Source organism: Pteronotus mesoamericanus, unplaced genomic scaffold (assembly GCF_021234165.1).
Source record: "Pteronotus mesoamericanus isolate MK-2021 breed Mesoamerican mustached bat unplaced genomic scaffold, CSHL_Meso_final contig_2, whole genome shotgun sequence".
Taxonomy (NCBI): Eukaryota; Metazoa; Chordata; class Mammalia; order Chiroptera; family Mormoopidae; genus Pteronotus; species Pteronotus mesoamericanus.
This window is the reverse complement of record NW_026555084.1, coordinates 136,313-276,605: the sequence shown is the minus strand read 5'-3', so window position 1 is coordinate 276,605 and position 140,293 is coordinate 136,313. Positions and strand designations below refer to the sequence as shown.

At 55.2% G+C, this 140,293-nt stretch overlaps 2 protein-coding genes across 4 annotated transcripts; one reads left to right on the top strand and one right to left on the bottom strand.

The window, feature by feature from the left end:
- Window positions 1-21,320: 21,320 nt before the first annotated feature.
- On the bottom strand, window positions 21,321-24,392 carry DUSP1 (dual specificity phosphatase 1). The gene is made up of 4 exons (XM_054568043.1): window positions 23,800-24,392; window positions 23,379-23,527; window positions 22,791-23,010; window positions 21,321-22,358 (listed from the first exon to the last, which is right to left on the bottom strand). Exons 1-4 carry the CDS (start codon window positions 24,164-24,166, stop codon window positions 21,988-21,990), a joined length of 1,107 nt encoding a protein of 368 aa, XP_054424018.1. The 5' UTR covers window positions 24,167-24,392; the 3' UTR covers window positions 21,321-21,987.
- A 38,621-nt stretch (window positions 24,393-63,013) lies between these two features.
- On the top strand, window positions 63,014-140,052 carry LOC129066476 (endoplasmic reticulum-Golgi intermediate compartment protein 1). Of its 3 annotated transcripts, none has more exons than XM_054568039.1 (10): window positions 63,014-63,151; window positions 101,505-101,566; window positions 107,302-107,374; window positions 116,980-117,074; window positions 120,826-120,950; window positions 123,017-123,121; window positions 124,356-124,416; window positions 128,865-128,965; window positions 131,287-131,409; window positions 134,133-134,448. In XM_054568039.1, exons 1-10 carry the CDS (start codon window positions 63,132-63,134, stop codon window positions 134,268-134,270), a joined length of 903 nt encoding a protein of 300 aa, XP_054424014.1. In that variant the 5' UTR covers window positions 63,014-63,131; the 3' UTR covers window positions 134,271-134,448. The 3 variants fall into 3 exon arrangements, with proteins under 3 accessions (XP_054424014.1, XP_054424015.1, XP_054424016.1); XM_054568040.1 differs by lacking the exon at window positions 134,133-134,448 and adding an exon at window positions 139,805-140,052 and having other exon boundaries at window positions 63,016-63,151; XM_054568041.1 differs by having other exon boundaries at window positions 63,016-63,151; window positions 134,138-134,282.
- Window positions 140,053-140,293: the final 241 nt, after the last annotated feature.

Genomic DNA, 140,293 nt, shown 5'->3' with positions numbered 1-140,293 from the left:
TCTCAGAGAGGCTGGGGGGTGACCAAAGGTTGGCTGGTGGGTCGTGGCTTTCCAGTGTCCTCCCCTCTCCATGTCACTCTGGGGCTGGGTGGCAGAGGACGCTGGGCCACATGGATTCTCAGCTGTCACTTGACACAGCAGATTCCAGGGCCTTATTTAGAACCTTTGCTGGGGTGGGGGACCCACTCCCTCTCACAAAATAATTCACCTGCTCTCCCCCCGACCCCCCCGGCCCCGCGGTGAGCAAGTGCTCAGGTTTTGGAGCCAGACCGACTCCCCGACCTTGGGCACTGTCTCAGAGAACCCTGTTCCCTGGTCTTCCAGAACCTCCCCTTCCCCCCCCCCCCCCAACACCCGCCGCCGCCGGTTCGGCTGCCTGTGCGCCGGGCTCCTGAACTCAGTACCCACGATGCGGTGAGCTTGAGGCCCCAAGAGGAAGAAAACTGGGCCTCCCTCTGGGAAGCAAGTACAGATGCTGCATCTTCTGAGGCACGTGCGCTCCTGCCAGTATCATTAGAATTAACTACCAAGTAAGACTCTGTGTATCTTAGTAAGAGTACGCACGACGCTACATGCCGCCGAGAAGAAAGACTAGAAAGAAAGACAGCAGCAGGGAGAAAGTTCCTGGCTCTTGGCGGTGTGAGGTTATGGGCAGTTTTTATTTATGTATTTATTTCTTCCATCGTTTCTAAATGTTCTCCAGTGAAAGCACACTACTGTTAAAATTCTGAGAGAAAAAAAGCACCTTTTTAGAGAGAGAAAATGTATTGTTTAAAAAATGAAACTCAACGATACAGTCGAAACATCAACTATCTTCTGTTCGGATGAGCCAAGTAAAAGTGTAGCATTGAAAAGCAAAAATAACTTATAAAATTGCATATAACCCCGATGAGGACAGAATATACGTAAGATACGTGACTAAAATAATGTAGAAGCTCCATGTGTATTTGTATATTCTAAATGAGAACATGACTTGAGACAATAAAAAGAACGGGCTCCCGCTCTTTTCCCTGGCAGCAGAACACGGTCCTCGCGGTGGAGGTAAGGCTTTGCTTGTCTCTGTGTCCCTCTGAGAACCTGGCACATAGTAGGTACTCAGTAAATGTCTATCAATGGACAAATGAATATCATCTTTAAAAGAAGGACATGCATTAAAACTCTAAAAAGTCAAGTATACCAGGAAGAGGTATAGAAGGTGTCTGACAAATTAATAAAACACAGAAGCTTGTAGATTCTCCAACAGGAGCCCCAACGGCACTTCCAGTGCCAGTGGCCGCTCTGGGTCCTCTCATGCCTCCGGGTTGCTTGTGGACCCTGGGTCTCGCCCACCAGGTTGGGGGTCCAGCTGGACGTGAACTGTCCTCCTTCATCTCTGAACCCAAGGCGCTCGGCACAGCCTGGCCTGGACTCGAGGGTCCAGTGGAAACGTATCAAATCAACAACCAGAGAAAGGCACTAGGCCAGATGTTTGTTATTCCCCAAAAGGGCCTCGATATGAGACAGAAAGACAGGAGCAGGGAGCCCCAAGGACAGGGACTTAGAGGCAGAACACTGTCCTCCTGCAGACAGAGCCTCTGTCCCCACTGCTGCCTGTGCCCTAGGGCAACAGGAGTCCCACACCAGGGGTTTGGGGGGGGGACGTGCCATCAGCTCAGGGAGTGAGAGGGGACAGGAGTGTCCTGCCTCCCTGCCTATGCCACAGAGTTTCATTTTCCCTTCGAGACTGGGTTCCACACGCAAGGGCCGGAGCTTCTCCATCTTTGTCCGGGAAACTCTTAACAGTTGAGTCAACTCAATTGACATTGAACTACTCTCTGTGCTACCATATTTATGGAATGAATGACTAGATCGAGACCCGCTGTCGTCACATTCCCACCCCTGAGCCTTTCCTCCGGGGACAGCAGAATGGGTAAGAATTTGGGCATTCATTCCTAAGTATTCCCTGCGCTTCTGGTATGTGGCCAGCGCAGCCGCTGCCCCGTGTCTACCACAGCCACAAGTGACATTTTAAATCCACTCCACGCTCTATGTACTTTGACTTGGGGGATTTTTTTTCTTCCTTTGAGAAGAAAGTAGATTCCACTCCCAGGTATAAACCCAAGGGAAATGAAAACCTGTGTCTACCCAAAACTTGTCCATGTGTGTTCACAGCAGCGTTGTTCATGATACACCCCAAATGGAAACAACCCAAATGTCCGTAAACCAACGAATGAAGAAATGAAATGCGGCACATCCACACACTGGAACAGGAAACATGGATGAGCCTGGAAAACATTACGTGACGTGAAAGAAGCCAGTCCCAAAAGGTCACATGTGACTCCATTTCTGTTGTGTCCAGAGGAGATCAATCTGTACAAATAGGAGATTTGCGGCGGTCCCGGGCTCTTGGGCGCGGACTGGGGAGTGGCTGCCGATGGGTAGGGGGTTTCCTTCGGGGTTGACGACAGTGTTCACACACTGACTGTGGCCATGGTTGTGCAACTGTGAACACACTGACAACCGCTGAATCACACGTTTTCAGTGGGTGAGTTATGTGGTAGGCGAATTCTATCTCGATAAAGCTGTTATCAAACAAAACGGAGCCCCGCTGGTGTGACTCAGTGGATTGAGCGCCAGCCTGAGAGCCGACAGGTCGCTGGTTTGATTCCCAGTCAGGGCATGTACCTGGGTTGGGGGCATGTGAGAGGCAGTCGATGCATCTTTCACACCCTGATGTTTCTTTCCCTCTCTTTCTCCCTCCCTTCCCCTCTCTCTAAAAATAAATAAAATCTTTTTAAAAAAGAGAGAATTTCCCCTTTCAAGCATGCAAAGTGTCCTGGAAATGGATTTCACAATCGAGTGATCTGCTTTGGTTTATGAGTGGAATTTTTCTTTTTCAGCAGCTTTGAGCTCATTTTTCAAAGCAACTTTTCTCAAGGTTTATGCTCAGAAGTCCCCGCCCTACCCCTTCTCCCCCTTTCCCCGCCCACTGCTGCCTTGACCGCTAGACCCTCTCCCTGGCCCTTGGCCTAGTCAGGCCACACCCCCACCCCATCCCCTGTTCCCGCTGTGCTCAGCTGCTGCCAGCTCCCAAATGCCAGAGCCGCCACCTGGGGCCCTGGCGACGCAAGGGCCCGCAGTGTTGTGATGTGTTTGGATGGGGAGTGTGTTTGGTGCCAGCGTTGCCAGGCTCCGGGGTGACTAATCCCATCTGCATTTCTGGTTTCAGTTGCCTGGGCTGCTCAGCTGGGGGACCTCAGACCTCTCAGCTGGTTGTGGCAAAGCCTGCCTCCCAGTTATGGATGCGTGAGCTTAACTACACCCGCCCTCCAGCCCCCTCGGCCACGCGTACACACGTATGTACCTAACAGGTATTTACTGAGCACCTACAACATATCAGATACTATTCTGGGGCCACAACAGTGACAACACAGAGTTCTTACTCTAATGGAACAACAAAAAATACACAACTTTTTTTTAAAGAAAAAAAAATTAGATTGCGTTATAGGTGCTGTTCAGATAAATGAACCAGTGTGAGGTGATTGTAAGTACTTAGATCGGCGTCCTCTTGGTGGGGGGGGGCAGCACAACCCCTCTGGGGAGGTGGCCAAGAAACAGGCATATGTGTGAAGAACTGGAAAAAGAACGGTCTAAGCTGAAGAGAGCATGTGCAAAGGCCCTGAGGCAGGAATAACAGAGACCACCATGACTAGAAGGGACCCAGACTCCGGACTAGATGGCCGTGGCCTGGAAACCTCTTGTTACCTGTGTGAACGGGGGCCACGGCTTCCCTTAACCGTGAAATGGGAATGGGGTCCCTGGACAGGGAGAGCGAAGTGAGGCAATGTGACGGAGGGGGCGGGCACAGGTCCGGCTCACAGCAGGCGCTCCATGCCAGGCTTCCTCATCCTGGCTCCCCCGCCCCCAACCCCCAGCGGTGTGCGGCGAGCTGAGCCGCTCCACCCCCGGGGGACGGAGCCTCCTAGCTGTCGGCGTGCCCTGGCCCGGCTGGAACCCAGACCGGCCGAGCCAGCCTGCCCTTCCCCTGCCCCACTGCCTTCTCCCATGCCCAGGAGTCCCCAGGCTGACCGGCCGGACCTGACCCCGGCAGGGAGGGTCATGGCAGATGAGGCGCATATGCATTGCTGAGGATGGCGAGCGGCCCACGGGTTTGGGGCTCGGCACACACGACCCCCTTTCCCTCCTCCAACATGCAGACAAGAGGCCCAGCGTTGGAGAGGGCCCTGCCCAAGGTCACACAGCAGCAAGGACCTGGGTGCGCACCCAGACCAGGGATTCTGGAGCCCCTTCCTTGCCCACCTTTGTTTTGTCCACACATGTGCATGTGTCTGTGTGTTTGAACTCCCTCTACGGGGCCCTGCCTGCTCCCCACTTCCTGAGTCATAGGGAACCACTTTCAGTTCCTGAAGGGCCTACTTACTTCACACCTGTGCCTTCTGCCCTCTGTTCCCTCTGCTTGATATGTCTTTCCTCCCTCCTCACTGCCCCCTCACCCCGGCAAACTCCTACTCATCCTTCAGGGCCCAGCTAACTGCCTCCTCCTCCAAGAAGCCTCCCCTGATCTTCAACCCAACAGAGCCAGTCCAATCCTCCTCCTTAGTCACAAGGTGCCTCTCAATCCCAGTGACTGAGAGCCCCTAGAAGGTGGAAAACAGCCTCTCTCTTGACTTTATTGTTGGCCACTTCTTAATGAACACACAAGAGGAGGAATTCACGAACTGGCTGGTTTGCTTGTGTGTGCTCTTAAAGGCAAGGTTGTGTTCAGCGATTTTGCTGTGGCAGAGAGCAGAGCGTGGGCATCCCACAGGGCTGCCGTGTGTGGCCTGGGGCTGGCCACGGCGCAACGCAGACTGTGATGTGAACGGTACCATTTGGAGGTGCACAACATGCCGGCCTGATCCTCAGCCATTCTGGAAACATCTGCAGCCTTTCAGGTGGTGAGGAAGAAAAGGCACAGGCTTTGGATTCAGACTCACTTGGGATCAAATTCCAGGTTTGCCACCTACCCACTGTGTGTCCCCAGGCAAGCGACTTAAGCTCTCTGAGCTTCTGCAGCGAAGGGGGGATGGGCACCCACCTCCCAGGGCTACTGAGAGGGTTCAATAAGGCTACATGGAAATGCCTGGCATGGCAGGTCCCTGAACGTCTGGAATTCTTGTTCCCCTCATCTCACCTCCAAACCGTGTGTTGCACGTCCAGGCCAGCTTCCTCCCCGACTGGATGCAAAACCTTTCTGTCCCTGTCCCAGAAGCCTGGACACGAGGACCGGCTCTGATACAAAACAGATGTGTCCTTTCCGCTGGGAATGTGCCTCGTAGATGCCCGCATGAGGATGAACACTGTGGCCTCAGCCTGGACGCCAAGGACTGGAAACCACCCACGTGCCCTTCAGAGGCGGCAGATTCATGGGGTCTGTGCGCCCACGTGGGGGGTACCAGGCAGCTGAGACAAAGAGGCGGCTCTCAGCCTCCAAGGTCAAGTGAGGGGGAAAGAAAGGTACGGAACAGGTTGTTTCATGCACCTGCTGGGGCCAGGATCTGAAGCACAAAACGCAGAAAACGACAGGAGGGACAAATTCTCAGTTCATTAGTGTATGGCTGGTACCAGTCGGGATGCGAGGAGAGAGGTGAATTCACGACCACAAGGATCGCCTGGGGCCGTAAGGCCTAGGGGAACCCACTGAGAAGGGCCAGCCGGACCCTCTCTGGAAGGAGACACGAGAGAGCGGTAGTGTCAGTTCCTCGAATGGAGAATTAGGAGGCTGGGGGCAAGTGTGGGAGGAAGTCACTCCTCACCGTTCAGATCCCTGGGTCGTTTTGAACTTCTGCCATGGACTTGACTTTGTTAAGATGACAACAAGCCATTATAAATAAGAATTGTGAAGAGCCAATACATATGAATTAATAGTAGGAAGAACCTGTTTGACCTGACCTGAGGCAAGGCTCACAGTGACTCCATTTCCTCATCTTTAAAAGGGAAAGACCTTCCGGAGAAGGGACTGGTGCCCGCCACTGTAATCAGGCCGAGGGCCACCGTGACCAGGCCGAGGGCCACCGTGACCAGGCCGAGGGCCACTGTAATCAGGCCGAGGGCCACCGTGACCAGGCCGAGGGCCACCGTTGGAGTTCAGAGGCACTGTCCTCAGAACTGTGGGGCCTCACCTCCCGGGCCACCCGGACTCGGCACCACTCTACGTCCCAGTGACTGGAGTCTGCCGTCTGTGCCATTTCCCAGGGAGCAGCGTCGCGGCAGCCCCTGGCTCAGGGAGTCTCGTTTTAAACCCAGGGTTCAGGGCGGATGGGTCCTGGCCCCTCCATGGTGCACACACTAAAGAAAGACCACCCCGAGTGTGGAGGACAGGAAACAGGAACAGACCTTTCCCACCTTCCTCCCTCCTTCCACACGCTCCAGGGAGTGACTGTCCCCAGGGGTGCCAGGGAGAGGAGGCAGGCAGGTGTCTGTGCTCTGGGGCACGTCCCACTTACCCTGAGCCGGAGGCGCCAAGCCGTCTGACCCCAAGGACCCCCCTGCCAGCGTCCGTTCAGACTAGATCACTGGCCCCGGCCGGGTGGTTCTTAGGGATCTCGTCAGATTTCTTATTTCATAAATGGTTTTCCTTTATTTGGAGTTTTTTGTTTCACAATTATTTTAGATCAGAGTCCTAAACAAGACCTATACCTGGTGATTGGTTGCTATAGCTCCCAATCTCCTTTACCCTGTGGAGTCCCCTTTCTTTATTCATTTATTTAGTTACTCATTTTCTCTGCCCTCCCTCTTTCCGAATTTACCTGCAGAAGAACTCAGCCGTTTTATCAATAGTTTCCCACATCTGGAGTTGGCTGACTGCATCCCTGAGGTGCCACCTAACAGGTCTCTCTGCCCACTCCCCCACCCCCGCCCCCGTAGGTCCTGCAGATGTGGGTGGAGTTAGGAGCTTGATGAGAGTCAGGCCTGAGTTTTGGGCAAGATGAGTTCATGGGAGCCTCTTCTGTCAGAGGCGCGCCCCACCTTCCCGTCTGCGGTGTGAGCCGCGGGAGCTGCCCCGTCCATTCACGGGGGCGGCCCGCAATGATGAGCCGCTGATTCTATCATTCCTTCCCCCTTTTTAAAGCAGGTATAAGTCTATACATAGAAATATCCCTCATCAACCAATTGATGACCCCCAAGTACTGTTTATAAAGGAAAGGTGGAATTAATTAGGATTCCCTTCCTTTAGAAGCTTGAATCCTTGGTGCAGAAGTATGTCCTTGCAGTGAGAGCGGGCACACTGCTCTGCGCCTGTCTCCCGGCCGTGGAGTGGCACTGCCGGCGCCCTCCCGGCCTTATTGCGGTGTCCGGGCAGAGCTCGCTGCCCTGACAAAGGCAGCGTGCCCGCAGGCCCTCCCCGCACCCACAGCTGGGCCCACCGCAGGGCCCCCCCCCCCGCCCCGCCCGCCGCCTCTCCCAGCCGCAGCCTCGGCCCCAAGCCGCCAGCTGGAAGGTGGCAGGGGCCCCAGGGCCTCCCCTAGCAATGCGCCGACTGCGGCCCTCCTTCTGTTTCCCTTCCGAGGAGGGTGCCAGCGCTTCCCTCCAGGGCCGCTGCGGGCACAACGTAGGATAATTTGGCCCTGCTCTCCCTGTCTCACAGCTCTCCCTGGGGTCCACACGCACCGGATACACACGCCAGGGCACACATGCACGTGAGGGCACACGCCGGGGTACACGCACCAGTGCATGCTAGCCCACCAGCCTCGGCCCGCGCACACTGGGTCCAGTCCCACAGAGCAGCTCTATTGTTCAGCCACTTCCCCAGGCCCTAGGGGATGGCTCGGAACGAGGCCGCCAGGCCCTTCCTGCTGGGCCTGGCGGAAGGAACAGCGCGTCTCAGTGGCCCAGGCACGCATTCCGTTCGTGCCCGGGCCGGGCTGCAGGCACGTCCGCACCTGGGCAGCCGCCCCCAGCAGCCCGCCCCAGCAGCCCGCCCCAGCGCTCAGCCCTGGCCAGGGAGGAGGTGTGCGGGGTGGGGAAGCAAGTGCCAGGTGATGACAGAACCTCCCCCACCTCCGCGAGGGTGGGACTCCGTCGCCCCGTCTGTCCTCAGAGGCTGCGGGTAAGTGGAGGCGGTGGCCAGCAAGGACGCCCCGGAACAGGGCAGTCCCGGCTGGTAGCTCGCAGGCGGCGGGCCTGTGTCCCTACACTATGTTGCTCTCTCCCTCACTGCCCCTGCAAGGGCGGCAGGGAGGGCAGCCACGGGATGTCTGTGGCCGGGCCTTGCCATCCCAAAAGGGACAAGCGGTGGGGATCCACGCCAATATTTCTACGCACCTGCTAGTGTCAGACCTCGTGCAATGACACTTTCTCATTTAAACCTTGTGACATTTTGGCCAAATAGGTATTACTTATGCCAAGTTAAGTGCCTGGCTAAGAAGTGACTGAACCTAGGCTTTCCTGGATTCAAAGCCATCCTCCCTCCCCCATCCCCCCACCCCAGAATTGCAGAGTTCAAATCCTGGCCCCGCCACCCAGCTAGCTGTTCTGCAATAGTCCAGTTGCTTCACCTCTGTACCTCAGTTTCCTCACGTGTAAAAGAGAGAAGGTAATAGTACCGACTGCTCAGGATGACGGTGAACGTTCTGGAAGAAAATGCATGTAGCTCAGTTCTTGTTCTTAATTTTACCTCTGGAACTAAATGAGGCTGACATGGGGCTTGGGCAGCCACGTCTCCCAGTTTGCCTGGGTCTGAAGGGCACCCTGGGTGCCAGGCCTGTTGCTAAAACTGGGATGTCTCAGGCAGAGGGGGAGGGATAGTCACCCATAAATGAGGCTGGTGCTTTCAAAAGTCTATGCTTGTCTCCAAAGGGCAGGAAAATGGCCATTTCATGCTCCTAGCACTGGTGACCTTTCCCAGCAGCCCTCGGGCCTGTGCCCTTTGCCCTGGTCTCCCTGCTCTGCCCTTGCATAGCCAAAGGGAAACCAGACATTCCTAACATGAAAATTTTCCACATCCTTCAGGGCAATCTTCTGGTGCCAGAAATAGTCAGCAGGATTTGGGAGTCAGCCCGGGCCACTAAAAATAGCTCCCAGGGCCCCCCTGGAAGGCCTGCGCCATCTCTGGCCCGGGTGGCCTGCTGCCCAATAAGCTGCCTGCCCGGACCAGCACCTTAAATGACCATGATGAGCTCTGCTGGTCTGGCCGACCAAGGGCAGCAGACACAGGAAAGGCTGGCTCCCACCAAGCTCCCTCGGGCCAGCTGTCCAGCCTCCCTCCCAGGGCCGTCCCTCCCCCTGCCCCACGGCGCATCCTTCCCCTCCGTCCACGCAGGACAGTACCTCACATGGGCTCACACCTGGACCATCGCGCGAGGGCCTCCGCGGCGCCCACGCAGCGGCTCCCTCCCTGCCCCCCTGCCCCTGTGCCCCGGCACAGCAGCCCCGCTCGCCCCCGCCGCCTACGTGCACCCCAGGCTTCTCCTCTTCACAGCCCAACGGTGTCTGCACTCTGAAGGCAGTGTTTCCAAATCTTTACTACCTTCGCCTCGATTTCTCCACAGCCCCACCCCACCCCCAAGAAGATTTTTGTCAAACTTGCTTTGTGCTGTTGTACCTGCGGGGGGTGGGGGGGGTAGCAGGGGTGAATCTGTACTTTCAAAGTAGTTCCAAGATCTGCCGTCTGCCCCCATCTGCCTCACCTCAAGTCTGTGGGAAGCCAGGGCCGACAGACAGGGAGGGCGCCCAGGCAGCACTGAGGGGCTCCAGGGTCCTGCCCGGCCTCAGGCCGGAGCCTCCCAGTCCTGGGAGAACCTAGGAACAGGCATAAAGGTGCTTCGTGCAGGGACAGGGCTCAGCGCTGCGGGCCAGCACGCCCGGGACGGCCACCACGTGCCGGGGCAGAAACGTGGCCCAGGCTCCCGGAGCCCAAATCCCACCTGAGCCTGCTGGCCGGCCTGCCCTCTGGGGTGGAAATGGAAGTGGAAGAGGAAGTGTGTTCCAGAAGCGGCCACCAAGGAGCAGAAGCCACATCCTTGTCCCAGAAAAGCAGAAGGAAAGCCACCTGCTGCGGTCAACCAGCTCGGAGCATGGTGGCAGGGGTCCCAGTGGGGCAGCTCTGCGCACGCTCTGCCCAGGCTCCGCCTCCGCTCCACGGGGCTGGTCCGCACAGGCTGCCTTTCATACGGCCGGCCTGCGGGCCTGTTCTCTCATTCATCCCCCGAAGTCTTTCTTGAGCACCTACTGTGTTCCAGGCCCAGGTGAGAGCTGGGGAGGTGGATAACATGGGCACGGCCCGGCCCCTGCCCGTCAACAGACGCCCGCAACACGGACGGGGAGCAACAGCAGAAACCGCTGCCGGGGCGTCCGACCTGTGGGCGTCTCTGCACCACGCTGGACGAAGAGTTGCCTTGGGCCACACATTAACAGCATTGCGACACGTCCTCACAAAAAAAGAAAATCTCATAATGTTTTAAGTAAATTTACGATTTTGTGTTGGGCCGCATCCAGAGCCACCCTGGGCCACAGGCGGCCTGCGGGCCACGGGCTGGACACCGCTGCCAGAAGCTGGGACCACACTGGGGTCTCTCCCTGCTCCGTGAATGGAGAGGGTGTGACGTCAGTGAACAGATGCAGGGGGGGAGCAGCCAGCCTCACACGGCTGTGTGTGTGTGTGTGTGTGTGTGTGTGTGTGTGTGTGTGTGTGTGTTGGGTGTGGCGGTTAGAGTTCCAGGCAGAGGGAAAGCTCTGTTTATTGGAGTAAATATAAGAAATCGGTGGGGTTCATTGCAGTGGTGGGGAAATGTGCTATTTGCCAGCAGCAATATGTGTTCAACACCTCCCGGTTGCTAAACACCGTGTTTACTGTAGCCACGCATTTGACCCTCGCAACAACTCTGTGAGGTAGTTCTGTTGTTAATCCATTGCACAGAGGAGGAACCTGAGTTAAGTGACTTCCTCAAAGTCATTGATGTAGGAAGCAACAGAACCAGCATTTGAAACCCAGAGGCCTTGTTCTTATCTCCTCGTTCCGGGACCTGACTAAGTGGGCCCACCATGGCCACAGAAAGAGTTGAACTTTAGGTATAAAAAGAAGGCACTGGAAGGTTGTAAGCAGAAGTGCGACTTCATGAATTATTTGGAATTAGGTTCGGTTGAAAGAAAAGCCTAGTATTCACAGTGGCTTCAGCAACATAGGAATATAGAAATAGAGTTTTTTCTCACCCAAAAAAGGCCCACCAGATTGAAGAGAAAGAGAAGACAAATCACAGAATGGAAAACAAGGCAAATGGGATGAAGGACTATTACCCAAAAATATACAAGGAACTCTTAAAACTCAACCGTAAGAATACAAACACCCTGACTTTAAAAATAGGCCAAAGATCCAAATAGACACCTCACCAAAGAATATATAAAGAATAAGTACACGAAAAGATGCTCAACGTCATCTGTCATCAGGGAACTGCAAATTAAAACAACAGTGAGATACTGTTACGCCCCTATTTACAGGGCCAAAATCCGACCCACCGACTCCACCAAAGCCTGGTGAGGATGTGGGGTGAAGGCATCCTGTTCGTTGCCGGTGCGAACACAGAATGGTACAGCCAGTCCGGAAGGCAGTTTGTCCGTTTCTCACAGAACCAAGCATACTCCTACCATACAACCAGCTATTTACCCAGAGAAGCTGAAAAATTACATTTACACAAAAACCTGAATGTGGACGTTTATAGCAGCTTTATTCATAATCGCCAAAATTCGGAAGCAACCAAGGCATTCTTGGGCAGGTGAACGGATGATCACACTGTGGCACGTTCAGACAGTGGAATGTGATTCAGCACTAAAAAAAGTGGGCTATCAAGTCACAAAAAGACACAGGAGGGAAGTTAAATGCATAAGAGTAAGTGAAAGAAGCCAGGCTGAAAAGGCTGCACCTGGTATGTTTCCAAGTCTGCAACAAGCTAGTGCTTTTCCGTCTTTCTTCCCCGAGGGTCAATTCCTTGGCCTCAGGGCACCACAGTGCCCACGCTTTGAAATGCCCACATGGCTCTGGCTCATTTGCATAAGAGCAGGACACAGGCAGGGAGGTTCATGAGGACTCTTAGAAATTCAGTTCTGGGGCAAGTAGGACTGGCCTGGGACAAGTCCTGGGGCCTTTTTTTCATAAAAGCTACTGAACACCATAAATAGGCTTCAGACTATCCCTCATCACCCTGGGGGCAGGAGTCCTCCCTGTGCCAGGCTCTAGGGACCAAGGGTCACCTTCCCCAGAAAGCATTTCCACCTTGTTCTCCCGTCCACTCTCTCCCCCGTGCATCCCCCAACCCCTTGCCCTGCCCACACCTCGCCGGCCCCCAGATCAGCGCACTAAGCTCGTGGATCAACCCATCGGGCTCCACTGCTTGCCAGGAGAGGGACCCGCGCGGTCAGGGACCGTGTTCTCTCCATCGCTGTGTGTCCAGTGTCTAAGTGGCACCAGTCAGAGCTCAGTAGGGGATGGTTCCGTGGACCAGACCAGAATCACCTGCCTTCGCCTCTCCAGCTTCAGCCACAGCAGACACCAACCCCCCAAACCAGCCAGCTCTGACAAACACCCCCCCCTGCCTTGAGACTCTATCAAGCTCGCAATATCCTAGAATGAGGTCCTTCAAGACACCCCCCACCACACAAAATACTTCTTCATATATTCAACCATTCACTACCCCAACAGCATACCAAGCTGTGCATTGGAGGCCGATAAATGATAAAGGCATGAACCTGTCCTCACTGTCTGCTGCCCTTTCCCTCCCTCCCAGCCTCCTCCCTCCCTCTCTCTGGACACAGACCTTACTGAGCAACAGACACACACCCAGGCAGACAGAGGAGCGCCAGCAAGGGGCTGCTGAGAGCTCCGTGGGGGAGACTCCCCACCGATCACTAGAGAACTGGGTATAGGCCATTTCCAGGATACCCAGCATGGATTTCTAACCCTCCTCTAGATGAGAAGCTGTGAGTCATGAGCCCCAAGCGGCCCTACAGACTTCCCCATGAATCACCCACTGCCCCGCTCCGCTCGCTAGAGGCATCCACCATGGGGAATTCTCCTTCATCGGAGGGAGGAAACGAGGGGGAAGTGGTGGGAGGATGGGGACCCGAGGGGGGTCCCAGAGCAGGTTTTCCCACCGTTCCCGCCGTTGTCCCTTCCAGACTGGCAGCGCAGAGCCCCAGGACGGCAGCGCCTGGGTAGCCCAGACCGTCACATTGCTTCCTGCTCGCACAGTGGTTCGATACGCTTGCTTTGCACACAACTGTATGTTACGGGAACGTATCCAAGGGAAATTGCCTCATGTGGAAGGGAAAGAGGTTGGCTGGGCAGAAAAGAATCACTTCCCCCTAGCTGGAGCCCAGCACCCATCCTAAAAAGGGTGAAATTGTTCAACACGTTCCAAGTTCTTCCATTGACTCATTACATTGATTGATGGAGTGGCCACTACACGCTGAGAGCAGGAGACCCCCCCCCAACCCCCAGTGAACAACACAGATAAGGTCCCTGCCCACAAGGCTTTACATGCTCGTGGGGAGCCGGGCCGCACACAAGTAACTACGAGGTGGCAGCAGGTGTCGTGCTGAGAAATAAAGCAGAAAGAACTGTGGTGCTGCCAGGGTTGGGGCTGGGGGATCGCTCACCCCAGTGGGCTGGTGGTCAGGGAATGGCCCACTGGTGAGCTGACGTTTGGACAAAGTGGGGAAGGGAGGTCAGTCCAGGCTAAGGGAAGAGCGTGTGTCCCTGGAATAAGAGTGACTTTTGTTGGTGCTGGACAGAGCCATGGGGCTGGCTTGGTGGGGAAGGGAGGCAGGAAGAGCGGCAGAAGACGCAGTCAGAGACATCAGCAAGGCCAGTCACATCTTGTACCCTCAGTAAAGTCCCAGCCTTCGTTCGGAGGGAGTGGGAGCACGGGAAGGATCTGAGTAGAGGAGGAAAATGGCCTGATGGGTTAGAAGTTTCGCTCTGGGTTTTGAAAAGTCTCACTCCCTGCCAGCCAGGGCAGACCACATAATTCAGAACTGCCCTCCTGCTGAGGACTGGGAAAATAGGACCAAATACTCAAAAATATTTCAGTTTGAAGGCACTCGAGCGCTGAAGGGGCAGTGAGGGATTATAAGATCCAACCCTGGAAGAAGAAAACCGAGAAGATAGAGCAGAGAACGTGGGGCCTATTTCCCCAAAGGGCCCATGGCTCTTGGGCATCTGAACTAGGAGACTGAACGGCTAAGAGGTGGAGCTGACTTAATAGACTCATGAGTCTAATGGGACAGAAAGTAGAGATCAGGGGACAGCGAGACAGGGAATCTGGTACAACCTAGGATTTTTTGCATATTACCCAAAAAAGAAATTTAGATGGCGGGGGTCCTGGTAAATTCCCCAAGCTTTTAGTTGAATATCCCCCCACTGCAAAGGATAAGAATAAGGCAGTCGTCACAGAGCCTGAAGCCCAGCTTCTAGGCCTTGCCAATCATCTCAACAGAGGGCTGCATTAAGCGTTCCTGGGCCCCTTTGGCCCCTGAAGTCAAGCAGACACCCCTCACCCCACCCAGAAGAGGATAACACCAGTTTAAGCCAAATTCCCTCTACAATTTTTCATACACAGTCCCTGACCATCAGAAATAACCTAGCATATGAAGGAATATGTCTTATGAAATCATGTTTTGATTCTTTTAAAACAAAAGAAAGAGTAGGCAATAGATATAAACACAAGAGGATCCAGATAGTTATTGGTCACAGGCACTACAATAGCTATGTTTAATCTATAAAAGAATAGAAATGGAGATGTAACAGAATTCTCGCATGAAAAACATCAAGCCAGAGATTCAAAGCAGCACAAATCACAAGCAATAAAAATAGGAAGAAAACAACAGACACGTTATGATAAAACTGCTAAAGAAAAAGACGAAGGAGCCCTGACTGGCATGGCTCAGCTGGTCGGGCATCGTCCTGTAAACTGAAAGGTCACTGGTTCGATCCCCAGTCAGGGCACATGCCTGGGTTACGGGTTCGACGCCAGTCAGGGCAGAGGCAACCGATTGATGTTTCTCTGCCTCTCCTCCTCCTTCCCTTCCCCTCTCACTAAAAAAATAAATACAAGACAAAGCAAAAATTCAAAGCAGCCAGAAAATAAGAAAAAGATTACCCTCACAGGGACCAGACTCAGATAATGAGCTGCTTCTTAAAACACAACAGAAGTCAGAAGACCATGGAATGTGTCTTCCAAGTGATTCAAAAATAAGGGTCAAACTAGAATTCTTTGCCCAGTGAAAACATTTTTAAATGACAAAAGTAAATAAAGACACATGTAGAGGAGCAAACACTGGAAGGACGCATCCTCAGAGGTGCATTCTCTGGGATGGTGACCGTGAGGGGACAGCCCTGGCCTCGCAGGGCTGGGTGCAGCAGCAGGGAGTGGGCAGCCACAGGGCATCATGTGGCCTGACTGGGAATCGAACTGGTGACCTTCTGGTTCGCGGGCCGGTACGCAACCTACTGAGCTGCACCAGCCAGAGGTCCAACATTTTCTAGCTGGGTTCATGGAAGGATACCATTGCCATTAGCAAAAGTGGGAAGACCATAGGAGGTGGGCAGGGGTTAAATGAAAAGGGTTTTGGAATTGCCAAGCCTGGAAGTCTATCTGAACAACAAATGGATAAGTCAAGGAGGCTGATTGGATCAACACATCTGCAGTGAGGGGAGAGGTCTGGGCTAGGGATTAAAATGTGATATTAGCGTCAATGTCCTTATTTCCTTTTTACAATTTTCCCTTACAATAATGATGGTGATGATGACGATAAATGCGTTAACATTTATTATTTACTGTGTGTGGAGTACTGTGCAAAGCACTTCATGAACATTATTTCATTTCAAAAATACTTGTATCGCTCTTGTTTTAAAGATACAAAAACTGAGGCTTTGAGAAGCGACCCGCCAAGGTCACGTAGATATTGTCTATCAATTTCATCCCAGGCACTTGGATCAAAATCTGAGAATCTTCTTTGCATTATTTGAACGTCTAGTGAGCATCTTCTAGGAGATTATTGTCACTCACTCTTCTAGTCAGAAGACATGTATAAATACCTGCTGCTCACTAAGCCCTGGGTTGAGTCCCAGGGCCTCCGAGATGCACAAGGAGGAGGTGCCGACCTTGATAGACTCACAAACAGGTGGCCAGCGACAGTCACACACTCCCAGTCACCAGGCCAGATCATAGTCAGGCTGCAGACCTTTTGTTTGACCCACACAGAGCTTCTGAAATCAGGAGATTTTACATAAAAGCACAAATCCTGGCTTTGTTTAAAAAATAGGAGGCCCGGCAACACTGGGCTTACACTCCCAGCCTGACTGGCAGCTTCCCCAGGGCGAGCTCCTTCAGTCACCCCAGCCTCCGGGGGCCCAAGTCTCACTTACGTGGCCTGCGTGGCCCAGGAGGTGGCTGAATTTCTGACCCTTGAGTTCAGCAGTGGGACTGTAACTAGATGCACAGACAAGAAGGCCTTAATGGTCAGCGAAAGTGTCACCCATCTGCTCATGTTTTGAGTGGGGGACGGTTATTTAAGCCACGGAATAACATGCGCAAAAGTAGGGTAGAAAGAAAGAGCATGTTGTGCTGAGAAAACGGCAAGGCTCAACGTGCGCGAAGGACAGAGCGGTGACAGGAAGAATGCTGCTGGCCATGCAGGCAGGGGTCACATCCGGGGGGCCTTGGGTCTGGGCCCACGTCAGTCTGATCTGGAGACCGTAACAAGTTCACAGAAAGACAGAGACACAGAAAGAGAGACAGACAGACAGACTCTCGAAGAGTGTTTTGCAAATCAAAGGTGCCCTGCTTGGCCCAGGAGGTGTTTGACTTTGTGGAATGAATCTGTTGAATGAATGAATGAATGAATGAATGAGTGAGTGAATGAATACACAAAGAATGAAGGAGGCAGCCAACCTCAAATGTCCATTGGCAGCTGCCTGTATGATGCTTCTAAACCTGAACTTTGCAGTGTAGTAGAGCAGGCAACAAAGGATTGCCCAGGGCTGGGAAGAAAGGTGGGGTAGGTGTCTGTGATGCCCCTGCAGAACATTAGGGAGACCTATTTCTGCAGGGACTGGTCACATTGCCATGATACCAACCCGCCTTCCAGAGGCCCAGGATCCCTTGCTGCCCCTTCCTGGAAAGTGTCTATTTCCTCTCCCCTCTGTCTCCCCGAAACAGCCCAAAAGAACCCCCAAGATCCAGAGCCTCTCCATGCATGGGTGAGGAGGGGGCTGGAAGCTGACAGTTGGGCAGGAAAGCATAGGCGGCCGCTTCCGACGCTTCCTGCAGATGAGAAAAAGGAGGGCGAGAAAGGGCACACCTAGCACAGTCCACGGGGCGGGGCTGGCGGCCTCCAAACAAAAGCTCCTACCAAGCAAAGCTCCAGAGGAGCGTCAGGATGGGCCACGATAACCCATTTCTCCAGGGGGGAGGGGCGCTGTTGCTCAGGCAGCAGAATGGGCACCAACTGAGTCACTAGAGGACAACGAGCCTTTCCCAAGCCTCTCCGACGTGCTCAGAGGTGACCGCCTTTCATTTAGTCCTTAAAGAGCCTTTCAAAGTCAGAGGTTACTGGCCCATGTCTACACTGAGGTTTAAAGACTTACCCATAGTAAGTCCCAGCTACTAAGTGGCAGAGTCAGGCCTTGAATTCAGGTCTAGCTGACCCCAAGTCAAGCTTGCTGCCCTCCTGGCCTCGTGCCTTCTCCCCAGCACCTGGCTTGCAGCATTCAAGTCTTTGCTTAGCCACCCCTCAGGGAGGCTAAAAGCTAAAGGAGCCCCCTTTTTTATTGTCCCACATTTGTAGCCCTCATCCTTATCTGGTTTCTCGTCTTATCTACAGGATGCCCCCCCCCCCCCCCCCCACCCAGCCCCAGCTCCCATTGTTAGCTACTAGAGAGCAGGAACTTTGTGTCGCAGCAAAGAATCCCTGGGCCTGTAGAAAGTCAGTAAATTTTTGATGAATGAATGGATGGATGAATGAACAGACCTGATGTTCAGCTTAAAAAGCCACACACAGTCTAGAAAAGGGTGGTTTTACGATATTTTCCTCAGCAGAGCCATTTTTGTTCACTGGGGTAGTAACAACGTGCATAGCCTTTGTTCTCGGGAGGGGAGGAGGGCAGCGCCTTGGCTGGCCCCGGGGGCTGTTCTCCAACAGGCCTGCCCTGCAGAGTCCCAGGAAAGTCCCCAGAGGTGGGCCGCCCTCCCACCTGCTCCCCAGAATGCAACCTGCAGGGAAACACAGCGCGGGGTGACCTGGATCCACCGGGCCGGGCAGGTGTGGGAAAGCGAGGGAGCTGCGCAGGGCGGGGCTGCCTGGCTCCCGGAGCGTCCGGCTTTGTTTGTCGTGTGTATGGCAACCAGAAACCACCGCGGCCAGCACTTCAGCAGAAACACCCGTCCCCCCTCCCCCTCTCTTAATCTCCTAAACTGATTTGTCAGCAGCAGGAAGTGACATGACAGCTTTCCTCACAAAAGGGAAACTCCTCCGCGTTACCATGGGGATGGACTGTAGGATCACAGATTTATATCACCTTAAAGGTGTACACACCACGAGGGCATCCTCCCTCCGTGGGCGGGGGTGGGAGAGAGGGAAATGGACGCCGGAGGCTGCGAGTTTAAGGCAAATTAGCCACGATTTGCAAAATTTCCAAGGGAAGGAGAGGATGCTGTGGAAGCAGGCGCGGGCAGGGGTGGGGGGAGCGGTAGGGAGTATTCTAATGGGATAATGGGTGCCTGGAAACTACAGAAAAACATCGTTTGCATTGATGCATTTTTCATGACCTAGAATTAGGGGGCTGGGAAGGGCCTTACCCATTAGATCCAGGGCACACTGGCCATTTTAGGGGAAGGATGACCGAGACCTGAGGTCGCAGGAGGTCACTAGGAGAGGGGAAAGGGGTCTAGTGCTCCTCCAGGCTGGGCTCACGCCCTGCTGGGCCCTGACATCCACGAGGGCATCTGCTCCTCACAAGGGAAGCAGATTTTATTCTCTTCATTTTACAGATGAGGAAACCGAGGCCCGAACGGATAAAGAACTTTTCCACCCCAAAATTATATGTAAAGAACATGGTGACACCTGGTTGACTACACAGCTCATCTTTCCCCTACCCCCTCAAGCTGCCTTCTGGCCTGAACTAGGATGGGGGTCCCCACTTTTCCTACAGACCCAGGTCCCAACCTCTGCACAGTCCTCTACTTGCTGCATGACCTCGAGCTGGAGTTAAAGGGCCCGAGCTTCCCCTCTCTGAGCCTCCTCTGTACAACGGGTGTTGGTGTTAAAGGTTTAAAGGGCAGGTGGCGGGCACACAGCCCTCGCTCTGAAATTGACGGCTGTGATTCCCACATTGTCAGTGTTACCTTGTCTTGTAACTTGATTGGCTTGTCTCTCTTTCAGCCTCCCATGGAGAATCAAATATCTTAATAAGTTAAGCATATTTCTTTTCATCATGAGGCATGTTTCTGTTTCCCTGAGAAAAGCAGTTTCAGGCCAAAAGTGACATTTGCTGGAGGGCCTGAAGACCGGGAATCAGATACATGGGGAGGCGGTTGTCGTACTGGCTCTGGGTGTGTGTGTAGTGGGGGGTGGGGGGTGCTTGTGTCGGGAGAGCAAGTGAACCGTTTGCACTGGCGGCTCCTTTAGGCAGCCGCGGTGTTTTTCCACTGCATGGATCACAGCGGAGATTAATTTTGGTCCAGCCAGAGCCTGCCAAGCAGAAAGTGGTAGCTTGAGCCCACGAGGAAGTCAGCCATGGCAGCTGCCACAGACTGGAAGCCGCCGGTACATTTCCACGAAGGGAGATATTGGCAATAGTACATTTCTAGGGTTTGATAAAAACACCGGGTACTTTGTTTTGAAAGGCGTGAGCACCCTTGAAATCGGAAGCCCAGCCGAGGAAATGAGCTTGCCGGCCCAGGGTAAGTTCTTAGACCTTGCAACACAGGAATCTTTCAGGCCCTGGGAGTCAGGTGGCAGATGGAGAACCGATGGGGAAAGGTCAAGGAGACTGATTCTGTGTCAAGACCTTGAACGACCAGGCCAGACCAAGCCCACTCCTCCAGGTGCTACTAGATGCCTAGTAGGATGTTTTCTTTCCTGCTCCCTACAACACTTTGTCCAGAAACAAGGGGCGGGGGCAGGAACTAAGGGATCAGTGATCCAGGAAGTTCGCTAGTTAATTCAACACTATAGGCTGGATAATGGATTAGTGATCAACTATACCTTCTCTGTTTTGGACTGTTTGGCAAGAGAGAGAGTAAAAATCCAGAAGGTTGCCCTAGAGCAAGTCGGATTTCATTGCCTAGCTTCTTGAACACAGTTAGGAAACCAGAGCCACCAGTGAGCTGTATGCAGGCCGCCGCCAAAGGCACTGTGCTCATGGGCAGAGATTCCGGACGTGCTCCCAAATGACAATGGTCAGGTTGGGGGTGGGGGCATCAGATCATTTGTCTGTGTTGTATTTGTTTATAATGCTTGGGATTTTAACCACTTGAGGTATTATTTTCACAAAAATAAAGATCTTTAAAGGCAACAAGAGAGCACATGGGAGGTAAGTGCAAAGCACATAGAATTAGAAAACTAAACAGTGTAGGCCCAATTCCCCCACTTCTGCGGCTCAGCTGTTCGGGGTCTTGGCATCTCTGCAACAGACCTGACTGGGGGGCAGGGGGCACACGCGGCCTTGCATGTAGTAGGAACACATTTACGTCCAGTGTTTCGGAAAATTATCCTCCTCACAACTAGCACAGCTTCCAGGGAGAAGGGGGGCTCTTTATAGGATCCGGGGAAGGCAGTAAATGAGAAAGGCACCCCAAGCAAATGGCCATCTTTCTAGCTTTGGCTCTGGGGACAGATGCCTGGGTGATGTGGTAGGGGACACACGGACATTTGGGTCAGTTACAGCACCTGGTTTTTCATAGATCACACACTTCTCTACCTACCTTACAACCCCAACACCTCACAAGACGGGAGGCCACCGAGGTGTGGCATCAGATCCCAACAGCCATTCTGGAGGCGCTTGCCCAGGTTCTCCCCAATTTCATCACTAGTGGGACAGGGACCAGGGGGCTGACTGACAAGCAAGCAAGCATTGCCCTGGCTGGTGTGATTCAGTGAACTGTGTGTCAGCTTGTGAACTGGAAGGTTGCTGGTTTGATTCCTGGTCAGGGCACATGCCTGGGTTGCCAGCCAGGTCCCCAGTTGTGGGTATGCAGGAGGCAACCAATGTTTCTCTCTCTCCCTCCCCTCTATTATAAATCAATCAAATAGAAAAAAATAAAACAAAGCAAGCATTGACAGTTCAATAGAAATGCCATAATTTATTCCGCTGTATAAAAAAATGTCATCCTTATGTAACAAAATGTCTTCTTAGAAGAAGAAATATATTATTTCAGGTCATAAATAATCAGCAAATATACAACTGTTGGCAACTAAAAAACAAAACAGAACACTGGTGCTCTCCATCAGTGCTGAAAACAAACCTGCTCAGGATGTATTTACAGGGCATTACAGTACTCAAACACGAAAACTGAGGTATTTGGTTCTTCTAGGAGTCGACACTGGCGTTTGTGAAGGCTGACCACCTACACAAAAATAAATAAGGTATGTTCTCATATGTATATGTGTCGTCAGGAATGATAATACTGGTACGTAGGTCAAGCATTAAGTTTCTACCAAAAAACAGGGGGCAAAAGCGGAAAGAAATCGGCTCAGAGTCCTTTCTCTCCTGCCCCTTTTTGTCAGGGTGACGATGTACCCACTATATATTGGTCCCGAACATGCTGAGTTCAGCAAACGCCTGGATGCTCAGTCATCACCATGACTGCTCAGGAACCCAGTGGAACTCGGGTGAAATTAATAAATAAATAAGGACCAGCTCTCGCGAGCCCCCTCCTTGGAGTTATTGCATTTCTCCTCTCAAGAAGGAGCCTGGAGTCCTGGTGGGTCAGGAGGGTCACCTCCCATGGCCTTTCAGCAGCTGGGAGAGGTCGTGATGGGGCTTTGAAGGTAGCTCAATGCACTGTTCGTGGAGTGGACGGGGATAGAAACGGGAAAGTTGAAGACAGTGGTGGTGGAGGCGCCCCGGTCCAGCACAGACATGGCCGGGCTCCCAGCCTCTGCTGAGCAGTGCGGGGCCAGGACCTGGGACTCAAACTGCAGCAGCTGGCCCATGAAGCTGAAGTTCGGGGAGATGATGCTCCTTCTCTGCTTCACAAACTCAAAGGCCTCGTCCAGCTTGACCCGGTTAGTCCGCATGAGGTACGCGAGGCAGATGGTGGCCGAGCGGGAGATGCCCGCCTGGCAGTGGACGAACACCCTTCCTCCAGCATTCTTGATGGAGTCTGGAAAACAAAAGGGTTGCTGGTTACTCAAGGGCCCGGGGGAATGGCCCCAGCCCCGCGCCCAGGGTGTCTAAGAACTGTTGTGTGTATCCTGTGCAGAGATGGTCAGCGGCACCTCTTGCCGTCACACGCTGTTCGTGGAGGCCGTGTGGGTGCCGTGCAAAGAACAGGACTGAGACCCGGCCTGGCTGGCCATGCACTAAGCAAAGGGGTGTTGGGCAAATCAGTTCAACTCTCTGAGCCTCAGTCTGCTCATTTGTAAAATAGGACATCAACATCCCAGTTTGCAGGGATGTTAACTCACACCAGATTGCTATTTCGTGTCTGGAGGAAGGCCTAGAAAAATGTCATTCAAGTCCTTGCCAGTGTTTGGGCTCAGTGGCTTAAGGTGGGGGGAGTGAGGCGGAAGTCTCAGGTCTCCATTCCATTTACCTATGAAGTCGATCGCCTCGTTGAACCAGGAGCTGATGTCTGCCTTGTGGTTGTCCTCCACCGGGATGCTCTTGTACTGGTAGTGACCCTCAAAATGGTTGGGACAATTGGCGGAGACGTTGATCAAGGCAGTGATGCCCAAGGCATCCAGCATGTCCTTGCGGGAAGCATGGTAGGCACTGCCCAGGTACAGGAAAGGCAGGATCTCCACCGGGCCACCCTGAAATCCAGAAATATCCAACACCGTAAGGCTCCACTCGAAGTCCATGCTGGAGCCCGCACCCAGAAAAACTCCCTGCTGGCAAAGTCAGTTTCAGAAACTGGGTACACTTTCTCAGCACTGTTGCTGGAGTACAAATAAACAGGGGACTAAGCCCATTTGCTTGGGCAAGGCCAGTGGTCATTTCTGCGGTGCCAGCAGTTACGAGACTCCGTTAAACCAGACCACTTAGTGCTGGGATAAATAACACCCTTGTGTCCCCTCCATCGTGAATACAACTGCGGGCCACTTTCTAGATTCTCCCTAGCACTGCTCTTCAAAGCTCCTGTCAGCTTTTCTTTTCCCCACTGGCTCGGCTTGCTACTAACCTGATCGTAGAGCGGGGTGCTGCAGGAGCTGCACCCTGATTCGGCACTGTCGGGGACATTATTAGTACTCAGGGGAAGGCTGAGCCCCATGGAGGTCGACTGTTTGCTGCAGAGCTCCGGGCAGGAAGCCGAAAAAGCCTCGTATCCTCCTGGGAATACAAAGAGATTTCTTTCCATTAGTACCACTGGGATAGGGCACCTTCATACAACTCCCCCACCCACCGGGGCTGGAAATTTACCCCGGAGTCTTTGTTCTGGAGCCAAACAAAGCCAATGACAAGCCCCCAGAATACGAGTCTGGCACCCTCTAGCTCCAGATGGGGAAGGAGCTGAGGACTAACCCTACTCAAACTCCTCCACCCACGCCCCGGCCAGGCGGTAGGGGACGGGCAGCCCGCCCCGAGCTTCCCTGAGGGCGCACCTTTGAGGAAGAAGACTTGAGCGGCGCGCGCCTCGCGGCAGAGCGCGCCGGCGGCCAGGGCCAGGGTGCCATCGCGCTTGGCGGCGTCCAGGGCGGCGCTGTGCTCGTCCAGCAGCACCACGGCGTGGTAGGCGCCAGCCAGCAGGCGGCCGCGCAGCTCGGCGTTTGGCACGATGTGCTCCAGGCCCATGGCGCCCTTGGCCCGGCGCCGCACGATGGTGCTGAAGCGCACGTTGACCGAGCCCGCGATGTGGCCGGCGTTGAAAGCGAAGAAGGACCGGCAGTCGAGCAGCAGGCACTGCGCCGCGCGTTCCCGCAGCAGCGTCCGCAGGCCTCCGGCGTCCAGCGAGCCCACCTCCATGACCATGGCCGGTCCCAGCGCCCCCAGCGTGCAAGTCTTGCTGTGCTCTTTGTCTAGGTGCCAAGGGCAGGGAGGCGATGGGTTTCGAGGAGAAGCCAGACCCTGGTGACTTTCTCTGCGTGGAACGCAAAACAGCCTTTGGACTGCGCGAGGGGCTCTGGTGCGGGTTTTCTTGATTCGCCCCTAACTGCCCCTTTGACTCTCTTCACAACTTCAGTCCCAGTGTCCTTCGCAGCGCAGCGGACCCGCGGGAGCGCCTTTATATGTAGCTCCTCCGGGGGCGGAGCTAACTGAGCGCGGAGGGGGAGGGGGTTTGTTTGTTGAATGGCAGTCACATGACCGGTGGTGGTGACGTCATCCGCCCTGCCCGGCTTGGCGCCGGCGGAGCCAGAGGCGAAGACGTCATCGACCTCGGAGCGAGATTCGCTGGCCGCGCGCTGGCTCGGGTCCCGGCCCCCCGCCCGGCCGTCCGGCCTGCGCCTGGCGTGTCCCCGGGGACCTGGCCCGCACCGCTCCGGCCCAACGGGGAGGAGCGGAGGAGGACGTGCTGCCAACGGAGGGCTGGCGGCGATTCGAACAGCGGGGAGGACGGGGGTGCGGCGCGGGGTGGGGCGTGCCAGCGGCCTCTGCCTCCCCTCCCCCCTGCCGTGCCCCCTCCCCTCGCCTCCGCCGCGCTCCGCAGCGGAAAGGGGCTTCCTGCGCTTTTGCGTACGCGTGTGCCCGTTTTTCTCATTTCCTCGTCCCCAGCTAGGGGTAGAGTCCCAAGGGAAAGCGATTTACTTGCCCAGCTAGGGATTTACTTACTGCTAGGGGTGGGGTCTCGGGGAGGGAAACAAAGAGGAGCCTGCAATGGGAGTTGGAGAAAATTTTAAGAAATTTGTACATAGAAATGTTCCTACAAGAACAACCGAGGTGTGTTGGGGCGGAGGGCTTCACGGAATTGATTCCCTGTTTCCCAGACTTTACTGTTATTAAAAAAAAACAACACACATTTAATGACTAAAATGCCTTCCATTCAGACCCTTGTTGGATGTTCCCTAGAAGCCTTAGCGGAGAAAGGAGGGTCTCAAGGCGCTCCTGTGGATTGAGGGTAGGGCGTTTAGGGAGGCGATAGCGCCCCCCCAGGGCCACCAGATAAGTACATGGACGCGTTTGCTTAAGACAAATGGAGCCGCCCCATTTCAGTTCCGCAAATAGGTAGGGGCTAGGGGCTCCAACTAGGAACAGACTCCGACACCCTCACCCTGGTTCTCGTCATCTAGATGGGCTGGAATCGGAATCGAAATCGAATCCCAAGGAGCTTGAGGATTTCCAGGACCTGGACGAACGTTTGGGAAGACCCCCACTGGATCACCCGTGCCCTGAGCCCTAGTGACGGCCCCGTGGGTGGTGGAGTCCGCTGCGGTGGCACCGACGTGCTAAGTACACAAACATAAACATTGCGCCACCGGGTCGAGGTGCCGAGTCAGGAACATTCTGCGGTTTCTTCCCCTCTTTGGGGGAGGGGGAGATTTCACTGCCTCCCTATATCGTTAATCTGTGATTGTATCACCAGAGACGACTTCTGCATTTGCCTTGCGTAGCTTGTGTTCACACATGCCCAAACTTTATGCCTAAGTTCTAGAAAATTTCAGGACTGAGTGCTTTTTTTTTTTTTTAAAGGGCGTTTTCCACTTTCAGATAAACATTGGCTGAGGGCAGCAAAGAGGTCCTCAGAAAATGGCAACACCCACCCTGGATCTTTAAAAAAAAAGAAAAAAAATTGTTTTGTTTATACTACTTATTCAGCTGAGGAACTTAACATATTTTTTGCATTGAATCATAAAATGTTACAGCTGCTGACTTTTCACAGCATACCAATTTGATCTGTGCGATTTTTTTTTTTTACTGAGAACATTCATTATACCTTCCCCATCTACATTTTTTAAAAAGAAAACTTTGAAAAATTAAAAAAATTAAAAGAAACTTCTTAATACAAATATTTAGCGGTGGCGGCACAGGGTGACCCTGGGGTCAGGTGTCCACTCAGCTCTGTGGGTTTTTCCTCTCTGTCCTTTTCTGGAAAGAGCAGAACTTGAACCCCATGTGGTCACTTTGCTGCCGGGCGGTCCCAGGCAACCCTCTTTCCCCAGCTGAGGCCCTGAGCACACATTGATAGGACGGTTTACAACAGCCTACTCTGTGGTGGTTTGAGGCCCAGGTGGGAGATAGTGGGTGTAAGGAACCCAGGCCTTACCACACCCCCTCTTGTGATTCAGTAAATCTCTGGGTTCTCCATTCCCAGCAGCGCAGTTCTTACAATGGCACTGTGTGTGTTTTGGGGTCTGGCACCAACACCTCGGTAGAAATCACAGGACACCGGAAGGTGTGGTAGGGGCAGAGGCTCAGCTCAAGGAAAGGCCCCTTCTTGAGACCAACTAATGCACAATGACTTGGGTCAGGGCGTCTGGTGATAAAAGGGTAGCCCCTGAGGCCCCCGCCCAGGCAGTGGAGATGCTGATTCTTGCGGGAAGCGGAGCCTTAGAGGCGCCCCACGCCGCCTGGTCTGCGGTGAATGCAGGAAAGCAAGCGGCTGCGCTGGTGGGCCTGGCGGAGGGCCACGAAGGAGGCTGAGTGAGTGGACATTGACTCGGGACAGAACTGGGCCTCTCTGACCTGGGCTATTTGGTTTAAAATGGGCCTAGGAATAGACCTGGAGAGAGTGCAGGGTGGCGGCAGGGGTTTGAGCTGAGAAGACCTGGCCAGGACTCCCACCCTTCATGTGTGGCCTTGAGGAAGTTAGTTCCCCTCCCTGAGTCCCCGTTCCCTGTTTGCTGTGATGGAGATAATAACACGCACCCCTGCGGACTGGGGGAGACGCAGTGTAGCTAGGGGAGGCGTTGCCAGATGCGCGGTCCGAATCCTGCCCTCAAGGTCACCTTTGGTTCTCTCCTGGGTCACTCACAGAGTGGCCCTCTCACAGATCACAGGAGGTAGCCCCAGCTCACTGTCTGCTCTGTGACCTTGGGTAGGAGGCTTTATGAATCTCAGCCTCGATTTCCCCATTTGCAAACTGGGAATACGAGCCAATCCGTGCAGGACTACGTAGAACCCTGTATGAGAAAGGGCCCAGTGTGGGGTGCTCTCAGGAGGGACCTGGCTCCCATGGTCGTGGTCATCACCCCACCCTCCTACCTTGGGTGCAGCCCTGGCACATAGTAGGCCCACAGCTTGCGGCATGGTGGAAGAATGTTTTCAAAGCACACTGTTGAAAAGCATAAGTGAAGAGGACAGAAATGGCCATTTATGTCCTTTTCCCTGCATTACAGTTGACATCTTGTGAACTAATCATGAAGGGACTATGGACTACTCCCCTGAGGTGGTGGTTGTACCCATTTCATAGGTAAGGAAACAGGCTCAGAGAGGGGACGTGCCCATGGTCACACAGCTGGCACGTGTCAGAGGCAGGTGCAGACCCGGGCCCGTGAGGGGAGGGACGGCGTGGGCCTGGGCGTCCTGCGGGAGGAGCTGAGGCCTGCTGAGGCCTCTGTTCCCTCCGCAGTGTTGGCCCAAGTCCCGGACTCCCAGCCTGCCTGGGGCTCTGCCTTCTGGGCAGAGAGTGGCCCCTGGCACCAGCCTCGGAAGGAGCCTGAGCTTCCTAGGACTCCCCACTCCAGCCCTGGCGTCTCTGCTGCCTCTCCGAAGTCACTCAGTGCCTGGGATTTGGGAGTCATAGGCAGGGAGGCTCAGCAGCCACTTGGCCCATCCTGTGGAGCTGGCAAGAGGTGACTTCACTCTCCACACCCAGGCAGTTAGGACAGAGCCAGGGCTGTTGCACAATCTTTACAAAGCCTGCAGAATTGCGTCATCTTCGCTCATTGGAGACAAGGGCTCAGAGAGGTTAGGCAACCTATCCAAAGTCACACAGTGTTCAGAGCATTCTAACTCGAGTCAGTGTTGTGTGAGCTGTGTGTTTGAACCGTTAAGTGGTTATCTCCGGAGAGTGGGGTTGCTTTTATTTTCTTCCTTGTAACTCTGTTTGGTTTGAAGGTTTTGACCCAAATGTGGAACTTTTGTAATCAGGAACAAAAGTTAAAAATATTAACAGGCAACCATATTTAGACCAAACCATATTTATATTTAGAGTAACTCAGGTCACAGCGTTAGACAGCCTAGGTTGGAATCCCAGCTTGAGCACTCGCCTGCTGTGAGTCCTGGGGCCAGGTACTTCATCTCTGAGACTCAGTTTCCTCCTGTGTAAAATGAGGTCAATATCATGTAGAGCTGATATGAAGATTGTAGGAGTTGGGTTAGAAAACTACAGCCATGAGCCAAATGTAGCCCCTCCCTCTTTTCACACAACCCACAGGCTGCGAGTGGCTCATACATTTTAAATGGTTAGGGGAAAATCAGAAGAAGAAAATTGCTAAGAATGGCTTATGCAGTTTAAGTGGTTAGGGGAAAAATCGAAAGAAGACTTTATGACGTGTTAAAGTTGCACGGAATTCACTTTTCTGTGTCCGAAAATAAAGGCAACTCGACCCATTCATTTACTAGCTGTCCTCTGCTGCTGCTTTGGCATTACAGTGGGGCGGGGGGTGAGTCGTGATTCTTTGTGGTTCACAAAGCCTAAAAGATATACCCCGTTACCTTACAGGAAAAGTTTGCCGCACCGTGATCTCAGGTCATGGATGAAAAGCCCTTTACAACAATGTCTGACACAGGGTGAGTGTTTAGTGAACTGCTGTTACTGATATATGGATATTTATGAGACTCTTCTGCCCCTAGAATGCATTTAAAAGCTGTAATGGCTTTCATAATATAGTTCTTTGGTCTTAAGGCATGTTGAAAAACAAAACTCAGTTGCATAAATTTGAAGATCTCTCTGGCTTTGTTAAGGTATTCGTGGATCAGGCAGCACCCTGTCTGGCAACTAGGAAGGTATTTGGAGGGGCTGTGCAAGGTGGAAGGTTGAATAGACAGAAACAGGGTGGGATGGAGACATTGAAAAAGTAGATTATTTCAGGCAGGGGCACCTTCCCTCAGGGGAAGGCTGGGGTCTCCTCAGGCAGATCACCTCTCTAAGGTCAGTCAGGACATTACAGATTGATGGGCTTAAAATCCCACTGCTGGGAGAGACTAAAACTGCAATTAGGTTCATTATTAATTTTGGTTTGATGACATGGCTTAGCAAAAGTGACTCCATTTTGGCTGCTCCCCCCACCCCTATTTTGTATCTTTTTGTAATGGGCACATTTTTCATATGTTAACATTCCTCAGAGTGGACTATCACAGTTAATTCACAGCGTTTTTCCTTCTCACTGGGGCGTATGTTGATGAGGGGCCTTAGAACTGCTGCCGTCTTCCATCCCGCAGAATACAGGCGTGTAAAAAGCGTTAAGGGAGACAGGACCTAAAACTCTGCAGTCATTCAGTCAGCAAACATCCTAGCTGGGGACAGCCTGGCAAATACACAGGTGCAGCCCAGGTGCCGAGGGGGAGATCGGACAAGGGGCCCCCACTCAGCCGGGAGGGGTCACGGGGGAGAGATGCCCGGGGAGGGGAGGCGAACCGCAGACACAGACAGACGCAGGGTCTGTACAACCTACGCCTGAGACGCCTTTTTTTGTCAACCACTTGCCCCCTGGGAGCCTTCATTTCCTCCCCTATACAGTGAGACAGTAATAACCCCAAGAGACCAGCTCTCAGAGTCGCTGTGGGACCCCAGGAAGCCCCGGCAGCTTTCGAGACCAGTCCCTGGGGCCAACCGTTTCTGTCTGCCCTCCTAGCCTGGGAACAGGCACTTGGTTTCTTGCCTCTCTTGGTCCCCCAGCACCAACCTCACAGCGGGTTTGTTGGCCAAACATGGACGAGCCCAGGAGAGGGGCCAGCAAGGAGCAGGGCCCCCGTGACTCAGGCTGTTCCTGCACTGAGGACACAGGGGCCTTGGGCCACGCCCTGGCCAGGGGCGCAGGGAACTGACGGGGGTGGGGGGGGGGAAGTGACAGCTTTCTGTTGTTAATTTTCTTTTTTTGTTTTAGAGCGTACACTGAGATGCAATTTCATTTTCACAATTAGAAAACACTAATCGATGCTGGAGGGAGCAAATGAGGGCGCAGCTTGTCTGTCCCAAACCCTTCCCTGAAGGAAGGAGGAAACATTATGGGGGTGTGTGGAGAATTGCGGTTGAAGACTCAGAAATTGTGCATCCCAATTTTCGTTTGTGGGTAAGGTATCTGAGGGAAACTCTTATGACTAATAACTGAGCACTTGCTATGAGCCCGATGCTTTGTCAAGCGCTTTATGATGCTTCCTTCTTGTGTGAGCCCCACTCTAACCCCTGTGGCTGGGCAGGTCTCACAACACCTGCCCGTGAAGAGATGAGCTAACCAGAGGCCCAAAGAAGTGAGCTAACTCGTTCCAAGTTTAAGCAAGGCCGGAGGCCTGGGGCCCCTCCTGCTGTTTCTTAAGCCCTTTTGTCCTTATCTCTCCACAGCACACAGTGTGTGTGTCATGTGGGTGGCTTGTTGCCCTATGTCACTGTTTCTTGGGCTGATGACTTTCAGGGGGCTGCTTCTAGCTTCAAATGGGAAGGGAAAAGGAGATACGCCCCTTACGCGGGCTTTCTGCCTGGCGCTCCCTGACTCACTGAGGCACATTGCAAAAATGATTCATCCTCTGGCCTTGACCTCCAAGGGTTTGGCCACCCATTGAGAGTGAAGTCACACCTCCAGCTTTCTAATGCGTTCATTGGTTCCCTTGTCCAACTTCAGGCAGGCAAGAAACAGGCCTGGGTGAGCTTGCCCGGGGTCACGGACAGGGGAGCACACAGTGCCTCTAGATGCCCCAAAGTCATGGCTGGCTGCTCATTTCTGGCCCAAGAGCTCCTCCAAAGGTTCTGAAGGAGTTTGCTAGGGCCGTTGTGACAATGTGCCACAAGTGGAGTGGCTTCAAACGACAGAAATGGGTGGTGCCACCGCCTGGAGGCCCGAAGTCCCAGAGCAAGTTGACACGAGGGCGGGCTCCTCCCCAGGGCTCCGAGGGAGAGCCTGCCCCCTGCCTGTCCCCTCGCTGCCCGAGGCTTGCGGGCCTTCTTCGGTGAGCCTCGTCTGGTAGCAGCAGCGTCCCAGTCTCTGCCTCCATCTTCACACGGCGTCCTCCCTGCCTGTGTTGCTGTGTCCAGATTTCCTCTTTGTGTAAGGACACCAGTCATATTGGGTCAGGTCCCACCCTAATGACCTCATTTTAACTAGATTACCTCTGCAAAGACCATATTTCCAAATAAGGTCACATGCTGAGGTACTGGTGGCTAAGACTTAAGCACATCATCTTTCCGGGGGACGTAATTCAACCCCGAACAGGGCCCATAGCCCAAAGATAGCCCCCTGATAGTAAATAAGACGTTCAGTGCCACAGAGACGTCCATTTGGCTCAGGTAAATACATCCATTTAACGTGCGCCTCATGATACTCTGGTTTATTTTCTTGAGTTAAACAAGTTGATTCTGAAGTTGCTATGATACAATAAATAATCAAGAATAGTCAGGAAAATTAAAAAAGAAGGGCAGTGTGGTAGAGGTAAGCCAGCAATTTAAAGTGAGGAAGTTGGAAGAGGAATAGCCAGAGATACCTGATGGAGCAGAATACAAAGTCCAAAAATGTGGAAGTCTGGTATATGACGTAGGTGGTATCTCAAGTCACTGGGACCTGAGGGACTTTTTAGATAAGTGATCTTGGGACAATTGGACAGCCATTTGGGAGAAAAAAAGGTTAAAAGTGGATCCACATCCCAGTCTAAACACCTAAATAAATACCAAGTGGGCCAGAGGTCTGGATTTTAAAAAGGAACCTTACAACTCATAGATGAAAATGTGAGGGGATCCCTTTATTACCCAAGAGGGAGGACTCGACATGCTGAAACAGGAGAAAAAAGGCTTGATAAATTCAACTGCATAAAAATTAAAGCTAAATAAAAGAGAGAGAAAAAAACCCCCACCTTTTCATAGCAAAAGAAAAAAAGTGCCATAAACAAAGTTAAATTTTAAAAAAAGCCAAATGAGAGACAATATTTGTAACTTAAAGGCAATCTTAAAGGAGTTCTTAAAAACAGAGATGAGGAAGACACACACATGACTTTAAAATGGACTAAATCCACGGGCTGACGGTTCACGGCAGAGGAGCTGCAGCAGGACCATGTCCGTGGGCAACGGTGCCCATTTGTAACCCTAGCGAGGGAAAAGGAAGTAATCCGACTGGTACAAACCCCAAGATTTGACAGCACCCTCTGCTGAGACGAGCAATTGAATACAGGTCGGATGTCAGATGATATTCTGGACGTGTTCATTTTGGTGGTGACTTAGGAGAATGTCTTGTTCTTACAAGATGCACGCTGAAGAATTTAGCAATGAAAGGTCATGATGTTAGAGCCTTGCTCTAAATGTTCAGAAGAATGTACACAAACAAATAATTAAATATGGCAAAACGTTAGCAGGTGTGGAGTGTGCGTGGTGGGAGACAAGGTGTTCAGGGATGGTATTCTTCTTTCAACCTTCCGCATGCCTGGAATTTTTCATGATAAAATATGGTTCAGTCACATTGCCTCAAGGTGAACACTGGGTGAATGGGAAGCTGTCAGCAAAAACAGCTGGCTCAGCTGAGATGGTGAAAATTATGACCGTGATCCAGGGCTTACCGTGGGTGCCGGGCGCTATTTCAACAGCCAATTCATTCACCTTCATGCTGTCCCCACGCGGAGGCCCCGTCCGCAGCCCCAGTAGCTGAGGCCCCGGGAGTGTGCCAAATCCACGGAAACTTGTGCTCGTCCAGCTGTGCTGATTGATTTTAATCCGATGTGTGAGCCAGTCCCTAGGAATCATGACTAGAGTCTAGAGAAACAGCCTTAAATCGGACTGAGTTATTTCACTTGATGAACGCTCCGAAGGATTAACAGGGATCTTCCTGATACTCCTTGTAAGCACTAGCCATTTATGAGGGCTAACATTCTGCTCTGTAATTTAGGCTCAATAATTTCAGATTCTACTTAAGGATAGAGAAGAAGATTGTAATAGAGCCGTTGTGCATGCGATCTAAGGATACATCTAGCAACCAGGCAGTGGAAAGTTATGGTATTCTTTATTTATTTTTTAAAACTAATTTATTTTCCAATATCAGTTGACATACAATATTATTATTAGTTGCAGGTGTACAACATAGTATTAGACATTCGTATAGTTTATGAAGTGATTACCCCAGTAAGCCTAGTACCCATCTGACACTATACATAGCTATTATGATATTATTGACTGTTTTCATGGCCAATTGATTTTTAACAAAAGTGCCAAGGAAGTTCATTAAAGGAAAGGATACTGTTTAACAAGTAGTGCTGGGACATTTGACTACCTGTGTACATGTGAAAGGAAGACTTTAGACCCTTACCTCACACCATACATAAAAATTTATTCAAAGTGGGTTTTTGACCTCACTGTAAGAGCTAAAACAATAAAACTTTTAGAAGAATTCATAGGGGAAAGAAATCTTCAAAACCTTGGGTTAGGCCAAAATGTCATTGCATGGTTAATAACTAAAAAAAAAAAAAAAGGACCAGAGTCGGGGTAAGTGTTTAGAAAATTCTTTCCGTAGAAATGAATGCGGTCAGAGAGACACAGCTTATTTGTTCCAGGATAAGCTGCAGAGGCTCGTCCCGGGACGGAGCATCCTCTGTCCTGCCCGGAAGTGGAGGCAGTGCCCTCCAGGCCTCTCTTGACACTTGGGGAAGCCTCCAGCCTGCCCAGGGCCTGGCTCTGGTAAAGTGACTTCCCAAAGAGAAAGAATCTGACATTAGGATCAAATAAAGGAATATTTCTTTGACTTAAAAAAGAATTCTTTTTTTTTTTCATTTTTCATTTTCCCCGGAAAGAAAGCAGCACTGTCACCTTTCAAAGCAGAGACTCCCGACATTAGCTCCACCCACGGACTGGGCAGAGGGTGGGCAGCGGGAGCAGCGGCCATCTGTGCTGCTGCCACCTGGGCCCCGCCCCCAGAGCGGCTGATGGAACTCACCTGCCTGGGGTCTGGACAGGGGCGCTTTCAGAGCCTTCCCAAGGGTTCGATATCCACCCCCAGGACTGAAAATGGCCTGCTTAAATGATTGCTTCTAATGCCTCGCCTGTGCTGTTGAGGGAAAAAAGCAAATTGAGGGATATGCACAATGCTTGGCACATAGTAAGTGATCAGTAGATGTCCTTTGTGAGACTGATGTGTACAGAGATGCTTCCTGGCCTTTTAAAAATTTACTTGTTTTTTGAATTGTTCAGTTACAGTTGTCTCGGTTCCCCACCCCATCCCCCATTGCTCTACCCTGACCCATCCCACCGCCGCTCCCGAAGAGCCTTTCTTTTGAAGCCATGAGTGGCCTGTGGTCAGTCACACGGGACTGGGGGTGGGGGCGCTCACATCTCTCAGCGTGTACGCCTCTCCCGCCCTGCCATTTTTCACTCCAGGCACGTATTGTTTCAAAATTAATAATGAAGAAAATGATTTGCTAGCTGTTAAAGAAGCCAGACGTTGATGTTCTTTCGCTTCCTTTTTCTTTACCTATTCAAGGGACAGGAAACACCCAAAAATAGCCCGTGGGAAGGAAAGGTCAAGGTGGGGGCTGAGTCAGCGAGGCGAAGCCCCGGTGGTTCAGCTGCCCCGCTCAGCCCTCCAAAACCCCTTCCAAAGTCCCTGGGCCCCTTCGAGGCCGCCAGCCTGCCCCCCTGCCCCGCTGTGGGTCGTGGTCGCTGAGAAGCAGGGACCAGAGCAGGCTCTGAGGGTGGGAACGTGAGGGGGCACCGGGTCCCCAAGCCAGCTGCCCCTCCGGAGTCCATCTCAGAGCTCCAGTGGGTCACGGGCCTGGGGTGAGTCATCCTGGTGACTTCACTCTGACACAGCCGCCTGGCCCTGCCTCTGGGTGTTTCAGAGAAAATTCCAGGCATCTGGGTACAGAGAGCCCACTTATCTAACGTAACCACCACACGGTGCCCTGTGAGGGCCGGGTCAGGATCCCCCTGCCGCTGCCGCTGCCACGGCTGTGGACCTGAGGCCAGGCACGGCCCCTGGGTGCTGGTCCGGAGCCATACAGTCCCCTGGATTTCAGGATCTCGTGTACCCTGTGGCTTCAAAGCTGGGCTGTGGTCAGGGACTCTGCCTGGTGGTCTCCCCACGAGACCCAGAGCAGGGCCCTGATCATGTCTATGGCTTAAACGAGACCCCCAGGAAACCTAAAGCAGGAGAGAGCACTGACAAAGCCCCACCCGCACCCTAGGCCCCCGCACCTGTTTCCCTCCTATGAGAACAGGAACTGGCATTACCAGAACACCTGCTCTGGACCAGGTGCTCAAAGAGAGGAACACTCACCTGCTCCCAGGTGGCATTTCCCACAGGTACGGACAGGAAAACCGGAGCTCAGAGCCATTGGGACACATGAGCAGGGTTCCCACACAGGGAGCAGAGCCAGGCTGGAACTGAAGGCCGCTGGCCCCAAAGCGCAGGCCCTACTGTGCTGTCGAAGGACCTGCACAGTGAGGGGCCAGAGGGCTTTCTCCCGGACCTGGGCCACGTCACCCCAGGCCTCAACCTCAGGCATCTGGCAGGGAAGGCTGGAAGGGGCAGGCCCAGGGAAGGGTCTGGGAAGAGGCAGGTCACCGCAGGCCTTGAGCACGTGCCCGGGCTGCGCTGAGCTGGGCTGGAGGCTGGGGTTGCCTGGAGAGCCAGGCTCTGACCTCTGACCCTCAGGCTGGGACACGTTGTATCCTTTTCCCCCTCCCTCTTTTCTTAGAAGTCCTCTCAGCCGTGCTTCCTGAAGTTTCTGCTGTACTACCAGCAGCCTAGGGGGTCTCTTATCCCACTCCCATATGGGGGCTCTGGTTCCCGGCAAGTTGCCCCCGAACCAGAGGAGCAGGGTCCCAAGAATGCAGATACCCTGGGGTTTGAGGGGAGGAGAACATGCGTCCGTACCTATCACACTGTGGCCTTAGAGCCCAGGCCCCTTAGAGCCTCGTTTCTTTGGCTGTCAAATGAGTTTGACAATGACGACGGCTTCACAGAACAGCCTCACAGCTGGAATGTGGCTGGACTAGGACAGCGTGCGGGACACCTCCTCTGGGCCAGGTCCTAATGGCTAGCTGTGCAGCTCTTGATTAATTCGTCACAACAAGCCAGTGAAGCAGAAATTAATATTTTCCCCGTTCCACAGCCATAGGACAGAGGGAGAAGGTCGTGGCCCAAGGTCACACAGCTGGTCAGTGGTCGAGCTGGAAGCAGGAGAACTGAGGCAGAGAGAGCTCTCACTTTGCCTCTGATGAGTAATAAAACTGCCGTATGGGCTTTTTACGGACTGTGACTTATGCAGGGAACAGGCCTGGCCCCTTCACTGTGCACCCAAGCACTTAGTAGGGTGCTTGGAGCAGAGTATGTCCTCCAGGTGAAAGGACAGACAACAGTGCAGACATTGGAGTAGAAATAATCGGGGCTCCAGTGAGACACCACCGGCCTTGTCGTTCCCCGCATGGCCTTACGGGGCTGTCTCTCCCTCTCGGAACCTCGGTCTCCTCATCGCAAAACGCAGTTGTAGTCACAGTGATACCGTGGGAGGGTCACCGTGAGAGTTAGAGGCACGTGGATAGGCCCCTTCACCGGCAACTTGGTAGATGGCACCTCTGTTCTTATTTTTGAATTATTATTCACAATTTCGAATGTTATTCACTTGAAATAAGAAAATGTCGGCAAAGGGACTTTGAGAGGCACAACCCAGTGTCTTCAGATGTGTTTTGATGGTAGGGATTTGCCTGAGGACACAGACCAAAGGAGACCTTTCCCGGATGAGTGGGAGTCTTCAGCTCAAGGGAGGGACTCCCAGGAACAGCATGTGATGGGACTGAACAAGGATCTGAGACACAGCGTAAGACCCACTCAGGGCCAGACGCGGAGCAGGCCATCCCCGGGGCCTTCCGATTGGATCCCGAGCCTGACCTCAGCCAGGCTGCGTGTCAGTAAGTCACCGTGCTCGTCCCGACAGCCCCATGACGGGGAAATTATTATCCATTTTCCTGATTAAGGAAACAAAAACCTGCCACCCAGAGGGGGGAAGTGACTCAGCCCACATTGCGATGGCAGGTCATAGGTCCCCCATCTTTGTCAGCTGAATGGACTTTTCAAGACCACCCCACTCACCCTGGCCTCATTATTGCAATGGGAAAACCCAAGGCCTAGTGAGGGGCGGGGCCCGGCCCAGGTGAGCATGGCTCATCGAACACGGTGCAGACGCCAGAATCCCTGAGTCTTGACCCCCGCCACCCACATTGCTCGCCTGGCTGAGCATTCTCAGGAAAGCTGTCTCGCCCACCTCCGACGCTCGGGAGGGCACAGACCATGGACAGGTCGATTGCCGCACAGTCCAGGCCACGTGCCCGGTAACAGCCAGCCCCACGCCTGATCTTGTGTGCACTCTCATCGGCCCCAGTGCAGCCCAGCATGCACTAGCTGGGGGGCCTTGTCCCAGTTCCCTGGCCTCTCTGGGCCTCCTTTGGCTGGGGTAACAGGTGCTCGCTCCACAGGATGCCATGAAGATGCCGAGATGCGTACTCTTGGCCCAGGCCCGGCCCCCAGCCTGCGCTCACCGAATGGTAGCCATTGTTAGCATCCAGAATAGTTGCCTCTCAGCGGTGCACTTGCACGCGCATGTACTTGGATCGCTTCCGAAAGCAGGACCATCACCTTGACTCATTGGGGCATCTCCCGGCTACTACCCTCCAATTCTTTCTGGATGACGCCAGTCCGCCCAAAGCCCCTTTGTTCCCACCCTGGGCAGTCCCACAGCGAACCGCTGGGAGCAGCTGAGGCTGTGAGTCGGGCTTCACGCTAAATGGCCCCAGTCCGCTGGGTGAAGCAGGGTCGGCCAAGAGTGCTGGACCAACAAAAATGAGCTTGCAGTGACCTCGGGCTCAGCGATCCCCGCTATGGGCCTCCACATCCCCTGTAGTAAAATAAGGGGGCAATCTAAAATAGGATGGGCATCTTGACCCCTGACCCTTTGATAGCTAGCGCTCTGTGCGTCTGTTTGTGTGTTTTCTGTTAGCAGCAGCTCCCCGCAGCAGCCAGGGCTGCGGGAACACCTGCTGTGGGCCGGGAATGAGGCTCAGGGCCCGGTGGGACGGCAGCCATCAGTTACTGGCTGGGATGATCCGCCACCATGAACGTTCTGTGGGTCCTCACAGGAGGCCTGTGTGTGGGACCGCAGTCCTCTCGCCATAAGGCTGAGCAAGAAGGTCCCACGTGACAAGACAGCCTCCTGCTGCTGAGCCTGGGCCCCAAGAGCCAGGCTCGTCCTCACTACGTCACACCCAGGTCCATACAGGCCTGTGAGGGGGGAATTATTATCTCCATTTTACTGATTGAATTAAAAAAAAGATAGAAAGCACCAGCCACCCTGCAGGCCAGTGCAGGGAAGTGACTCAGCCCACGACACACCGTTTGAGATGACAGCCACTGAGGATATCCTGCTTCTACCTCCCTTTGTTCCGAATGTCTCATCCGATGTGACCAAAACTCTGCTTGGGCTTCGTGATGCTCCGTCATCACTTGGAATTCCTGTCCTCTGGGCCCGCAGCTGGGCTCCAGGTAGCCGAGGGGCCAGCATTCAGCAGGTGTGGCTTCCAGAAAGCAGAGCCCTCCTCTGGGGACAAAGACCCAAATCACAGAAGGTTCCACCTGATCCTCGGTGACACTCAGTGGGGGATTTCTCCCTCCAGGGCCCTCTCTCAGACAACACATGCGTCATCTCCTTCACAGCCTGGGACAGCTTCGTCCGCCTCGTCAGCTGTAGGATGACCTTTACTGCAGGAAATCAAGGTCATATGGTTGATCTAAGCAGGGACCCAGTGACTAGTGCCCCCAGCAAATCATGTCATCGGGAGGACTTGAAAAAATTCCAGCAGGTCGCAGAAGGTGGGTTGTCGTCCCACCTTGGGGGAAGAGCATTGGGAGGGGCAGCTGGCGGAGAAAAGGGGCGATAAGGGGCCAGCTGTGGCTTCTTGAGCGCCTGCCTTCGTTGAGGGGCCGGTCTCCTTTCAGTGGCCATCACGGAATGAATAGGAGCTTAATTCCTCTTCGAGGCCTTCCCTTGTTATACTCACCTCCCGCCCCCTCACCCCAGAAGCGAAGAAAAGTGGAAGGCGCTAGATGCCTGAGGGCCAGGCAAAGTGAGAACAGGAGCACCTTTGGGAGTGGGGTGACTCATTCCCCAGGCAGAAGGGACCTCGGGAAGACCTGGGCTTTTGTTCCCTTGGGACCAAAATGAATCACCAATTTCACCAAGTCACAGTGGCCAGTCCCAAACTTTCCCGGGTAGAAGAACCAGCACAAGCATTGAAAATGAGTCAAGAGCAGCTCCATCCACGGGCGGGCGGGAACAGAATGAAAGGCTGAGCCCCTCCTCCCTCGTCCTGCACTTCAGCCCAAGGAAGAGGCCAGACACCTCCTCCTCCTCCTTGGAGCCAAGTGGAAACGGGAACCAGAAAAGGAAGGACAGGCACGATGCATCTAACCAGCAGGGTGGTGACCACTGACTGCACGCTGGGGCCACGTGGACACCATTCGGCAAACGTGCTCATTTGTTCATTGATTCAGGTGGTAGGCGCATGGACCGTGTGCCCAGCAGGTGCCAGGCATTGTGCCGGCAAAGGACTAGAACATCGAGGTGCTGGCCAGGGTGGCCTGGCTAGGAACCCATCACTGGGTCAAGAATGCCCATCCCCACGTCGCCCCCTGGGGTGGTCCTGGAGAGCCTAGAAAGCCTGAGACTCCTCAACAAAACCCCTTGGGTTATTTCAGGCAAAGAGTCTGCTGCAAGGAGAAATAGAAACTTGGGCCTGTCCTCTGGGGCCTCAGCATTCATTCCAGAGGCCAGATGTATGAGCCTGACGTCATCCCCGAGCCGTGGCCCCAGTCCAGGCTGCGCTCTGCTGGCTGGGACCCCCGCTCCACCATGCCTCCGCCTCCCTTCCTCGGCACGGAAGAGACAGAGCAGGGCTGGCAGCGGTTTCTCTGCATCTGGCGGAACATTTTGCCCCAGAGTGGGGCCCCTCTCACTCCTCAGCCATCCCCAGAGACAGCCAGTGACTCATACTTCCATTTTCAATGCAGGGCCAGGCACCAGCTCTTTCCATGACCCCTGGGATGGGCCATATTGGAGCTGGAATGAAGGACACAAGCTGTGACATCAGATAGGCCTGAGTTCAAATCCTCCTGCTGCGTGTTGGCTGTGTGACTCCAGGCAGCTGGCTTACCCTCTCTGGGCCTCTGTTTCCCCATTTGTAAATGAAGACCATGCCAATCAGCTCTGATGTCTTCTTTATGGAAAAATGTCTTTCCTTTGCCTTGCAGCTCTGAACAATGAACCCTTCCCTTTTATCAGTTGTTTGTTTGTTGTTGTTTTTTTTTAATATACTCACCATTCATAAGCCAGAGAAAGAGGAAGCTCATATTGGATTTCTTAAAATGGAACGGTTATACTTATATACCATTTACTAAGTGCTAGGGATCTATTATAAGGTGCTATCACCAGCCCCATGTGATAGAGGAGGAAACTGAGGGCCAGAGAGGTAAAGCGACTGCCTAAGGTCGCACAGCCAGTCGGCCTCAGAGCTGAGATCCACACCCACACTGCCCGGCTTCGGAGTCCATGCGCTTAGTCATTACGCCAAGAAAAGTCACGATGAAACACAGACAGCACAGGGCACGGGCAGGCACCCGGGGAATCCTCAGCCAGTGCTCGCTGCTGGCGTCATTGCTGTGTTAGCGCTGTGCCATCAGCGGGTCTGAGTCGCATCCTTGACCATGAGGAGAAACAACGGGTCAGGGCTCCCCGGCCTTTTCTGATCCAAGAGCAAACAAGCTCTTGCGCGAAAGAGGGCCCGTTGGTCTACCCAGATGGGTGGTTCCCTTGGCAGGCCGACTACATGTGCCTTCCCTGTGCCCTTGAGCAACCGGCTTCGTGTCTCGGGGCCTCAGTTTCCCCACCTGTCGGGCGGGGCCGCTCTGCTCTCCCTTACGTTTGGGCGGGAACAGGAGGGTGCCAGGGGGCAGGGGTGCGCCGAGTGCCCCTCCTCGTCGGCTGGCTGTGCGCAGACCCTCCTGCCGGGGCGGCCTGGTACCACAGGCCCGTTTTAACCCCCGGGCGCTACTGCTTCGCGGTGGAATGTGCCTGCCCAAGGTGACGCTTGCACGCCGGGGCCCCCAGCCAAAAAGCCACACCCGAGCCAGTGTCCCTGAGAGGCTGTGAGGGAAAGGCAGGGCTCAGGATTGTCAAATCGCCAGAAAACAGAGCTCGCAGCATTGACAGCAGATAAAAGAGAGTTTGAGGTCAAAAGCACCTGATCAGGCGCCCCTTCACCCTCTCGGCCTCCAGGCTCCACCCCCTGGGCTTGTTTTCATTAGGCTTCCCAGGCCACCTCCCCTTGTCTGCTCTTCCACCGTCACTCCACGGCCCAAAGCGCTGTCCTTCCATTTCGAGAGGGACCAGCTGGCTCCTCAGGCCTCAGCTCCGCTGTTTGCATTTGCTTCTGGGAGGCTGCTGACACGTGGAGACCTTCCTGGCCTGGTCCTTTCTGACCAAACAGGGCACTGCCTTCCCTCCCCTGTCCCCAAGGCCCCACCCGTGCCTGCTCTGGGGCAGTAGCGAGCTTGTCTCCCAGAAGGATGGAGGGCAGGTAGGCACCCAAAGGAAGCCGTCTCCTACACCAGCATGGAAGTGCAAGGCCTGGCCCACAGCACACACGCATCGGAGATGTGTTGAGTGAACTTAAACCAAACCCTCCTGTAGATTTTGTGGGTTTGTCCTGAAAAAAGTGATGAGGAGGTCTCATCTGGCAGCCTTGCTCCTGAGCTCCAAAAAAGATTGTAGTTTTTAAAAATTTTCCTATGGAAGATTTTCAACTAGAAAATATGTCCACTGGAATCTTCCAGACCCATGCCCTCCCCTTCTAGCCTGCATTCAATGTGCATTGATTGTTTTTTGTTACCAAGCTCTTGATGTTGTAAGAATGCAAAATTGTGTAAAGCTTGAAGCGATGAACTCCAAAGAAGGGACAGGAAGTCCTCCGGCTATTGTTCAACGTCTATGGAACATCAGCTCTCTGGTGCAGATGTTTACTGCATACAATGCAATAGGGAACAAACACTTTATGGAGCCTCGCGTTGGGGGTGGGGGGTGACACCATCCTCACAGCGAGAGCCAGGCAGCCCCGCGGAAACAGCTACCTTTGAAGAGGCTCGCCCTGGAGCCTGGCCAGGCTGGCTTAGCGTCTTGAGCTTCATCACTTTCTTCATGTGATCTTGAGCAAGAGGCTTAAGCTCTTTGAGGCTCAGTTTCACTATCCATAAAATGGAAAGAGTAATGACTTTCTCCTGGGTCACCATGGGAATTATAAGAAACACCTCGACTGGCTGGCAGGTTGCTTTTATCATTACGATAGTGATGGTGGCAATAGAATAACTCCCAGATGCGGGTGAGGAGGGGAATTCTTCTTCCTGGAGAGGGGGTGGATAAGGATAATTTTCAGAAGGGGATTGCTGGTGCTGAGTTTTTAAGGAGGGGTTGCATTTTCATTCAAGGAAGTGGCCCAGGAGTGAATCAGTTCAGAAGGAGAAAAATGAATGATTCAGAAGGTCATTAAAATAAAACAAAGAATCTACCCCAAATGACTAGGTTCCTTAAAAATAGGACATTGCATTGCCAAGCTAAGAAAGCATTAGTCAGGCGGGGGAGGTGCTTACTGGGAAATCTCACCCAGTTCAGCATTATTGAGAAGTTGCGGGTTCCTGGAGCCTCCCGCGGCTGTTGCGCAGCCCCGTGGGGTCAAGCCTGCTCCGGGGACTCGGAGGGAAAGGTGTAGGATGATCCACCTTAGAAAAAAGAAAGCAGCTACTCGAAAAGCAAACTGTCTCTAGAGAAAGTGGTTCAATGTGTTGGAAGCGTGCGGGTGGGTCCCCGGGCCAGCAAACATCTGTCCCTGGGAACCATGATAGGGAATATCTGGAAGGCAGGGGCGTGCGTGCCCCGGGGCCTGGGTCCACCCTGCAGGGCAGACGCGCCTCCTCCCTCTCCCGGGTCCTGCAGCCCCGCCTCACTTCCCCCAGACCCCTACACTGCAGGGACACCCCAGCCTTCGCCACCTAACTGACTGAGCTGGGCGGTGGGGCTCAAATCCCCGCTGAGCAACGTGCTCTCTGTGTGATTTTAGGCAAAGCACTCCACCTGCTTTATTTTTTTGACTCTAAAAAGGGGATCATAATATTCACTAGATTATGGCTGAGAGCTAATGAAACATGCCTGGCACATGTAAGTGCTCAGAAAATGTTAGTTCCAGCCCCTTCTCCCACTCTGTTCCTCCTCCCTACCTGTTCTGACCATTTCTAGCTGGAGGTAACCGTGGATTCTACAGGCAAATAATTGAACACCTTCTAACAGGTGCCCCGCAAGTCAGGTCACTGATTCATTTGTATTAGGATCGACTTATGGACATAAATACCTATAATGTGATGACCACTTTTCGTGCAACAAAGACAAATATTATCTGAAGACAAAGGAATGCAGGGCCTACAAGAGATGCAGCGCCATGGAGTTGCGAGGGAGAACCCAATATTTACAGTGCCCCTGCTGTGCGCTGGGTGTGGAGGTGGACATGCGGGATCAAAGGGTCAACATGACACCACCTGGGGCCTTGGACGGGCCACAGCTCGGGGGCAGACAGACACACAAGCCTAAATGGCGGCTGTGGGGACCCACAGAGGCTGTGGCTTTCTTGGCTCAGGCAAGACAGGGAAGGTTTCCGAGAGGAGGTGACAGAGGAGCCGGGTGCTAAGGGCAAGCAGCATCACTGAGAAGGGCATTATAAACTGAGGGGCAGTCAATGCAATGCCCGGCCGTGTCAAGGGGCAGAGCGTTTGGGAAACAATCGGGCACCTGTTTAGAGGACGCGAAGTAAAATCTTTTCATTTAGTACAGGAGCTGGTGCAGAGTAAGCTCTCGATAAGAGATGGTCCCCGTTACCATCGGATGGTCCATGAACTTGACCTCCAGCAATTAGCTAATGCTGCTGGGACTCGCTGCAGAGAGCCTGGCCACCTCCCCGGACGAAGGCAGTGGCCCTCAGACGGGGAGCGGCTGTGGTGGGGGACAGGCCAGGGTTCATTTCCTACTTGGGGGGCCCGGGCAGTGTCCCTTCTTCCTGGGGCTGCACGTTCTGCTCCCTTCCCAACACAGAACCTCGGAGCCCGGCCAGCTGCTGGCCCGCGTCCCGCTAACGGGAAGGTGGGCCCCACTGGGCCCCAGGTCATCTGCATGTCCTGATGAGCCAGGCTCTGGGGATCCCGCTGGCCTCGGGGAGCATTTAGAGAAGTACGATACGCAGAGAGTCATCTGCCCTGCGTGGTCACTGCCTGTCAGGCCTGCGTGGGGCGGGCAGGGGAAACGGGCGGATTGCAGCAACGAGCTGTGGGAACCGAGTGCTGGGCCCCAGAGCTGCCCCCCCGGGTCTGTTACCAGATTATGTAACGGGCGCTGGTGCCCACAACATTTGTGTGTGGAGCGCCAACGGTGTGCCAGGCGCTCTTTCACGCTCTGGGGATACCACAGGGACAGACACGGCGTCCCTGCTTCAGGGAGCTGACATTCTGGAGAAAGCACACCCCCCCCCCCCAGTGATGCCCTCATTATTGAGGGTTTACTAAATTCACATCAGTTACTGAGGGTTTACCATGTGTCAAACCCTGAACCAGGCACTTGCCAGCAAGGTCTCGCCTACTCTCCTCAGCCACTTCATCTCCCATCGTTTTCATCCCATTTTACAGACCACATTCTCCCGCCTCGAGAACCCACGGAGAGGGCCCCTCCTCCCCCAGATCTGTCCAGCATTGCCTCTCAAAAGGGGGCGATCTAAGGTGAGGTGCAAACAGTGACCCCCAGCCCTGCTCTGGCCCAGCTCACAGTGACCCAACGGGGCAGGAATGAGGGGCCTGGCATCTTCTGATAACAGTCAGCCCAGCCACCCAAACCGCTCTCCCCGAGCTCTCAAATGCTTTCAGGGCCTCGTAATCACCTCCTTTCCCAGCATTCCTTAATCATCATTACTCCGGACTCAGGCATTTCATTGCTCATCTGTTTCTTCATTCTTTCATGAATGGAGAATTTCTTTCATGAGTGGATCAGGGCAAGAACAGCCTTGGGCCATATCACGCTGCAGCGGAGCCCCACCTCCCTCCCCCGGGACCCGCCACTCGGCCGTTTACTCCCTTGCTCCCGCGATGAGCCCTGCCGGGTGCCAGGGGTTGTGTCGGAGCCCCCAGAGAGCAGGAGGAGGAGGACGCAGGCTCTGTGCTGAGGGGGACAGATGGGAGGCCACTCCAAGACCCCGATCAATGCCCTTGTGACAATGTGACTAGATGGCTGGCGGGCCCTCGGGCACCAGAAGCCCCCTGTGGACATGAGACCTCGTCCACCCTCAGACTATGCCTCCTAACACCTGCCGCCTTCAAATGGGATGGGATGGGATGGGGGATCGTGGCTGAGGGCTGTCCAACAGGTAAGGGAGAAGTGAAAATTGAAGTTGCAGAATAGTATAATCCATTTTGTGCAGGAAAAGTGAGTAGATGATAGGTAGGTAGGTAGGTAGGTAGGTAGGTAGACAGATAGATAGATAGAATAAAAAGGAAGGGAGATAGGGAGGAAGAAAACTACATTGGTAAGTGACCCACTGGGAACCGGCCCCTCCAGCCGCTGAACTCCAGCCCCTGAACTGAGGCCGGTCTCAGCACAGCCTGGCCGCGCTTCCCCGAACCACAAACCCAATCCCGAAGTATTATCAGACGTGGATTTTGTTTGTAATTTTCTTTATTATAAAATATACATGTAAAGACTATCCTCCATCTGGTCCACCAAACGTCCACAAATGGAAGTCTCCACGACAGACGTGTCTGCTGGTTTCCCACAGAAAGGGAGGAGGGCCCCCCAGGCGCCCGCTCCTTTCCCAGCCCCCGGCTCCCCGCGCCTGCCCACTCCCAACTCTGCCCGCCAGCTCCCCCTCTGCCCCAGTGCCCGCCTCCCTCCCTGTCTCCTTGCCCTTCCTGCCATGTCCCAGCTGGCGAGGCCACGGCTGATAGTCCAGCTGGGACACTGCTATGGGTTTCGTTTTTTAAGTAATTTTTAATTCTTCAATTACAGTTGCCATACAATATTACGATTAGTTTCGAGGGTACAACCCAGTAAAATTAGACATTTACATAACTTACGAAGTGATCACCCCGGTAAACCCAGTACCCCTCTGACGCCATTCACAGCTATTACAGTATCATTAGCTGCCTTCCCTACGCTGCCTGGTACATCCCCGAGACTACTTTGTAACTACTGATTTGCACTTAATCCCCTCATTTTTTCACCCAGCCCCCAACCCCCCTCCCATCTGGCAACCATCAAGAGCATCTCTGTGTCTGTGAGTCTGTTTCTGGTCTGCTCATTCGTCTGTTTTTTAGGTTCCATAGAGAAGTGAAATTCTGGTATTTGTCTCTGTCTGACTTACCTCATTCAACACAACGCCCTCTGGGTCCATCCATGTTGTGGCAGGTGGCATGGTTTTTTCTTTTTTTTTTTATGGCTGAGTCATAGCCCATTGTAGATATGCATTACTGTATCTGTTCATTTATTGATAGACACTTAGGTTACTTCCATATTTGGCTATTGCAGATAATGCTGCAATGAACATACGAATGCATAGGTGTTTTTCTCCTTGAAACTATGCTATTTTCCACTCTTTGGAACAATTTGTTTCTTCTCTGGATGTATGTTAACTTTACACTTAAAAAAAATAATTTTACCCCTGTTTAGGCCTATCCCTGACGTGACAGGGCCCGGAGAAAGCAAGTGACCATTGCCTGCCACCTTCCCTTTTTGTCCCTGACCCAGCTTCTGGGCTGCTGTGGGGACAGCCCAGCCTGCGTTTGCTCTGCCCACTGCCCCACACCCCAAAGCAGACCCTTGATCACCCCCAGCCCTACGTCCCCTTCTCAGGTGGGCCCTGAAAAGGGGCTTGTGCAGGCTCTGGAAGGGCACGTGGGGCGAGTTAGGCAGGCCACGCACAGGTCCCGGGTGAGGGTTGCTCATTCCGCCTCTTGCCCGTGGCAGGATTACCAGTGTCTCGTATTCTGTGTTGTTGGAGTTTTCACACCCGGCAGAGCAGTTACAATCTACGTGGCCCCCAAATTGCTCAGCTGGAGTTGGAGGAACCCAGTGGGCCGCAAAGTGACGCACCAGCGCGGGGCACGGGGCATGGCTCGGCCAGGGCACCAGGCAGGCCCGGGAAGCGTTTGGGATTTTGCTTCGCCACAACCAAGAGACCTTGAGCGAGTCTCCCGAGCTTTCTGAACTTTGAGTTTCTTCTTCACCAAACAGAAATGGTAGCAACCACTTTTGAGGGTTACTGGGGTAGTTGAATGGCCAGGCAAATGAGGGGCACAGAGAATTTAAAAATGTAATCATTCCTATTTTTAAAATATTCATTGACGGATGCCAGGGTTATTTGACGATCCTCCCGGGGTGGCTGCAGCGTGCTTATTTCCTGGCTCTGTGGCTTCCTCGTCACCCCTTTCGTCACCTTGGGCCCTTACCTCATCGCCCTCCCCCCATGGCCCCGCCCCACCCTACCCTCTGCTTAGCTCCACCCCCACTGCAGGGCTCAGCCTCGGATGTGAAGGGCCCAGGGACAGACTTTCTCTTTTCCTGACCTGCACCCTCTCGCTGTGCTGCCCCACTTCAGACTCCCTTCAGCACGTCTGCAGAAGCAGTGAGCATGAGCTCAGGCCAGTGTGGCGCCCCTTCCCAGGCTCATTTGCATGCGACATTGGATTAAGCTGAGGCTTGGGTGCTGGGGAGAGAGCAAGTCGGGGGCGGGGGCAGGATGGAGGAGGTGAAGGGGTGGTGTGAGGGCCAATAAACCGGCCCAGGAGCCAGAGATGGGGATTCAAACCCCACCTCTGTACTTCCTAACCGTGGGGCCTCTGAGGGATCCTCGCGCCTCTCGGAGCCGCGGCCTCCGGGCCTCAGCGCCCTCATCTATGCAGGGGAAGAACGGTTCCTGCCCAGCAGCCCTCTGTGATTCTGTATCGCAGGTCGCTCATGCCATGCGGGAGACGTGGATGAGGAGCTGGGTCAGAGATGGCAATGAGGGGCCCAGACCATGCAGAGCCTTGGAAAGCAGACCGTGTGCGTGGGCTTCAGCCTGAGGGCAGTGGGGAGCCACAGAAGGCTCTAAACAGCAGGGGGGCGGGGGTGCTACCAGGTGGTGGAGTTGCCAAGCGGGGACACTTGCGTGGAGGTGGGGGGCCAAGATGGGGAACGGAAAGAGGCAGAGAGAGCAGGGAGCAGCCAAGAGACTGGAACTCAGGCGGCGGCTGGCAGGTGGGGAGCGGGGGACAGATTCCAGGGCTGGCCTGGTGCCGGCATGCTCATTCTCCACTCTGCTGTCAGCTAGAGGGTCTGAGAGCCCCCCACCCAACACAGACCACCTGGACTCAGCCCCTGTGTGGAGAGCGGAGGGGCGGGAGGAGGAACAGTATGAGAAGGAGAGAAGGTGAAACAGAAAACGGGAATCCTGATTTTTCCTCCCCGATTTCCCAAACACCAATTTTAGCTAGAATAATCAGGAACTATCTAGCAAAATAGAAGGAAGGGAAAAGTTTCTGTTGAAAAATGATAATGGTTCATTTTCTTTGGGCTCTTACTAGGCCAGGACCCGTTCTAGACATTTTACTCTGTTATCTCATTTAATTGTTGTTAGGGTGGTCCGTGCCGCAGGCCGGGGAGGAATTCACAAATTCTTCCCCGGAAGGAGCGAAAGAGTGTAGACAATCAAGTTTGTATTCACTCTCCAAGAGAGGGGAGGGGCATGGTGTGGAAAGATACCCCAGCGGTGAGGGGTGGGGGCTTTGAGCTTTTACTGGATTATAATTGGGTTAAAAAAGCGTGGGGGTCACTACTGCGTGGGCCCTGGGCTGTGGGGGCATCGAAACGGAGGCTGCAGTTTGTTCCCGTGTTACCTTCCGCCTGTGGCTGTGGGGAGTTCTGTTCTTGGTTTCCTATCATTTCCAGTCCTGGGGACATCAGTTTAGAAGAGTAAAATGGCGTCGTGTTTAACAAGGTCCCAGGCCTGCTCAGCAAATGAAATCTTTTCAACCATCATGATTAATCCCCACACAAGGTATCATAATCTCCCTTTTAAAGGTGAGGAACACCAGTACAGAGAGGTCAAGGTGAGAGAGCGTGAGGATTGTGACTCTTGGTTGCCAGGCTCCAGACGCCAGGTTCTCAGAGGAAAATGAGGTATCTAATGAAAGCAAAGCGAAATAAAACCCAGAAATCTGAGGGGTCCCACTGGTATCACAACAGTGACTCCTTCCTACAAGTGCTCAGCAACCCTTGAGCGAAGGGTGGGGTCGTGTGACGTAAGTGAAAAAAAAATGATAAGGAACTCGAGAGTTAAAGACTGAGCCTTAGTTGATAGTCTTAAGTGATTAATGCACGTGGAAAGCTTAACCTCAAGGGTGGAAGACTTTAGCCTTAGCTGATAGGCTTAAGTGACTAATAGTACGGAGACCTTTATTCCAGGAAGTGGAATGCAGGAACACGTGACTCCAGGAGGCTGACGAGCAATTCAGCCTTTGCGCCCCAGGTGGTCTGCAACCTTGGAGTTGGTATCTGTGCTCCAGGGAGGGAACCCCTTGATGCAGATAAAGAATTGTTGATCACCAGATAAAGAAGTTACTAGGAAAATTGCCGGCTGAACTGCAACTCTTATCCAATTAACCTTTTTTCTAAACCCCTTACCTACTCTTCTATCCAATTAACCTTTTTCCAAACCCCTTAGCCACTCTTTCTTCTCCTTATAAAAAGGTTGGCTTGAGAGGCGATGTTAAGATTGTTTTTGAGGGGACATAACCCCCCATCTTCTCAGATCACGGGCCCTCTGAATGAAGCCCCCATAAAGGTTCAATTTTTGCCTCTGCTTATTGGTTCTGGCAGTGACAGGCAGCACAAACACTGACCCTTCCAGTTTCAAAAACACCTACATACGATGGCGCTACAAGTACATTTTAGAAGTACGTGGACACAGACACTATTTTACGAAAACAGCCGCAAACATACCTCAGACAAGTTGTCAAGATCGTTTTGAGAAAAATTGAACAATTTTATGAAATGACATTTTAAAGGCCTAACTACACAGAGATGCATACCATATTCATGGATAGGAAGGCAATTTTCAAAGTGCCCTAACACTCTCCTGATCGAAAGCCCAGTTCAGTTTTTCAGATAACTTGGCAAGCTGAGTCTTCACTTTACATGGAAGAGTGAAGAGCTGAGAAAGGCTCAGACCCTCCCAAAGCAGAATCCTAGGCAGGCGGGTAACGAATCAAGATTTGCGATAAAGCAACCACAATTTCTACAGTATGAAGTTGGTCCAGGGATTGACAAATAGGTGATTGGGACAGAGTAAAGGGTCCCAGCCCAGGGATCCACACATATCAGAAAACCTCACTTCTGGTGGAGGGGGCCCTGAAGGCCAACGGGGAAAGAACACATAACTCCATAAATACAGCTGGGAAGACATATAAAGGATCTCAATTCCAGGGGGATCAAAGTCTTAAATATAAAAGAAACACCTTAAAACTCTTAGAAGAATTATTCAGCCATAATAAAAGAGTAGGCTGCCATTTGTGACAACATGGATGGGTCTTGAGAGCATTATGCTAAATAAAATGAGTCAGACGGAGATAAGCAAATATTGAATGACCTCACTTGCATGTGGCCCTCAAAAAGTACCGAGCTTGTAGAAAGAGAGGAGAATGGCAGCTGACAGTGTTTGGAGGGTGGGGGAGAAATGGGGAGACGTTGGCCAAAAGGTACAAATTTCAGACAGAGGTGAATAAGTTCTGAGGATCTAGTGTTCAGCAGGAAGGCTGTATTTAAATATTTTATACTTGAAATTTGCTAAGAGAATAGATTTTAAATGTTCTCAACACACACACATACACACAAATGGTAACTGTGAGGTGATGGATGTGTTAACTGACCTTATTGAGGTAATTATTGCACAATATGTACATACATTAAGTCATCATGCTGTGTACATTGAACTTACACAATGTTACTTGTCAATTATATTTCATCAAGTCTGGGGAAACAGGAAAACACTCTAAGAAGAAAATATAGAATATTTTAAAGATTTTATTTATTTATTTATTTATTTATTTATTTATAGAGAGAGGAGAAGGGAGGGAAACATCGATCAGTTGGTTCTCATGTGCCCCCAGCTGGGTACCTGGGGGACTGGCCCGCAACCAGGGCATGTGCCCTGGCTGGGAATTGAACTGATGACCTTTTGAACCACAGGTCGGCACTCAGTCCACTGAGCCACAACAGCCAGGACTAGAATATCTTTATGATCTTAGATAGAGACAGATTTCTTAAGCAAAATACAAAAAGTACAACCATAAAGAAAAAGATTGATACATTTAACTAAATTCAAATAATTTCTGTTCACCGAGAGAGATGAAATGACAAACCATGCATTTGAAGAAGATATTTGTAATGTTTAATCAAGAAATGATTAGTACCCAAGAATAAATAAAGAAGTCCCACAAATTCATAACATTAAGGCAAACAATCTAATAGGAAAATGGGCAGGGAGGAGGGGAGTATACAGAGACTAAAAGGTAAAGTACAAAAAATATAATAAAGATGAAAAGTAATAAAAAAAATTTTTTTAATGGGCAAAAGACTTAGAGCAGATGTTTTACATAAAAGGGGACAAATATGACTAAGAAACCCATGATAAGATGCTTAGTCTTGTAATTACTCACAAAAATGCAAAATAAAACCACACTGAAATATCATTTCTCACCCACTAAACTGGTGAAAGTTAAAGGTCTGGCAACGGTAAGTATTACAATGTGGAACAACTAGAATGATCATCTACTCTTTCTTTAAAAAAATATTTTATTTACTTATTTTTAGAGAGAGAGGAAGGGAGAAAGAGAGAGAGAGAAACAGCAATGTGTGGTTGACTCTCACATGCCCCCCCCAGGGACCTGGCCCGCAACCCAGGCATGTGCCTTGACCGGGAATCGAACCAGCGACCCTTTGGTTTGCAGACCAGCTCTCATTCCACTGAGCCATGCCAGCCAGGGTTGATCATCTACTCTTGATGACAATGTACATTGGTGCTACTATACTAGAAAATCACACACACAGACACACACAAACACACACACACAGTATCTTATGATCCAGCAATTTTGATCTTATTATGTAGCCAGAAAAACTCTCGCACATGAATACCAGAATATATGTACTAGAAAGGCCATAGCTGTTTTGTTTATTAAACATCCTGGGATAATTTCACATACACAGTAGGATGCCTACTATTTAAAACAAACAAAAACCCGGGAATTGGAGGAATCGGGATTCTTGCGCACTGCTGGTGGGAATATTAGCGGTATGGCCGCCATGGAAAACAGTATGGTGGCTCCTCAAAAATTAGAAGTAGAATTACTGTATGATTCAGCCATTCCACTTCCGGGTGTACACCCCAAAATAACTGAAAATAGGGACTCGAGCAGGTATTTGCTCAGCCATGTTCATAGCAGCATTTATTCACATGAGCCAAAAGGTGCAAATACCCCATGTGCTCACCAGCAGATGAATGGGTAACGTCAAGGGGGAAACATTTTCCTCTACTCTTCAGGATTCTCCTGGCGGGCCTCCTAATCAAATTGACGGGGGACAGATTAGCAGGAGAAAAACCAATTGAAGCTTAGTAACATGTGAAGGGCTTCAGATCAGGCCTCCTCACAGGCGCCGCTTCGGCATGTGAATGATTCTGAGCTGAAGGCGATCAAGACTCCGAGGGCTCACAAGAAATTTTTACTGCTCTCCAGAAGGATGTAAATTTGAGGCCTTGCCCACAATAAGAGTTATCACCAGAGATAACTTTTGATGACCTGTCGACAGGGCAGGACAAACACCTGCTCTTCTCATCGTCCTGCGCCCCCATTCCCTCTGAAGCCCCCAGGTGCCTGACCTCAGCCTCAGCTCACAGTGCGACGGGGACCCCATTTTCCCTTTCGGTCCCTGCACCTCTCGTGTGTGGGGGGGGTCTCTGACTCGCTCGTGTATGTAGGGTTCCTGTACATGCATATGTAATTCAATCTGGTCATTTTCTCTTGTTTATTCATCAATTAGTCTTAATTATTAGACCAGCTGAAAGGACCTGGAAGGGTAGAAGGAAGTTTCTCCTCCCCCACACATGTCTACCTCCTGTATACGTGGAAGAGACCCAGGAACACTGAGTAACTCGCCAACATGACGGAAGCCATCATCTGAAATAGTCCCTGCAGCCAAAGACAAAGAAGAGGTTGGGGCTGGGGAGTCAGCTGTGGGAGGTGACAAGTAAGAGCAAGGCAACCAGGGGTAGGGTTGTTCTGCAGACGTTAGGTCCCTGCCTTCCCCACCGATAACAGTTTCTAGAGATGTAGCTGTTCTCTTCCTGGTACAGTGAGGGCAATCCCCTTAGAGAGGGAGAATTCCCTAACGAAGGGAAATGTCTTTTACAAAGGGAAACTTCAACTTGGTTTTCAGAGCTTGTCCCACGCCTGCTCTTTGTTAAAATGATCCACCTTAAAATGACGGATACCACAAACAAGCATTTTTGGGGGGCGGCAAACTCTGCTCCCCTTCAACAAACAAAATGCGGTAGATACATACAATGGGATATTATCCGGCCTTAGGAAGGAAGGAAATGTTGACACAGGCTACAACGTGGATGAACTTCAAGGACATTATGCTCAGTGAAATGAGGCACCACAAAAAGATAAACACTGTCTGACTCCACCTATATGAGGCACCTGTATGTCAGATTAATAGAGACAATAAGTAGAATGGTGGTTGTCAGGGTTGGGGGGAGAAGAGAATGGGGGTTAGTGTTTAATGGGGACAGAGTCTCAGTTGGGAAGAGGAGAACGTTCCGGCGATCATAGTGGTGACGGCCGCACAGCAGTGTGAGTGTGCTTAACGCCGCTGAGCTGGCCGCCTAAAAGTGCCTAAGGTGGAAAATGTTATGTTTCAATATATTTTACCCCAATAAAAATATACCCTTAATAATCTTATTTAGTACAATGTTTTAAAGATGAAAAATATCCTGGAAACCTTGCCCATGGCCATCAGCAGAAGAATGGCCAAAGAGTGGAGAGATCGGAGGGTCACACGCCCACCCACACAGGGCCTGCCGTAGAGCGGCGAGGAGCGATCTGTGCCATGCGCATCGACAGACAGACCTCACAAACATGCTCCGTGAGACGGGTGAGCTGCAAAATAAGGCGCTCCAGTTACAGAAGGGTCGGAAACATTGCATTGTTTTGGGATGCTATATATTCTATATATACACTATATATACTATATGTATAGTTATATACATAGAACTATATGTATATGGTTTATGTACATATGCATATATGTATATGTACATAAACATATATGTATAATATAACATATAGTAATATATAGTGTATGTGTATACACACACATACATATGTATATAAATAAACTATTAAGAAACCCAAGAGGAATGACTCACAAAGTTCAAAATCACGGTTACCTCTGGCTGAGTTGGGCGGGAAGGGCACGTGGGAGCATCTAAGGTGTTGGTGATAGTCTATTTTCTTAAGCTCAGCAGTGGATACATGGGTATGTACTCTATACTTCCTTAAATTATACACAGGTTATATATGCTTTTTGGTATATATGTCACATAATTTTTTAAAAACCCTATGTAGAAAAAAAGCTGGGAGAACTCTAAATGAGGTGGTGTCTCCGTGGAGGGGTTCTTTCACTTTCTACAATATTTTTCTGTTTTTTTAAAATATCCTTTTGTACTTTTATAGTAAAAGAAGCATTCCATGATATTAAGAAAAAGAAATGAAGAGAGCTTTTCCCTCGCATTTGTTCAGAGAAAAGGGAAGTGAAAGGAAAGGGTGAAAGCTTTGGGCTTCCCCCGATTCCAGTAATAACAGAAGATGACATTGGAATTTTGAGGCGAAATGCTAATTAAAAGATAATGAGTGTTAACTGTCATCGGTAGGAGGGGAACGGCCTCCCCAGAGAGGGAGCTCGCCAGGCCCTTTTCTCAGGAAACCCCTGCCGGTTTCAAGAGTGGGCAGAGGGTTTTGATTCTCTTTTGAAACAAGGAGCCCGACCACGCTGATGAAGCCGACCAGCCCTTGGCGGCCTCGATTTCAGATGAAATCCTTGACAGGGGTCCCCTTTCCCCAGCCTCAAAGCCCAGATGAAAGAGAAGAAAAGAGGAACACCGTGGAGTTCAGACAAACAGCCGAGCTAGGAGGTGGCGTGGGTGACTGTGGCACCGTACATTTGGATGTGTGACTGCTGTCTGGCTGACTTGAACTCCAGAGACCCCGGGTTTCTCTTCCCAGCCCTGACACGGTGTTTTACCTAGTCTTCTCCCATCATCGCCGAAATGCCCACTCAGGATGAACTCCGTCTCTCTCTCTCTTGAAGGAGCACTTGTTGTGCTTCGAGGGCAGGGTGCCAGCACCCACCACATGTGTGCAGGGTTTGTTTGGGGCCCAGAGATGCAGGTGAAGGAAGAGAAACCTCAGTTCCAGGCGCTCACCTGCAAGAGCAGCCACACTGGCAATTAGACTGGGATGAGAAGGCCTCGGTAAGGGTAAGCACGAGATGGGGGGCCACAGAGGAGAGACTCTAACCCAGCCGGGGGGCGCCAGGGAGGACAACCGAGAGGGATGGCGCAGTGTCGAGAACTACAGGAGGAGCTGCGGCGACCTAGGCCAGAGGAAGGATGAGAGACGGGGCAGGAGAGAGCAACAAGGAGGAGAAACGCTGGCCCCAGGGCAGCGTCGGTAGTTTGTTTTTTCTGGAGTGTGAAATTGTGATTTATGATTATATATATATATATATATAGTCTTCCATTTCTGGCACAAAGCTTCTAAAACCTTTGGAATTTTCTAAGTGGTGAGAGCAATGTCTTGACCTATGCCAGAGTTTATGTTAATGAGGTGGCTTTTGGAAAGCCTCCAGGGATGGGGAACCTATCAGGTGATAAAAGGATTGGAACGTAGCCCCTCCCCCACTGCAGGAAGTGGAGATGCCTTCAGTCAATCGCTGCTGCAGGGATGTTGGCTGCCCACCGAGAACGTGGAAGCTCTGCGCCCTCTCCCCATACTTGTCCCATGTACTTCGTCTAGTTCTTCATCCATCGTAATATCCATTATAACACACTGATATGCGGAGTCAATGTCTGAGATCTGTCACCCACTCGGGAAAATTAATTGAACCCAAGGAGGGATCCTCGGGAAGTTCCCACTCAGCTCCGGTCACTCAGAAGCACAGATGACAACCTGGACTTGAGACTGGCCTCTGAAGTGGAGGGCGGAGGGAGCCTTGTAGCGCTGGGCCTCTAACCTGTGAGACCCAAGCTCTCTACCAGAAAGAGCACCAGAGTTGAATTAACTGCTTGCAGGTGTTAGAAAACGCATCCAGAGGGAGCTTTGGCCATGAGGCAGGGCCTGGCCAGGGGACGCCAGAGAAGATACAGGGAGCCCTGGAAGATCTTTTCTTACTGGGTTGAGGGACTTAGACCCGGTCCCTTGGTTATGGGGAACCATGGAGATATTTTAACAGGCAAGGGAAGTGGCCACTTTGTCCTTTGCATTGTGATCAACCTGCCATCTACATGGTGCTTTTGATGATGTCATAAGCCAAAGGAAACTTAGGGCACAAACCACAGGCAGATTGGGTAAAGGGCAGGTACCATGTGCGCTTGGAGAGAGAAGTCCACGTCTGAAAGGATTCAGGCGGTGGCTGAATCACTCACCAGCTGTGGTGAGTCACTAATGCATCCCTGGCATTCGCTGGGCCTCCGTTCGCTCATTGGCCGTGGGGCTGACGGGGGCCTCCCGTGAACCCCGCATGTAAGTAAGCCTTGTGCCGATCTGTGCTCGCCTGAACCGAAGCCTCCCGGGTACAGCGTTCACATGCATAGTGCTGTGAACCTTGCGAGATGAATAAAAACAAAACATATATGCATGAAAAACACAGAGAAAAAAGTTGGAAGGGCTCACACCCGTCTGAAAGTGGGAATTCCCTCTGGAGAACTGGGAGAAATCCCTGATTGGAGCTTGAGGTCGGAGCAGGATTTAAGCTAATCTGGAAAGTTTCCTTTTTTTTTTTAAATAGGGAAAATGTATTCCTAGATTACTTGTATATCTAAAAATTACTTTTACAATGACCTACCTAGCCCTGGCTGCTGTGGCTCAGTGGATTGGGTGCTGGCTTGTGAACTCAAAGATCTTTGGTTCGATTCCCAGTCAGGGCACGTGCCTGGGTTGCGGGCCAGGTCCCCAGGTGGGGGTGCGTGAGAGGCAACCCCACGTTGATGCTGATGATGTTTCTCTTCCTCTCTTTCTCCTTCCCTTCCCCCCTCTCTACAAAGTATATCAATAAAATCTTAAAAATTAAAAAAGAAAAAATACAATGACCTAACAAAAGCCCATGACAGAAAGTAGGGGTTCAGTGTCTTCTCCCTTCGTCTTACCAACACAGTGAGACAGGGGGTCCACTTCCTAATCCCCCCTGATGCCCGCCCCAGGCCAAGGCCAGACTTCTTTCTGGGCCATCGTAATCACTCAATAAATATTTGTGGAACACCTTTCCTGACAGGGTTAGTGGATTTCCCGAAAGAGGGTTAAAGGCCTCTGTCGAAGCCCTGACCCCGAGGTCTCCTTCTAGCCTCTGGCAGACCCTCAACTCTTCGGAAGGCTCCCTCTCTCTTTCCTCCCTTCTGGCCTAGGGGTCCTCGCAGGAAACACAGAAAGATGCCTGCCTCTCTCCCCCTAATACCTACTTGTTCTTCGGGTCTCAGCTGTCACTCTTCCTACTCCAGGAAGTCTTCCCTGACTTCCCGTAGAAGAAAATGCCTGGTGATTTAGCCTCCCAACATCCTCTCCATCTTTGGCAGTGGTGCTTTGTTTCATTGTTTTTGGTTTTTTGTTGCTGTTGTTTTGTTTTTTTAGGAAACCACCCTTCTCCCATCTGAATCCTGAATCTGTGTGTGTAGAATGAGGCTATTCCACGCCAGGCTCTAGGAGCTGGCGTTCAGCCTAGGTCTGGCCAATCCGCAGGTTCCTTTCTTGGAGAGGCTACTGTTCAAGGCTCTAACCTAAGCCAGGCCCCTGAGGGTCAGCCCAAGAGTCTTTGTTGGGAGTATCAGGAAACAGGTCGTCTTTATCTGCTGGCACTGCTGAGGCAGAAAGCATCAGCCTGGAGCTACAGGCAGACATTTTGCCAGTACGAACAGAGAGCCTGCCTGAGACCAGAGCCAGAGGAAGAAGACAGGCCCAGGGATGCGGGGAGAGATTCCCGATGCTGCCGTGGATGTGCCTGGATTCAGCTGTGCCTGAAGTCCAAGTCCGCCTCCGGACTTCTCTCTTTTTCGGCCTGAGACAGTGCACGTTGATTGGCGATGATTCCCGTCACCGTCCACTGAACGAATTCAGACTGAGTTCCCCCATGGGTAGAACTAGGCATCCCCCTCCAGCCTCCCAGAACCTCTGGTGCTGCCCTCGCCACCGCATTCGCAACACAAAACTACACGCACAGAAGTGGGTCGTCAGACCCTGGCTTTTTAAATGGCAACACATTTTTGCTCACCCCCTTCCTGCCTCTTGTGAACAGGGGTGTTGTGTTCATTGCTACATCCAGAGGACCTGTCATAAAGAGGGGTTCGGTGAATGAATGAATGAATGAATGAATGAACGAACGAACGAACGAAAGAACGAACGAACGAACGAATGAATGACTGTCTTCTGGTTGGTCATGAGACTTGAGTAGAACAAGAAACAAGAGTGGTTTGGTCAGAAGCCTACCTTCTAAGTAAGGCTCAAGTTACCCTCCAGACCTCTCTGAGCTGACAAAGGGTTATTATTTCTTAATCTCTCTTTATTCAGACTTCAGCAGAACCAGCCACACCCGTGGAACACAAAGCCATCTCCTATTACAGAAAAACAAATCTGACCCAGCCGGTCCCCAGCTTGAAACAACTTCAGTGACGCATTTGTAGGCGGGACCGATGGGGAGTGAGCACTGGATCCAGGGAACATTCTATGCTATAGAACTTTCCATTGTTAATTGACTGATTCATTCAGCAAGCATTTAATGAACATGTACTATGTGCTGAGCACTGGACATGTTACTTCATCTTCACAGCAAGCTTCTAGGACCACGTGTTTGTTTCTGTCGCTGTGTGACAAATTACCCCAGATTTAGGGGCTTAACACAGTCATCATCTCACAGGATCCAGATGCAGGTCAGCCGGTCGGGGTTTCCCATGAGGCTGCAGGGCTGCGGTCACCTCAAGGCTGACCTGGGGCTGACGACTCCATTTCTAAGCCCATTCAAATGGTGGCTGTCAGGCCTCAGAGAGCTCACTCGCAGGGACCTCTCGGGGGTGGGGGGGCTGCCTCACAACGTGGCAGCTGGCTTGCCCAGGGCGATGGACCTGAGGGACAACGAGAGTGTCCAAGAAAGAAGCCACAGTATTTTCATAGCATAGCCTTAGGAGCGACGTGCCATTACCTCTGCCATCTTCTGTTCCTTAGAAGTGAGTCAGTAAAGTCCAGCCTACACGCTAAGGAAGGGGATTACACAAGGGTGTGAATACCGACAGGTGGACTAATTGGGGTGACGATTTTAAAGGCTACCTGCCACAGGTAAGGTATTATTATCCTTCATTTTATTCTCAGACACCCAGTCAGTTAAGCAATGTGTCCAGACCACCCAGGTGGGGGGCTGTCTGCCTGAAGTGGTTTCCATTTCACTAGACTAGCTGGGAGACAGGGGCTGTATCACGAACCCACTGCCGTGTAACCGATTACCCACAGATCAGTGGCTTAACATCAGGAGCCCAGGAGCAGCTGCTGGGGCTGTTCTTTACCACCAAGACCCCTCCGTCGTGGTGCTTGAGTATCTTTATGCCCTGGAAGCTGGCTTCCTCCAGAACAAGTGAGTCGGGAGAGTTTAAGCAGAAGGCTCAATGCCCTGTATGACCTGACCTCAGGAGTCACACACTGTCATTTCTGCAACGTCCTGTTGGTTACCCAGATCAGGCCTCTTCATTGTGGGAAGTGATTATTACACAAGGGCATGGGAATACCAGGAGGCCGGCTACCACAGGGCGCCGCAGGTGAAGAATCCTAAAACTCAGCTGTTGGTAAGTCGCTCCCCGGGCCAAGAGATCTGGAGCTTCCCCACTTGCTCCTTAGCTCCGCCTCCCCGTCTTTGGGCAGGTGGACCGTCGGGACAGGCAGCCTGGTTGTGTGCAGACCTCAGCAGCCGCCACCGAGCCTCACTGATGTGTCCTGCTCCTCGCCCTCTGTGCTCTGGGAAGACCTGCCTCCCTGGGAAGGCTCCAAGCAGCCTTCATTGTCATCGCTCCCTCCACAGGCAGGCTCTGCTTGGAGGCTGGGACACGACAGGGACGAACAGGCATCCATCCTCCCTGGAGAGTTTCCAGTCAAGATGGGGAGGTAGACACTAACCAGTTACAGTAGTCTAGTCATAAACTGTGACAGGTTCTCCCAAGGAACGAACAGGACGTTGCAGAAATGACAGTGTGTGACTCCTGAGGTCAGGTCATACAGGGCATTGAGCCTTCTGCTTAAACTCTCCCGACTCACTTGTTCTGGAGGAAGCCAGCTTCCAGGGCATAAAGATACTCAAGCACCATGACAGAGGGGTCTTGGTGGTAAAGAACGGGCGCCATGTGAGCATATCCTGGGGGACCCAGCTGAGGCCGTATACAGGATTTGAGCTGAGGCTGGGCAGGTGTTCTAGCACCTGGTTCAGGTGTAAGTGTCTGAAAATCCAAAATAACAGTAGCTCGGACAAGATAGATGTTTATTTCTCTGTTGCCTAGACGTCTGGGTAGGCATTTGAGGACAGGCACCATGCCACACTCAGTGACAGAGACCCAGGCGCCTCTATCTTGTTGCCCTGCACTATGAGGCCTTCACCGCATGGTCCAGGATGGTGACGTCCACATTCTGGGCATCCAGATGGAGAAAGGGATGCAGAGAGTAATGTGTACCAACTATCCCCGAAGCTGCCACATGCTGCTTCCACTTACGTATCAATGGCCAGAACTTAGTCACATGGCCACACCCAGCTGCAAGGGAAGCTGGGAAATGAAACTTTCATCTTGAGTACCCATATACCCAGCCAAAAAAATGGAAGCTCCATCATCATACAAAAATAGCAACTAAAGTCAATGCTGTCTTTCATTTGCACTGTGCCAGGTATGGACCTAAGCCCTTGACATACATCAACACATTTCATCCTCACAGCAGATCTATGACGAAGGTACTAGTATTGCCTCCATTTTTCCAGATGAGAAGACTGAAGGGCAGAGGTAACATAAGTTAGTAAGTGGACAAGATGACCATGAACCCATGCAGTTGGCTCCAGTCTGGGCTCCGTTCACGGTTCAGTTATGAAGACAGGAAGAGTGGCTTGTTGGAAAACGTGCATTCTCTGCCCAGTTCAGGCTGAGGTTTCTTCCTCTCCCCTAAGAGTACCAAGTCCCTTAGTGAATGAGTGAATGAATGAACAAATGAATGGAGAATGCCAGAGATCAGAGGGCAGGAGAGGCAACTGATCAGGCCATGTAAGGGGAATAGTTTGGCTCAGGGTCCCAGCCTCCAACCAGGCCCTGCCCTGCAGCGGTGCAGTCCAAATGCCCCCAGAGGACCAGGCACCCCCATGGCCCTCTATTTATAGACAAACTGCCTGTCTGAAGGCCCTGCTTTTAGAACATGAGCCTCCACCTTCCTCCCTAGGGGTTTTCAAGCCCCAGTGCCACCACAAGGTCGATGGCCGGGCCCCAGAAAGGGGGAAGTTCGGAATGAGTTTCTGCTACTGGGGTCTTGGGTTATCTCAACCAGCATCTCCTCTGGTCCAGGGAGATACTGACTACCTGTGAACTTCAGTGGCTCAGAGGCCAGGCTGCCATGTGCCTCTGAGACAACTTGAATGTCCTGAGTGTCTTTGTTAGAGGAAAGCAGAGATAGTGACCGGCCAACCACAGCAGCTTCAGGGGACTGAGCTCTTTGGAGGTGCCAGGCGCTGCACTAAGCCAGCTCTCATTTGATCCCCAGGGGAAAAGCCCTTGAGTAAGTGTCACAGTCCCCTGCGTGCACAGGATGGACAGGGGTGGGACTCTGAGGAGCCAGGGGCCTTCCCCAGAGAGGCGCAGCGGGGAAGCGCCTTTTGTCAAAGCAAGCACCTTACAAACCTAGGGCTGCCTGCACTCTCTTCTCACCCGGTTATCAGGCCCTTACTCACAGCTAGACGCTGTGCACGGCCCAAATCTGGACCATTCCGTTTAATCGTCACAACTCAAGGAATCTGTTTTATAAATGCAAGCAACAGAGGCTCAGAGAGGCAGCGGGGTTTACCCGAAGCCGCAGAGAGAGGGAGAGGGTGAAGGAACACACAGTGGGGGCCTTGGCAAGGGCAGTGGCGTCCTTAAGGGCTCCCTTCCCCTCAGAGAGTCTCGACTTCCAAAGGCCTGCCCTTCCCCCTCCGGGCCCGCGGGCCCCTTAAACCAGGCGGCGGAAGGGGCGTCCGGGCCGGCGGCGCCCAATGGGCTGCGCGGAGCGTCACTTCCCGGCGGCGGCGGGCGGCGAGCGGCCGGTGTCGGGGCGGGGGGCGCCCGGCGGGGGCGGGGCGGCCGGAGGAGGCGTTGGCAGCCGGCAGGACCCACGCGGCGCCGCGGCCCGCCTGGCCTGCAGCGCTCCCATCCCTCGGCGGCGACGGCACGATGCCCTTTGACTTCAGGAGGTGAGTGGGGCGACCCCGGCCGCCGGGAAGCCCGGTCCGCAGGCGCTGGGGGTGCCCGGGCACGCTGCGGAAGCCTCCTGCCTGGCACGCACCAGCAGCCCCTGCCCCGTGCATGCCTTGGCAGGCCCTCGGGAACCCCGGGCGGCCCCTGCCGCACACAAAGCCAGCCCGAGCCACGGACGGCCCCCTCGTGCAGCCCTTCACCTCCCGGGGTAAAGCCACCCACCTCGGGCTGCCCCATGCCTCCCTTCCGCGGAGCCCCCTCCCCCGCCTGCCCACTTCCCTGCAGCAGGTCCTCACACTTCGCAAGCCTGCGCCCCTCTCCCACCATTCTGGGACAGAGATTTGCTCCCTCCTCCAGACAGGAGCCCCCGTAGCCATCTCTTTCCTGCCCTCTGCAGAGCCTCCTTCCGGGGACCCCACCCCAGCTGACAGGTGCGTCCTGGACACCTTGTAGGAGCCCCCAGGGACCCGCAGGCTCTGCAGCCCATCTCGCCACCAGCGGGGCAGCTGAGGGGTTTTAGGTTACCACAGACTCAGGCTGCCCCCGGCGGAGCAGACAGAGCAGGAGCCTGTCCCCAAGCCAGTCCTTGTCCTGTGCTCTGGGTATGGGGGTGCCATGGCGAGGGGAGAGGCCATGAAGCCTGGGGCAGTGCTGTGCAGGGGCCCCAAGGGCCCGCCTGGGCTTTCTCCAGTCCCCACAATGGGTCCTTTGTGGGTCCAGCCGCCTCATGGTGCACATTGTCCTGGGCTAGGCCTTCTGGAAGCCTGCCTGGGAAGGGGTCTCCGCCAGACTAACCCATGGGACATGGAGCCCCAGGGATGCCCTGGCCTGACGCGCCACTCACAGTGTCTGGTCAGGAAAACAGCGTCGGTGTGGGTGGGAGCCGAGGTAGAGTCCGGGCCCTGCCCCTTGCACTAAGCAGCGGGCTGTGCCCTGGAAGTCAGGGAGAAGCGTCTGCCCGCAGGTCCCAGCCCTCTCGGACTCCCCGTGCCGCCACCTGCGGAAGGGGGCTAACCATCGAGGCCCACCTGTGAGGCCTGAGTGCAGGCTTAGAACTCGGACGTGGGAGTTAGCGGGCGAGAAGCTTCTCTATGAGGCCATTTCCTTGGCTACAAAACGGGATCCTGGGGCTCACCTCCCAGAGGGCCCACTCCTTCCCTGAGTGCCCGTCCCGCCCTCCAGGTGTGAATGAAGTCAGGGCAAAGTGACAGCCTTCTCTGGAAGAAAAGCCTGGCAGCGACCCCCGTGGCAGGGGGGCACAGTGGGAGTTAGGCCTGGCAAGGGTGGCGGCCTTGGGCCTCTCACGCTGGCTGACGTGGTGCTCCAGCCTGTCTGGGCGCTGAGGCCGTCTCGTGACCATCTGCAAGCTTCCTGCACCTTCCGTGCAGCCCTGGGGCTGGCACCAGGTCCCGGACAATTGCTCGCAGACACAGGGCAGTTTGGAACAAGGAATCCCCCCTGCTGGACTTTGGGGGGCAGGAGGTCCTCCTACTGACATTAACATTCCAGCCGTGAGAGCCCCAGTTGGCACCTGGATGCCTGGCTGCGCAAAGCCTCCCCTTACCCAGGCCGATAATTCCGGCCCCTTCCCCTTCCCCATGTGAGTCAATGATTTTTGACCTTGGGGGCATCATGGCCTGTACGTAATCCCCTCATTTTAAGAGGCTGAGGGTCTTGCCTGGGGCCTCACAAGTGCGAGCTGAAGGGTAGGCCAGGGCCCCGGTCACGCCGAGTCTGACCAGGTGCCCCTTGAGTTGGCAGTTTGGAGCATTCAGTGGCATGGGGACCCCAGCTTAATGCAGTGCTTTAATCAGTCCCTTGAGGGTGTGGGCTCACCTCCTGGCAGGGAATTTGGATTTAACCCGTTCCATTCCCTCCTTGGAGGACGAGCCCCATTTGTGTCCAGAAACCTGCGTTTTGTAAAGGTCTATTAACTCCAGGGCGCAGGCTTGAAGCAAGGCCCCACCATCCCAGACACCTTCCTTGTCTCGGTACAGAGGCATCAAGTGTTTACCGTGCGCAGCCCTCAGCCCGTGCCCCTCCGCGCCCCCGAAAGCACTGGAGGGGAGAAGGGAGGCGGGCATAGGGCATTGCCCTTGTCACCCGTGAGAGAGAGTTTTAATCTCATTTTAAATCAAAGGATGGGAGACCATTTGCTCAGGGCCATGGTGAGCTGGTGAAGCTGGGGTTTGAATTTGGGGCTGTTAGCTCCAAAACTTTAGCCCTGGGAGGAAGGGGAGGGTTGGTAGGGCCCCACAACCTGTCACATCTATTAAGAACGGGGAGCGGAGAGCGCACACTCTGATGGCACCTCCTCCCCCACTTCAAGGCTGGGGGCAGGGGGTTAACCAGGCTTCCTGCTCTGTTTGCTCTCCTTAAAACAAAATCAGGATTTTGCCCTTCCTAATCGATACTCCTTGTTTTCTTACTGTCCACGGGGCCTTGTGCAACTGTCGTCCGATGTGCTTTCCTGTCTGTAATATGGCGATGAGAGAGTTGGGAGGATTTGTTGGGAGGATTAAATGAGATGATGTGTGTGCAGCATTGAGACACAGTTAAGCTCCCAGTGCATTTGGGCCATTGTTTTCATTATTTGCGTTATTTTGCAGAAGCCCCTGTATTCTCTAACACGACATAATTCACTTGATTTATTGTGCTTATTCTCTTTCTCCCTCCCGTTAAAACAGGAGCTCCGGAGGGCAAAGACTTGCATCTGTTTATTCACTGGTATCTTCTAGAACAGGGCCTGGGCCACACTGGCTCCTTGGAAGTGCTTCTCAAGGAAGCCAGATGCAGGGTGTGATTTGATAGCCAGCTCTCCCTTCACTGGGCAGGTCTTCAGCTACTGGTGATTTTTTTTTCCCCCTTCTTTCCTTGAATCTGCTCTAAATTATTGGGGGAGGGGCGGGATCCAGAAGAAGGATCTTGGGCCTCCAAAGGTTACTTTTGTTTGCTTTGCTTCTGTTGCATTGTGTCATTAATTGCTGAACACTGCAATTGGACACTGTAGTTGTGGAACTGGGCTTGTGACCCAGATCCGGGGGCATTGGTCCAGACCGGACCCAGTTCCTGGTGGCCGGGCACGAGTACCACCTGCTGCCTCCCTGAGTACCACCTGCTGCCTCCCCGCTCTGCCTGGGCCAGGCGATGGGGCGGTTTCTGCCGCCCGGGCCCAGCGGAGCTTGAGCGCTGCTTTCGGGGAGGCAACAGTGGCCGGCTCCCCCACAGCAGGGGCCCCCGAAACCCCAACACCTGGGGGGTGCCCCTACCCTGCACTGACCAGCTGTGTCCTGTGACAGGTGACTGCAGCCTAGAGATGCAGTTTCTTCCTTTTAAAGGGGATCACGACCTTCACTGATTCACCAGGAAGGGCAGGTACAGGGGCAAGGGAGGTGTCCCCTGCAAGGCAGGGCCGGCTGCGTGACCTCAGGGGCCGAGTGCACAATAAGATGAAGAGCCCCCCGCTGGGAAAGTGTTAAGAATTGGAGGACAGCTGCAGCAGAGCTTTAAGGGCTCGCGAGCCCTCCTAAGCACGGGACCACGTGTGACTTGCACAGGGCGCACACCCGTGTTGCCGGCCCTGCGGCGGCGCCATGCCTGCGCCCTTCCAAGTGGCCGTCCCTCCAGGAGACCCCGGCCCTCCAACCCTGGAGGAGCCCTGATGAGTTTTCCAAAGCTGACCAGGTTTTTTTCATTTCCTGGTTTCAGCCTTCAAACGGGGCCCATTGCTTTGAGGGTCAAGTACAAATTTCTTAGGTCCCTCTGCGGCCTTGCCTGAGGGGTCCCCTGCAGACCCCTGTAGGCCCTCCTCACTGCCTACACTCAGCCAAGGGCCAGCCACCGTGGACCTGGGGCGGGGGTGCAGGGCGGGGAGGCTCTGAGCCTAGAGTTCACACTTGGCAGATTGTCGCTGACTTGAGTCTCTGCTTGTCTGCTGGGTCTCACTCCAGAAAGAACTTGGGAATGCTGATGGGAACACAGACTTTACAAGTTTTTAAAAATTTAAGTAAACTGAAAAAAAATCTAATAAAGAGTAGACCAGAGGAAAAATTATGTGGAAATCAAGCCGGTATTTCGAGGGTGTTGAGCACTCACTAGGCCTGGACCCGCTGTAAGGATCTTACCTGTATCAACCCGCTGAATCCCCTAACAGCCTGATCAGGCAGATGCTGCCGTCCCCCCCACCCCCAGAGGAGCCCGTGGGGGTGCAGAGGGGGAGCACATGCGTGGGCAGAAGGCGCTGGGCCTGGAGCGCTGCCCTCTGGCCCCAGAGCCCCACTGGTGACCCGTGGGGCTCGTCTCTGATGCTTTCCCCTTCCGCTCACCAAGTTCAGAGAGGCTGCAACTCCTCTAATTGGATTCATTGACTTTCCTGTCACTAATCCTTTCCTAACAGTGCTCATTAAGAGGCTTAAAGTCGTCCATCTTTTATTTTTATTTTTAATTTTTAATTTTTTATTTTTTAACACTAGCCTCCTGTGGCCTGACACCCAACTGTGAAGTTGGCTTTAAAGTCCCCGCCCTGCGGCTTCACACCGACTGAGGGCATCAGCCCAGGTTCCCCTCCTCGGCCCCGGGGCTGTAGAGCGAAGAGCGTGTGTTTACCTGCTCGCCTGGGCACAGGATGGGATGGGAACTCTCCTCCCGAGGCGGCTTGGATTCCTGGCTGTGACACCACAGTGTCTTGAGCTGGGCCTTGAGCCAGCTGTGGCCTCGGGAGTTCGAGTCCCCGTCTGGTAATCCTTTCATACTGCTGTTTGGAGTTGCTGCCGGCAGTTTTCCTCAGGCCTTGACTGGGAGGCAGGCAGGGTGTGAGGAGGGCATTTGGGGTGAGGCTCACCTGCTACCTCTGTACCAGCTCACCTCCGCTGAGACTGTATGGTGGGGTGACTCAAAGTCCCCAAACTCAGGCTGCACTCCAGACCCCATAGTCAGGCTTGGGGAGGGTGGGGGGACGGGTGGCGGGCGTCAGAGAGCGGGGGAGGAGGGGAGAAAAACATGACCAGTTGCCTCTTGCATGTGCCCCAAATGAGGACTGAACCTGCAACCCAGGCATATGCCCGGGCCAGGAATCGAACTGGTGATCTTTCACTTAGCAGGATGACACTCAACCAACTGAGCCACACTGGTCAGGGCCAGGCGTCAATATTTTTAAAGTTCTTCATGTGATTTCAGTGCACAGCCAAGACTCCGGAGGTTGCCCTAAATCCTGAGAACCCATAGTAAGGTGGTCCTTGGAGGGGAGGCTGGGGGTTGGAGCCTGGTCCCACCTGGCGCTGCTGCGTGACTTTTGGCAAGAAGGTTCCCGGCTCTGAGACTTTGCTCACCAGTCAAGTGGTCCACAAGGGGCCTTACCTTTCCACTGATACCCTTGCCCTTGAAAGTGGGGCCCCTAGACCAGCAGCTGTAGCATCCCCGGAGCTTGTTAGAAATGCGGTCTCAGGGCCCCCACCCCTGCCCTGAGCCTGAACCTAAGTAACGAGATTCCCAGGGCATTTGGATGCTTCGTAAGGACCAAGCACTGCTCTGTGTGACCAGCTAGACGTAGCATCTCCCAGCCTGTGCTCCTCCGTACAGTGTGCCCCGCGTGGAGACTCCCAGCTCGGGCTGACTTCCTGAAGGCTCTGAGAAGCCCTGCAGGAAAGGAACCAGAGGGACGTGGTGCAGCCCAGCGTTTGCCGGACTTGCTGTCTGAGTTGCCCTGTTGCTCATAAGAGTGTTGGGTACCATTTCTCAGAATGTGGTTCGGGAAATAGCCCTAATTGATTCTTTAAGGAAGTGGTAATTAGACTAATTGTTGTCAGCCTTAACATTTAGATCTGTTGATTTAATTACACTGGCTGTAATTGCAGAAGTACAGGACAGGACAGAACCTCCAACATTGCTATGTACTTTTGTAGTTAAAAATCCCAGCCCCCGGGAGAGGCGGGAAGAACTCGGGGCTGGGTCTTAGTCCCGCCCACGGTGAGGGGTATGCAGGGTGCTTTGTGAACTCCCCGGCCAGCCCAGTGGGCATCCTGAGTGCTGTTTTAAGTGCAGGGAAGTAGCCCCTCAGGGCTGCTGGGTCACACGTCAGGTACGTTGGGGGGCCCTGGGGACCTGCGCACACCGGCCAGTGTGGCCCACCCCCTCGAACCCACTGGGCAGCACGGCCAGACAGGCAGCAAGAACTGTTTGAAATGAACTGAATATTCCGTTAAACCCTATAAGAGGTGAGAGGCCTGGGTGTTATTACACCTGAGTCTAGTCACAGGTCCTTGGCACGCTGGGGACTGGTGTTGCAACAGCCCCTCCTGGACGTTGACTTCTCTTTTCTGCACTTCGGCCTGGAGCTGGAGTCCGTGGAGGCGCAGCCCCCCTTAGGAATACCCAGCGGCCCCGCTTACACAGCCTCGGGTGCTGTGCTGGGCCGGGCACGGGGCTTAAAAGTCACCCTGGCCCAATGCGACGACTAGGAATTTGTTTTATTTAAAAAATTAACCCAGAGTAAAATTGACCTTTATGGGGGGGGGGGGGACATATTCGTTTATGGCATTTCAGACATTGTATCATGGAACCACCCTCACAACCGAGGGAGCAGTTCCACCAGCTCAAGAAACTCCCGCGCTGTCACATTAGGGTCACACACTTAATTTAATTTCTAAATAATAATAAGAACACTCGTGATCTACCCTCTTAGCCAGTCTTTGAGTGCACAGCACCGTGTTGTGCAGCAGGCCCCGAGAACAGGCACAGCTTGTGTGGGTGAGACTTTACAGCTGGCCACAGCAACGTCCCCTCCCCTGACGCGCACCTTTCTGCTTTCTGCTCCTGTGAGTTCAACTGTTCTAGATGAGCCATGTAAGTGGCATCCTGTAGTATTTGTCCTTCTGTGACCGGCTTCTTTTCACTTAGCGTAATGTGCTCCAGCTTTATCCACGTTGAGGTGTATGGGAAGGATCTCCGTCTTTTTCTAAGGCTGAATATTGTTCCATTGCGTGTGTATGTCACGTTCTCTGTATCTGTCCATCCGCACATGGGCAGTCGGGTTGTTCCCACATTATTGCGAATAATGCCGCCGTGAACACGGGGGTGCACCGAGGTCTTTACGATCCCGCTTTCAATTCTTTTGGATAAATACCCAGTCACGGGATTCCTGGATCCTACAGTAGTTCTAGTTTTAGTTTTTGAGGAACCTCTTTACTGTTTTCCATGGTGGCAGTCCCCGTTTACACTCCCCCTACCACGGCATGAGGGGTCCTTTTCTCCACATCCTCGCCAGCACTTGTTATCTTGTTTATTTTGATAATAGCCATCATGGCAGGTGTGAGGTGGCTCCTTCTGGTTTTGAGTTCCTTTTCCCCGATGATTAGTGACGTTGAGCATCTTTTCATGTGTATGTTGGCCATTCGTATGTCATTGGAGAAATGCCGATTCAAGGCCTTTGCCCAGCTTTTGGTTGCTTTTTGTTGTTGTCATTTTTAAGGGTTTCTTTCCCCCCGCTGTGGAGTTGAAGGAGCTTCTTATATATTTTGGATATTAACCCCTTTTCAGATACATGGGTTTCAAATATTTTCTCCCTTTCACTCTGTTCATTGCTTCCTTTACGTCAATTTTAATTCAGGGAGCCAAGGCTCAGAGCTGCGAAGTGACTGGCCCAGGGCACACAGCTGGGGAAGTGCAGGACTGGGACTTGAACTTGGCGATTCCTGAGCCAGGTCGCTTCACCACGGCGCTGTCCTGCCTCGCCGACACCTTGTCATTGCCGATTGTCCCTGGGCCTTCTCTCCCCACCACCAGCCGCTGACAAGCAGAACTTTGTGAGCTGCTGGTGATACTTGGGCTGTTGCTACGTTTTGCCAACAGTGCATTCCTGATGTGGAGAAAGTACCCCCAAATCTTCAGGGGAAAGTGCGACGTGGTGGGCTGACCCTGGCTACCCCTGCAGAATGTTCTACACTGGGAGTCCCTCTCTCTGAGGTCTGCCTGTTCGGGCTCCCAGAGAACGCTGTCGGGCCACCCTCGGAACGGACCCTCCTGTTGTGCTTATTCGCCCAGGCTTCCTGGGTTCCAGTCTCTTCCCCGTGTTGACCAGCTGTGGGACCCTGGACAGCGCAGTGCCTCTGTGAGCCTCAGCTGCAAATCGGGGGGCTGCCCCTGTCCTGCCGGGTATCTGCGAGCCCACACGAGTCGGGTTCATTTGGATGCCAGGCCACCGTGCTGAGAACGTGGGAGTATGTTTGCCTCCGCCTGGCCTTGCCTGGCAGCCCGTGCACCTCACCTGGGAAATCTCTGCTGAGGGTCCTCTGGCAGGAGGGACACGGAAAAAACAGGGCCTCTCGGGTTTGCAGGGCCAGGGACGTGCTCTCGTGAGACCCTGGGAAGATGAGACCTGGAGCCCGCCTCCCCTCTCTCGGTGGTGTCCATGTGGTGACTCCAGACGAGACATTAATCTAGTGGGAGAGAGATGGTCGGTGCCATGTCCAGACGCCCCAGGGCCCAGCTGGGTGGCTCGGCGGCCAGCAAGGGGCAGCTCCAGTCCAGCTCTGTGGCTGGTTGCCCTGCCCATGCCCCAGCTTTTCAGAAAATGTGAATGTGATAGGCACTCCCTTCCACTTTCAGTTTTGCTGGACATCATGCTGGGCGCAGTGGAAACTTGCTGAGGGCTGACGGTGGCCTGTGGCTGGCAGCCCGCGGCCTGTGTGGCACAGGCGGGCCAGGTGGCCAGGCCTGGGGATGCGGCTGCGGACTCTTGGGCGGTGGTCTGTGGGCACAGAATCGGAGCCAGAGGCAGGGGTGAGGGTCACACAGGTCTGGGTAGGGGCGTCCTGGGGACTCCCCTCCTCCCAGGGCACTGGGGTGGCACCCCCAGCTCTGCCACTGGGCCTGACGTCCCCCTTCGGTGGGTTCAGAGCTGACTGAAGCCCTGCTTGAGTGATGCTCCCTTGCTCCAGGTTCTTTAACAGCTGCAGCCCCGCAGGATGTCGCTTCCAGGTGACTTCCTGGGGGCCTGCTGGGGTTAGAACCACGGTGCCCACGGATCCCCTGCTCACCAGGTGCCAGGTGAAAGGCCTCGCTCGGGTTCCCTTCGTTCATCCTCTCATTGGGTAGGACCAGGGTTTTTTGTTTGTTTCTTTGTTTAAAGATTTTATTTATTTTTAGCCCTGGCTGGTGTGGCTCAGCGGATGGAGCGCCGGCTTACAAACCAAAGGGCCGCCGGTTCGATTCCCAGTCAGGGCACATTCCTGGGTTGCAGGCCAGGTCCCCAGTGGGGGGCACGCGAAAGGCAACCACACATTGATGTGTCTCTCCCTCTCTTTCTCCCTCCCTTCCTCGGCTCTAAAAATAAATAAATAAATAATTTAAAAAAGATTTTATTTATTTTTAGAGAGAAGGGGAAGGGAGGGAGAAAGAGGGAAAGAAACATTGAGCTGTTGCCTCCCGCACGCCCCTGACAGGGGACCTGCCCGCAACCCAGGCCTGTGCCCCGACTGGGAATCGAACCAGTGACCTCTCGGTCTGCAGGAGGACACCCAACCCGCTGCGCTGCCCCAGTCAGGGCCGGCACCAGGCGCGATGCCCATTTGCGTGAGGAGGGTGCTGGGCGCAGGGAGGCAGCGGGACTTGGCCGAGGTCACACAGACCACGGGCGACGCAGCCAGGCCCCGAGTGCTCGCCGTCAGGGCTGCCGGAGCCGGCTCTCTGAGCCCTGCTTTCCTGCCCCGCAGGGGAGCCTTATCACCTTGGTTTTCTTGGGGCCACTCCACGGACATCCCCGATGTCACCTGCCGTCTCCTTGGTTGTGTTGATCACTGGTTGCCATGGAAGCCTCGGTGGGGGCGCCCTGGGTCCCTGGAGACGAGGCTGGCTGGCGACCACTTCCTGCGTGGTGTGCCTGTCTGTGGGCAGGACTCACCGCCGAGCCCCTGCTGGGGAGCTGGTGGGGGGCCCGGGGTGCTCACCCTGCCCTTTCTTTGGTCTGTCTCTGAAGCCCCCATCAACAGGCCGGGAGCGGGCGGTGCTGGTGGAGTCTTCTGCTCGCCGAATGTGTTTATTGAGGACCTACTGTGTGCCAGGTGCTGTTCTAGAAGCTGGGGCTGTAGCACTGAGTCAGACAGACAACTCCTGCCCCCCAACTTCATGAGACTTCTGTTTCAGTTCTAGTATTTTGCTTCTCTCTCTCCCTTAAAAATGAAATACAGCCTGGCCGGTGTGGCTCAGTGGATTGAGCACTGGCCTGTAAACCGAAAGGTCACCGGTTCGATTCCCAGTCAGGGCACATGCCTGGGTTGCAGGCTAGATCCCCAGGTGGGGGCGTGTGAGAAGCAATCGATCGCTCAATCTCTCACACTTCAATGAGTGTGTGTGTCTCTCTCTCCCTCCCTTCTGTGTCTAAAAATAAATAAAATCTTTTATAAAAAACATTAAATACAGTTTTAATTTTGGAAAAACTTAGATTTACGGAAGAGCTGTAAAGATAGTACCAATACCCCATCCAGCTCCCCCGGGTGTGGTTCACAGCATATGTTACCACACCCGCCACAACCACGGACACTGCCATTGGTCCATTTTAGTATTATCATCATCAACAAAACTCCAGCCTTTATGTGGGGTTCACCTGTTTTCCGCACATCAGACGCACTCCGGCACCCCGCATGCCTTTGCTGGTCAGGGCCCCGCAGTCCCCTCTGGCCAGGGAGCGTCCTTGCCCTTAGGGCCGCGGCAGTCTTCGGGGACACTGTCCAGGTGTCCTGCGGAGTGTCCCCCAGTCTGGGGCTGTCCAGCCTTTTCTCGTAGTCAGCCTGGGTTACGGGTGGAGTGGCCTTAGTGCACCCTGACATCCGTGGGGCCTCCCTGGTGGCCTTGACCTTCAGCCCCTGGTGCAGGCCGCCTTTGCCAGGCTGCCCCCCTTTATGGGGGGAGGGTCTTTTCCCCCACCTGGAAACTGGCCTCCTCTAGCGAAATGGACCAGCAGCTTCTACAGTGCCTTGTGGCTTCATGTGACTTAACTGCCTCTTTCTGCTCCGCTGGTGCAGGACTCGCTGCGGTGGGCACCTCGTAACGTTTCTGAGGGGCGATCCTCCCGGCTACGAGGGGTCCGACACCTGCACCCAGCTTTCCCATCGCACCCCTGCCCTGCGAAGGAAGAGTCGGCAGCGAGGCCTGCAGGAGCCTTATGTGAGAACAACCGTGGGAGGACAAGAAGTATTTCACCCAGTGCAGGGAAGCATTTTAAGGAATGTGTGTGTGAGACCTGTCCCAGAGTTAGGCCCCTTAGGTAGACAGGGTGGTGGGACCGCCCGTGCTGACTCCTGTGAATCCAGGAAGTGGCTGTTGGCTCCGGATGAGCCAGCCTCCCCAGCCTCCCCAGCCTCCCCCGCCTCCCCCGCCCCACCTCCGTCTCCACAAGCTGGAATCTCCCCCGCCCTCCACGGCCAGCCTCAACTGTCATCTTCTCCGAGTGTTCTTCCCACTGTCCCTGGCTGCTGTCTTTGGTCTGGGAAGGCTTCCTGCTACAGGTGCAGCCACATTGGATACTGTCACATATATTCATGCTGCTTCTGCCATCCCTGTCCCTGTTAGCGTCGCCTGCTGGTATGTGTGGCTGTGTTGACACAGGAATGCCGGCCTCCCCGGTCTGCTTTGGGGAGCCAGGAAATCAGAAGGCGGCTCTGAGTATGCTTGGGACCTTGTCACCTACTTGCTGTCCCTGTGGGTGACAGGATTGGCTGGTGACAGCGTTACCGGGAACTGCTGAGCTGCATGCTATGGAAGGGAGGGCTCCCCAGGTGCCAGACTTGTCTTCTGACATTGTTTTGGGCTCTTGACTCGGGTGGAGTCCACGAGTGATTTGTTCACAGGGTAGAGGAGTCTGGCTTCCTCTCCTGCCCCTGGTTCCCCTCCCCTGGTGTCCCCCACCCCAAGTTACAACAGCACCGAGCCCCACCCACCGAAAACAGGTTGTATGCCTGGGATCTCTGGAGACTTGGCTGAAAGGTGTCATTCCGATTGTGGGGCCCAGAGAAGCGGAGCTGGCATGTTCATTCATTCCTTTATTCGTTCACTTACTCAAAGACTTAGTGGGCAGGTTTCCAGGGAAAAGCAGGAGGGAGGCAGGGAGGGAGGGGCCCGTCGAGTCAGAGTCAGATTCAAAATCTGTGGATGCGGCGCTCATGCCCCGCCCTGCACCTCCCACAACACAGCTTGGAGCCCCCAATGCGATGGCCTGGCAGAGGGGTCCAACCCCAGCAGGTGGATGCTTTGCTGCCATGCCTCTTTGTGTTTGGAAACGGTTTCTGGTTTTCTCCTAAGGGTGTCAGTACATCAGAAAGGAGTTGTTTCTCTAGCAGTGGGAATGGGGAATGTTCCCAGTGACTGTGTCCCAGGGAGTTGGGACATCAGACATTACTCGGGCCCTCACTACAGGAGGGGTGGGAGGCCAGCTGCCTGTCCTAATGGGAGGTGATTGGGTCACCCCCAGCCCCGCTAGCACCACCTGTTTGAAATGGCACATTAGCCCCAGAATCAGAGGATGTCGGGAGGGGGAAGACACCTGCCATTTCACTCTCACCCCAGCCTGGGGGTCAGGCCTGATTGTTTCCACTTTGAGGAAGCAGAGGCTCAGAGAGGTTGAGGGCCTGGCCCAGAGTCGCACAGCTGGCAAAGTCACGGAGCTGAGCCTTAAGATTTTCTCACCTCCAGAGAGAGACGCCTTCTGCTAGAACACCTGCCTCTGGCCCTCCAAGTTCACCCGATTTTCAGTTTCAGTCTAGCAAGCGGATTCTCTAGAACTGGCAGATTAGTTTCCCTGTTTGTTTCACCTGGGCCCTGTGCGGCCCCGCCCCCAGCCCACAGTCCCGTCCAGGTGGCCTGAGACAGGCCCTGGGATCACGGAGGAGGTAGTGATTCTCAGGATCAGGTCACTGGGGAAACCCTGAGGCAGAGATCCGTTCTGGGACTCAAGTGTAATCCTGGAAGTCGGAACCGCAAATCTCAACTAACTCAATAGCGAGTGTGTGCAAGTGTTGTATGGGACCGAAGACTTCAGGAGACCCAAAGGGGCGTCCGACCTGCGGCCCAGGATGACTGTGAATGTAGCCCAACACAGAGTCGTAAATTTACTTAAAACATTGTGAGGTTTTTGCGTGATGACGTGTCGCAGTGTATTTGATGTGTGGCCCAAGGCAACTCTTCGTCTTCCAGTGCGGCGCAGAGACGCCAGAAGCTCGGCGCTCCTGCCAGAAGCAGCTGTGGTCTGGGAGCCCTGGTTTTCTCTGGATGGGGGACAGGTTCAGAGAAGTCGCGCAGCTGGGGAGGGGCCGTGGGGACGCAGCCCCTGAACTGACACAGTGATGGGTTGGGACCCCTTTGTTTCTGATGCACAGAGCTAGAACCAGCCCCTATTCTGCACTCAGACATTTCCAGGAAGGAAGGGAGATGCCACAGGCGCTAGACAGTTGGGGTGGCGGTGATAATAGGAATAGACATTTATTGAGCACCTGCTGGGTATCGGGCACAGTGCTACGCAATGTAATGGACCATCTTATTCAGGTTTCATAACAAACCCGTGAAAGAGGGGGCTTACTGCCCCATTGCAGGTGAGAAAAGCGAGGTGCGAGGGCTGTGTCAGAGTGTTGGCGTGTGGTAGGGTTCTGGGCCGATGAGAATCAGTAGGTGTGGGAGCGGGAGGGCCTCCCCGCCCCCTCCTTTCGGGGCTGGCAGACCCAGGGCTCCGAGAGCTGAGGGCCCTGCCCACAACCGCCCAGCAAGCCAAGTGGCAGGGGCTGGTTCTGCTCTCGGACATGCCCGACTTTTCCCGGCTCGCTGCAGTTGGCTGAGCTGCGAAACTGGGTCACGCTTGAAGCCAGCTGGTTTGTCAGAGCTGAGTTAGCCCTGAGTCAAAGGAGGTATGAGAAGGTTCACCCACCTGCCTCCTCCCTGCTCTGTCCCACCCCACCCGGGAGCAGGCCCCTCGCAGGGGGACCACGCAGGCACGTCACCGACTTGGACCTCCGCCTACCTCGCACTCACCGGAGTGTGACAGCCTCAGACTTGGCTCTTTCTAGAGCCACCTTTGTGTGCTGCCGGGCCGACCTGGGGCACGTGGGCCTTGGAGCCTGATGCTTCCGCCACTCGCTGCGTGTGCTTGGGCGGCTCACCGCACCTCCCTCAGCCTACTTTCCGCTCTGCAAATGGGACCATCAACCTGGCCCCGCCGGGTGGCTGCGCAGAGTTAATGTGAGAGCCTCCCACGGCTCCTGGCTCAGAGTAGGTCCTCCTTCAGTGTCACGGCCCCTCTACTTCCCTGCCCCCGCTCATGAACTTCCTGCCCGACTGGATCTTGGGGAGACTGTGAACTGGCAGCAGCGGGGTTGAATTCTGCCCAGCCACAGCTGTGATTGCTTGGCCCTCACATTTCAACGCATTTTTGAATGAAACGCCAGCATCTTCAAATTATGAGATTTTACATGGAAATGTGGATTTCCAGCATCTCTAGAAAAATGGGGCTCCCTGGCCACGTGGCAACATGCAGCCACCCTCTGTGGGCGGCGCACACCCCCCCACTCCCTGCTGCCTCACACGCAGCCTGCTCCCCTCATTGATAAGCCCCACAGCCTAATTCTTAGCGGGCCAGCTAATGGGGACAGGGCAGCGTGAGGGGAACTGTCCGCAGGCAGAGGCTGGACCAGGCAGAGCCCAGAGCCTGGACAGGGAGGTGAGTCAGATCAGTGGTTTCAGGCACCACGACAGTGCCCGGTGTCGCGGGTTGGCCTGTAGGACTTGGTTTGTGCTGGTGGATGTCACCTAGCCCAGGCTGCCTCCTCACAGGGTGTGCCACGGGCCCCAAGCCCGCAGCGGACCCCAGGGACCCAGGCAGGGAGGTCTGCCTTCAGAAGGACCGGCGGCCTTTGGGAGACAGCAGAGACCAGGGCTAGGAGCTTGGTCTCCCAGCAGGCTGTCAATGCCTTGCTCGCTGTCTTGGTCGCTGCGGGGTCCCCCGGGCCTAGGACAGTGCTGGGCATGCTGAAAAATCTCCGATGGCGAATAGCAGAGGTCCCCCGGGGTTGAGCTGCAACCCTGCTCCCCACCGGCTCTCTGATGTGCTGGCGCCTCAGCCGCACCATCAGCGGGGGTGGCGAGGTGCCTTCTTCCTGGGGCGCGTGGCGGAGCTGCAGCGAGGCGAGGCAAGTCCATCGGCCAGCGGGGCGCACCGTCGTGGGTGGGCCAAGCCCGCCACAGGTGGCTGTGCCTGTTATTTACAGGCACTTCTGTGTTTGAACCTTGATGCAGTATGCCTCCTGGGACTCCGGCCCTGCAGGTGGCAGAGTAACGGCTGTCATTTTGGAATCAACCTGAGCATGTCGGCAATGGCAGCCTGGGGCAGAGAGGGCATGCGGGTTTGGCCGAGGGAGAGGACCTCTGGGGGTGGCCACCCTTGTTTGTAGAAGCGCATGTGCGGAGCTGTGTGTTCATGTCTTTGCTGAAGGCCCACAAGATGGCTGTCGGGACCCAGTCAGCATCACCCCTGGGGCTCCCTAGTGTGGGGCCGTGGGATGTGGACCTGGTGGCCACCCTGTCACCAGGCTGAACCGGTTTGCCATGTGTGGCTGCTGCCCGGAAAGGTATTGCACAGAAGGTACGACTTGCAGGAATGTGCCCTCTGCTCAGCAGCCCCATGCCTTGTGAGCTGCTTCTGGGCCTGCTCCTGCCTCAGGGGGAAGCTTCTAGAAGAGTCAGGAGTGCAGCCCCTGAGGGTGCCTGCTGACCTTTAGAGGCCCCTGTGTAGCCCCAGAGGCCCCCCAGGAGGAAGTGGAAGGGCTGGTTGGGCTGCCCAGAGGCGTCTTCCTTGGGGGACTCTGCCAGGCGCCTCTCGGCTGTTTCTGGAACACACACCCAGCACTTCCCTCATTCGATCTTTGTGAAAAGCTCACTCTGGATAGAAGGGGCAGAGCAGAGCCAGCAGGAGCCTCCTGCAGGGTCCAAGTGAGGTGGTATCTGCGCACCGCACGCACCAGATCCTCCTCCAATCAGCGAGTAGAGGAGAGACTCAGAGTTTGCCCTTAGCAAGACCAGGATCCTTGCGCTGAGGCAGGGGAGAATCTCAGGCCCCGGGCTGTGTGTCCGGAAGCTCAGGGTGGGCAGAGGGGCTTTGCTGGCTCGCCGTGTCGTGGGATCACTTCAGTGATCCTCCGGGGGCTCCCGAACAACCCAGGAAAGGTCTGTCTCTTTAGGCCCTCCCTTGTGCCCAGGGGATGGCCATTCATAATCCCAGCAGTGCGCGGGGATGGGGCAGGGGCACCCTGTTGTCCAAGGAAAACAGGGCTGGGCACTTTGAAGTTCCTGCCTGCTCGGTGTTTTGGGCCCAAGTCCTTGCTTCCCTGCCCTGCAGATGACGCCTATGGGAGAGCATGTCCCTCTGGGACAGGTAACATCAGGTCAAGTTCTGCTTAAAACCCACAGGCCGTGGCTGCAGAACTGGCTCTGCGGGCGTGACTTCTGAGGCTCGCGGAGCCCTCTTCCGCCACCTAGTCGAGGTCCCCTTCTTAGCTCCCTGGGACACAGCCTCCAGCTGCCCTGGGCTGGCTGGGCGGGCAGTGGGCAGCCTGACTCGGGAGGGCTCTGCCCCCTGGGCGCCTCCTCTATGCCCCGCCTCCCCAGCCGTCCTCTGTCCTGGGGTCAAAGCAGGGTCGATCCTGTAAATACCAGCTCCCTGACATATGCATTTTTCCTCTATGATTTTTCCTGTTTTGACGAAACACTGCTCTTGGCTGTGAAGGTTCCCAAGGGGGGCCTGAGGCCCCGGCCCAGCCAGCCCATCGGTCAGGAACTTTGCTCCCAGCCCCACCCCTGCCTGAATTCCTCTGGGGCCTGGGGCCCCAACCTTCCTGCCGGGCTTGAATGGGGCTCGCCCTCCCCCACCCTCAGTTCCCAGGCTTCCCAGGTCCAGCTCCTTATCGCCTTTCCCAGCTGACTGAACGAGGCTGCATTCCAGCCTGGAATTACGCTCGTCCCACCCCCTTCCTTTCTGCTTTCTTCCCGACTTGGGGTGTGGGAGCTCGCTCAAGGACATGGCCTGCCTGTGTCCGAGCCCCCCACACGGCCTCCTGTGGGGAAAAGACGGGGTGGAGTCCGTTGCCCCGTTCATTCATTCATTTGCACATTCATTCAGCAAATGCACTGAGCACCTACCCTATGCCGGGCATTTTTCTAGGCACTGGGAAGAAGAAGAGTGGACGTGAAAGTGTCACCGAGGTGCCAGCCTGGGGGGGTAGCCACCTTCACTAGCCCCACTTTGCGCGTTAGAACTGAAGCTCCAAGAGCTGAAGCAGGTGTGGGGGCGGCTGGCTGCCTCTCTGCCGCCCTTTGGGGGTCTCTGTAAGAGCTCCCCTTCTCCCCTCGAGCCCTACGCAGCCCTCACTTCTCCTCAGTGGGACTGAGCTGAGCGTGGGCTGGATTCCGGCTCTTGCCCCCCCGCCCCAGTCGGGTTCCTTGGGGAGGGCACAGCCCTCTCTGAGCCCACAGCACAGCCCCTAGCAGTGGCTCCGGGATCTGGAAGCAAGGTGCCTGTGGCTCCAAACTCTGAAGTCAGTTCTGGGGGGCTTCTGGCGATCGGCTGGCCCCGTCTCTATGGTGGGTGTTTTCCACGCTCTGTGTCCAGCCTCGAAGCTGTGCTGTGACCACAGGCCTCGTCCCGGCCACCTGGCTCTGCTCTGCCGGAAGCGCTTTTGTTGAAAGCATTTGTCCTGAGTGATTCGAGTGTTAGATCTCACCTTTGACGCATTTACCCAGCCCAGCCCCCTGCAAGCTTGTTCCTTATTCATTCTTTCAACAAACATCATTTATTCAGTGCCAGGCCCCTGCCAGGGACTGGACAGACCGGTGCCTCTACCCTCAGGGAGCTCCCAGGTATATGAGGCAGTAGGGGGAGGGGGGAGGCCTGCGACCCAGAGGGAAAAGCCAGCCCTGAAGTGACATGCGCAGAGTGCCTGGGCTCCACCTTCTCCCATCTGTTAACTCACGTAACCCTCACGGCTGCTTCTAGGACGGGGTAGGATCTGTCGTTATAAACCTTTTGTACATTGGGAAGCTGAGGCACAAGAGGTTAACTAACTTGCCCAGGGTCACCTAACTAGTGGCAGAGCTGGGTACTGCAGGACTGTGAGCCTGCTAAATAAAGAAATGGGACCCGCACACAGAAATCTCGGGACTGTGGAAGAAGCGGACTGCTCTGGGGTGTGTGTAGCAGAATCGAGGTCTGCGGGCACCTGGACAGACGGAGCGACGCTGGGCGGGCGCCGAGCATGGGCCCTGGGGTCCAGGCAGCAAGAGGAACCGGGGCTCAGGCCTCCCAGATCAGGAGATCCCGCGTGGGGCTCGTGAATGACCTCGGCGGCGCGAGGAAGCAGTCCAGGGCGTTAGCCATGTCAATGTTTCTTTGTGAGCACAAAAACATCCTCCAGAGCCAGACCCCGAGTTCCGCGGGGCCTGGAGCTCTGCCTGCGGCTGCGGGGCCGGCGCTGGGGCAAGAGGAAGGGCCTGGCTGGGCCGGACATAGGTTGGGCCAGCCGCCCGCTCTCTCACTGGCTGCTGGGGTCACTCTGGGTGAAACTCGGCCCACCCTCCTGGACACTCAGTGTGCTGCTGCAGACCTAGCACAGGGAGCCACGCGGAGCCCTTTCCTCAGCCTGCAGGGCCCACTGGCCCATCCTCTCCGTTCCCGCTGACCTCATCCTGTGCCTCCTCCCCACCCTGCGCTCCAGTGGCGGGCGTGGCTGTTGCTGCTGCCTGGCCAGGTCGACCTGCTCCCGTGGAGCCTTTGCTGAGCAATGGCTGCTCCCCTCCCTGGGATGCCCTCCCAGGCCGCTCCTTCCCTTCCTTCAGGTCCTTGCTCGGAGGGGCCTGTCCTGACCGCTCAGCCTGCTGCTCTCCGGCAGAGCCCCCTGCGCTCTGGCAGAGCCCCCTGCACGATGCTTCTGGCTCTCAGCACACTTCAGAGCCGTCACATCTCCTTTTGTGTTAGTTAAAACGTTCATTAATGATCCATCCCCTCCATGAGAATGCAAATCCCTTAATTCACGGGCCTCGCCTGTCTCCTTTGCCCCAGTTTCCCCAGTACTGTCTGCAGTGCCTGGCTAATTACTTGTTGGCTAAATGAATGAGCCTCGGTTTCCTCATCTGTCAAATGGGAAGCATCTTGCCGACCTACTGAAGTTGGTGTGAAGATTAAATGTGGGTATGGAGGTTCTGGTGCCTGGCACAGTGCCTGGCGCCCAGTAGGTCCTCAGGATTGGTAAATGAAGCAAGTGCGGGGGCCCAGGTGGGAATGGCCAGCCTGGTTTGGGCACAGTGTGCACTGCAGAGCTGGTTCTTCCATGCGGCCAGGTCAGCCTGGGGCTCACGGCCTCGCAGTCAGGCCGATGGCTGGTGCAGGGTGAGAGGCAGGGAGTACGAAGAAGGGAAAGGAAGGAGAAGCCCTGGGATGTGGCAGGCTGCGTCCCCGTAGGAAGAGGTGGTTTAGCGCCAGGCCAGCTACCCCCACTGGAGGGTTTGTAAATTCCTGCCGAGGACTTTTATTTTTAAGGCCAAATGTGTGTGTGTGGGGGGGGGGGCGGGGGGAGTGGGGGGTGTTGGCGCAGATATTCCAGTTAATAAGTGTGGAAAGAATGGTGGGATTTGGAAATAAATTAGAACGCACAGTAATACTTGCTTCCGTTAAAATCTACTCATGAGTGCAAAAATGAATGGGCAAAAGTTTACGTGGAAATAAGTATTTGTAGGCTCAGAGTGTCTCCCCCCAAATATCTAGTCATTACAAAGGGGAAAATAGTAACAAACAGCAGAGAGTCATCTCGGCCAGTGGTCAAGACTGACATCACCAGGAACAGGACATACGGCCACTGTGTCCCCCTGATAGGACACTCTGACAAGGGCCGCTGTGGGGTTCTTCCTAGAAGGGCTCGGCCGGACTCGAATTGCCAGGAAATATCGGACAAGCCCAGTTTGAGAGATAGTCCACAAAATAACCACAAACATTCTTCAAAAGTGTCACAGTCAAGACAGACAAGGAAGGACGGAGTGTGGTCCCAGCTGGGAGGAGACAGTAGCGAGAGGCAGGGCAGGACCCGGATTGGCTCCTAGGCCAGAACGAGACGTTAGCAGAACTAAGCAGAACGACTGGTGAACTCCTAACGCAGCCTGTGGTTACTCCAGAGTATTGTCCCGAGGTGAATTTCTTCGCGTGAAGAATTTTTCTGTGGTTTTCAGTGCCTCTCTAAAATGTGAACGTTAGGGGAAGCGGGGTGAAGGGTTCATGGGACTTTCTGTACTTTAAAACGTACTGTCCTGTAAGACCCAGATGACTGTGGAGTAATAAGTTGAAAAGGAGGACATGAGATTAAGGGGCAGATAAAGAGGGACAGAAGAGGAAGTCGTGAGTGGAGAAGTCAGGTGGCAGCGAGGCCACATGGAGGAGCAATGCCTGTGTCGGTAGAAGGGCCTGGCGATGCTGAGAGAAGACGCCTTTCAGGTGTAACATGCTGTTTCCAGGAAGAATTTTTAGCGGCTGCTTGGCTGGCCGGCCTTGACTTTGCTCTTCCTGGAGAGGGTCTGGCCCTCCCCTCCTGAGCTCAGTCACCTGGGAGTGTGTCCTTCGGTGACACCCACTGATGTCAGTCTGTGGGGACCCATGGCAGGATTCCGCAGCCCAGAGTCCTTGACAGCATTTGCCAGGTTTTGACACCTCCTGGGCCAGTTTCACTCTTTCTGCCGTATTTCCCTCTGCCCATATTAGGATACACTTTATATTTTATTTAGGTGGGCCCACTTTTAAAAATGGGAACAGATGAGTTAAAAAATGGTACCGATGTTCCCTCATCCCTAGAAGCGGAAAACCAGTGTCGCCTGCCAGGAATTCCAGGCCTCCGTGAACCTCAGAGCAGTGAGAAGCCGGTTCTAGCCCTTGGCTCTGGCCAGGAGAAGTTTCTGAGCCGGAAGCCTGCTCTTCTCTGTATTAAAACGTGAGATTATGAGGCGATAAAAGACCTACTAGTACCAAATGCGACTTTCTCCTCAGCTCGCTCACGAGAATCACAAAAGTGCAACAGGCAGAAGCCCCTCACCAGCGAGCATACTGTTTGCTGTCCTGTCCTGCCAGGTTCTGTGTAAACCTCTATGTGCAGGATACCTCAGAGGTCTCCCAGCGCCACGTGGCGCTCCCTGAGGGACAGGGGGGACAGGGCCTGGGCCCAGCTGACTGCACTGTCAGCCCATCTGCCCCGCGTCCCAGCCAGCCTGGCCTGCCTCCCCCAGGAGTTCGGGTCTGACTGCTGTGTGCGTAGCTCCAGGCCCGAAGCCACAGCCTCTAAGCAGCTTTCCCTGTCTTAGCTCGACTTCAGAGTGTTAGGGCCCTTAAACAAACAAAAAAAAAAGTCTGACTTTCTTGGAAATATTAGAATTATTCTCATAGTGCATTATTGTTCCTTCTTAATTCCAAGAACTGGGGTTTGTCACATTGAGCGGGTACCTGCTGTGTCACAGCTGTGTGGGATTCAGTGGAACAGGGCTTTTAATTGCTTTTGACATGTATCCTTTGTAAGGAACGTGTTGTATATCACAATATATCACAACCTAGAGCACAATGTATAAAAACTGAACACAATGTTTCCTTCATTACAGTCAATGCAAATAGATAGTATCTATTCTAGTCTAATTGTTTTCTTTATTTTTTTTTTTTAATCGTCACCCAAGGACTTTCTATTCTTTTTTTTTTTAATTGCTTTTAGAGAGAGAAACATTGGTTGGTTCCCTCCAGTACACTCCTGGACCGGGGATCGAACCCTACAACCCTTTGGTTACAGGCAGATGCTCCAACCAACTGAGCCACACCAGCCAGGGCTGTAGTCTAACTTTTTTAGTGCTAGTTTGCAACCTGCTAAATTGATTTCTTAGTCTCTCTCATGGTTAAACCTACAGTTGGTAAAACATTGCTCTGAAGGGTGGAAGCATGAGGCCCCATTTTCCTGAGCACCTACTAGGCGCCAGGCGCCGTGCTGAACGCCGTCTCGTTTGATCCTGACCGCGCTGGCACAGGAGACTGCGGAGTCTTGGAGAGAGGCGTCACCTGCCCCAGCTCCCACAGCAGCGAGCACAAAACCGGCTGCCCCGGCTGCCTGTGTCCTTTGGGCCTTGGAACACTTCCCCGTGCGTCTGCTGTTGTGCCTCACTCAGAATTGTCCCCAGAGGAGGTATTCTGACCCAGGATACATGAACGGCAGACTCAAACATCATGTTGGCACAGAAATTCAAAAATAGCCTCTTTAATACTACCCTGAGCCAGTCCAAGGGGTTCCCAAACCCGGCTGATGATGTGATTTCTTTTCTCCTCTGAAAGGAAAATTTTAATTCCTTTTTAAATGGAGGTACAGCGGAACGTAAAATTCTCTCATCCTAAGTGTGCAGCTCGATGGCTTTTTGCATACACGCACACCCACGTGGGTATCCCCCAGATGAAGACATGGGCCCCACCCCCGTCAGCACCCGCACCGAGAGGGACTCCCCTCCCCGTTGACCCATCCTGCCGGTCAGTCCCTCTGCGTCATGTGAGGGGCCCCGTATGTGTGTGCTGAGCTTCTTTCATTCAGTGTAACATCTGTGGGGTTCACCCAGGTCGTTGCATGTATCAGGAAGCCATTCTTTTTTGTTTGGTAGCGTCTGGTTTCTTTGGGGGTACTCACAAGCTTTTAAAGAACTGTTTTGTAGAATATTCTAGACACATCTAATGGCACAGGGAATAATCTACACGCAGCCACCATTTTACGAAACAGACAGCGAGCCCCCGTATTCCTCTTCTGCTTTCACGTTTCCATCTCTGAGGCACCCTGCCCTGCCCCCACCCCAGGGTAACCACTCTCCTGAATGTGGTGTTGATCCTTCCTGCGCACGTCGGTGCCGTTGAACTCCTATGTGTGAATTCTCAATGGCTCCTTAACTGGCGCGAGTGTGCATGGGTGTGTACATGTGTCCACAGGCACTTTTCTTTGTGTGCGTTGCTGAGCCCAGATTAAAAATAATTTTTCTAATGTTCCAAGTCTTTCTGGAATTCAGAGCCTCAGCGCTGTGCTGCTGAGGTCGAGAGAGTTGGAAGGGAGTCCGGGAGGGAAGGCCAGTCGGCGGGAGGCGGGGAGAGCTGAGTAGGGATGGAGGCCCGGGGGTGGAGGAGGTGCTCCCAGAGTGTGTGAAGCAGCTGTGACTGGGGGTCCCCGAGACCCTTGCCTTCTTCTTGGACTTACAGGGCACTCAGTGTGCCCCACATTCTGGCCTAAGTTCCTGGGTCCTCTGGTGGTGCCCCACCACTGAGCCGGTCCCCCCAGGGCCTTGCTGGGGGACATGCTTGTAGTCCTTTGCACCTCACGCCCTGCAGCCTCGGGCACTGTGCTAAACTGCGTCAGAGCAACCCAACGTTGTGGGCACTGTTTGACAGCCGGAGAAACTGAGGCACAGGGCAGTATGTCAATTCCCCAAGGCCACAGCTGGCAAGTGGCGGAGCTGGGACTCACACCCAGAACGGCCAGCTCCAGGCCCACTGTGTGACCCTACGCTGTCCGGGCTTAATTGCCGCAGAGGGCGGGAGGCCCGTGCCTTAGCTTTCTGCCGCCCTTCTCCTCCTGTAACTCCGCGTTTGTATCCGTTCTCTGGATTCCAGCTCCAGGCAGGCAGGGACTGCCTTTGTTTGGCTTCTGTTGTGTCTCCAGGGCCCAGCCCTGCACCCAGAGCAGAGGAGATGCTAGTGATCTTTGCAGAAGGGATGCCGAATGGATGGATGGGTGGGTGGGCAGCAATGCCGCCCTGGCGCAGAGCGGCGGAAGCTGTCTGTGAGGAGGCCCTGGGGGCGTCTCTGAGACCCTAGGCCCAACTCGGGGAACGGAGGACCTGCAAGTCAAGGCTCCAGAGTCACAGCTTGGGCGACCTTGACCTTCTTCCGCTAGAAGGCGGGGACCATGACTATCTCTCCCTCCTGGGGTCACCGGTACGGCCTTGTCAGGAGGTGACACCTCACAGGCCTGCCTGGGCACAGGTGGGCCTCCCTGGTGGGTGGGTCCCAAAGACCGGGCTCGTTGTCCTGGAGAGCGCAGAAGCCGCTGGCAGGCCCGGCGGTGCCACAGGACTCGCCGGTGGGTGCACGCGAGCCGACTGACTGATGCCGCCCCTTAGCCTTCCCCGTGTCCCTGCTTCTCACCTTGGAGGCCACAGAACAGTGCTGACTGGTCTTGGCCACTGCCGCCTCTGCTGTCATTTGACACCAAGGAAACAGCGCGCTAGCCCTTGGCTGGCCGCAGAGGTGCCACTGCCCCCAGTCGGTCGGGCTCTGGCCGACCTCTGCCGTGTCCTGGCTGGGCAGGATGGCACTTGCCTGTCCCCACACTCACTCTGCTTTGAGGCCACCCCTCCTGGCCGGTAGCACCGGCTGTCGCGCCCACCCTCACCCACGCCCACGGTCCCTGCATTCTGTCCCAGCGGGGCTGGTCGCAGGACCTCCCCCGCGCTGCCTGGAACCAACCTCCTGTGACTGCCTCCGGGGACCGGGGCCCTGGGCCCTTTCTGTGTGTCAGTTAGTGATTGGATTTGTTTCTCAAAGTCCGGCTGGGAGGGAGATGCGATCCCCGCCCCCTCCACTTTACAGATGAGTAAACTGAGGCTCAGAGAGGCCCAGCCAGTGGCCTGAGCATGGTCAGGATATGAACGCTGGCCTGTGTGAGCCCAGAGCTGGGATGTCTCCATCTCTCTCCATGCTGCATCCCAGAGAGAAGGCAGAGAAGTAAGCCCATCAGTGTAGTGGCAGCCGCAGCACTGGGGACAGACAGTAATTGCAGCCAACATCTGCCGCACGCCTGCCCCGTGCTGTGAACTGTAATCAGTGCCTTCCACACGCTTCTGCATGTAATCCTCGCTCCCCTGAGGTGGCCAGTCTTTCCTTTAAAAAAAAAAAAAAAAAGATACTATTTACTTATTTTTAGAGAGAAGGGAGGGGAGGGAGAAAGAGAGGGAGAGAAACACCCGATGCACGAGAGAAACATTGATCCGTTGCCTCTTGTACACCCCCACCGGGGAACTGGCCCACAACCCAGGCATGTGCCCTGATCAGGAAACAAACTGGGGACCTTTCAGTTTGTCGGATGACGCCCCACCCACTGAGCCACCCTAGTCGGTCTCTTCATCCCCATTTTACAAATGAAAACCACCAGAGGTTCGGACAAAAATCTGTCCAAAGGCAGACAGCTCGTGCCGGAGGAGGCCAAGCCCTGCAGATCTACACCGTGGGGGTTGGAAAACCAGGTGCCCGGGGTCCATCCAGCCCTGGGCTGTTACACTCGGTGCCACAAAGAAACGAGCCCCCGGGCCCTGAACAGACGTGGAGGGAACCTAAGTGCACGTTGCTAAGTGAAAGGAGCCAACCTGAAAAGGCTGCATACGAGATGATGTCTAGAATGTGACGTTCTGGAAAAGGCAGAACTATGGCGGCAAGGACAGCGGTGGCTGGGGGCGGGGGCTGAGCAGATGACTAGGCAGAGCACAGGGACTATTTAGGGCAGTGACACTGCGCCGTGCGATTCTATAATGGTGGGTGCATGTCATCACACATCTGTCCAAACCCACAGAATGGGCAACACCAAGAGTGAGCGCCAGTGTCGGCTGCGGACCCTGGGTGATAATGATGTCAGTCTAGGTTCGTCCACTGTAACTGATGCCCCCACCCCAGGGCGGGGGGGGGTGTGTGGAAAATCTCTGTACCTTCCACTTAATTTTATGTAAACCTAAAACTGCCCCAAACAATAGCCTATTTTTAAAAAAGCAAACCAGAACACAGTGTACTTGGTGTTTGAGCCAGCCCCAGCCCCAGCCTGATCTCCGGGCCTCTGTGTCGTTCCCCCCCCGCCCCCCCTCCGCACTGTCCGACTGGGCGGGGGTGGAGGGGGGCGCTGGCTGGCCGGGGGCGTGGCTCTGCCGATGCTGGGGGCTTCCCTGGCTGGATGGCCTGCAGGCTCTTCTTTTCCAGGAGTTCTTCGGGGCCTGCTCTCAGGCATAGTTTGAAATGCCTGAGAATCTAGGGGTGTGCTCCGTGGAGGGGGGCAGTGGCTGCAGCCAGGTGACCGGGGGACGCCGAGGGGATGGCAGGCACAATGGGGGCTCTGCCAGGGGGCGGGCTGGTCCTCCTCCTTGGGGAGAAGGAAGGAGGCGGTGAGGGAGGCGATAGCCACATTCTCTCGTCCCCGTTTCCCGGGACAGCGTGTGCCCAGGCTAACCTCGCCCCTGCCGGGCCATTGCAAAATTGAGGCTCAGTGAAATCAATGTCCTTTGGAAAAGTACATTTTGCTCAGGAGCCAAGAAAAACTGAAGACTCTGCAGCCAGCACACTGAAGTCGCGGGCCAGGCGTGAGTCACCAAGTGGGAGGGAGGAGAGCTGGCCCGGCAGGCGCGGCCCTCGCGTGGGCCCAGGCTCCCTCTGCTGCCCAGCCCCTTGGCCAGCCCTGGGCCCTCCGCCGGGGCTGTGCGCGCGCCGTGGGCCGCCCCTCAGATGGCTTCCTCGGACCCCCTCGCTGCTCAGAAGAGGTTCTGTCCCTAAGGGGCTGTGGATATCACACGACTCACTGTAAAACGCAAACATTTTTACGGACTTGCATTATTGGTTTAGAGATGCCTTTTCTCAAAGATCGGTCTTTGGTAGATAATAACGCCCAGAGGCCCCCGATTTAGGGACAGCTGGGTGTCGTGGGAAGAGCCCGAGAGACGGGACGCACAGATACTTTTCACTTTTAACATGGGGACATGAGGTGTAGCCTCCTGGACCTCCATTTTTCCGCCTTGAAAATGGGCCTGGACCAAATCAGCCTTGAGAACACCCGGGACGCGGGGCGCTGGTGTCCCTGCTCCCACATCCCACGTCCTGGGCAGACATCGCGAATCCACGCCAGGTCCACTGTCAGCCTTACAGGCCGAGTCTGGGTCACGGGAACGTTTCCGTTGATGTGCACCTCGGGTGGGCCTTGGCCCACAGGGGGCTCCCAGTAAGGACAGACAAGGGACAGGCTGGGGAAGGAGACAGAGAGGGTGCGGTGCGTGCCAGGGCCCTGGGTGGGTGGGGCGGATGGTGCAGGCAGGCTGGCCAGCCCACCACAGGCCTCCTAAAGACCCCGACGGTCTCGGTTTCTTATGGGTAACCTGTTTATTATAGAACGACTGAGGAACACTGCGATGCGCCCAGATGAAAATGGTTACAGCTCACCTCCCACCCAGGCCCACAAGGAGAACACTCTCCTTATTATCCCTTTTGCACGGGCTTGACTGGAAACTCTTGCTTGGACTTTCGGGGCCGGACCTCGCTTTCTGCAGCGCACAGCTGGACCCGGCGTGGCGGACGATCGTCCCGTCCGGACCCTGGAGGACTTGCATCGCGGCTCTGCCCCATGCCACGCGAGTGACCTTGAGCTTCCGGGGCGGGAGCCGTAGCAGGAGCTGTTGCTCTGTCCCAGACACCCGGCCGCCCTTCCCCAAGCCTCGCTTCTTCTTGTCCTTCTAGACCCCAGGCCTCAGCCTCAGAGTCACCATCTCTACACAGTCTCTTCGAGCCTCAGTTTCTTTTTCTGTAAAAATGAGGAGGAACCAACCCCGTCTTTGTGTCTTGGATGACTTTGAGGAGACGATGAGATGGCATGAGTTAAGGGGCTGGCTCAGTAAATACTCTTCCCTTCCCCATGACACCACGCCTCTCTCCTGTTACACATCCCTTGCCCTGCAGGCCTCTTAGGACCTGACCCTGGCCTAGGCTTTCACCCCACGCTGAGCCAGAACTCAGCCTTGACCTTCCAGAGTGGCTGGGGATGTTGTCCAAAAGGTGGTCTCACAGCACAGGGTAAACTTGAACTCAGTGGGTAAGTGCTGGAGGAGGTCAAACCCCCGCCTGCAGCCCCGAAGGTGGCACCTTCCCCCGGGAATGTAGGCCTGGCTGCCTTTCCCCCTCATATGTATAAGCATATGAGTCATTTAAGTACCCTCCTCATAGGCTTGAAAACGCCGGCACCAATGGCTCCTTCCGTTCCAATCTGTCGAAGGCCGTGCCCTGGCGGGCAGCCATGGGCATGAAAATCCAGTCCCCGGAATAGCTCCTGCCGCTCAGCATTTAAATGTCGTCTGTATTTTTATCCAATGATGGGTCACTCGGAGCCCCGCCCCCCCACCCCCATCTTCTGCCCCTCTAAGAATACATTTCCATTTATAGCGTCTGTACTCGGGACGCTGTTGTGTCCCTGTGTGGGGCCAGCGGCCGTGGCCAGTTTCCAGTGATTTGGAAACACTTTGGGGCCCTTGCTGTCCCCCAGCCTGCACTCCCTGTGGCCTTCACAGCAGGCTGCCTGACTCCCAGCCAAGCTCAGGCTCTGCCGGACAGAGCGCCTTTCTGCCTTCTGGGACAGCGTGCGCTCCCGGCCCTGCTGGAGGCAGGGAGGCAGCCGCGGGCCAGGGGACCCCCATCCAGCTGTGCTCTGCAGGGCCTCAGGGTGGCACTATACCTCAGAGGGGACCCTTCCCCCTTCCCTGGCTCACCAGGTGCCCACTGGGCTGGATGCCAGCACAGCAGGGCAGCTGTGAGCACAGGCAGCCAGGGCCCCAGGGGCCAGCGTGGAGCCCTGGGGAGGCGGCCGAGGGTTGTGTGGGGTCGGCCTCCAGGTGAGGCCGGCTAGGGTTCCAGTCCTGATCCTGCCTCTTGCCGGCTATGTGAGCCCCAGCACACGGCTCCACCTCTGTGAGCCCTGGGCTTCCGTCTTGGTGCGGGGTGGGGGGCGGGGGCGGCGTGGGTAGCTGGGAAGGGTCAGTCGGAAAGGTCAGGTGTGAAAGGAGTGCTTGGCCCGTTGGGGAGGAGTCCAGGAGATGCCAGTCCCCTTTTCTGTCCTCTTAACACAGGTGGGTGCAAGCTGCACGTTTGGGGAAATCACTTTGCAGTTGGAAATAAACCCGTGGCTTATACCTTCGCAGTTCTAGCAGTGGCATCTTCTCAATTGTGCTTTTATGCAACGCAGTCCCTGCCTTCCTGCCCCGTTCTGGTGTAGCTCATTCCACAGTGGGGCCCTGGGATTGAGAAACTTGACACACAGGTATACACCCGTGAAACCAGCGTCACCACCAAGAGAGCAACACATCCATCACCTCCCAGACCTCCCTTGTGCCTCACCCACGGTCTCCAGGCAACCCGTGGTCCACTGTCACTCTAGATAAGTATGTACTTTCCAGAAATTTATATAGGTGGACCCGTACTGTCAGGACCCTGGTTTGTCTGTAATTATTTCGAGGAGCTCATAGCAGTACCCTGTGGCTTTTGACGGCTGAGTCCATTGTGCGGCTGCCGCAATTGGTCTTTCCATTTGCCTGCTGATGGACACTTAGATTGTTTCCAGTTTGTGACTGTTACATCTACGCTCCCATGAATATTCATATGCATGTGTTGGTATGAGAATAGACTCATTTCTCTTGGGAGAATGCCTGGGGGTGGAATGGCGGGATCGTACGACAGGTACATGTTTAACTTCAGAACAGACTGCCAAGCCCTCTTCCGTGGAGCTTGTGCAACGCTTCCCTTCCACCAGCAGCATCTGAGAGTTCCAGTCGCTCAACATCCTCGCAGCACTTGCTGTGATCGGTCTTTGGAGTTCTAGCCATTCTCGGAGATATAGAGAGTGTCTCTCTGTGGGTTTAGTGTACATTTCCCCCATGACTTTGATGTGAGCATCATTTCATGGGGTTATTCACCATCAGTAAGTCTTTGGTGAAATGTCTATTCAAATCTTTTGCCCCGTTTTTAATGGGTCATTTGTTTTCTCATTACTGATTTTTCAGAGTTTTTTATACTGCATATAAATTCTTTATCAGGCATGTGGCTCACATACATTTTTCCATTCTGTTGCTTGTCTTTTCATTCTTTTAATTGCACCTTTTGAAGAGCAGTAGTTTTTCATCTTGATGAAGCCTTACTTACCAATTTTTTTTTATGGATCCTGCTTTTAGTGTCTTATCAAAACTTAACAACAGAACAAACAAGCTTTGCCTAACCTAAGATCACAAAGATTTTCTCATTTTCTTCTAGGAGATTTATAGCAAGTCTTGAAGTCACATCCCACTTTGTTCTTTTTAAGAATTGTTTTGGCTCTTTGAGGTCCTCTGCATTTCCATAAGAATCTTACAATTAGCTTGTCAAGTTCTACAAAAATGCTTGCTAGGATTTGTTTGGCATCGAGTTGAATCAGGAGGACGGTTTGGGGAGAAATGCCACTGTAGCAATGTTGACTCTTCCGACCCACTAACACAGTGTATTTTTCCATTTACTTAGGTCTTTTTAAATTTCCCTCATCATTGTCTTACAGTTTTCCATATACGGGTCTTATACTTCTTTTGTCAAATTTATCCCTAAATATTTAATAGGTTTTACGCATCCCCTAAGAACAATAGAAGTAACCATTTGTGTTCACTTTTGATTATACCTTCTATTGTTTCTTTCTGGAGATACAAGCAAGGATGTACATTTATTTTTATCCACCCACTCCCTGCCCCTACACACATACAAAATTGAACAGAACACAGTGTTCCATGGCTTGCTTTTTCCTCTTCCCGTACAGAGACCTTCCTCGTCCTCTTGACAGCTGTGTTGCCCTCTGCCTTATGGATGGTCTGTCGTTTACGGACCGGTCCCCTTGGATGGGCGTTTGGGTGGTCTCTAGTCGTTGGCTGGTACAGCTACGGCGAATAGCCCCGTGTATACGTCATGTGCTGTCTTCACCTGGAATTTACTGAACGCCATTCATGGGCCAAGCCCTGCACAGCCCACAGGCGACTGAGGACCAAACGTGACCTGTCCCAGCCCAGCTGTAGGGGAAGACCCTGCAGCCAGCGTGGGGCTGTGCCAGGAATATGTATTCACAGAGCCCAGGGAGGTGGGCGAGGCTGCCTCCCTAGGGGCCTTCTAGAAAGTCAGTGTCAGATTTCCTCCTTCTCCTCTTTGGTTGGATTTGGTGGCTTTTGTGGGAAGGAGGGGAGGGGAGAGGGTTGGACTTTGTGGGCAGAGAGGGTATGCCAGTGAGGGGTCACAGGTGGAGGTGACTGGAGCTGGGAGGCTACCCAGCAGAGAGAGACCTCCGCATGGGCACTGAGATTTGGGGACAGAGCCGTAGCTGATGGGCTGGAGGGAGAGAGCTGTGCATATATGTTGTAAGTGTGTGCATGGAGGGTCACCACCCAAACCTGTGCATGCGGGAGGGCATCACCCTGGCCCAGGCAGGCCTGTGGTGCGGGAGTTAGATGTGAACGCCCTGGGGCCAGCCTGCGGGGGCTGGGACCCTAATCTTGCATCTTGGGCAAGTGAAATGGGCGCGTACCACGTGTAAGCCTAGCTGGGACTGCTGTCGTTGTTACTACTGTTCCTCCCTCCAACCTCCACCCACCGGGCTGGAGATGGTGACCGGCGTTCTTTTCCCTTCCTTCTAACAGAGGAGCGTGGTGAGCTCATGTTAGCTTTTGAATGTCGAGGTCGGGGTTGGGGAGGGAGCGAGAGTAATTCTAGGGCTCCCCAGCACGGGTGCCCATAGGACTCAGCTCTGGTGGGCTCTCCAGCAGGCGCGCACATGCCCGCATGCCCGCGGACGCGCACACGCACCCACACCCCCCGGCGGTTCTCAGGAAGGTGGAGGAAGTGAGCAAGTGAACAAACAAGCACACTTTTCACCGAACTCCCTGGCTGGCTCTTGGCTCCCAGGGCTCTGACAGGCTGGGGCCGGCGGGGCTGACCAGGCCAAAGCGCCAACGAAAACCCTTGCTGGCTATTTTTGGGAGGAATGACCCACCACTTCCAAAGACTTGCTCCTAAATGGCGTTTGATTTCATGAAGCCTCGGAAACAGTGACATCACACGCGCCCGCCCGGGCGCCGCCCCCAGAGGGCGAACCACAGAGCCATCTGAGAACGGCCGGCAAGAGGCCGGAGAAGCACAGGCCCCAGCAGCAAAAGTTAAAATAGCAAAGCTGAGGTGTTCTGCTATGAAAAGACATTACAGAAGAGCCCCGTTAGTCAGACACTTCCGGGGCAGCCCCTTCCGCCTGTTTATTTTAGGTGAGGTTACGCCGCCTTCTCGCCCCGCGGGCCAGCTGTGGTCCTGTGGTCCCCACAGCGCATTTCTGTTAAGTCAGTGCTCGTTGGCATCTGCTGCCGATGTATGTTTTCACCTCAGGAACTGGGGGTGCCCTAAAGAACAACGACATTAGAGGCACGGCTTCGGCACCTCTTTGATTTAGCCAAGTGACACCTGTAATTACTGTACCGCTAGAATAAGTCACAAATCCAGAGCGACTTCATTTTTCCCGTCGGGGCCTTGGCCAAGTTTTTTCCAAGTATGCTCGGCCTTCTTGGGCACAGAGCAAAAAGGGAGAGGGTGGGACCGCTGAATCCTGATTCTTGGCCTCCATGGGGGCGGGGGGGCAGTCGAGGCTGGAGCCCCGACTTCTCCCAGTGGGAACTGACATCTTTGGGCGAGAACATGGGCTCCTTGGAAAATGAGCTTCACGCAGGTGAAGTTTTGCTCTGCCTACAGCAGGGTCCCCTGGCTTTGGCGCTATGGGCATGTTGGGCCCGTAACCTTTTGTTGTGAGGGCCTGACCTGTGCACCGAAGGATGTTTATTAGCATCCCTGGCCTCTGCCTCCCAGGTACCGGTAGCACCCCCAGTGTGACCACCAGAAATGTCTCCAGACATTGCCAGGTGTCCCCTACGGGAGAAAAATCGCCCCTGCTTGAGAACCACTAGCAACGACTTTTCAAGAGCATGAGAGATTAACAAGGGTTTCACCAGTTTTTACCAGCTGGTTTTTGTTTTAAATACTCCGAGGTGAGCTGGGCCTTGAACTGGGAAGTCACTACTACTCTTGGGGCTTCTGCTTTCTCCCCTGGAGAATGAATTGGCCCTGCAATCGCCGAGCCCCGTCCAGACCTGGCAGCGCAGTGTTGGAAGCAGGAGGTCCCCTGGGGCTTCGGTGTTCAGATTCTGTCCCACCAGGCGATGTGCCTCTTGGCCACCTTGCTCCTGTCCCTGGTCCCATTCTCCTGTCACCTTCTTAAGTGGTCAGTCCTTCTTAAGTCCAGCTCAGTGTTTTCTTGCTTTCGTTTAAACCCATTTTGCCTTTTTTAAAAATGAAATTTCTAAATACGCACAGGAGCAGAAGAGTCCCAAGAACTCGTCCCCAGCTGCCCCAAGGTCTGCTTCTTCCTCACCTTGGTCCTCAGGCCTTGGTCGCCAGAGGGCTCACGCCTGCGCACATTTGCTCATGGACTCACTCATTTGTGTTAGTTCCCCCAGGACCTGGTGCGGGCAGGGCAGGGGTGGGTGGCAGGGGGACCCAGGCCCTGCCCTTGAGAAACTCACAGTCTTGTGGGAGGTCAGAGAACAGGCATTTTTCATGTGACAACCATTAAGAATCCATCCTTTATCTTTCTCGGTTCGAGGCCAAGCCATTCCAGTACTTTAACCTTCCTTCCTAAGAAATATTTTCCACCTGAAATTGGGGCTGGATTCCACCCCTCGCTGTGGCACTTTGTAGGCGTGCAAGCTTAGCTACGTCACCGGGCTCGCTGGGCCTCCTCTCTAAAATGGGTTCACAAGCCCTACCTTGTGAGTTGGCCAAGAAAATCGGATGAGCACCTGCTGGTCACAGGCCTGGCATGAGCACATCCTCTAGGTGTGCACGAAGTAAGCGTCCCTTTCCCCTTCCCCATTCGCCTTGCCCTTTCTTCCACATTCTTCTGACAGTGAGTGGTCACAGCTCATCTATCTCATCACTGTGTCACCGCAGCGAGGGACTGACTAATAGGAGCCCAAGAGGACGGCTCACTTCCTGGTCTGTCACATGCCTGGGTTCTCACTGTCTTCCCTGTGGCCCGTTTTCTCAGTGACATTGACTGCTGACTCACGCGGCTTGTGGTCAGCTCTGAACCAGGGTCTTTTTCACCTCTCCTTGTGTCCTACCATGGCTCTCCAGCTTGCGTTTGGTGGCACGGGAATGGGGTCGTTACTAGAGAACATTCTGTTGCGGTGGTCCTAAACAGGGAGCCAAAGACACTGGTGGCCTAGCAGCTGCCGAGGGCAGGGGCTGTGTCTACCTTGACCACTTTCATTTTCCCGCCGTCGAAAGCACTGCCGACAGGTCCTTGGTGAATATCTGTTGAACGCGTCAGTGTGTTTGAACGGGTCCCTGTCTTCTGGGAGACCCCCACCTGCCTCTGAGGCAGCATCTTCGGAAAAGCAAATAAAACCTTGAGACTTGGAAATACCAGTAATTGAGCTCTAAACGGATTCCTGTAAATACAGGGCGGTGGAAGGTCCGTGGCCTATGGAGTTGGACTTGGATTTGAATCCCAGCTTTGCTAATCGCGGGCCCAACAACTTTGAGCAAGTTGCTTATAGCTAAACTTTGTCTTCTCCCTGGGCAAATGGGATATCAATGTCTGCCAGGGTTATTGTGAACATCGAATCCAAATGTGTGTGTTAAGCAGCTTGGCATGGGCTGGCAGTGATCTTGGTTTGATGTCATTCACTCTTTCCAGAGCACCTGCCTCCTTGGCTAGCCGTTGCCTCCTGTAGTTTGGCCCAAGTCTAACCCCCTCCCTTAGACCTTTGCTCACCTAGCCTTCCTCCCTCTCCCACCCGTGATGAAGACATGCTCTCCTGAACACCAGGTACACTCAGCAAACGTTTGTTGAGCCAGCTCTTCACGTTCAGACGCCTACGGGGTCCGGCAGTTGTGAAGAGAGCAGGCTGGGTGGGATTTGCACGTGATATCTCCCCCTTAAAATGATTTTTTAATTTTCTATTAAGTTAAAACTTTTTTAACTTTTCACTTTACTTGCAAAACATGGGCAAACATAATACAAAAACTTCCCATGTGCCCTTTGCCCAGTTTTCTCAAATGTTGACATCTTGGGTAACTAGATACCATTATCAAAGCCAAGGAAACAACACTGTATTTGTATTGGAACTAATCTACAGATCTAATTCAGATCCCGGCAGTTGTCCCATTGCTGTCCTTTCCTGATTTGGGACACCCTGCAGGACTTGGTTGTGGCTTCTCTTCCGCTTCCTCCAGTCTCGGATGGTGCCTTCGCCTCCACGGGCCTTCCTGACCTGGGTCGTTTGGACGAGGGCTGGCCAGTCGCTGTGAAACACGACCCTCAGTTTGGATTTGTTTGCTGTTTTCTCATGAGTCACTTGAGGGTGTGCCTTTGGAGCCCTCAGATCTCCCCAGGAGCGCTGTGCGCCCTCCCCAGTACGGCACATCAGGAGGCACATGACACGTCTCCTCCCTGGTGACGGGCACTTGGTCGCTTGGTCACGATGTCTGCTAAGTTTCTCCCCTGTGAAGTCACACTTTTTCCTTTTGTAATTAGCAAGGACTTGGTGGGGAGGGACTAAAGAGGGATGGGGATGTCCTGTTGCTCCTCGAATGTCTGATTTACAGATTTCTTTTTGTCCACATAGATCCTGGGCCTCCTGCTTTATCCGGTGGGTTATAACCTCGTACTGTGATTATTGACTGGAGTGTTCACATCGTCCTTTCTCTGGCCAGTGGGAGCCCCTCTAAGCGGCTTCCTGTCCTTTTGATACATCCCCTTCCTTCTTGGAATACTTTCTGGCTTTCTGGCATAAGATGATGCTCCAAGTTCATCTTGTATTTTCCCTGCCCAGCCCTAGAATTAGCCATTTCTCCAAAAAGCTGATTTCTCTGAGTAAAGAGTGATATTTAGAAGCCAAGGTTTCATCGCCAGGTGCGTCTGTTGTCTGTCTGTCACTGCTGTGGAACAGGCTGGGAAGCGTACGTGTATGTGCTGTGTCTGCATCCCCAGGGGCATTTCTGTGTTGTGTGTGTTGAAGCCTGTGAATCCCAGCACTTCTTCCGTCTCCGCGCCACCGCCCCAGGGTTTATTCTGCTTCTCGCCCTGTCCCTCTGTGACAGTGAGGCGCCTGGCCCCGCCCCCTCACTGCGTCCACCGATTTGATCGGTCCCCCTGTATGTAACAGCACCCCCCTCGCCCTCCTCCCCCTTACCAAGGCCCCGGGCCACCGCCACCTGCCACCCTGGGCAGCCTCTGACTTCCCGCAAAACTCCCGGTGTTGAAATGATGGCTCATGTGCTTTTTAAACCGTGAGGCCCATAAACCGTGAGGCCCAGTTTTGGCCTGCAGGCCCTGGATGGTGACTGGGATGAACTGGACAGGGAAGCTGGATGCAAGCCCCTCCCCCTCCCGGGGGTGGGGACGGCTGCCTCCATTCCCAGCCTAGTACCACCTGCAGGTGAACAAGGCCTCCGTCACGAGGATCAGCCCTTCTCTCGGCCTCTGCTTTGGCCGTTCTTACTACCAGGGCTACTCTTTGCTTGCACCCACCTTCCTCTTATCCTCCTGCTCTGCTCAGATGCCACCGCTTGCAGGAAGCTTCCTGGATTTCCCCGGCCCCTCCAGATGACCCCGTGGTGGAGCCCGCCCCCCGCCCCACCCCCACTGCCTTCTCTTTCCATTTCCTTTGTCTCTGCTGCTAACCCACAGGCACTGGGGGCCGATTTTGTCTCCATATCCTAGTGCCTAATAGAGCACCCAGCACATAGTAGGTGCTCATAAATGATACTCAGATGCGCATCACTAATAGTAACAGCAGTATTCAAATAACGCTTCCTGGGCGCCAGGCTGGCTCAAAGCACTTTACATGCTCAAACTCTGGTCCCAACCCCTATCAGTGGGATGGTTACGACTGTTGCCCCGTTTTACAGTTGCGGAACTGAGGCACAGGGAGGTTAAGTAAGGGACGTTTGAGCCCAGGCAGGCTGACCCTGCAGTGGCTGCTCTTTCCTCTCATAAGTCTCTCACGTGAAAGGGGTCAGCATTTTCCAGGTAAGGGAGGCGAGTAGGTATGGGCGGCTGAGTCACATGGCTATACCGCGCCCCCCCCCCCCGCCCTCCCCCATCACACTTGCAGCCCCAGTTTCTGGTGCCCTCCGGGGCCCAAGAGCCTGGCTGAGCAGGTAGGAGAGAAAGTGGTACCTTTTACCTTGGCAGCCCAAGGGACCTGGCTCTCCCCTGAGGCCTGAGGAAGTTAGCACAGTTCATGTGTCATAAGAGTGAGCACACAGGAGTCAAGTATCAGAGCTTACGCAAGACTTCTAAATCATTGCAGTGGGTCAGCAGGGCGCTAGCTGTTTCCCGGCCACCTAAGGGAACTGCACGCCAGCCTGTCACCTGCGCAGCGGCTCGTTACCGCGGCAGGCTCCAACCCCGGAGCCTGGGAGCCTGGTGTGTGGACTTGGAGCTCTGTCGGTAGAGCTGTCCGCTCAGGGCAAAGGGCAGGGGAGAGAGCCAAGGACGTGAGGAGCCTCCCCTGTGAACGCTCCATGTCAGATCTGCCAGGCGCTTGTACCTTCCTCCTCTCAGTAAGCTGGCAGGTCTGGGAGCAGTAGCCCCATGATTTACAGGCAAGGAAACTGAGGCACAGAGAGGTGAAGTTATTTGCCTAAAGTCACACAGCGAGGAAGACCAGCCAAGCGTTGAACCCAGGGCAGTCTGATTCAGGGCATTAAGTCTGAAACAGCTGGCCAGACTTAAACCCATGGAATCTGCCTGAGTCCCCAAGCCCAGACCCTTCTGCCACACCCCGCAGCCCCATCTGCTCTGATGGGGGCCCTAGGCACGCGCATTACAAACAGCCAGAGCCATCACATGACGGTGGCCCTGGGGGCAGGATTTTAGGGTCCCATCGCGCCTTGGGGTTAAGAAGAACCTGTAAGAAGCAGGCTGGGGGGCGGGGGGCGCGGGGGGCATGGGGAGTGGGGACTGGAGGTGAGGCAGAGAGGAGACACCTCGCTCTTAGGAAAGACTGCATCTCCCTCTTCTCCTCAAGGTCTGGGAAGCCCCGCACTCACTCAGGAGGGGGGTTCAGTGCCTCCCACAAATGCCTGTTGAGGGCCCACTCTGCGCCAGGCCCATGCCAGGGTCTGGGGATGTCACCAGCTCCCTGCCCTCATGGGGGTGACCTTCTGATGGGGAAAGGCCAGCCGAGAAACATGACTAAATGGGGGTCAGGGTCCTCTCAGGTGCCAATAGGTGTCCTGAGCAGGCGTGGGCGGTGTGGGGGTGGGGGGGTCCCATCACAGCGGGGGTTCCCACGGGCCTCTTGGTGGAGCCAGTTCTGGGAAGAGGCGTGACTGCTGAGCCACGTGGCCCACCAGCCACACCACGTCCCCTGCTGCCCACGACCAGCCGTTTGTGCCCGCCTCACCGCTGTCCCCTTTGCTCTCCGCAGGTTTGACATCTACAGGAAGGTGCCCAAGGACCTTACGCAGCCGACATACACCGGGGCCATTAGTGAGTAACCCCTTCTTGCTCTTGCCCCTCCCCACCTCTATGCAAACTCCCTGCACAGAGCTTTTCCCCTCTCCCCCACCCTAACCTGTCAGCACCCAGTGTCTGAAAGGAGAACCAGACGTCATCAATAGTGGCTGCCCTGGGCGCTCAGGGATCAGGGAGAGACTCACTTTTCTCTCCAGACTTTTCAGACTGTTTGCATTTTTGACATAAGCATGTTTTTAACCTTTTAAAAAACTAAAAAGTCACTCAGATTTTGGGTCCTAAATACTATTCAGTGAAAGGACAGAACTCCGTGGAGAAATGGGAACAAGAGTTCAAAATAAGCCTGGGACGGCCTGTGGGCCTGAAGGCGAAGAGGAGCCTGGAGGGAAGAAACAAAGCTGGGGTGTGTCAGTTGACGGGAGCCGCGGGGAGGCAGAGGCCAGAGGCAGCAGGTGGGGCGGTTTGAGCAACAAAATAAACGATGGGATTATCAACTTCTTGCCCAGAGAGTTAAGAAAAGGCCCGTGAGTCCATACTGATTTAAATAAATTGGGGAGAAGGGAGGAAGCTTCCTTACAGAAGAATTCCAGGTAATATATACAAGTATGTCCCCACCCAGGAGTTAGCGCTTAACTCTCTTCTCTTGGAGTGCGGGGTGGACTTAGTGACTTGCTTTTAAAGGGATGAAAATGGAAAGGGAATAGTGATGTGACTGGACACGCCTGGAGCACCACCTTGACTGAGGGATGAGGGTTAGCGTCGGCCAGCGAGAGAGATGTCTCGTGGGTGTCGCGTACCCCGCGGGGGAGGGCCCCCGTCTGCCGGAGATCCTCCCCCAGAACCCCAAGCCAGTCTAATCACGGGAAAATGTCAGACAGCCCCAGGCTGGGGGACATCCTTCAGGACCCTGAGGAGCACCGTTCACAAGTGGCCAGGTCCTGAAAACCAAGGAGAGGCTGGGGAGCTGTCACAGATTCGAAACCGAGGACACGTGGTGGCTGAATGTGAAGTGGGGCCCTGGATCAGTTCCTGGCACAGGCAAAGGTCGCTGATGGGGAAACTGGTGATCTAAGTCCGTCGCTTATTTAGTAATAGTACTGGACAATGTCACTGTTTCCCTGAGACAGACCTACCAGATGTTAACATAAGGGGAAGCTCAGAGAAGAGTGGGGGGAACTTCCTGTACCGTCTTTGTATCCAGTATTACTCCACAGTAAAAAGTTTATCTAGGAAAAGTCAAAACAAACCGAAAGTGCTATGCAGGCAGGCGTGATTTAACCGCATTTTTCAGAGGAGAAGATGGCCTGAGCGTGATATGTCACAGTTCACAAGTCAGAGAGCCAGACGGGGACTCAATGGGCCTCCTGCACCCCCGGCCTCTCCAGAGCTCAGTATGGGAAGGGGACCTTCCCCCACGGACTGTCCCCCGGGGTCAGGCGCACGGGTCGGAGTCCACGGTGGCCTCTCAAGACGGGCTGTCATCAGGGAGGGGATGACCTCAGGGACCCCCCACCCTGGCGGGCCCTGCCCAGCTCTCCCTCCTCCCTCCACCTTGGCTCGTTGATGCTGTGGCTGCCTTCTCAAGTCCCGAGTCTCCCCACCTCTAGGGAAGGGGACAAGCTCTTGGGTCCGGCAGCACGGGGTTCGCCCTCCCATTGAGCAGCTGGGTGACCTGGGGCCGGTCACCTGTCCTCTTCGAGTCTCAGTTTCCTGACCCGGGTGTTAAAGGGCATCACACCTGTCAAGGGCAGGGCACGTGCCAAGTCCTCGGCGCCTGGCGGCTGATAACCACTGCCCGGAGCCCGTGGCCCACAGGGGTCCGTGACTGCAGAAGCTGTGGCGCTTGGTGCCTTGATCCCCACGGAAAGGATGTTCGGGGCCTTGTTTGGCTGCCTGTTCAACTATGTCATGAACATGGGCCCAAAACTCCACACCTGGCCTGTCCCCTGCCCACACCAGCTGACAGCACAGCCCCGCCCGTGCCGGTGTGTTCAGCTTGCAGATGCGTGTCCTTCTAGAATTCGGTATATGTATCGTCAGGCTTGTGCGTACGTCTGTCTTTGTTTTCCACACAGACGCACAGAGGCTGTGCACACCATCTTCCCGGCCTCTCTTTCAGCTGGACACATGTCCCGGACGCCATCATACCAGCACATAATTGGCCACCACCGTCTTTTTTCCAGCTGTGTCCTCTCATGTTATCTGGGGGACCCACTGTTGATGTGAGCAGCCCATGGAGGGTGGACAGACATCCTTGTCTGTATCTTTTTGTACGCTGGTAGGGTTATTTCCATAAGGTAACTTCGTCAGAAGAGGAAGGACTGGGTCAGAGGGCCTGCGTGCTGTAAAATTGAGCAGGGACTGCCACACGGCCCTCCAGGGACGTGGTACGCTCTGCCCTCCCACCGAGTATGCTCACCGCGTGCCTGGCAGCTAGTTTCCTTACACGCGAGGGAAGGCGTGAGGCCTGGGCAGCCAGCCCTAAGCTGCATTTAGTGAACAAATACTTATTAACCCCGGCTCCGTGGAAAGACTGGGAACGTGTTGATGAATGGCCTTTGGTCTTTGTCTTGGAGGAGTGCGCGGCGGCAGACGCAGAAACATCTCCTTGCCTCGTGATAAGTGCTATTAATAACTGAAGAAGCCAGCGAGGGCGCCGGAGACGCATGGGTTGGGTTTGGATTCTGCCTCCTCCCCTGAAGCAGCCGTGTGGCTTTGGACAAATTCGCTGGCTTCCCGGAGTCTTGGGTCTCAGGCCCAGTGCCCCCTTGGCTGGCTGCACCAGGTCGCCCACTCGCCAGCACTCTCCTGGGGCTGCATTCCTACTGTCCGGGCCTGCGTCAGTCTCAGAAGAAGTCTGGGGTCAGAGCCGCAGCCTCTTGCCCAAACATGGACTGAAAAATCCCTCGTCGAGCCTTCAGTTATCAGAAGGCCTTTCTGGCTGAAATACCTCCTACCTGGCCTTCGTGTTTCTCATTCACTTATTCCGCAAAGGTTTATTTTATGTCTCCTCTGCACCGGGCACCATGTTAGACCCTGAGGCCACAGTGGTGCTGATCCGCAGTCTCTGTCCCCCCAGTCTGGGGACAGGGTGAGGGGAGCAGACACGGAGCTCGAGTGGTCAGGGCTGTGGGAGACTTGGGTTTCAGCCAAGCAGACTTGGGGCTCTTGGCGCCCACCTGCCGGGTGACCAGGCTTCCTCAGAGCCTTGAAGAAAGCACACGGGTTTCGGAGAGAGGCCTTGCCGGCCCTGCGGTCCTCCTCCGATCTGGACAGAGCGCGAACTTGGGGGCCCGTTTTGCAGGCTGGAGGCAAGGAGGGCAGCTAGGAGACCCTGACAGACCTAAGTCAGCATGGACCTTCAAAAGCACCTGCTTCTTTCGGGCCTGGTCGTCCCTGCAGCATCCTGCGGTTGCTGGGGCTGTGGGGGGTGGCGCGGGGGTTCTCTGAAGAACGGGTCCCACGCGATGTGATGCTGTTCAGAAACAGTGCGGGGGCCAGGTGAGGGGTGCAGGGCCTGCTCCGTCACCGCTGCAGCTCGCAGGTGGCAAGGGGAGGGACGTGGGCTGGGAGACTTGGGCTGTTGCCTGCGACGGATTTGCTCAGCAGCTGGAGAAGGCATTAGAAATTCATTTCCAGGCCATAAAAACAAACGAGCAAACAAACAAATGTGGGCGCTGTGTACGAGCTGATGTGGCACCTGCTTGGACACAGACTGCTGAGTGGGCAAGCACAGCTGAAGGCGGGGGCACCTCAGGCTGCTGTTTGCTTAGAGGGAAAAAGTCTTTATTTTATACATCTGTGCTCCCGGGCCAGGAAGGGCACAGGCCTGTGACGGTGCTGGCTCGGCGCGGGGACTGCGGTCAGGAGTGGGAAAGAGCCTCGCACACCATATGCCTGTCAGTGCAGCTTGACTCCTTATCCTGCGCCTATCTTACCTCTTCGAAAGGTGGGGGGAAAGAAAAAGTAACCCCCTTTAAAGCTGCCCAAATCGTTTTTTCAGAGTTCGGAAGAACTGGGGCGTGACTCTAGGAACCTCTGTGTCTTGGTGTGGCTTTGGAAGCTCACTGGGGACTCTGGGGGTATCCCTGGGCCCTTTGCTTGGAGCTGGAGCTCTGGGGTTCTTTTTGTTCGGACCTTGGCTCTCGAGAGCACAGATTCCAGCCTTGTCCCCTCCCAGTGTGGCTCCGGGGCAGTCTCCTCCTCAGCCAGAGCCTCCTTGTCTCCGCCCTCCACAGGGGCTCACGTCCCCACCCAGCGGGAATGCGCAATGACCAGAGGTCTCTCCATGCTTCCTCGGCGGGGTGCACAGTAGGCGCCCAGCAAACACTCGTTCTCTTTCCTCCTCCTCCAGAATGCATCTTTGACCATTCGTAGATAGACAGACAGATATGGAAATAGCAATACCACGGCTAATGGGGATGGTGGTGGTAACCGGTCTCAGCGCCCATCCGGTGGCTACACCAGTCCCAGTGCCGGCTGTCAAGAATGTACCAGAAGGAGCCGGTGGGGCTGGGAACTTTCTTTCTCTCTGCAGGAAACGAAGGGTCAGCCCAGTTGTCACGTCACCTTCCCCAAACCACCAAGCCCTTCAAGGCCTCTGTGATGAAAGGCCTAACAGAGAGCCGTGGCGAGTTTGCCCTCCAGGATATCAGTCTAGTACGAGAAGCAGCCCCAGATAACCATTGAGCTGTGGCAGGTGTCCAAACAGAGGCTGGGAGCGCAGGGGAAAGAGGAACCAGCCACGCTCCTGGGGACAGGGCGAGCCTCCCCCCAGAAGGGACATGTGAGTGGGGCCTTGCCTGGAAGGATGAGTAGGAGCTTGCCACACAGAGAAGGCAACTGCGGAGGCGGGGGGACATGGGAAAGCCATTCCGGGCAGCGGAACCACAGCCGTGAAGGGACAGACGTTAGGGGCCCGCCCATGGCTCAGCGTGGCCGGGTGGTGGCACGCGGTGGGGGGGGGGGGCATTGGGCGATGGGCCTGGGACACTGGCTGTGTCCTGCACCACGGAGCGAGGGCAGCGCTGCGCAGCCGAGCCCCCTTCACGTGCAGGGGCCGGCCCTGGAACCGCCCCCACTCTGCGTTTCAGACGGGGGCCACTCCTCGCCTCCACAAAGAACGGTCCCTCCTCTGGACGTGCAGAGCTCACTGTCTTCATTTTCCTACTTTTGATGGGGACACGGGCGCAATGTCAATGGCACCATGGGGGTGGGGGGTGGTGAGACACAGAAGAGACACGCAGCCAGGGAAGCAGGGAGGCGGGCGGGAGCCGTGGGGCCCGTGGCGCACTGGCGAGCTCAGAGCGCCTGAGGGGACGAGAGCTGGGTGCCCTGGAGCAGCCAGAAATCTGCTCCGACAGGAAATCTCCAGATTGTTCGGTGCCGACTCCATGTTTTGAAGTATGTTCCCCTCAAGCCAAACAGAACGCATATGCTGGCCCCCACGCGGCCACCTGGTTTTGACTGCATTAAACCGAGGGCTCTGGCGGACGAACGCTGGACTGGCTCCTGGGGGGCTCTGCCTGGTAGGGGCCTGGCCCACCTGGAGGGTCAGACCCATGTGAGTCGGTACCCGGCTCCCTTTCGGGGAGCAGGGCAGCTTCAGTCTAAGCCTGAGAGCAGGAAGGGGCTGTGGAGGCTGCGGGGGTGGGCTTTCCCCCGAGGGCAGGGGGCGGGGAGGCCAGGGCAGGGCCTTCGCCTGGTCAGTGCCCTGCGCCCTCACCTTGCGTCTCTGTTGTTTCTTCCAGTCTCTATCTGCTGCTGCCTCTTCATTCTCTTCCTCTTCCTTTCGGAGCTCACCGGATTCATAACCACAGAAGTGTAAGTTACCCCCCACCCCCAGTCCGCATTCCAGAGCTTTCCCAGATGAGAAGAGGGAGGGGCCTGAAAACAGAGAGAAACCTCAGAAGCTTCCAACGCCCTTTCCCAGCCTGTGGCATTGCTGCCCTTGTTTCTTAAAAGGGCTTTCAAGTCAGAGCAAAAGGCAAACGCTGCTTTGTTACAGCTGAAGCGGGAATTTGGGCTCCACGTTGGCGGGGGCGGGGGGGGGGGGCTGCCTACAACATGTCCATCTAGGTCCCCAGATGGACAGAACATGTTTGCCCCCTTGGCCATCCCTTTGTGTGGCCAGGGGCTTTTCCCCGCCTCTGACTCATCCCCGGGTCATTCAGTGTCAAAGCCGGAACAGTTCAGAGACACTGTGTGGCTTCCTATCCGAGGGGGCGCTGCCGCTGACATCAGAGGCCCTCGGCTAAGCCCCCTGCCCTGTTCCCAGGCCCACACTTGGTGAGGAAGCAGCGCGCTTCCTGGCAGCAACTGACGCATCGTGAGTGCATCCCCGACTCCTAGCGCACGCTCTGGGCCGTGTGTAACCCAGATGCCAGCGGCGTGATTTAGCCCCGGGCCTCATCGGACGCCCCTCTGAGACAGAATCAGACCCAGGAGCTTCCTGCCTTGGCCGGGGCGTGAGGCTTCCAGGTCTCTTTGTTTCCTTGTTTACAACCTAGAAAGTCATCAGGGGGTTGGAGGCCTGGCTGCTCACTCCCCTGTTCAACACTGGAATTTTCTCCTTCACTCATGGAATTTCTTGGTTTCCTTTGCTTCCTTCTCAGCCACGAGACAATAGGAAATTGGAAACATAGCTGCTTGGCCCCCGATGGGCCTGGCTGCTGTAAAAGCATTACCGCCTGTAACCCTCACACCGCCATGGGGACCAGTTGTCTCCTCTGGACGGATGAGGAAACTGAGGCTCAGAAGGGCAGGGCACTTGCTCACAGGCAGTAGGAGGTGGCTCCTGAGGCCTGCCAACCTCACCTCCCCTTCACCTGTTTCTGGATGTAGTTTCCGCGCCCCGCCCCGCCCCCAGGTGTGACAGGATTGGCCTTCCCTGTCCCTCTGCTCCTGTTTTTAACCCCGATGGCACCCAAGCCCAGGGGTCCTCACTGAGCGGTGGGAAACGCACTGGACAAGGATTGGGAGACCCAGGGCCAGGTGTCTGCTCGGTTACCACTTTGCTGTGTGACCCTGGGCAAGTTGCTGAACCTCTCTGGGTCTCAGTCTTGCTGGCAAAACAAGGGACGGTGGACCAGAATCCCACTCCCTTCCAGGCCTGGGGAGGCCTAGCTGCTTCCCAAGACACGACCCCCCCGACCATGCAGAGATTGGAGAAAGGACCTTGTGCCCCCTCCACACGCAGCCCCGAATGGGGGATGACTCGTCCGAGGTGTCTCCCCGTCTGCGCACATTTGGGCCATTGACGTGCTGGGGTCCCCCCATCCTGAACTGCAGGTGGAAGCAGGGAGCTCAGTGAGAGGCTGTGAAGTGGCTGGCGTGACAAAGGACCTGCTGCGCCAGGCTCCTCGAGTCTCTGTTCCCTGGGGGGAGGGTGCCTTGCAGGCTCCTCACGTTCTGAGCAAGATGAGCAGAGTACATGTGTGACCGCAACAAGGAGGGGCCCTGACCACGCCCTAGGCACCGGGTAGGAAGGCGGCTTTACCTGCTCCAGGCAAGGGCACGAGCAAGTGCGGAGGCCCAGAGGCAGGACTTCCCTGGGGTATGTGAAGTGCAGCCAGGGAACCGGTGCGGCGGGGGCGGGGGCCGGGCAGAGCACGGGCAGGAGAAACAGCGGGGCCGAGTCAGCCCTGTACACACGGCTTTGTGTTGGGGGGCCCGTCCTCGGCCCTGAGCCCCCAGCAGCTGGAGCCAGGCCTGCCTCATTCCCTGCCGTGCGGTTCCATGCTCAGTGGAGCCGAAAATGGCAGCAGTGGACACAGCCGGTCAGCAAGCAGACGGCCCTAGGATATATCAGTTTGTGATAAGGGCTCGGAATAAAAAGACAAAGTAGGGAGCAGAAGGAGAAGGCGTGTGGTGTCTTAGGCGGCTTGCACAAGATAGCAGCCCCCTTAGGAGGTGCTGCGCACGCGGCCCGACCACCGCAATAAAGCCAGGCGTCCGCGTTTTGCTGGTGGAGGTGGTCTGGACGTCCATTTGTAAAATCGCAACACCCGTGAATGAGGAATTTATTGTAGCCTTTGGTATTAATGGATTACCATATCTTTCTGCATTTACTCATTTCATAGTTACTCCCCATCTAACACTAGAAAAACCGGAAGGCCGCTCAACTCCTCACACAGGATAAGTGCCCTGTGTATGTTTATTTCCTCGTCCCCTCCCCTGAGTTACGGACGGGCCCCCTTGTATCCTGCCGACATTGTGAAGGCAGCTTAGGAACCCCGTGTATCAGCGCAGCCCCCAGCGCGGTCGGGCGCTGAGGCAGGGGCCCCAGGCAGGCGCGCTGGGACGTCAGCGCCGGCATCTCAGCTGCTTGCAGGGCCACCCTAGCAAGCCTGGGCAGGTCCTTCCGTGTACCCAAGGCCGGGCTCCTTTCCCAGGAGCACATCGTTCCGACCGCCCTGCTGCCTGTCCCCTCCCCGGGACTTCCTCTTCCGGGCCCCTGGGGGCATCCTGGACCCTCTGGTCCCACCAGATCCCTGGAGAGGAAGAAAGATGAGGGTGAGGGGAGAAATCAAACAAGAGGCTATTCTTCGAGGGTTCCCCTGTGTCCGGCCCCGGCCTAAGAAGCAGTTTCCCATTTGCAGTGTGTGTGGCTGGAGAGGAGGGAGGGAGGGAGGCGGGGACAAGAAGAGAGACCTGTTGGGGCCAGAGCCTCCGTTTATGACACGCAGGGGCCCTGATGTCCCCTCTGTCTCTGTTGCCACATAGCCATAATATGGAAGCTGCTCCAGGGGAGTCTGCAAGGGTGAGGACCGAGGGCGCCACAGAGGGACAACGGGTTCTCCTTTGGGGTCTTCCCTCTCTCAGAAGCGCATCTCACCGCTGCGGAGCCCTGCTGATCTGGGACGCATGGAAAGTCACAGTCCTTTTCCCTTTCGGAGCTGCTGGCCCTCCCTGGCAGTAGCGCGTGACCACAGTGGGTCAGTCCCCTACCCTGACGAGATTGTAACCCAAGGAAATGAGGTCACCGCTGGTTGGGTCAGCATGGCTGCAGCCCTGGCCTGTGGTTATCGGTGACCTAAGACGCTATTCTGGCCCGGCCCGGTGGGAGAGAGGCCTGTTTGTTTGGGCGGTTGGGTTCCCACCTGGGCCCTGGACAGGCCGTTAATTATGCTGGGGGAGAGGCCCCCCCAGGGTGCCGGGAGGCAGACTTTCCAGGGGAGCAAGCCACCCTCCTCGGAGAGCGCTGGCCACAGAACATGCCAGCCTCTGACTGCCCAGGCTCTGGCTGCTGTATTATTAACGTGGTGAGGACTTAGAATAAGAAACTGCAGCCATCGGAGCCCTCCATTGATATCATGTAGCATGACACAACTCATTCTCATTTCCCGTTGCGATTTTACAGCAGGCGAGCAGGTGCTGGCCACCAGGCCAGGAATTTATGATGCTCAGCCAATTTAATCATCACCAAGCCCCTTGAAGTGGGTTCTACTGTTAGCATTAGCCCTGCTTTACAGCCGGGGAAACTGAGGCACCAGGAGGCTAAAACCCCAATTCGGTTAGGAAGTGGTGGAGCCAGAGCCAAGCCCAAGCCTGACTGATGCCCGGGCATCACCCCGGCCTGTTACCCTGCCCTTTTCTGCCCAGATCGCCTTGGCCCCCTGGGCGCCTGGGAGCCGCTGCTCTTTGGTCAGAACAGTTGACTAGAGGGCTTGGATCCCCCCGGCCCAGGCAGTGAGCAGGCAGTGAGGACTCCGGGAGCCACTGCCCACTGGGGGAACTCGGAGGGCACCCGGCCGGTGTCCTCGCACGCAGCCCCAGCAGGTCCACAGCGAGGAGGCCGGTGGCGTCACCAGGGGGAGGAGCAGGCCCGCCGGAGCCCAGATGCCCACCCGTGTCCGGATGGTGCGCCAGGGCTGGGTAGCAGCCACGGTTGTCACTGTGCTCTTGAGAAAGGACCAGGGGGAGAGCTGAAGGCTTCTGAGCTCAGTGACCGGATCAGGCTTGTGCCTCAGCTCACCTCTTGCAAAGAGGGGGACCCTGGAGGCCAGGGGCCAGGTGAGGAGGCTGCACGAGGACCAAGGCAGAGGGTGACAGCTGTGTTGTGGGGCGGGGGCGGGACTTTGTGTCTGCAGAGGGCTCAGGTGGGGGGCATTATTCCCCGCCAGGTGGCGATTGCATAACCCGCCTCCCTCCCAGCCCCCTCCCACCAGGGCCTTTGCTGTGTGTAAGTTTCCATTAAATCCAGTTATTAAACTCGGAGGTCAGCGACTTTGGGCAGGAATCTGAACTATTCAAGTGCTCTTCTAAAAGCAAATAAAATTGTTTTCCGTAGATGTCACCAGACTCACGCCTCAGCCGAGAATTCCAAGGCCCTCCATCACATTCCACCTCCGCACCCCGCACCGCTCCCACCCCAGGCCCTCTCTCGCTCTCCCTACATGGTCTCGGCTCGCCCCCCACCCCCACGCCATCCGCCAGACTCCCTGACGCTGCCTGGCGTTCCCCGCCCCGGATGCGCCCCTACTCCTCCACCAGTGCAGCCGGTTACCTCCCCCGTCTGCTCTGTCAGCAGAGTGTGAGCCCCCGCTCTGTGCTGGTAGCACAGAGTCCCCTTCAGGGAGGGGGGCCCACTCAGATGCTGCCGCCCACAGGGTGTGGCAGGTGGTGACAGAGGGAGGTTACGGGCACATTAGGAGCGGCCCCTTGAGCGCCTCCAGAGCGTATGGATATTTGGGCCATGGGTGGCGGGGGAGCACCTGAAGATTATCAGAAAGACCGTGACACCTGCCCCACAGGTGTACTTGGGGGCCACGCCCCTCAGGTCTCCATCACTTTCCATCCTGTCCCGTGTCATCCAGGAGAAGGAACGCGGCACTGGGCTCCAGGGGCCCTGGGTCTCTAGATTCAGATCCTGCCTCTACCTCTTCCTGCCGTGTGACCTTGGCCAGTCTTTATCTGTCTTCCTCTGAGCCTGGCGTCATCCCTGTGGAAGGAGGAGAGTAACCCCAGTTAAACACTGGCTTGTCCTGCATGTTCCATGAGATATGCGTGAAAGCCCCGGCACGGTGCCTAGCACCACCTGCGAGTGCAGAACGGGGCCATCTCCTTTGCTTAGTCATCAGCAAGGCCGGATTTTACGTGTGCCTTAGACTTGACCGGGGCTGTGCTTGGCACCTTACACGCATGGACACATTCAGTCCTCCCCACAACGCTATGCGCTGGATACTGTTACTATCAACTCAGGAAACGTTGATGTTAATAGTAACAATAGCAGTAGTGGATGTGTATCGAGCACTTACTCTTTACTAAGGTTGTGCCACATCTATGATTGTCCCCGTCTTACAGATCTGGGGAGACTAAGGCAAGGGAGGCAAAGCCCCTTGGACGAGGTCAACCAGACAGTAGGTGGCGGAGCGAGGATTTGAACCCTGAGAACCTGGACTTCCACCAGGATGCCTTCTACCCAGAAGGGCCCGTGCTGTGTCCCCAAGGGTTAAATGAGGGACAAACACCGCTGCCCGGGCAGCCTGCCGTCCCATCGCTGGTCCTCATACAGCCCTGGGAAGTAGCCGAATCCTTAGCCCATGTTTTTCTTTCCCCTTCTTTTCCTCCTTTTCTCTCTCCTCCACCCCCGCGCCCACACCACCTTTTTTAGTGAGGTGTATATAACTTACAGATGGCAAAGTGCACACGTCTTAAAGGTGAGACTTGATGGGTGTTTACCTGCATTGACATCACACCCACATCAGTGCCCCATCGAGATAACACATCCCCGCCACCTGGAAGGTTCTCTCTGCCCCCCTCCCAGTCACCGCCCCTCCCCCACCGTTCTGACCTCTCTTACCGTAGATTACTTCTGCCTATCTTTTAACTTCATAGAAAGCTTTACCAGTTTTACAGCGGAGGAAACCAAGGCTCAGAGAGATGAAGCCCCTTGTCCCAGGCCCCCAGCTTCTCAGAGGTGTGGCCAGGTGGGGAGCCACACCTCCCTGTCACTGCCCCACGGGTCTTCTTATTACCCTGCCAGTGACGGGGAATCAGGCCCAGGGGCCCATCCCCAAACAACAGTGGGTCCCCAAAAAGCATCTGCTTTAGCTCCAAACGGGCTTTTAAAATCACATTTTACAATCAGCTTGGCCCCAGGCAACAAGGTTAGCCAGCCTTGGCAGGCACCCGTGAGTGACAAGTGACGTGAGGCTGTGAGTGGGCTCGCAGAGCCGGCTCGGGGAGGCAGGAAGCCAGCAGCCCCGGAACACTGGCTTTGTTCTCAGGAGGTGGCTGGACTGACCTCACCTGGCGGGCGGCCCAGGTGACGGGGCGTTTACCGCACAGCCCGGGGCCTCCAGGGAGGCACCTGAGAGCTGCCAGCTCTAGGCTTACAGAGCAAGACTGTCTCTGAGCCCCGCAGCTGAGAGCCTTCGCCGCCTCCCCTGCACCGTGGCCCCTTTGTCTGGGCCACGCTGAGGAGCCGGGCCACTGGCCTGGGAGAGGGCTCCCGAGGCCCCACCGGTGAGCTCACCTTGGCGCCACACCTGGGACTCACCTTGCTCTGCCAGCTGAGGTCACCTCCAGTGGATTGCCAGGGGATGACATCATCCCACAATCCCTCAGTGATGCCCCAGGCCCCGCCTCCCAGGTGGGAGAGGTGAGGCGCTTCAAGGAAGAGTCTCACTGGGCAGGGAAGGGAAGCCGAGGGCTCTCCCTCGGTGACCGTTCTGTTAGTCACCGAGCAACCTCATTACTCAACAACCCTCCTGAGTTGCGATTTCAGGCCGGGGTAGAAATGGGGCGCTGAAGGCCTAGGAGGAGCATCTGGCAGTGGCACAGCGAGTCCTCCAGCGTAGTGTCCCGTGATCCTGTTCGCTCCTCTCCCTCGGGTTCCTTAGTTCTTCCTGTTCTTTGATGAGGGGCAACTCTGGGAGCCTGCCAAGCCCAGGCCCTTGGCTCCTCTCCGCCCACGCCGGCGCCTCAGAGGGCCAGGGCCCCTTCAGTTTCTCCCTTGACCCCGGGTGCTGGGGACAAGAAGGAGGGAGGCAAAGTGAGCCCTGGGACTCAGGAAGAAGGCAGACCTGGGCCGGGGGACAGCTTAGCCATGTCCTGCTGTGTGACCTTGGGGGTGGGCCTCAGCCTCTCTGAGCCTCAGCCTCAGTTTCCTGTCATTAGAATGGGGATCAGGACATCTCACAGGGGCAGATCAGGCCGTTCCCGGCTGGATGGGTGGGAATCCCTGCCATCTGAAGGCTAAGCTGTGCAGGTCTCTCTTGATTCTGAGAACGTTCTTGTGACCCAAGAAGGCGAGAAGCCGCGGGTGTGTGGTTGAGCCCACTGTTTCTTATTAAGTGAGCACCAGCTGGGGCACACTAGGCTCTGGGGCACAAGGACAGGATCTTAGTAAAAGCAAGGTGCCCTCGCCCTGGCCCAGCTCCTTTCCCAAAGAAGTGGTCGTTGACAAGGCTCTTACAGAGCCTGATTGTATAGAGCCGCAGTCCCTTAGGTTTCAGCCCGTGCCCGGGACCCAAGTGGCCGCCTCGCGCTCTGCCCATAGCTACCCACTAGGCCGGCCTTTAGATTTGGCTCCCTCTCCCCGTGGGGAGTTATCTGGGAACCAGGCTTCCGACATGGCCATCCAGCGTTCACTCCAGGGCACCGCGAGCCCAGCACGGCCACGCAGAACCCAGTGCCTCTCCCGCCACCAGCCAGCTTCTTTCCCAGTGCACGGTTCCAGAAAGAGGCTGCGGTAGTCGCCGCGTGCTTCCCTCCGCCTGCCCTCAGGCCCGTCCGCCAGCGAGTCCTGCCTGCTCTTGCATCCCCTGCCCTCCTCTCCGTCCCTGCCACGCCTAGGCCAGGCCGCCATCTGTCACCTGCAGCCTGCAGCGGCCTCCTGCCTGGACTCCCTGATGCACCTTGGCCCCTCTGATCAGCCTTCCTTGCAGCAGACAGGGAGCCTCCTAGTACAGTGCAGTACTGACCGAGGCACCGGGTGCAGCTGCAAATGCGAAGGGTTCAGCATGGCCCTGGAGCCCCCCGGACCTGCTCCCCACTGCAGCCGTAGTGACCTTCACTCAGTTCCCAAGTGAGCCGCGCCCTCCCCACTTCCAGGCCTCTGGCCCGAGTCCCCCCTCCCTCTGCCAGAACAGCCTCCTCACCCTTAGACCTCAGCTGCTACCTCCTCCGAGAGGTCGTCCCAGCCGCCCGGCCCGGCCCTCCCGGGGCACCCTCAGCTCTCCATGAAAGCAGTGTTCATGGTTAGTGGGCGCTGTTTCCCTGGGAAGCCGTGGTGCCTGGGGGCTCCGTGAAGGCTGAGACCATGGTGGTCTCCTTCCTGTCACTCTGGTGCCTGGCAGGCTAGGTGCTCAGAAGGCTTGGTTAAATACACGAGTGTTGCTCACAGATCACAGCGTGGTGCTGTTGTCCCCAACAACAGAGTGTCATGGCTGTCAAGGTGTCTGTGGAGCCACCTGTCCCCAAAGATATCCACATCCCTGAAACCTGTGACTCTGTGACCGAATGTGAAAAAAGGACGTTTACAAATGTGATGATGTCAAGGGGCTTGAGATGGGAAGGTGGTCCTGGGTTACCCAGGTGGGCAGGGTGAGCTCACAGAGTTCTAAGAGGAAGTCAGCTGGTTAGAGAGGAGAGAACATGCCACACAGCCAGCCCGGAAGGTGAAGGGAGGAGCTGTGAGCTGAGGCAGCCTCTGGAAGCCAAAAAAGCGAGACAGTGGATTCTCCCCTGGAGACCCACTGTGGACGGCTGGCCTCCAGAAGTAGAAGTTAATAAAGGTATGCTTTTAAAAAATATATATATTTATTTATTTATTTATTTATTTATTTATTTATTTGTAGACAGAGGGGAAGGGAGGGAGAAGGAGAGGGAAACATCAATGTGTGATTGCCTCTAGGGCGCCCCCTGCTGGGGACCTGGCCTGAAGCACAGGCCTGTGCCCTGACTGGGAATTGGACCAACAACCCTTTGGTTGTCAGGCTGGGGCTCAATCCACTGAGCCACAGTAGCCAGGGATAAAGGTGTGTTGTTTTAAAGTCATTAACTTTCCGACAATTTGTTACAGCAGCCACAAGGAACTGATACGTTGGTTTGGTTGTTCTTAGACCTGGTACCGGCCCCGGGTTTGTGAGACCTGGAACATGAGATCACGGTGGCGTGGGAGGGAGTTGGCGTGCGCCTGCTGGGGCCAGGCTCGGATTCCTAGCAAGGCCTGCAGTCCTCGCATACGTCTTCAGACCATCCCGTTGACCCCCGCATAACAGATGCGTTCACAGGGGCAGCCTGTGCCGAGTTCCCCCAGAGAGTGGCGGAGCCAGCGTGGGAACCTGAATCAGACTCCCGTGCTCTTGCCACGCCCCCTCGCCTGCTCCGCTGCCCCGCCCCATCCCCCCCAGGGGAGCCGTCCCTGCAGCCTGGGCGGGCGCCCCCGTCACAGCAAAGGCTTCTGTGCTTGTCTCCCCCAGCGTGAACGAGCTGTATGTCGATGACCCGGACAAGGACAGCGGGGGCAAAATCGACGTCAGCCTGAACATCAGTTTGCCCAACTTGCACTGTGAACGTGAGTATTCGCAGCCAGACCCCTCCTGTAGGCGGCGCTGGGCGCGCCCTCACAGACGTGGGGGGAGGACTGGGACCAGCAAAGCGAGCCGGGCAGGCTGCCAGCAACAGGTAGCATGAGATTTCTCCCACTTTTGTGGGGAGAATATGATCCCATGTGAACATACTTGGTGGGTTTTGGGAAGGAAAAAAATAAGAAACTGCTAACGAGCTTTACATCTGGAGGGTATATGCTGCTGGCCGGGGGTCGGGGGTAGTTTCTTAGTTCAGGTTCCCAAGAAGCAGAGTCAGATTCTCAGAACATGAATTTACTGAGAGCGGGCTCTCAGGAGGAACCACTGAGGGTGTGAGGGAGGCGAGAGGACAAGCAGAGGTGTGTGGCTTGTGAATGGCGCCATGGTTTGTCCCACCTGGTAGCGCAGGGCCTGGCTCTCATTATCCATATCCTTGGTGTCCTTGACTGAGGACTGCAGGGTGGTGTGTGGGGGAGGGGGGGGTGGTCACAGAACCTCCCCAGCGCCTCAAGGCAAGGAGCCTTCAGCCAACCAGGTGTCGCCAGCCACCTAGAGGAGGATGCAGCTGTGAGCTCTTAGCAGCACTCAGAACACTCCCTTCTTCACTTCATACTCTACCTTATCTGTTTGTTTCCTTTGATTCAACCAAGGGGAGGAATTATTTGTATAAACAAAACTCATTGGAAGCCTGGCGTGTGGCATCACATTCTGGCTCCTTCCGTCGCTAAAACTGTCTGACCCTGGTTAAGGTAACCTTGCCAAGCCTCAGTTTCCTCATCTGTAAAATGGGCTTAGTGCTGTCTATTGCCTGCAGTTGTTGAGAGGATGTGGTAAGCTGGCCCCTAGAATTGTGGGTAAGGGGACTGGGGTCCTGGCTGTTTCTCTGCCCCAACGTGGCGTGCGACCCCCTTCCTTGCCATTGAAGGGCAGCGTGTTGGGTGGGTCTGCAGGCAGAGATAGGGAGTCAGCCCTCTTACTGCTTTGGGTGAGAATTACATCACAATTTTGAATCCACAGTGGGCCCCAAGCCAGGCAACCTGTTGGAATGGTCAGGTTTCTTTTTTTTTTTTATTTTATTCCTTCTCTTAGAAAAATAATTCATCTGGCAGCTTCTCATTCAGGCGTTGGCTGTGTCTCTGGAACAAGGAAATTCTTAGGCCAGAGGACTGGGACCCGGGGGACCGGGGAGGGAAGGGATGTGGTTCCAGGCTCTGTCCCAGCTCCAGGCAGCGGCCCAAGAGGGGCCCAGCGACCTCACACTGTGGCTGCACCAGCCCACAGGGCCCTGCTGCTCTAGAGCCCATACCCTGGCTTTTTTTTTTTTTTAAGCTTCAAGTTTATCTTATAAAAAAAAAAGTATGCGCTCACCATTGTACTTTTGGAAAATCCAGAACAGCGGAGAGAGGAGAAATCATCCATCCTTCACGCCCGCGACAGGCTCGGTGGACACTCCAGGCCATTCCGTCCTGTTGGCTTTCCCTTCCGCACATTTCTACACCCGCTGAGATCATGCTGCATGTACGATCTCATATCCTGCTTTAAAAAATGATGGGGTTTTTTGGTTACACAACTAATAAAGGAACACATTATTTTTTATTTTTAAAAAGGATAATGTGTTCAAAATATAGAAATAGAGAAAGAAAACGCTAAAAGAAATACACATTCCCCAGCGTGCTATGCCACCCCAGAGGAAGCATTTGTCAAGGGCTGGGACCCCTCACTCTACTCCTGTGTCCTCTGTCCGTCTGCCTGTCCGCTTACCTGTCCGTCAACAATCTTTTTTTCTGTAATTGGGACCCAGCTGCATGGGACCTGTCTGGGGTTCCTGTTTTCAGCTGGTCCCTTGGGGCTGTCCTTATATATCACTCATATAAGGTTAGTGAAACAGTAACGCCGGCAGGCACGCAGTCGGCTCTGAGCCGGGGCCAGGTCCCGATGTGAACACTCTGGCTGTGTCAGCGCATCAAGGTGAGAGGGGTTCTAGCAGAGTGGTCAAAGGGCGTGGGCTCTGGATCGAGGCTCCACGGGTTCCAATCCAGGCGTCATCGTTTCTTAGCTGTGAGGTCACCAGCAAGTGACTTAACCTCTCTGTGCCTCGGTGTCTCCCCAGAAAGAATGGGCCTGATAGCATTAACTTGCCCCCTGGGAAAATTCAGGTGGCGCGTTCTTACATAAAAGGCACTCTTAGTGTCTAGTGCATAGAAAGTGCTATTTTCCTTTTTTTTATCCTCAGAAACCTAGGATGGAGGAGGAAACTGAGGCACAGAGGGGCTGGGTGACTTTTGGGAAGCGCAGTGCCACACTCGGCTGCTGCCCTGCCCTGTGCGGCCTCTCCCACGTGCCGGTTCAGCCCCTTCCTCTACCTGCTGCCCAGCCTTGCAGAGGGGGCCGTTCCATTGGCCAGGCCCCTGCCGACAGGCAGTTGGGTTGCTTCCAGTTGTCACAGTTTCAAATACGCTCGCCCTGAGCGGCCTTGCACACGTGTCTGATCACGTGTGCATTCTGAGGATAGGCTCCCGGGGATGAAACTGCTGACTCAAACAAGGACCTGCTTGCGTTTTCTTTTAAGCTGAGTGATACGCATCGGCCTTCCCATATACCGCAGACCCGTGAGTGTCCTTCGTAATGGCCACATCCCGTTCTCTCCTGTGGATGGGCCCTCGCTCCCTTCCCCGTCTCCACTGAGGGAGCTGGAGTTGTTCCTGTTGTCCCCTTTCAGGACTGGCTCACTTAAAAAGTTACTTCCAGCTGCTCTTTCTCTGCATTGAGGCCCTCTTCCTCACGTCCTTTCGGGGAAATCGCTGCGCTGCAGTAGTTTATGGGGACCCGCCACCTCCCCCTTGCCGTTTGGACCATCTCGGGACAAGCCGTTGGCGTGCGCCTGCCCATTGCCCAGGGTGGGAAGCTGAGTCATGGAGGGGGTGGGACCACACTGCCGTCCGGACCGGGGCTCCCCAGGTCGCCCGTTTGGCGTATGGAGCAACCCAGAAAAGTGCCTGAGCTCCTGCAGGGCGGGGCCTGGAGGAGCAGGCACTGGGGCAAGGGAGGGTGTGCGTGAATGAAGGCAGGAACTAACGGTGACACCTTCATAATGAATGAACGAATGAACGAATGAACGAATGAAGGAGTGAGCCTCTTGAACCAGTGAGCCCAGGTTCCATCTGAGCTGCATTGTGGTGAAGTGTATTAGGCACCTGCCACTTCCTGTGCCTTACACCCTGTTCTAAGTGTTTTCTACACATATTAACTGTTTGATCCTCATGATCCTTCAAGGAAGGTTTAATTGTTACCACCCCATTTCCCAAGAAAGAAACTGAAGCGGACGTAGGCTGAGTGCCTCAGCCCAGGTCGCACAGCTGGTCTGAGGCAGGCAGGGCCCGGATTCAGGCCACCTCCTCCCCTTGACCCTCTGCGGCCTGCGGCCTCGCATTGGGTGGCCGTCACCCCCGTGCCCTGCACTCCTGCGTCACTGGTCACAGGTCCCAGAAGCTGCTGCCTCCCTCTCTCTTTCCCCTCTTCCTTTCTAGCACAGGCATGGCAGGGGGCGTGGGGGGCCAGCTCCCCCTTTGCCCAGAGCCTCCCTGTCCATCACGTGGCCTGATTTCCTTTCTGGGTTTCTGGGCCCCAGTGAGCACCTGGAGGGCCCCGGCCTGTCCGAGGAGGGGACGGAGCAGGGGGCTGGTCCTTCGCCCCCATTTCTCTGGGTGTTTGTGACTCTTCTCTCCTTGGCTGTCTCAGTGGTCGGGCTCGACATCCAGGATGAGATGGGCAGGCATGAAGTGGGGCACATCGACAACTCCATGAAGATCCCGCTGAACAACGGGGTGGGCTGCCGCTTCGAGGGCCAGTTCAGCATCAACAAGGTACAGAGCCCCTGGTCCCCGTCTCCTCCGTCCTCTCCCTCCCCAGGAACAGACAGCCAAGCTGTGCACCCACCCGCCTCCCCAGACAGCCCCCGGCAGGCTGAGGTCAATGCCCAGGTGTCTCATGGCTCCTGCTGAGAGTCTGGGGGGGGGGGGGTTCAGTCTCCCTGGGACTTGGATCCCCTGCCACCGACCCCCCACCCCCTTGTCTCACAGCACCTGGCGCGCCCTTGCCCCGCAGCCTCCTTATCCGCCCGCCAGGGAGCTGGCCAGCAGCCGGAAGTCAGGGTTCACATGTCTCAGCTGCACCGATGGCCCCAGCATCCCAGACCCCTTGCTGCGTCCCCCAGCGCCCTGGGAAGAGGGCACGGTGAGCCGGAGCTTGAGGCCTGGCTTTGCCGATATATTTTTAAAATCCATCAGAGGCACTGACGCAGGCTCCTAAGTCACAGGCTCTAAAAGCGTCGTCTTTTCTTTCTCCAGCCCAGTGTGTGCTGGTATGAGTCAGCCACCTGTGATGGATTCCGGGTGCGGGGGGGGGGCGGGTCACTGAGTCACAGCTCAAGCGGTGGCAGCGGGTGGCAGATGCACGCAGCCAGCCTCCTTGCCTCACTTAACTCCGAGAGCGGGGGGCCCAGGCCCCAGACACGGTTCTGAATTCTGCCCACGTCCCCCGGAGGCCACACGTCACTGCATAGGGAAGTCTGAAGGACACATGCCAGACGCCATCGTTTCTTTATTTCCGGGGATGGCAGGCAACGGGGACTTGAATCCCGACTTTATCTCGTGAAGTCTTTGTAATACAGATGAATCTCCGTGTTATCTACACAAGTAAAAACGACGTTTAAAGTATTTTTTAAATGCAGTGGCTCCTCCCCAGGCCCTGTATATATGCTGTCCCCTCTTCCAGGAGCAGGGTCCCCCTGCCTGGTGACAAACTGGTCCATCCTACGAGCCCAGCCTAGTGACAGCTGCCCTTGGCGTTGTACTTGTCACCACATTTAATCCTCCCAGTAACGCTTTGAGGTCGCTACCCCATTCTGCTGATGGGGAAGCTGAGGCACAGAGTAGTCACTGACCGTGCTCGTGACCCCCCAGCCAGGAGGTAGGGCCGGACCTGTGGAACCCAGCTGCTACCCTGTCACAGGTAATCAGGCCCTGAGCGGGCGGGGCTGTGCCTCCTGGGGAATCTCAAGCTGTCCATCCCTGCTCTCCTTAGACCCAGTGGCTTGCCCCGCCCTCCTCCCCACGCCCCGGGCCCTGGGCCCAGGCACCACGCGGGCCACGCAGTGTGAGCTTGCGGAGGCCGGCGTGCCCTGTGCTCCCGGCCCCTCTGCGTCAGCCCAGAGCCCGGGCCCTAGTGAAGACACGTGCTCCTGAGAGAGGTTCACAGAGTTCGAAAGGGGAACGCTTGCAAAATGAGTTGCAAGCCCTGGCTGGTGTGGCTCAGTGGATTGAGCTCCATCCTGCAAACCAGAAGGTCTCTGGTTCAATTCCCTGTCAGGGCACAGGCCTGGGTTGTGGACCAGGTCCCCAGTAGGGGGCACGTGAGAGGCAACCACACATTGACGTTACTCTCTCTTTCTCCCTCCCTCCCCCTCTGTCTAAAAATAAATAAATAAAATCTTTAAAAAAATAAAATGAGCTGCTAAATTATAAGCCATACCACTTCTTCTAAAGGGTGACAGTGTTAACGTGGAGTTTCAGGAAGCTCTGCGGGGCCTGCAGGCCTGAGGTCGTCCCCGACCTGCTATGGAGCCATCAGCCAGGAGTTGGTGGTGGCAGCTGCTGTCTCAACCCATGGCCTTGCGCCAGGTGTCCAGCAGGGCACTTCACAGACATGCCCCCTCCCCGGCCCCAGCCCCAACCATGCCCTTGAGTAGCCACCACTGATGCCGCATTCTGCAGGTGCGGAAGCCGGGGCTCGGATGGGCGGTGGCCCCTCCAGCCTTGCAGCTGGACCCACCTGGGGTCCACATCCAGGTCTGTCTGGCTCCAGGGCGGAGCCCTGCACCCTACCCTCCGGGGAAGCCCACCAACCTCCTGAGACTCCCCTCTCTCTCCAGGTCCCAGGCAACTTCCACGTGTCCACACACAGTGCCACGGCCCAGCCACAGAACCCGGACATGACCCATGTCATCCACAAGCTCTCCTTTGGGGACACGCTGCAGGTGAGCAGCCACGCTGCAGGTGGTGTGGCCAGGGATGGGCGCACGGGGGCTGTGTTGCCAGAAGAGCCGTCTGTCCTTCCTGGGCACAGAGCGATGGCCTCTGGAGGGGTCGCCCCCTTTGAGCCCCCCGCTCCATCCCACACCCCCTGTTTCGTTCCTTCTGAGCACACAGCTGCCGTTCATCATCAGCGGGCCGGCCTTGGAACCTCAGCCTGAGGCCTGGGGCCGGGGGGAATAGGGCTCGCCCTTCATGAGCAAGTACTCAGTGCTGGCACTTTCCCTTTGTCGGTGCAGCCTTATGAGGTGGGGGGGTTCACTGCTTCTTATAGACATGGAGCTGCTTGGTCAGGGACCCCCGCAGATCTGTCTGCACAGCCCTGCCTGCTCCCCTCTGTGGCCCCCTCGGCCTTGCTGCCCAGGGCCACGCTTTTACATAGGGTGGCGTGGTGAAGGGAGTATCCTGAGTCCTTGTTGTTTGATCGAGGCAGCCACCTCCAGGAGGCCCAGCCCAGCAATTTCTTACCCATGGCAGCAAACACAGAGGACCAGACACCGACCAGCCTGTCTCTGCTGGCTGCAGGGCAGGGTGTGCTGGCGGTCCTGGAGGTAGAGTCCCTTGCAGCCTGTGTGACAGAGGGAACCGAGGCTCCGAGGGGAAGTAACTGCCTGGCCCCAGCGCTGGGGTCCAGCGGGACCTGACCCCAGGCCTTGCTAGGGGAGAATTCGTTTCCTGGTTGCGGTTGCTGGCGGGTGGGGCCCCTCAGTGCCGCTGCACACACACAGGCACATCCACTGTCATGTCACTTACGAGCATTTGTGGCCAGAATTCAGACCCGGCCTTTACACCGCACCAGGCCCTCCTCACTCTGGTTCAGAGAATCTGTTCAGTAACTCGCCCAAGGTCACACAGCTTGTAAGCAACCAGGTGCGTCGGCCCTGGGTCTTCCTTTCTATGCCTTGGACAGTCCTGGATTCATCACACTCTTGAGAAATTTCTGCTCCACACCAGGCTCTGCCAGGCGCTGGAGTACCCAGGACAGACTGGCACATAGTTGCCCAGGATGGGAGGCAGGCTGGTGCCTACCATGTGCCAGGCCTGTGCGGTGTCTGTGGGGAGAAGTTGCTCCCCACAACTTCTTTATGAGACAGACCCTGATGAACCTGCATTTTACATACGAAGGAGGTCCCTAAACCAGATGGCACCTCGGCGTCCCCTCACTGTGCCTCTCCACAGGTCCAGAATGTCCACGGAGCTTTCAATGCTCTCGGGGGAGCGGACAGACTCGCCTCCAACCGTAAGTGTCGCCCCTGGGAACGGCCTGCCCCATGATTCCCAGTGCTGCCCAGAAGGAGTGGGGGAGGGGAGGGAACGGTTCGGGGCCCTCCCTGTAAGCCAGGCTTCTTCCCCACAGCCACCCTGGGAGGAAGGTGGAAGTCTCTGTGTCTTCCAGAAAAGGGACTTGTCCCTGGGAGACGTCTGCAACAGCCCCAGGCTCTCATGAGCACCAGCCATCGCGGTCGTCACTATTACCGTCCTTAGTTCTTAGAGCGAATCCCTGAGGTCCCGCAGGGAGCCATGGCCAAGCCCGGGCCCCTCCTAGATCACGTGGCAGTGTGCGACCTTGTCCGTGGGTGGCGCAGTCAGGTCTGGCTACCTGGGCCGCCACCCCCACCCTACTCTGTCTTCATGCTAAGCCCACCCCTCCCCGGAAGGCCCCCTCCCCTGCTCCCTCCCCACCCAGCTCCCTGGCCCAGGTTAAAGAGAGTTCCGCGTCTTTACACGCCGGCAGAGAAACGCGCCCACACTCAGGGGCCTGGACGTGCACACAGACCCAGCCTGGGAGGCCTGTCTGCGTGCTGGACCCTGCAGGACAGGCCGCCTGGCCTTTTCTAACTGCCTCCCCGAGCTCACCTTTCTTATCCATGAGGCTTTTCTTGGCGCATCTTAAAGTACCTTCTGCTTGCTAATCATCGGGAATCTCAGTAAGAGAGAACATCTCCTGGTGACCTGCCCCACCCCCAGGAACTCGCCCTTTGCCTTCTCTGTGTCCTTCTGAGTTCTTGTCCATGGACGGAAGTCATTTTTTCAAAGCGTGGACAGTAGTTACCTTCTGATTTTTGCACTCAGGCTCATTACGTAACCACAGTTCTGTCCAGTTTTTCCGGCGGTGACCGAGGCATGGCCGCCCGCCCAGCAGCTCTGCCACCAGGCTGAGTGCGTTTTCACCATGAGAGCGATGCGGCCGCTGCGCACGGTGTCTGCTTTGCCTTCATTCCCAGTGGCCTCCCAGCAGTCCGCACCCATTCGCGCTGCCCACATATGCAACAGCACCTTCCGTGCATGTGCGCAAATGTCATGGAGGGCGGGGAGTCACCGGAGGTCTGTGTCAGGGCAGCGCGTGGTCCCAAGGTAGCCGTCCACACGTGCCCGCAGTCAGCACCGGCCCCTCAGCTGCCCGCGATGGGAAGCCGATCGAGCTCAGGGCCCCAGGATATGAGCCGGCAGAGGGTGTGCGCTGAAAACTGCACGGACTCAGACAGAAGCCGTCTCCGGCTGGCTTCATGGCGAGAAAAACGCATTGGGGGATGGCTAGACGTAGGATGGCCTTTCATCTCCTCAGCTTTTAGGCTTGGTCCCCACGCTGGGCCTTTGCCTCCGAGGGGCCCTCTGTGCTCACATCTCCAGAGTCTGCCTCTTGTTCACGTCTCAGCAAAAACGCCACTGCTCAGAGGCCCCCCCGACCACATTCTCTGTAGGGACTCTCTCCTCCTAAGGAACAAGTTCACTGGTTTTCTCAGCTTAGGCCACTCTCTTTGAACATAGTGACACCTGGTTGTTCATGTTTGAGCCGTGCTGATGGCCTTGTGGTAGTGGGTTTATTTGTTTTTTTAAGGAGTTCTTATCTTTCAGGGAGACACCACTAAGATGTTTGTGGATGGATTGATGTGATGTCTGGGATTAGCTTCAAAATAAAATGCGGGAGGAGGAGCAACGGGGTAGAGCTGAAGTGCAGCTGGCCATTGTTGGTAACTGTGACTCTGAGAAATGGGTACATGGGAGTTCATTCTGCGATCCCCGTTCCTTCCTTCTTTCCCTCCCTCCCTCCCTCCTTCCTTCCTTCCTTCCCTCCCTCCCTCCCTCCTTCCTTCCTTCCTTGGGAAGGGAGTGAGAAGGAGATGGAGAGAAACATCAGTGTATGGTTGCCTCTCACGCACCCCCTACTGGGGGCCTGGCCTGCAACCCAGACATGTGCCCTGACTGGGAATCAAACCAGTGACCCTTTGGTTCCCAGGCTGGCACTCAGTCCACTGAGCCACACCAGCCAGGACTGATCCCTTTTTCTTACATGTTTGGGCTTTTCCATAATGAGATATGTGAAGGGTAGGGGGAGTGGGAAGGGTATGTGGGCCTGCGTGGATGGTGCTGAAGCCACCAGCCCTGAAGAGGGGTCAGGTGACAAGGAATCCACATGGGTGTGTTAGGCACAAGGACTCTAGTGGATATCTGACAGATTGTATCAAAGGCCCTAAAAATGGTCATTGCATTTGAGTCATCCATTCTACTCATGAGAGTGGAAGCTAAGGAAATAGTTAAGAGTGCAGTGATTTGGGAAAATGACGGCCATGAGGTCATTGTTTATAAGAGTGAAAATGAGGTCTGTGTCTAGCCGTGGAGGCTCGGGCGAGGCCGTGGATGCGGCCATGCCGTGGGACACGTACTGTCCCTGACCGCGGCCCATCGGAACCTCACGGGCAGTCAGGCAGCAAGCATTTATTGAGCACCTCCTACATGCCAGGCCATGTGCTGGGGGCTGCGGCAGTGCCTAGAACCGACACCACCGTGGAGCCTGCTCTCTGGGGTCTGTGGTGTTCAGTTTTTAGGAAGAGGTACAGTATGATCCAATTTTCAGAAAACCTAAACGTGTATAAACACAAGCCTGGCAGTTTATACACAAGAGTGAGACTCCGTGGTTTCCTGTGGGTGGTGGATTTGTGAGTTTTATTTCTCTTATTTGTGAACCTTTTTGGTACAAATTTGAACAGAACTGTTTTAAATTTATTTGTAATTTAGCGGGGTAACACTGGTTAGTAACATTAAATGGCAGGTGTAGCACTTTATAATACAACATCTGTATACTCAGAGCAGTAGTCTCCTTTCGTCACCGTGTATTTGACCCCCCTTTGCCCTCTTTGTCCCCCCCACTACCCCGCTTCGTCCCTGGTAACCTGCACTCGGTTCAACAACAGAACTATGACGGATGTGGTTTCCGTGCCTTCAAGTTGTTAACCGGGGCGATGGGCACTGTATTTCAAGTGTGGCCTTGGGCTCCTGGTTTAAATGCAGACAGATCCTGAGCCCCAGCCCAGGCACACTGAGCAGGAACCTTGGGGGGCGGGGCCCAGGTGTCTGCCTTTTCTGGGTGACTCTGGTGCTTTTATTATGTGAGGACCACTTTGGGGTCGAGCAGAGGGCATTAGGGTCTTCATGGGCTCAGCCCCGAGGCTGCAGGGCTCTTCCTGGGTTCTTGGGGGAGGCCAGTCTGCGGACAGTTCCAGGAGCTCTGTCCTTTCCTTCCCAAGACCCGGCGTGAGCAGGAAGAGGCCGTGGGCACCAGCTGCCTCCCCCACCTCTTACACAAGATGAGTGCAGGGCTCAGGGCCGCCTCAGCCAGGAGACCTGGATCAGGACCCACAGGCCCGCATCTCTGATTCCTGTTCTTTTAGCTCCATGACCCCTGACCCAAACTTCTCTTAGCATCCCAGAAGGCCCGGGGGAATTCATACCTTTCCCGGGCAGCATTTGGCAGCTCTGGGCCAGCGTTCTCTCAGCGCAGTGTTTGAATCCGGTTACCTCATGCTTATCAGAAGCTGACTCATCTGCTCTCCCATTCATGCCTCTGCTCAGCCATCCCTCCACCCGTTCATTCACTCAATAAGCATTTGCCACTGTCCTCTCGGTACCAGGCCCCGCGTAGGGTTCTGGGGACCCAGGGAGGAGTGCGGCTCAGTCCCTCCCCTCTGCAGCCTCCCTGTCGCGCGGGGGAGGGGGCGAGAGTTACTCTGGAACATACAACAGGGCCAGGTGGGGGGAGAACAGATCTCCCATTCATTGAAAATGGGGAAAGAAATGAATCAATTCTTCATAGATGCAGTTTTTCTGGTTTGCGAGCCCTTTCTTTCTAAAACCTAAACCCAGTGTGTTTCGAAAGTAACAATATTCAAACAGGACCAGAGGGTGCACAATAAAATGTGATCTTTATCACATCCTGCCTTCCTCCCCAGGGGCTAAAACTGCTAATAGTTTTCTGGGTATCTTTCCAGAAAATTCTATGTATTTCTGCATGGAGACGGTGTGAGCCTTCCCTGCCCCCAAAGCACGGAAACGTGTTATTCACCCTGTTATGTAACTTGGTTCTTCTCTTGACGTCACCGTTCCTCTCGGCACGTGGCCTGTCGCAGCACCCACCTCTCAGCGCTTGCCCTGTTGATGGACATTGCGTTGTTCCCACAAATGTACTATTAAAACCAGGAGTAAAGATCCTGACAGGTGGAGTCTTTCAACTCCTGGTGTCAGAGGGAGAAAATAAAGAGGGGTCCGTTGGTGATGAAAATGGGGAGCCCGAACCCCACCCCGCCCCCCAGCCACCAGCCACGCCAAGCAGGTTGAAGGCTGAAATGACCTAGAGCCGCCAGCCAGGCATTGCCCATCCCCCTGCCTCATTCTGCTGTGTCCTTCCCACAGCCCTCGCCTCCCACGACTATATCTTGAAGATCGTGCCCACGGTTTACGAAGACAAGAGCGGCAAGCAGCGGTACTCTTACCAGTACACGGTGGCCAACAAGGTACGCGGGCGGGCGGCGGCTGGGCCGGGCTGCGTGCAATAGCGCCCTCTGCCGGCCGAGAGCAGAGGCGACAAGCGTCTGAGCAGGGTTTCAGAAAGAGCAGGCAGGTGGCCTCCCGACCCGGGTCCAGAGATGGCAAATGTCTCCATAGCCCGGCATCTGGCTCTGGTCCTTCAGACTCGGGACCCTGATTGGTCAGCACACGACAGATGCTCTGGCTCTCAGGGCACAAGCACTTTTCCCGAAATCATGAGGCCCTTGAATCACACCAATGGCCGTTGGTTAAGAGGAATGTCCTGGGACCCCAGCACTCAGAGCTATGGAGAAGGAGGCAGGCCCCAGTGGGAGGCAGGGCGCAGTCAGAGCCAGTGGTTTCAAGCCGAGAGCCTCGGGCTTTCGCAGAGAGGACCGTGTGAATGAATGCCTGAAGCCCGTTGGTGACGCCCGCCTCCCAGCAGACCCCTTTACCTCCAAGACGCTGCTTTTTCTTCTGTTCCAGGCTGCCCAGACCCTTCATAAGTGATACAGTGCTTAGCTCAATTAATAATAACAACAGTAAGAGTCACAGCTGTCATTTCCTAGGCCCCTTTAATGAGCTGGACATTGTGCTGACCTCTCGCTGTCGTCATTGTCGGTCATCGCAACCGCTCTGACAGTGGGACTGTTGTTGTCCCCATTTTACAGACTCGACCCCTGACACACAGCAAGGCGGCCATTGAGCTACAAACTGGCCAAGTGGGGATTGGAACTGGGTTCTCCTCAGGCTCCAGAGCCTGGCCCCCTGGTCACATCGCCACTCAGTCTGAACCAGGGACAGGAGTCTGCCAGGCTGCGAGCTCCTCCCTCCGCTGACCAGAGGTCCCTCTGCTCTGCTCTGCCCGGGCCCCTCTAACTCTCCAAAAGGAACCCTGGCTCTGTGATTCTCTGGCTCTGATTCTCTGTCTCTGGGAGGGCACGTCCTTGTCACCCTCGGGCCGACGGCATCCAGCCCTTGGGAGAACACGGCTGTGAAGGAGGCCCGGTTCCGTCATTTAGTCACGTAGCCACTCTGAGCCTCAGTTTACTCACTTGTAAAATGACGCCCTCCTTCTAAGATTGCTGTCAGATGAGGCCATGCCTGTAAAACCAGGCACCGGATAAGGCTTTGGATAAAGGCTGCCCCTTTTTCATTATTTTTTCTGTCTCCCTCAGCCCTAGGCTGTGACCCAGACAGTCACCCTGCACCATCCGCGCTCCCTGGAGAAAGCAGACCTTGTTTTGCCCCAAGCTCCTTCCCCCTGAGGCTTGGGCAAGGGCCCAGGGGCCAGGACCGCGGGCTCAGCTCTCGCTGTGGCCTTGGCCCCAGCCCGCCCTGGCAGGGAGCGGCACCCGCAGGAACGGTGAACAGAGGGGGCAGGAGCCTGGGGTACCCCGGGGGTTCCCCTTGTCTCCAGGTGTGGTAGATGAGGGAGGGTAGCCCAGAGGTGTTCAGTGTCCTCAGGCGCCCGGACCAGAGAGGACACACGGTCACTCAGCCCCCGAGTACCCTTTTGGTCCGGCCGGGGGGCCTTTTCAGGAGGGCTGGCCGCAGGGCTGAGCCCTCTGGCCCCCCAGTTCTGTGTGTTCTTCTTCAAAGAACCTCAGCCCTGCAAGGCCTTCAGACCCATCTCCCCATCTGTCACACACTCCTCAGGCTGTCAGCGTGGCACAGCATGTCCCCTCCTCGCCAAGCCTTCCAGAAGCCCCTGGGGAGACACGGGCATTCATTCACGGCCCCCCTCAGCGCTCCATGTCCCTCTGTCTCGACATGTGCAGGGTCACAGTATTACACGCATTGTTAAGTCTGCTTTCTCCAGACTGTGGCCCCCTCAGGGGATGGGGCAGCGCTCACTCCCTGGGGGTGCCCAGCAGCCATCGCGGCGCCAGCATCGCATGCAGGAGAGGTGCTCAGGCAACTCTTAGTGCAGAAATGGATGAGTTTTGCATAGCCCAGGAGTTGAGTGAGCCTTCATTCACACAGAGCCCAAATCACACTTGTCCTTTTCCATCTCTGCTCTCTGATGCATATTTTAATTCTGGTGCTGCCTCCAGAATTAAAATACGCAGTTTCCAGGCAGCCCAGAGGGTCAGAATGCACCCAGCACTGTTGCCATCAGCATCGAAGCCTCTGGGGAAGGGGCTCGGGAGGGGGGGTGGCGGGGTCTGGCTCGCCTGGGGGACAGAAGGGAGGAAGCCCATTGTCGCGGGCTGCAGGGGGCCCTCTGTATCCACCCCCCAACCCCCCCCCCCCCGTGAGATGAGCCTCACATTCCCACCTCCCCCCGCCCCCTCCTCCTTCCCAGGAGTACGTCGCCTACAGCCACACGGGCCGCATCATCCCAGCCATCTGGTTCCGGTACGACCTCAGCCCCATCACGGTCAAGTACACAGAGAGACGGCAGCCTTTGTACAGGTTCATCACCACGGTGAGTAGGCGGGGCGCCTGCTGTGGGCTCCTTCCGTGGGCGCCCCCACCGGTCCTCGAAGCAGCAGGATGCAGCCCACGGGGCCTGGGGCTCAGGCTGTCCTTGGGGGGCTTTGGTCCCCTGATGTTCAGAGACGTCATCAGCATCACGTCAAGATCGATGGCAGTTCATCAAGAAAGCATTTTCCGGAAGGGAATGCCATGAAATTCATTCCTTGGGCACATCTGTATAGGGCTTGATGCGCCGTTCGTGGCTTTCTCCAATGTTTCAGTTTTGTGGACATTATTCCTCGCAGGGTCGATCCCGTTCTGTGTAAATCTTGCAGGGGAGACGCATCCTTTTCTTCCCGGGTCTGTTTTCCCGCCAGAGCTGCCGATATTGTTAGGTTTTTTTCTTTCTTTCCTTCGTGCCTTTTCTCTTTTCCCTTCTTTGCCGCTGCCTCCACCCAGCCCTGTCTTTGGGGCAGCTTCAAGCTGATGTCATTTTTCTTTGATACTCATGATTCCTGTCACGTATACGTTTTCCTGGCCTCCCATTCGAAATGGCAGGAAGGTCAGATGTCCGCAGCCAGGGCTGCATCTCCTAGTCTGTGAAAGGGGAACGGTGGTCTGTACCCTCCCTCCCGCGGGTCCTGGTGCTGGTTCTCAGCCCAGGACTCGGACTGCGTACCCAGAACGAGACAGAAGCTAAGGTACGAGTAGGCGCCTCTGCGCAGGGGAGCCCTCACAGCCCCGCGTCCCCGCCTCGCGGGGGAAGGACCTTCACGCCCCCTCCCCATTTGCTCCTGCAGTGCCAGATGGCTGAGGTTCGGAGGCCGTTCCTGGTTTTTTCAAGGCGGCTGAGCAATGAAGCGACTTCATTTATTCAGTTAACGTTTGCTAGAATCCGCCACATGCCAGGCCCTGGCTGGGCGAGAGGACGGATGAATGAGACGTCATCCCTGCCCCCAGGCTACTCCCGGCGAGCACCCAGAGGTGCAGTCCCCTCCGGCGGGGATGCCGACGGAGCCGGGCACCAGGCACGGCGGGACACGGCGGCGGGCACCGTCCCTTCCTTTTGGAAAGCTCTGAGGGAAACCCTGCGATGGGTCTGGAAGGACAAGGAGACGTTTTCTGGGCTGAGCGAAGGGGAGAGAGTCTAAGCAGAGGGAGTGGTGTGTGCAGAGGCGTCCGACAGAGCCCGTCTCCTGAAAGCCAGGTGGCCCGCTTCGATGGGGATGGGCTCCCGAGAGCTGGGCGTCCCAAGAAGGCCCAGGGCAGGAGCACGTCCTTGGTCCCCCAGAGGATGGACACCTCCGCGACTCTGGCCGCCAGCCCCTCCTCCACCTCCGCCCTGTCCACGTCCACCTCCACCTGAGTGCGGGCTGCACTGCAGGGAGCCCCTTGACATCATTAGCCTGCTGGGTTCTCTGAAGGGCCCCCCTCCGTGACGCCATCTTGGTTGCCATGGCAACGAGGGTCAGCCTTGAGCCAGCTGGCTGTCCCTGGCAGATGGCGTCATTGTGAAGCTTCAATGGCCCTTGTCACGGGACAGCAGATGTGGGGATGACGTTCGCACGCAGACACACAGCACAAAGACGCCCAGCGGCCCTGGGAAGGCAGGGTGGGGCCGCTGCGGAAGTGGGGGGCACCTGCTGGGACTTCTCTTTCTCTCTCTTTAAAATTAAGCACTTGCGTGCAAAGCCCCCAAACCCCAAACAGGGACCTCTGCAAATAGCTCCTGAGAGAGGCTACTGAAGAGGGGGCTTAGGCCAGGATGTCGTCATGGGGCGGCTGCAGAGGCAGCTGTGGGTGGGCTGGAATGAGGGGTGGGCACAGCCGGCGGCGGGGGTGGCTGTGGGTGTGGAGGGGACAGGCGGCCGGGGCCGCCCGCGGGCGATTCTAAGCATCCAGGGCCCGGCTTGTTCAGGGCTGGCCCTGCAGGGTCTCACCCCGAGCCTGACCAGAGCGGGGCCTCCCCTCCCAGAAGTCTCCATCAGACTGCCCGGGGCTCCCCTCTGGCCGCCCAGGGCCCCTTGCTCAGACCTCCGTTTAGTGCTATTCCAGAAAATTCCACCACTAAGAGAATAAACAGATGGTGTTTTTGACAACGTGCAGGTGATCCCCTTTAAAGTGCCCCCTCCCACGCATGCACATTTGTCCCCTGCCACTTGCTGAAGCCCGTCTCTGAGATTCCTGTCAAGTGGGTCGCGGTGACAGATCAGATGGCTTCGCGTGTTTTATTCTATTTGGGAGGAACAGCCAGAAGCCACAAAGTACCCAACTGAGCCGGCTAGTACTGACACACTCCCGATGGGCAGCAGGGGCAGCCGAATCAGACTTGATAGCTGCCTGCGAGGGGCTTCTCGCCAGTGAAATAATCCCCCAAACCTGAGATTGTGCCTCAGAGTTGCGGGGCCTGATTCAACTCTGTCCCTGGCATGTGGTACAGGCCATGGCTAGCACATTGGTGCTCAGAAATATACGTGGGACAGCTGCTTGGAAAACTGATGCTGTAGCTACATTTAGTGCACATCTACTATGTGCTGGAGCATCTTAGTGCTTTCCTCTTTAACCTCCCTCCCCCTTCCCCCGACCCCCAGGACCCTCCAGGGTAGAGGATTCATTCCTCTTTTATATATGAGTTCATTGAGGCCCAGAGAGGTAAAGAAACCCATCCGAGATCACACAGCCGGTAAAGGGCAAGGCAGGAACTTGACCCCAAAGCCCTCCTCCCTCTTTCAGAACAGTGGCTCTCAAGGATGGTCCAGCCACAGAGCCCCCAGAAGCCATGAGGTTGTTGGTATGACACCAGGATCATTTGCTACAGTGACTTCCATCCTGGGAATCAGGAAAAAAAAATTACAGCAGGAAACAAGGTGATGTTGTGAGCATGTGGGATGAAATCACAGCCACACACGTGCAAACCATAAAAAAAAAGCAAACTGTCCCAACTTGTGGTTTGCATGTTTTCTTGCTCTTACCTGATTACCTTTTGCTCATCTGTTCGGGCACCGGAAGGAATCTGTCATAGACGAAAGGCAGCAGGTGCCTGGCATGGGGGGAGGTGGCCGAAAGAATCGAGGGGACACAAGCCTGAGCAGGTTCCGCCTGCCAAGACCACGTGAGCTGGGGAAAGAGCAGCCTCGTAGCCGGGCTGGAGCGCGGCCTTCTCTGCGCCTCGGCTCACTCGCGCTCAGGCCTAGCGCCTCTCTTCTCTTGACCATGGCTCCAGGGGAGCAGGGCTGGGCCCTGTCCCCTCTGGTCTCCAGATCTGTGACAGCGACAGCACAGACGGGTGATAAATAGGTGTCAAACAATGAGCAAACAGCAGGAGGAGTGTCCACCTTGGTCCACCCCCAAGACAATTTCCGTTATCTGAGGAACAGAACAAACCCAAATGAGCAGCTCAGTTGGTCGGGGTACAGGGAGGGGGGACTGCAGTTAGCGCAAAACACTTCAGTTCAGATCCTTCCGGTGTGAGCAGAGCTAGGTCTTCCCGACGGCTGCGTCCCAGGGACAGATTGCTCCCGCTGGGTCTGCACATGGGCGGCCGGTTGGAACGGAAGCCTGGCTCAGGCAGAGACTCTGGCACGTGGGCAGAGACTGATCAGAACGCAGCGGGCGCCCGGCACGCACTCGCACAGCCGCACGGCTTCTCCCTCACCAGCTTGGCTGAGGGGCCCCCTCACTTCAGTACATTTGGTAACAGAACCGAGAAAACAAGGTACAAAGAAGCCGCCTGCGCATGAAGACGGGGGCCGAGGGCAGCCGGCAGGGTGGGGTGAAGCAGGGTGCTCTCGCTGGAAGGAGAAGGCCCTTTGCCGCCAGCCTCCCAGCCCTGGATTCTTGTCACCCTACGCGGTGGCTGTGTGACCTTGGACAAGTCAGCCCCTCCCCGAGGCTCTGTTTCCCCCGTCTGTGGAATGGGGGCCACTCATTTTCCCAGGCACTTGCAAGGACCGAATGAGAAGGCAGAGGGATGCGCCCTCTGAGGCCTGGCACATAGTAGGTGCTCAACCAAGGTGGGTTTTTTCCTGAGGCAACGGCAGGTAGTTTTCGGCTGCAGCCATGATAAAAATGGCTGGGGGAGGACTCCTGTCCTCACAGTCCCCTGCACTAGAGGGTGGGCTTGGGCGGTCCGGCAGGTGGGACACCTCTGGGTGGGGACCTCCACACCCGCCGCCCCACACCCCACCCGCTCTCTGCCAGGGCCCAGTCATCGGCTCCCCCCACCCCGAGACGGCCCTCCCCCCCAGCCAGGCTCCATGTCCTCATCCTTGGCTCCAGCCTGTCTGCCGCCGCCAGCTCCGATGGCTCTCAGATCCATTATTCATTTCCTCACGCTGTGCTTTTCCACAAGTGTTCCTAGCGATGCTGCCGGGACAGGGAAAGGGAGTGACCGGCTCCCTGCACTTAGTACGGCGGGCGGGCGGCTGGACAGAGGGCGTCTCGGTCCCCACGGTGAGCCCCATTTTACAGATGAGAGAAACTGAGGCCCAGAGAGGTGGACCAGTTGTCCCAGCCAGAGTCACAGAGCTGGGGTCCGACCCCAGGGACACGTGCTCCGGAGCCCGCCCTCTCCCCGGCCCCGCGTGGCACGTCTGTCCTGCTTGCGCATTGCACGCCCCAGGGAAGGGTTGGTGCGGTGGGACAACGGAGGGATTCAGCTTTCCCCGCGGCACGGCTGGAACGGGTCCTTTCCATGTTATAAGGAATCAAGAGCCATAATTAAAATGTAAGGGAAACATGCACACACACACCCCTTCCTTTCGAGGGAGACGAGCTGACTTCATTCTGGCCGTAGCGGGAGGCCGGGAAGCTGGCTGACCGCAGGGAGGAGGGCCGAGCGGAGGAACAAAGGGGCATTATGGACGACTTCTGCCCGAAGCAGAGTGAAGTGCTTGTCTCAGACTCACTGGGGCCTGGATAGCCAATTGTCCTTGTTTTCGTGTCTGGAGCCGGGGCTGCTGACCAGGGGAGGTGGCATGTGCTGGCTCTTGTGGGCCTTTCTGGCTCAGCGGCCCTGTTCCTTCATTCTCTCTCCGCACGCGCACACAGGTGGTCCCACTGTCTTGGGGCCTGGCTAGGAGGTACAAAGTATGGCAGGGGCGAGGGACCAAGGGGACAGGCAGTCAAGGGTGGCACGGACACTCCCATTTAATCCCGCAGCCGTCCCATTTGTAGAAGGAGGGAAACTGAGGTACAGGGTGCTGGAGGGTGTGAGGGCAGGCAGTGGGAGGGGCCCCTGCTCCTGGCTGCCACCTTGTGAGCGAGCCACCTTTGCCCCCAGCCCTGGGCGTGGAATCCTGCTCCTTTTCTGCGCAAGTCATTCATTCATTCATTTGTTCATTCATATTCATTTGTCTCTTTACTCTTACACTGACTCACTCCTTTACCTACTTAGTGAACCTGTACTGAGTCCTACTGCATGTCAGGGACTTCCGCTGTCTTCTGTCCCTCGGGCTTTTAGGTAAAGGAGAGATGAAGCAAGAGGGTTGAGGTGGGCCAGCGAAGCGGAGCCGCCTGTGGCCCAGGCGCTCTGCCCCTGACGAACGCCGTCTGTCACAGATGCTTCTCGGCGCCTACCTGGCCGTGACTGGCCACCGCCCTGGGCGAGTCCAGGTGTAACCTCCCAGCGCTGGGGATTTCTGTGACCACCCACATGGCAGCACCCAGGGCCCGCCGTGGCCCAAGAGCACCCGGGGCCCCTGCTCACAGCCCGGTCACGCCAGTCCCCGCCTGGTGAATTGAGCGAGTCAGGGAGGCCTGAGCGGCCTGTAGACAAAAGTGAGGGAGGCAGGGACATGGCAGATCAGGCGGCTGTTAGAGTTCTTTCAGCTTTTGAGCCCCCCCGCCCCCCGCAAAAAAGTGTCAGCTTCCTGTCCTCAGTTGCCTGGCAACCAGCACCTTTGACAGATGTGGGACAGTGGGGTCCACGCTGCTGAGCTGGGTGATACCAGCAGGTTTGCACGGGGTTCATGGCAGGGCCTCCTGAGTTGCCTAGCAGCTTCCAAGCTCCCGGGACCTCAGTTTCCCCTCATGCACCGCGGGGCCTGTGTCGTCTCCTGCTCTGGGCCAGCCCCGCGGCCAGAGCCCTCTGCCCGGGCGCCAGGGGTGTGTGAATCAGAGGCGCACTCGGCTGCAGAGTGTGTCGATGAATATAGATTTGTGTGTGTGTGGTTATTTTTTATTTTTTCATTATTTGCTCCATTGCACTTAAGTCACACTTTCCTATCCTCTGATCCAAGCTCTAAAAGCATTTTGTGGTATGAAATCTCCCATCATCTGATCCGCTCTACCGAAATAACCCGGCTCCCCTGCCGTCACCTTCCTGAAAAGTGCCCCTTCGTCATGCTCTGAGGCTGGCAGGGAGAGGCCTGGCCACCGAAAACACTTCTTCATAATCCCCCCAGCGCCCCCAGCCTCTCCACGCCGGGGGAGGGGCTGCTCCGGCTTCCTGGGCTGGTATTGCTAGGATGCCAGCTGCCCCACTTACAGCCCGTCTGCACAGACCCGCTCTGTCTGCGCTGGGCCTCACAGGCCCCTGCTGAGCTCATCTTGTAGAAATACTATTTTAAAAATAAATGCTGGTTCGATTCGCACTTCCTTCTCGCCTCCGCTGTGTCTCCTGGCCTCCTCTACTTGGCCCCGGAGGGTCCACTGAGGCGCTGCCCTCTCCCAGAATCCTCCAGGGGCCCGGGTCCTCTGGGGCTGCCTGACATGGCTTCTGCTGAGTCCTGCGGTCATTTAAGTGCCACTTAAATGTCGCATGTGGAGACGAGTGAGCGCTCTGGAAGCAGACGGACTTGGCTCTGTCACACACTTGCTGTGTGACTGTGGGCAAGTTATTTCCCTCTCTGGGCCATGTGGGTGCCTGAGTGAAGAGGTTCTTCCTTCCCTGGTATATGGGGTGCGGGAGGTATTGTTTGTCCTGAACAGCATGAAGGGTGTTCAAGGGGAAAATACTTGTAAAGTTCCCTTGCAGATCTCATGAACTTTTTAAATTTTCCATCATTCGGACTTTGATTGTTTTATGGCACCAGAAAGCAACTCGCAGGTCAAAACGTGCTGAGTAACACACAGCACGAGTTGGACATGTCACACGTGGAGTCCTGACAACTGTCTGCAAAGTGAGGAATCCGTCAGAGCTGGGTGGGCATTTCATGCCTGCGAAGCAGTAATGGCGTGTTTGGAGAGCAGACTCCACAATGTTCTGCACCCCAGCTTGGCCGCCAATTCCTGTGGCTTTAGACAAGCGATTCAGGGTCTCTGTGCCTCCATTTCCTTGGCTGTTAAATGAGTGTAAGAATCCCATTTACCTTGCTGGGCTGGTCCGGGGATTCCATGGCGGGAGGCATGAAGCGCCTCAGACCTTGCCCGGCGCGGGGAAGGTGGAAGCGCTGTCTTGTTTTACTGGGATGATTAAGTGACAGAAGTTACAGAGTACAGACGTGCAGGTGACGTTCATTATCATCCCCCTACTACGGCGATTCTTATTCTGGAGCAGTTGTGACCCCCAGGGAACATTTGATAAGGTTTGGAGACGTTTCGGTTGTCACAACAAGGAGAAGAGACTACGGGCATCTCATGGATGGCGGCCTGGGATGCTGCTAAACATCCTTCAGTGCATGGGACACCCCCACAGTGAATGATCTGGTCCCAAAAGATAATGGTGCCCTCAGAAACTTTGCCCCAGTAGGAGCTTTCTGGTGGCCCCACGGGCCCCTCTCCCCTCTGCAGCGCTCACCTCGGTTGTAATTTTGCAGTTCTCAGCACGATTATTTGCTCACTACCCGTCCCACTGGTAGAGCGCAAGCTCCCCAGAGGGAGAGACCTGCTTCCCCCTCCAGTCCACGCAGGGCACTGCTGCCTCTTCAGCCCACCCCAGATCGTGGCCACAGGCAGCCCCGCGCCTGGACCTGTCCGACGCACGTTCAAGTCGCAGGATTGCCGCTTGCTGGCCGTATGGCCTGGGGCCAGTGGCGCCCCTTCTCTGACCCTCCGTCCCTTCATCTGCAGATGGGACGGTAAAAGTCTGATCAGTTACAGAAGTGAGGACCACCGGCTCCAGGGTCCAGACATGCCTGAGTTCAAGTCGCGGCACCACCGCTTACTGCGTGAACCTAGTTACCTAACTAGGCCTCGGTCTCCTCGCCTGTGGGATGGGTTGAATAATCCCCTTCCTCACTCAAAAGGTTAATCTGGGAATTTAAGGAGCTGCTGATGATTACTTTTCTTATGAAATTCACCACCCAAGAAGGGGGGGTTTTGAGCCCTGATTGTGTTCCAGTTCCCACTGGTTGTCACGTGGTGGGCAGAGCCTCTGCACTTGCTGAGCTCACGACCTCGTGCTGCGGCAGCCGGCTGGCCTGGCTCTGCCTCCAGCGCTGACCTCTGGCCTCTCCCCCTTGCAGATCTGTGCCATCATCGGCGGGACCTTCACCGTCGCCGGCATTCTGGACTCGTGCATCTTCACAGCCTCAGAGGCCTGGAAGAAGATCCAGCTGGGCAAGATGCATTGACAGCCTGCCGGCCCTGTGGCCGAGGACCCAGGGGGCCCGCCCGCCCTGCCTCCGGCGTGGTGCCCTGGCTCCTCCTGCCTGTCTGGTCCAGGGTCTGGCTGCCTCCCAACACGGGGGTCGGGGAGGAAAGGGCGGCTCGCAGTCCGCAGCTACCTCTGTTCCCCGTGTTTAGTTTGAGATGAATGACACCGCCTGAAGGGGTGCCCCTTCTGCTGGGGAGCCCCAAAACCAGCATCGGGCAAGGGGTGCTCAGGGATGTTGGGGACCACTCCTGGGAGGCCGATAGTCCCTTCTCTCTTGTGGGACCAGTCCGGAATCTACGTGGACCAGTTGTTAGCCAGGCTTTGACAATCTAGCAGCCCCCGCCATTTGGACACACTA

Coding starts and splice junctions, on each gene's coding strand:
- DUSP1 (XM_054568043.1), bottom strand. CDS start 24,166: ATGGTCATGGAGGTGGGCTCGCTGGACGCCGGAGGCCTGCGGACGCTG. Junction 23,528..23,799: donor TCAAGTCTTCTTCCTCAAAG/GTGCGCCCTCAG, acceptor TTGTATTCCCAG/GAGGATACGAGGCTTTTTCG. Junction 22,359..22,790: donor CGAGGCGATCGACTTCATAG/GTAAATGGAATG, acceptor TTTGTTTTCCAG/ACTCCATCAAGAATGCTGGA.
- LOC129066476 (XM_054568039.1), top strand. CDS start 63,132: ATGCCCTTTGACTTCAGGAG. Junction 63,152..101,504: donor ATGCCCTTTGACTTCAGGAG/GTGAGTGGGGCG, acceptor TGCTCTCCGCAG/GTTTGACATCTACAGGAAGG. Junction 101,567..107,301: donor GACATACACCGGGGCCATTA/GTGAGTAACCCC, acceptor TGTTTCTTCCAG/TCTCTATCTGCTGCTGCCTC.